This window comes from Schistosoma haematobium, chromosome ZW (assembly GCF_000699445.3).
Source record: "Schistosoma haematobium chromosome ZW, whole genome shotgun sequence".
Classification (NCBI taxonomy): domain Eukaryota; kingdom Metazoa; phylum Platyhelminthes; class Trematoda; order Strigeidida; family Schistosomatidae; genus Schistosoma; species Schistosoma haematobium.
In genome coordinates this window covers 35,742,786-35,852,238 of record NC_067195.1, presented here as the reverse complement: position 1 = coordinate 35,852,238, position 109,453 = coordinate 35,742,786, and the positions used below count along the sequence as shown (strand labels likewise).

At 36.6% G+C, this 109,453-nt stretch overlaps 2 protein-coding genes across 3 annotated transcripts; both read right to left on the bottom strand.

Moving 5' to 3' along the window:
* Positions 1-27,340: 27,340 nt before the first annotated feature.
* Positions 27,341-28,799, bottom strand: MS3_00003413 (uncharacterized protein; the record flags this gene model as incomplete). Its single annotated transcript, XM_012944700.2, has 1 exon — positions 27,341-28,799. One exon carries the CDS (start codon positions 28,797-28,799, stop codon positions 27,480-27,482), a length of 1,320 nt encoding a protein of 439 aa, XP_012800154.1. The 3' UTR covers positions 27,341-27,479.
* Positions 28,800-42,981: 14,182 nt separating this feature from the next.
* MS3_00003412 (uncharacterized protein) lies at positions 42,982-102,251 on the bottom strand. Of its 2 annotated transcripts, XM_051211206.1 has the most exons (30): positions 102,205-102,251; positions 101,951-102,103; positions 101,801-101,920; positions 101,645-101,763; positions 101,505-101,616; positions 101,364-101,468; positions 101,226-101,330; positions 101,125-101,194; positions 92,734-92,951; positions 91,638-91,826; positions 81,856-81,942; positions 79,869-80,247; positions 77,724-78,017; positions 77,336-77,558; positions 76,867-77,003; positions 74,023-74,338; positions 69,833-70,302; positions 66,711-67,016; positions 65,511-65,562; positions 63,428-63,481; positions 62,704-62,815; positions 62,110-62,181; positions 60,317-60,436; positions 58,600-58,939; positions 52,412-52,984; positions 50,492-50,663; positions 49,667-49,730; positions 47,857-48,404; positions 44,885-45,005; positions 42,982-44,137 (listed from the first exon to the last, which is right to left on the bottom strand). In XM_051211206.1, the coding sequence occupies exons 2-30, from the start codon at positions 101,999-102,001 to the stop codon at positions 43,733-43,735; spliced, it is 5,934 nt and encodes a 1,977-aa protein (XP_051071244.1). In that variant the 5' UTR covers positions 102,002-102,103; positions 102,205-102,251; the 3' UTR covers positions 42,982-43,732. The 2 variants fall into 2 exon arrangements, with proteins under 2 accessions (XP_051071244.1, XP_051071245.1); XM_051211207.1 differs by lacking the exon at positions 102,205-102,251 and having other exon boundaries at positions 101,125-101,468; positions 101,505-102,103.
* Positions 102,252-109,453: the final 7,202 nt, after the last annotated feature.

The following is a 109,453-nucleotide window of genomic DNA, read 5'->3' as shown; positions in this document are numbered from 1 at the left end:
GACTACGAGAAGGCGTTTGGCAGCATGGATAGGAGGACCTTATGGAACCTTCTTCGACACTATGGTGTACTTGACAAGATCGTTACTATATTACGGGATTCTTACGACAGACTACACTCTAAAGTCGTGAATGGAGAACGGCTGGTAGATGCATTCCAAGTGAAGACCGGTGTTAGACAAGGCTGTTTATTCTCCCCTTTCCTCTTTCTTCCAGTGGCAGGCTAGATTAGGAAGACCTCCACATCTCAGGAAAAGCACAGAATACAATGAACAGCTTGCATACAAATAGACGATTTAGACTTCACAGACAACCTAGCTCTTCGATAACATAAACGTCAACAAATGCAGGTCAAGACAAACAATGCAGCAGCAGCTTCTATATCAGTAGGCCTCAACATACACAAGGGAAAACGCAAGATCCTCAAATACAACACAGTGAACACCAACTCAATCACACTTGATCGAGAAGCTCTGGAAGATACGGAATCTTTCACGTACCTGGACCTGGACAGCATTATCTATGAACAAGGAGGATCTGATGCAGACGTAAAGGCAAGGATTGACAAAGCAAGGATAGCATTCCCACAACTGAAGAACATGTGCAACTCAAAACAACAGTAAGCCAGTATCAATGTCACAATCTTCAATACGAATGTCAAGACAGTTCAATTGTACAGAGCTGAAACTCGGAGAACTACTACAACCATCATCGAAACAAAGCACAGATATTTACAAACAATTAACTACACAAGATACCTAATGTCCGTTTGCCGGATACCATCAGCAACAGCCTACTGTGGGAGAGAATAAACCAGCTTCCAACTGAGGAGGAAACTAGGAAAAGACGTTGGAAGTGAATAGGACACACATTGAGGAAATCATCAAACTGCATCACGAGGCAAGCGCTAACTTGGGTTCCTAAAGGGAAACGCATAAGAGGAAGGTCAAAGAACATGCTGAGCCAAGAATCCGAAGCAGACATGAAAAGGATGAATAGCAGCTGGAAAGGATTGCTCAGGACAGAACTAGATGAAGAATGCTGGTGAGTGGTCTATGCTCCTCCGTAAGGGGTAACATGCGTAAATAAGTAATTGGGTTAAATAAGGGTTATATTAATGTGTGGAATTAGGTTTAGGATTTACATTTGAACGTTAGAGTTATGAATTAAATTTAATGTTTTCATCATGAATTGACATAAGCTTTAATGCCAAAATGGTATTTAATCGGATGAGTGAATGAACGTCGCGCCAAAATCCAAGATCTGGTACGTCAAATCTGATTGGTTCGTCCATAAATTATAGTCTCGCCATGATATCATGAGCCATTTATTTATATTAACAAATATCCAATGAATTATGCAAGATCTTTAACATTTTTTTAAAAACTGGTAGAATTTACATAATTTTCAAACATAACGATTTTTAGTAGTTATTCTTGATTACCTATAGATGATATTCTGCTTACTCACGTCCAGAAAGGTTTGAATATGAGTTTCATTCATGTACATGCATCAAGTCAATCGTCGAGGTCTTTTTGATTTTCAAAAACGAATCTCATCACATTAGTTTCTTGGTAATAAGTGAGCAAAGCATGCATGGTAAGTACTACAAATTCTCAGTGTGGAAGAGCAGAACTTTCACTTTTGATTCGAAAAAATGTACACGCTTTCTTTTAGCTTAATTCTTTTAAAATTTTAAGTAAAGGAAGAAAAATAAGATATGTAGAATAAAATAAATGCACAGTATAGGGTTGTGGAGATTGTTAAGTTTTCGTTAAGATCATGAACTGATCAATTTTAGACCACCATTGAAAACCTAGAATCATTGGACTGCCGTCTCGTCCTACTACGGGACTACCCACCAGTACATATCTACAATCCTGCGTGTGGGACTCGAACCTAGAACTTTCGGCCACGTGTGAACTCTTGGCCTTTCCATTTCTGATATGAGATCCAACCATGTTAATGTCTAACTTTAACCAATCCACGTTAATGTGCAACCACCTTCCGGTGCTTCCAGGTTTGCAGTGGTGGTCTAACATTGATTAGTTCATGATCTTAATAAAAAGTAATTCAGTCTACGTAGAGGTCTCTCGTCAGCTACAGATAGTCTACAACTTCATGGATAACATTGTAATAAATGAAGGTTTGAAGCCTTTAAGTTATTGAGAGTGAGGTGGATTATTGAATCGATAAACATATCAACTAAGCCTGACTTAAATTCAAACAACATTAAAAATATGATATCTTAAAAGTTTTTAGTATGTTGTTGTGTTAGCTGTAAAGTTTTTTCCACAATGTCGAGTGTGCGATAGTAATAATATTCTTCGAAAAGCTATTTAGTTGTCGTGGACAAATGTTTTGATAAAACTATAACTGTCTTCTCTAGTTTCTCAGTGGTTAACTACTCCTAATCCAAGAATCAGTGATATCTTCCATAGTTTCCGAGATCTCTTATTTTTATTTCATGAGAAAGGATGTCTAGATTAAAAACCAAAAATGCTCATGTAGTTTTAAATTTTTTGTTGTTTCTCTAGTGGATGACACTATGGACTGAGCACTGTAGTTACTGATTTATCCTCTCTTAACACATGAACAAAACCAATCACCTGCCTTTTGTTTCCCTACTCATAAAGTAGGTGATATCAACCGAACTCTCAAATGTAGGACTGTTTATTAATCTCTGTATGTATATTTATATAATCGCTTCCTATTACTTGAGAGTTGGAATGCATAATGCTTATCTTGTTAGCATCCTGTGCTCTCTATCTTTCTTGAACAATTGAACGCATATTTTGGGAAACTTCGATATAAATGATTTATTGTAATGAGTATATTTCTACACTGAATTGTTCAATGTATTATTATGTATTTATCATGTAAAAAACTGGTAGTGATCTACAATAAAAATTGAGTTCGACAGTTTTCATTGAAGCAAATTTTATTTTCCATATTCAACAAGCTGAAATGCGTTACATAATTTTTTTGGTTCTTAAGTTTCCTGTAAATTCTTCTAAGCATTCAACGTTTAGTAAAACAATACGATTAAAAATGTATTTTGTCAAAATGTCATATTTGAATAATATTAATACCAACTTCCTGAGATTTCTTCCTATTTTTTGTCAAGATCGTTTCCAAGTAAAATATTCAAAATCTAGATATTTCATATTATTTATCGCTCCTACCCCAGTTTTTCTACTTAGCTATGATTTTCCTCAAAAATAAATTGATTGCTTGCATGGGTAATATGTTGCCAAGACAACGTAATCATTAATCGTGTCTGGAAAAATAAACTGCTTGCGTAAAACGTTTACTGTATATTCCACACAATAGGGAAATTGAAACGATAAATAATTTTAGTGAAATTCGGTAAAAACTAAAATATTATAATAAAAATGAAATAAATGTTACTTTCTAATCAGAGAAATGATTTATCTTTCCATTCTCCTTCTATGGTTTAGGTAATGTTTTGAAGTTAAAAAAAGATATTCGAGTATTTAAAATTAGTTGACTTACTGTACATTTACAATATCTAATGAATGAACGTTCAATTTTGTGTGTTTTTCTCTAGTTATTGGATGATAATTTAATTTTCAGTGAGCTAGGGAATTAAGTCTAAACATTTGTGTAACCCTATTCCTTCAATCAGCTTAGAATATTTTAAAAAAAAGTTTTCAATTAAAATGAATATTCGCGATCAAGTAGTCTCCTAATAAACAATCTGATGCATCGTTAAATTAAACCTTTTCAAACTTAGTATATTTTCCTGATATAAGCTTCTCCAGTTTGTTTGCAAAGGCACCCACTATTTAAGACAATAATTTTCAACTCCAAACACATAAATTTTAAATATACAATATTACGATGTCGGTTTAAAACCCTTGAATGAAATAAATCACTAAACTGTATATCATACAGATAATTTAGTGGTCGATTTGACCAAACTGATAAGAGTGTAGTGATGAACTGTGTATCTTGGTAAATAATCAAAACGCGTTAATATAGACCGTCAGTTTTTAGTGTTTAATTATTTTTTATAAATGTTCAAGAACAAAGAGTAATAGGACATATGTTCGTCTTCGACAACTTCTTCACCTTCTCCAGTTCTAGATCCACAACTGTTGTACCGTCACGATTGGAAGAATGTTACAGTTGAATCAATTCATGTTTATAAATTGAAAATGTCAAATTTTAAGTAATTTGAGTTTTAAATACTACAAAATACTAACAAAGTAAGATGACGTCATTGATAATCTTAAGAAAAGATTTTAAATGAATGGAAAAAAATTATACTCCTCAAGGTGAGAATTTTCATGAATACGTTCAAAATGGTTTATAATGTAAAATATTTACTAAGACAGAAATTATTGTAACGTACTTACAATTGATTGATCACTGGGTGGTGATGAATGTCATGTGTGTCAAGTCCTTATTAGTGCAGATCGAATCCTATCGACCAAGTTGTAATGTGGACACCAGTCTAAGTGTCTCGATATTTTGTTCACTATATTCAGATACAATGGTGGTTGAAGGTAGTCAACAGGAAACCCTGGATCTAGGTTTCATGCTACTTGGCACTCGTCAGCAAGGTGTACCTGTAATCCTGAGGGAACTGGTGCTCCCTGACGGATTCGATCCCGTTTCACCCAGCTTCACAGTCAGAGACGTTACCACTGGGCTATCCGGACCGCGTCTGACTTCCTGTAGGACTGAGATTGCTGACGAGTGCCAAGTAGCATAAACCCAGGTCCAGGGTTTCCTGTTAACCACCCCCAACCACCATCTTGTTGCGTAATTGTTATGATAATAATCATACTGACAATGAAAACAATTATCAATAAGAATATTATGTAAAATAAGAAAGACGCATGTATAATTAAGGATAAGAAAAACATCTCCAAATTCAGCACGAATAATAATAAGGACGAAGAGGAATAATATATGTGTGCACTGACAAGTTAAAACTAAGAATAAAATGATCTTGTTGTGTGCCATCATTTTTGTATACATAAGTTTCTTCCGACTGATGCTTCGACCGCGTAGAATGAGCGCACTCTTGGCCCTTTTTCCATATTTCTAGGAACGATATATATCTAAGAAAGCATGTTTGATTTTAATATTATGTGTGTAATTAGTCAAATGTAATGAATAGCAAGAATAATAGATTACGTAACGGCTTTTTGTAAAAATATATTTCGGATTAAATAACTGAATTCAGTTCGTAAATAATTAAACTATGAACGACGCAAAAAACTAGCTCATTGATCAAACTTTTACAATTAAAAGAAGGATAAACATTGTTCGGACAAAATGTCATTGTTGACAAAAGTACAGTATTTTGTTTTCCATGGAATCGTTTCTCCATCAGTTCTTTTTTTAGCAGATACATGCATTTGTCCTCACATATTTTTTAATTCATCACAACTCATTTATGTAGATGAATGTAGATTGTAATAGTAAAGATAATTTACCACAAAACTATACTATACTATGCTATGAAAATAATTTAAACAGTTGTTTCACAATCTCTATTGATTCGTGCTATGATATAGTTTGAGTTGTAACCATGCATTGAAGTTAGATTACATATAATCTTCTTTTATATCAGAAATGAAACTATCCATGTGATATTGTTTTTGGATTTCATTCTTAAAGAATATAAACAAAGTTTTGAAGCTTATATGAGCTTAATAAACACAGTCTGATAAGAAGCAAACTGGAAAGGTAGAAAAGTTAAAAATGTCAAGAACTTGATTTATATTGAGATAAACAAATCATCTTATTACTCTTGGTAATTTAAGCCCTTTCAAAACTTTTATAACAGGGCAATAGCGTTTCTATCTCAAAAAACATTCAAATGTAACAGATAATGTTTGTTGAATAAGATACATATGTCGTAATCATTTTATTCTCAAAGTTTGCACTTTCAAATTCTAAGAAATTAGAGTGAACTGTTTTTTTCTCTCTCTTTAAGAATCAGGTTGTTTGTATGTCATAATTTAATATGTCCAATTGTGAGAACTTTAAGCTTATTCTTATCTTTGGAAAATGACTACATCCTTCAAACTATCATCAAGAAAAATTAATTGCAGTTCGATTATTTAACTATGATTTATAATCTTATGGTAAAAATGCTTCCAACCTTTTATAGAAAGGGATTACCGTTGAATTACGTTAAGACAGTTTATTACTTTACCTTTGATACAAATCCTTCTATAGAGGGTTGCCTATTTTGCAAACATTCAACTATGAAATGTATGTATATGTGGTGTATGCTATTTATGTCGACATAAGTGGTATATAACACCATTCAGAAGTGGAATGCCTGGTAGAGGAAGGTTGGGAAGATAAAATCTATGAGAACGGGAACGGAGAGTAATTTTTATGGCAATTGAGGAACTATGAAGCTTGAAACAAATGATGGGGGATTTGCAAATGAAGTATTGAACATATGGTTTTCACATTATATATAAATATGTACGACGTTCGACAACAGTCCAGGTTCCATAGATTCTGTAGAACAATATTGGATTGGTGAATATAGCCATATTCTTCATAAAAGCCTCATGAGAATATAAATATTCGTCAGAATTGTGTCCTGTCTACTTTCTGAATTAATTTTTTTCGTAAAACCACTACGGCAAAAAACATTCATGCTTGTTTTGTTATTTTCATTTTCACCATGGGAAAAAATGCACAAACAAATATTCTAAAACCCATAGAATCAGTAGCGTATGTATTGTAATCCTTTTCTTAATGAACGAATAAAATGTAATTGAAAGATGAGGTTTACAGTTTTAGTGTTTCTACTTTATGGTTACTGAATAATGCACCAAATGATTTACCAATGACATTCTCATCCAATCGGCGGTACAACTATACAGTGTTCTCCCAACCTAATCTAGATTGGTTTAACCCTATTGAAATCACATTATAAGTCAAGAGTAATTTTAACGTGGAGAAAAACGTTTACTAAACTAAAACTCCAGTAGATTGTTGGAAATGAAACTGCTATATACAAGTCGCTGCTGTTTTCCACAAACAGTAAAAAAACCATGGTAACCAAGTAAACCCATTTCAGTTATATAGTGAAACAGATAATATATCTAATGGACAGTATCTAAAGCTTCTTCAAAATATAGCCATATTTATGACTACTCAGTAATTTTTGGCATACATTAAGTTACGAAATTGGCTTTATGTGACTAAGAATCATAACCATTATTAGTTAGTAAGAAAACAGTAAGTCATCATATTTCATCCTTCATATATTGTGTTAAATCCGTGGTATTTGAATCATTTTTCGTGGAGTCATTCAGAGAAGTATATTCACCAAATGTATTTTCATTTATTCATTTACGTTTGGTTTACATTATAAAGATGTGGTAATTACAATACATTGGTGTTATGACTATAAAACAGGTAAAACTATTAGCTTCTGAATAAGAATTGATTCAAAGTTCAATAATAAATATTTATTAATGTTGCCTCATAAAATGCTTGAACATTTTGGATTTGAATATTTGTCCTTCAATACTTTAGACACCTTTGAGTAATATGAATGTAATCACTCGATTCTTGTTTTTTTTTCCTGTTCATCACCAATATGCTATTTCACTTTGGTAAAAAGACACTAAAGTATGGGGAATGTTATAGAGCCTATGTATTCAGATCATTCAGTGTAAAATTTACTATTAGACAATGAATTATTCAATGGATATGGTATAAATATCGCCTTATATACTATTTGGATTACATTACATTAGTGTACAAAAATAGAAATCAAAATATGTTTTCCTGAACTGTTACCAGAAAATTATATTAAAATGATCTGTAATCATTAAAATAACCTGCGTTACAATCAGCATGTCAATTGTTTAGACCACCAACGATGGCATCAATTTAACTTTAGTCAAAGACCATTTATTTCAAATTCACATGAAGTACATTATAATAGATAAAAGAGTTATCAGTATGCATAAATATCAGCACTTCATGCAGCAATAAGCTTTATATTTTTTTCCAAGCCCTAAATACGTTTATCGCGGCGGTTATGCTTGCAGCTGGTTGTATTCATATCTTTATTTGTCATTATATTCAAAACTTGATTTCTGTGATGAAAGTTTTTTTGATTAACCGACTCAACAACACAAAATCATCCTCGGAAACTAAGAAGCGGTTAGTTGTACCAGAAACCTCATAGACGAACTAAGTCACATTACAGACCAAAATGTACAACAGCATACAAAGACACATACAAAAAATAAATTGTACTGAGTGCTAGAGGCATTACATCAGACAAAGTGAACATCCTCTTCACTTTTTATACACGAACGCAAATTATTGGTAAAATGATAAGATGTGTTATCACTGATATGAAATATACAAACACGGGCATAAATTTGTCTGGATAATAGTCAAAAGTTTAGATCCTCGGGACTTCGAATCCCACAGAATTCCTGAAAGCATGGGGTAAAATCAGTCGGCAATCAACACATACTTTGAAATAAACCCGATCAGTTAATCTGACTGTGAAAAGTCAATCAGCAACATGGTCAGAGGTTGATGGGACAAGACAGGCAATTTCAAAACAAGGATAAAATAAGGCAACCAAACCTACGAAGTCAACTAACCTCAGACATGACTATCAGTACAAATTTGTTTGAAGATTTGGGAAAGACTTAAAACCTCACTTCTACATGAAGTGCTCATTATGCTGTCCATAAGAAAAATAAATACTACGTAAGTAAATCATTTTGTTCAAAAAGCTAAACAGCACGAAATATATAGATGTCAGATAGTTGGTGTCAGATATATAAACATCTTTTATACTTTGCTATCTTTCTAACACAACAGTTTATTCAAACAAAAATTAACTGTTAAAACAACTTATTGCAGGTGGAAGAAATCTTTAGAAATTCGATTATCACTCACATTTTGGTGTTGACCGTTTACAATAATGCGATTTCTATGCTGTGAGTTATTAAAAATGAAAATTGAAATATCTTGACCAACTTAAAACGAATAAGAGGTTGTTTTTTTCATTTTAAAGATCAAAATTTCATAGGTTTTTGTAATAAAAGGAAAAGAAACTTCAGTAATAGTAACAATTGTTTGTAACAACTCAGTATTACCACATGGTTTTTGTAACCCACATATGTTAATCGTTCCAGATATGATCATTATAAATTTGAAAAACGATACAAATACTGAGTTCCTATGTGATTTTATAGCATAAATTCTATCAGCTTCGTGCAATGAGAAGTAATTTCCTATCTGCAATACCTAATTTTTTAAATTTTGACCATAGAATTATTTGTTAGCTTGTTGCCTGAAAAATGTAGTTCATGTATACTTAACTAATCAACAGACATATCTTTGGATTTATTATTCCAATCCTTCTCAAATTTATCCGTCTTATATCATAAGGCAGTATATCGGCACACTACTGATTTTCATTTAATGACCAATATTCATAACTAGTTTACCCTGTAATAGAGAAATTTAAAAAAAAACTCAAAAGATAACATTCTTGATAAAGTATTCACACATTTGTAATCTCACGAGTTAAACATAACTGCTGAGATTAATCATAATTTAAATCTACCACCCCATGTTTTTACTTTTGATCAATTTTTGCAGTCAAGCAAAAAACGTTTTTACAGTTTATAAGTAAACCACACAAATCAATTAGAAAAATCGTGTAACTTTTTTCTCGTCGTTTATATAAAATGTCAGGTAGTATTTAAATTTAAAGGTTGTATACAGTAGGACATACTAAAGTTCTGGGGGTATGAGCCGGTTTATTTTAATGAAATACAAAAGTATTTCACAACTGCTCATTTTAGCATAGTAAAAGATGAAATTTATTTTTCCTTTGTTTTGGTTTTTATTTTAACGCATGATAATATAATTCCTGACATCCGATTTTTCATATTTCGTACTCAAAATGTTATATTTACCAAACAAATTTCTTATTTAATTTATAATTGTAGCGACGTAGAAAAAGAATAATTTTACTTGATAAAACACGCAAATACTTTCCAAAACTGCTTTTATTTCTTTTAAACAAAGTAGACAGTCAAATACATAGATTGGAATATTGAGAAAAATATGACGTTTCGTGGAGATAGTAATTTATAATCCATAGCCAAGTCTTCTACATAAATTGCTACAAAAGGTTAGAGTCATACTGGCCAAAATTTATGGATTTACTCAGTATTTACTACAAACTATTCAGAAAATTCAATTTGAAAATGTATAGTTGTTGCGTGTTGTTACGTAGATTTTAATAACAACTTCTAGAAAAGATCCTAGGCTTGTTAACGTATCATAAATACCAGTAAGTTGTCTTGATCTGTATTTTTCTTTAAAATGTCAACTAACACACACCAATATATATCTGTTAAGTAAATCTGGGTACACTTTTAGCGGGAAAGTTTCGCTTTTTGTCCATTTTGTACAGAATAGCTGGAACCGGAATCGAAATCACATATTGAAAAGAATGAATATGAGTCACTAGACGTTTATTTAGTGTGTGCACTAACGTCCCTTTAACATGAGTTGAATTAAAGTATGCATTAAACTAACAACTTAATAGTGGATAGAATGTTGTGTATCAGTATCAAATCTCGTAGACAGACCATCATAACACAACTCGACACCAGGTAAACACGTCATTAATGGGAGGAGTGTTTCAATTCTTTTCAGTAATTGGAATGCAATCAAAACAACAGTTTCATCAGTGTATTAAAATGCAAATGTTTCCTTTGTGTATACAAATACAAAGTGAGCAAAAGATATATATATACATATATAAATGGGTTAGAAATGAAGTTTTGCAATTTTATCAGTCAAATTCATCTAAGCTGATAGTGAACAACCCTTATGGTTACATGATCAATGATGAAATACTTTACATTCGAAAGATCGATTCCTTACTAGAGATTATAACATCATGTGAGAGGTATCCGTATCTATACTAACCCAAGGACGATTGAGGTTTTCGTCAAACAGTTTGGAGGTTTTCTAAACGTGTTACACAGATAAAATTTTAGAAATAAATTGGATAGTGGACTGAATGTACATCGAATAAAAATGTAGAAAAAATGAAAGACCTTACAAAAATTTTAAAATTAACACCATACCATTTTAGAGCCATTCACTTACCTTTCAACATCCTAATAGCTGTTACTCATTTTATTAAATGAATAAATATTAATTTTATCATAGTCAACTGAATAGTTCTTATTGTTGTCTATTATGATCAAGTGTTGGGTAACAAAATATTTTAGGTTGTCGCTTCTCGTGACTTATCTAGAATATATGCAGAACCAACTGAATTCCATCTATTTAGCTTTTCAACATGTGATCCTATGGCAAATATGTACGAATTTGCCGATAAATTTCGTCTGTCATTGTAGAAATTCATTTCCATAGAACTGAAATCGTTCCTGTTTACTTTTCAGGCCAGTATTTCATAACAATGACATCTGCTCAAGGTCGCAAATCATAAAATACAAAAACTCTCTTCAATATATCCCAGTTATTTAGTTTTATGAGATAAACATTACAGTAGGTGAACATCTTAGCAGCTTCCCATTTTAAAACAGTGTCTCAAATAAATTACAATTACTCACTAAAATTTTTCACAAAGATTATCTTTATGAAGCCTAATTTACAATACTATTGAAAACATAGTCACGAAAAGCTTCTTATAGATTTTGAAGACACTTTCTCATTGCTTTTCTTGAAAACTATTTACAAAATAAAACATTAAAGTTGTGTCACAAGTCTAGTATATTCACAGCTTTTCGGATTAAAAAGTCACTACAGTAGAAACCATCTCCATATGATTATGACCAATTCTCTATTAAACTGTGGTGACAGGAATTTTAGAAAAATAGTGGTAGTTTTTTTATTTTCGCAATTCGTATTGTATATGAATGACCAGATAGACAGTTTAACTTTGAAGCATCTTGGATACTTAAAAAGAGATGACGTAGAAAGCGTAAAAACCTCAGGTAATTTCCTTAAATACATCGTTACCTCTATTCTAGGATGTGGCTAGTGTAATCCACTAAGTACAGTAAACATTATACTTCATATATAATAAAGTATAAAATCATGAAGACGTGATTAGACAACAGAATCCAACTTATATAACTGAGTTTATAATAAGAACAGTTTAGTCCTAATTTTTCAGTCATAATTAAGCCGATAAATTGAGCAGATGTATATTAAAAATGTCCTAATATTCCTAGTAGAAATGAATCGAATCCACTAATCAAAGGGAGATTTGGAAATGTTTTATAAGTTAACCGCAAATTTACATTAATAATTCAAAACAGGTTTTCTTTTAGAATTTAGGTCTATCTATTAACTTTATAGTTCAAGTCACAACGTCATATATTATTTTGCTACTAAAAAATTTAGTTACACGAAATATACTACTACAAATAGCACAAGGGAATTTATGCATTGCAGAAGTATAATGTAGCAACTCATGGAAGCTTTATTTGTTACATCATCTAACATTTTTAGAAAATAACAATCCCTATGCAACATATGTATACCTTTCTAGATACCTGACAGGCAGCTGAACTATCCCCAGCATCTTTAAAGTATTACTTTCTCTATAAATAGGGACTTAGAACATAAATTCATGATAGTCAAGCTTTTTCATGTCATTTATCAAAGTTTCATGCAATTGGTTCCCTTTATGAATTTAAATAAAGCATCAATATTTGTTCTTGCTTTATTTAAATTTATCAAAGTATTAATCTTCGTCTTGGTGAATGTCCAAATCCTTTCAAGTGACCAATTACTGCCTACACATATACGTTGGATTTTATTAGAACATTTTGTGAAAACATCAAAAAAACACTGGGGAAGCTGTACAATTTAGCAGTTTGTCACATATTACTAAAAATGACTAGGTTTTTCGACACTCTTATGAGATCCACGAACAATTGAGAACATAATTCTGTTTTATTTGGTATTATTTTACCACTTCCGTATCACTAAGTTCAATACATATGTGTTCATTGTATTATTTCAAATAAAATGACCGAAGCTGTGACAGCGTCGTAGTATTTCAGTGAACAAGAGCACGAATGGGACAACCGAATGTATCTGAAATACAAAATTACAGAACATCTCACTAAAATCTGAGAACGATACAGTGAATACTTAATTTGTAACATAACACTTCATTGTCTCAAACTTGACTACTCCTTTTGCAAATATCAGTCCGTCGTCTCAGATTTCATTGTTCTTACATTTTCATACTTATTGCTCCCCGTTCCTGTTCTTTCCCTTTTGATCTTCTACTGGAATACATCCTATGTTTGACCATCGTTTTATACTACTTATATGGATATAAGTAGCTCACGCCACAGTATTATCAACCATGTTAATTTCTTTATGTTAGGCTAGATCTATGTAATTTTAACAATATTAACATTGAAATATTTGTATTGAAATTAAATGTAATGAATCCTAAGTGCATTGATCATGTTAATGAAGTAAATAATGCAGAAATGTTGTTAAACACGAAAAACTCAAACTTTGCCGATGCCGACTACTAATGAATAACTTTCTCTTTTCCAAATGAAAAAAATATATGAAAAAAGTCAAATATCAATGGAAGTAGACATCTAATGATAATATGCATCGCTTAACAACACATTTTTAGAAAAATCTAAGCTAATTTATTTCTTTGCATTGTCTGACAACAACACAATTGCGTCTGTATACCATGCTCATTACTAATTCTAAAGGCAACAGATTATACTTATTTATTACAGAGAAAGGATTTATTAATATTTTAAAATTTGTATTGCGTGCTTTAATACATGAAGAGGGAAGGGGGACGATTCACTGGTTAAGATTTCATAAACAGTTTCTATATATACTATGGTATTTCATCAGGAAACCCTTATGTATATAAGGAAATATCATTTATATAATTATGGGACAGTTGTACATTCAATAAAAAGTTCATAAGTTAAAAACAATTATATTCAATTTTGTCCCATTACAATGTAATAGAAACGTTTTTTCTATAATCTAATGAACATTGCTTAATATTTATATTACGCCACTTTTACAACTGAACACTTTTAGGGAATTCTCAGCATAAACAACTCGTAATATATATATATTTGTTATATCCTGATGAGTAGAAAAATTGTACTCAGTTTATTTGAAAATATCAAGTCCGACCTTGGAATAGATCCCTATGAACTAGATGAAATTCTCGGAAGTTAGATTTTGCTTGACTACTTTATTCGATTAAATTTTACTGAGAAAAATGTAAATGAGATGTAACATTTTTAATAGGGTCCCATAAATAATTTAGTCAAACTGTCTATCAGTGATAGACTTCCTTTTACAAATGAAGCAGATTCCTATCAGTATGACTGACTTCAAGGAAGCCATTTCATGGATTTAAATTCATAATTACGTTTCATGGCTAATATACACGTAGTGGTCATTTATACTAATAATATTACACTTTTATAAATCGTATTCTTAATCGGTAGTTTAAGATAGTTTGGTTTTAGTCCAATACAATAACGATTATAATATTTTACAGATATTATTTATTTCAGTTTAGTTGAAAATTCATCATATTTTAAAAACAAATGATCAGTTGAAGACTTTATGATGAAATCAATAGTAACGGACTATTTCACTGTGTTAGAGACGGCACATTTAATGATTTTACAATTCAGATAATATGCAGAACATGTTGAGTTAAAATAATGAGAACAATACCTATGAATAGACTGTTTTGAAAAGAAGAGATCACTTTTTATGAAACAATTATAATTTACCTCTATAGAAATTGAATATACTTTCTAACTGTTGACTATTCAGGTCAGTAAAACTTGGAACACAACTGTTTTCTGAAATACATCTTACCGATCTTCTCTGCTAGGCTATTTTGCTGTTCTTCTTTATATAGCGGAATCAATGATATCTAAGAAATGTACGAATGGATATATTATTTTAACTTCTATATTGTTCAGTAAAATTGAATTTCGAGTCTTTTTTTTACTTTATTATTGAAATGAGATACAAAACCTGTACTGCAGTCAGTTGAACGGAAGTCAGATATAAGAAGACCATTTACTACTTTCTGGAAAATATGAATTTATTTATTTTACCCTTTTGCCTTATAACAGATTTTCAAATAGATCATAATTAAATATAGAGCGCATAGAAAAAGTTATTTGCTTACATCAAGTAATTATATTTAAAAATAAACACTATTCATACATATTTTGGACATAATTAATGATACACTGAATGAAACTTAAAGGATAGTGACTGTTTATTATGCGAATGCAGATCACCGTTATCACAGATATTTTATATAAAAAACAAGTTACTGTTTATAGATGGTTAAATCCCAGGTGTACTTATTCTTTTATAATTCTTAAATATTAAAGCTCATCTACTTCATGTCCTCAGTTCAAACATATCTAAAATTTGAGTTTGTTATTTAGGAATTCAAACTAGAACTATTTGATCCACGAGTCATAACCAATGTCGTGTTTGTCTAGCACTTCACGTACCAATCGATTTAGATCAGTCAAGTGGCAATATGATAACTAGTCTAAGTGATTCAGCTCCTTGTGTACTGTGTAAAGACTTCAAATGGTTGGAAAGGAGAGACAGACAGTCCTGCTGAATACGTTCAACAACAATGAGAAATACACTGCGAAATAATATCTATGTATTTAAGAAGAGTTATGGATCAAACTGGATGTTACTCATATTTTTATAGCTTGTGTACTGTTTATCATAAATTTTAATCATTAATAGGACCTTTTGAAAATAGTCAACATTGAATTGAACAGTATCATGCAACACTAAATGTTGAACAAACGAACATTGTATATGGGCTCAGTAAATGTTAGTTTTCTATCTACAAAGGATTCTATTGACGTGAATATCAAAAATATTCTATAGAAACATTATTCTTCTATCTGATTGCACTAGTTTTTGGGTAACTATACAAAGAAGAGTATTGTCAAATACTCTATCACATTATAATACTGCTTTATTTTCGTTCGGATCACCTGATAAGTGTTTCCATCATGTGTTTTAATTTTCATTCATATGTGGACATACTTACACTAATAATTTTGATTACAGTTAGCTAGAAAGATTTTCAAAAGTGGAATATGTCCGTATAAATGTGCATATGTTCATTTACAAATATATATATATAAACATCTATTGTTGATACTAGTGCATTAAATTAGTGTGAAATAACCAAAAAATACACTTTATTGATCTTCGTTTTGTTAAAGGAAGTTTAATTGATTGGGGAAATTTCCTACAATGAACCTGAAAAGGTCAATTCAAACTAAGCTACACGAAAATATTTAGTTCACAAAGTAAACTACTTCATCTGGTTCGATAAAAATGTACCGACAAAAAACTTTTTTATAAAATTAAGAACTAAAATACTTTTTTGCTTTATTATTAGACATTTGCTGTAGCGTACATGTAAAAAGGGTTTTAATGTAGAATGTGGGACTATTTACATTGTACAATGATTCAATAGTTTTATTATAAGATGTTGTTTCTTATATGATAGTTTCCATGAACAACCAACAATTGAAAATTACTGTCTATTTTCCGCAAAACGTTTTCGTTAATTCATTTTTAATTATGTAAGGTTTTCAATCACAACCGTGTTATATAATGGCACTCTATCTGTCAATTTCAATGCATAAGAAGAATGAGAAATAATATGTAAGCGAAGTAACTTAAACAATGGAGCCGAAAGAATGAATATAATAATTAGAAACCGTATGTCTAGCCATTAATTTCTACTATTACAAAGAGTCCATCAGCAATCTTTATTTCTATGAATTCAAATAAAAGGCTCATTTATTGTAATCTTTTATGGATTTTACATCATAACTATGCACCTAAAATGACCTATTTAAGTGGAAACCTTTATCACAACTAACATGAATCTTTTCTTTTCTCCCAGTTTACTCATAAAATGTCATTCAATAATAAATTTAACCATTTATAAACCTGTTTATTTAGAAAAATAATACCTTTCCCCCCCATCTATTAATGGTAATTAAATGAGAAAATAATCATTTATCCTAATTTCATAGGGTATAACTAATAAACCCTACGGTATAGTTATCTTTATAAAGACAGAACAACGCCTCACTGAAACCAACAATAAGAAATTTCAGGATTTTTTTTTAAAAAAATTTGAAAATGACGATTACTAAATAAACTTTATAGTAGCTGATACTTGTAAAATAAGCGGATCTTCCTGTAATATTGAAAGAAGGATACAACCTTTGATCTACAGAATTTCGGAAGTCCAGTTTATATCTCAGCAGTGAGTTTTTCTAGTTCACAAATCAACATAATAGTAAATAGTGTTTAATTAATTCCGATACGTTTTACGTGTTGATATCAAACTTACAGATTATAACAGTCGATTGTGAAAAATAGCCATAAAAAGTAAGCAAGATTATTCATGTTTGACGGAAAACTATTATATATAAATCCATTATTTCTAAATCAGCAAGTATCCAAGTACAGCTAAGTTGGGCAGCTGGATTGAAACAACAACACTGTACAACAGAATTTCACATAAAGTAAAAAAAATTCTTTCAGATAAAGAAGAAGCTGTTCATTTACTCAAAATATGTGTCTAGAAACGTTTAGAGATAATGGGGGAAAATTACACAATTTTTGATGAAAATTATTGAGATGGTGGAGAAGATTTATAGCTCAGGTGGATGATTTTGATAGAGTTTTGTTCTCTGATCAAACCATTCAGCCCAGAGAAAAAAAGCTCCATCAATATTCAGCATATCAACCAGAAATTGGGATTAGCTTTTTCTCTTCCATTTTTCCGTGTCTATTCCACTAGGCTATTTTAGTTAAAAAGCAGTAAATTACTTAATAGACTATGTCTTTGACTTATTCATATAGTTTCAGAACACATGACGACTCTTCAATCATCTACCTCAAGGTAGCATATCGAAACGAATGTCGTCAAATACTTATTTATAGCATTCGTAAAAACGTTTGGAAGTTGCTCATAGTAATTTTGACTGCCAACAATATTGTTATAACCTGTGACCTGTGTGCCCTGTTTACTGTATAACGTAACGATACCGCCAATTAGAGAGCAGTGAATTTTCGACCGGACCGGTGACGCATAAAACACGTACGAGCAGTCTCGAGTCCTTATTGGTCCTGCTTTTCGCCTAGCACAGCCTGTTAAGTCCAGAACACCAATCTCAGCCTCTGTAATATGAATCACTTATTTCAAGCATACTGGGTATATATATCAACCAGACAGACCACATCGTACCATAAAATATGAAACAACATTTGTAGAAGAATTAGCCAAACGTGGCTGTGAATAAGGGAGATAGTAATTAATAGACAGGTCATAATTCAAGAATGGTAAATCGTATAATAATAGTTCATAGGTCAAAATAAAGCTTATAATAATAAGAGAGACATGAATATGTATAATTTAGTTATTTAACAATTATACGATAAAAATATACGTATAGTATTGGCCCATAAATGGATCCCAAAAATTACTATTAATTATTCTTATCGGGATATAACGAAGATATACTCCCTAATGTATCATCAATACAGACACTTCTACCGAAGCTGTATAATGTTTACGCTACACATACTGATTATATCATGTTTTTGTGCATTGAATATTGTGGTGAGAGTAAGCGGCCTAAATTTATAGGAAGTATGAATTATGATAATAGTACAACCACGTTTTATTTACAAGCTACAGAGTGAAAAACCTAATTTATTGATTCATCGTGGTTACCATGTTTTTTACTAATAATTGTTACAGCTCATTGATAGTTTCAGATTTTGATTGTTTTGCTGCAGAACTGATAGCTCCTTTGAACTTATTGATCTAACGGGAAACTAATTAATGGATGAAGGGTTGTGCAAGATCATGGGTTGATCAAAATTAAACATTAACACTCATTCAGTGGTCTAGATATTAAGCATTTGAGCGCAAGATAGAAGGTCTTGGGTTTGAGTCCTGCATGCAAAATCATGGATGTGCACCGTCATGAACGAAACGGCCGTCCAGTACCACCACTTTTTCAGTGATAGTCTAGCTAAAATCGACTTGTGATTTCAACTGTAAAAATACTACAATCTCCACAAATCCCCATACCGATAACTAAACAAGCTGTTAACTAAGTTGAATTGAAATGTCGCTGATTGGTAATTAGTCAAGAAACTTTTATTATCATATACTGGATAACCTTTATCTATATCTATACCAGTTTACCGATTAAAAATTATATTGCTTTTAACTCCGTTATGTTTATATTACTTGATATTTATTATGGTTTAAGTGACCTTAAAATAGTTTCAGAAGGTATGAATATTTAAATATCAATTTTGTACTTTTCAAATAACTTTTGATAATATTTCAACTGTTCAGAGAAACTCTGACGTCGATATGTAAATTTTGATTTTAACATTATCTAACAATCATGTAACATACTATTTAAAAACTATTTTCTGTTATTTAACTTGACTAATAAAAATACTAATTTGCCTTATAGTAACAAATATACACTTAAAAGTTTTGAAAGAATAATTTATTTGTGTGGTTTATGGAGCTCTTAATCAACACATGACAACTCAAACCCCATTGCATGTGTCGAATACTTCAATTATCCTTTAATATTTGGATATATATATATATTGATATATACTGAGTTGACAATAAGCGTGATTCTTCGCAGAGTAACTTACGTGGTAAGTCATTCATTAGGAATGTTTTTTCGTCATGTTGACAGTCGAGTAAGTGAGATTATAATAAAAAGTGTGCCAGAATAGTATTCCATATGATAAAGATTCATCAAACCTAGTATTAGCATCTAGACGTTTGGTGCGAGATGTTGACATATTCATCCAACAGTGCTCATCAACCCCGGGATCCAAATGTGACAAAAATAACGAGACAATATTTGTTTTTGTCATCCAATAGTGTGAGAAGTAAAGTTACATTTATCTTAAAACCGTTTTCTCAGGACATTTGTTGGGATGAGTGTTTTGTGGTAAAATACCTTGAATGAGATTTTCAACCCTATTCTTCATTAATTTTTTTGATCTAAATGATAATTAAGCCATTTAATGAAAATCGATCTGGCATAATCGGAATGTCACAACCTAAAACAAATACAATTTGTGGTCTATTATAAAAGTATACTGCGTGAAATTTGCAATAATCATAAACATTTCAATGCTTACCTTCTTTCTAAACATTTTGGAATGAAGAAATACATAGATACTGGATAACCTGAACTGAAAAGAATATACTTAAAAAAACATTGTTTAAATTAGTGACAAGCAATTGTTTCATATTCAATCTTATGAGACATTCTTCAGTGTTATCAGTTACTAATAAAGGACACAAAATATTTTGTACTTAACTGATCAGTGGCATTATTTGACTTCAGTAGTGTCCCAAACAATTCCAAGAGCCTCATCATTGCTATTTTGTAATTGCTTTTTTTCATTATCCTAATAAAAATTCATCTAACAAATCCGTAACCTTACAAGTCATTGTTATGAGTTACTTTTCCATCTTAATATGAATTACTTAGCGCTAAGATGAAATGTAAAAAGGTTGACACATTTTTTGATTTACATATAAAGAAAAACAAAGTTGAAGATTTTTATTTAATTGATTGAGTTGATTTCTCAAAATGTTCTTTGCAGGAAGTATTTACGTTGATTAGTCATTAAGCAGTCACTGATGTTACTTTTTTCTAGGCCTTAAAGTTAACTGGATCTCACAAACGGCATTAGTCTCTTCAAAATCCTCGGTACATCTTGGTGACTGTTGTCTGCTAGCACAAAATCTAGGTCTACCGTTTCCTATTGTTGGCAACAAACCAGAAAACAACGTGGCATTATTCAGACAGATATTATCATGCCTTTCTTTTTTCATCAGTGAATTAAAATATGGTATAGTGTAAGATATAAATAATAAAACTAAGATTCAGTGTTCAAACAATATAAAAGTCGGCTCGGTATAGATCCGTGAAACTTAATAGATATCACGTTTTGGGGTTTATTTATACGCAACACGTAACAGCCAGTTATCCAAGTCTCAAAAGTCTCCATAAACTGTTATCATTATCAGAAACCTAAGAAGTGACTTCGTAAACCTATAACTTCTTTTGAGCTGTGCAGCGTGCGTAAGATAAATTCTTTCCGGAAATAACCATTCTTTAACTAATTATTAGAATAATGATCAATATTTCAGTTGCTGCAAGCTCTCCTGTGTATACTAATTCCATGAATGTATATGAAAATGATTATATTTATCTAACGAATTTTTTGTTAACTGAATTACGAAAGAGAAAATAGAAATAACAATATTTTCATTATAATATCGTAGGCAAAGATGACTCTTGAACAAACTGCAAATAAATTTAAGCTTCCTTTTTTATCGATTGGTTTCTGCAGTTATAAGTATCATGGTCTAATTTAAATTCTGGAAGTACGGTACTTTCTATTTCGGAACTAGTCAACTGATTGTAATTAGACTTAAAATGTTCTAGTTCAGTAACAAGACAACAGGATTGATTTGGACATTTAATGATTTACTTGATCTGTTAAAATGACCGTGACGACCAGACTGATCGTTCTTACACTGGACAGATTGTCCAACTGCTTAAGAGAATATGTTTTAGAAAACAGAATCATTAGCAATTTGACGGACTATGTGAGTATATTAGCAAATTATAGCTGTTGCTTTAAAAAAAATATCCAATCCAAATGTTGTAAATGAGTTAATGACTGGATGACGACAAATTAATCAGAAATGAATAGAATGTTCATGAAGTAACCAATTATCTAACAGTTCACTCCGTCACAATAGCATCTTTTCTTTCAGAACAGCTATCATTGAATTTTGACTTATTGGAAAATGTTAAGACTTTTTATGGTGCCTTCGAATAGATTAAATTCTACAATTTACAGTGGTAAATCAAAACATCTGTTTGTGTTTTTATTGATTCGTTGAATAATGAAGTCAGTAATGATATTTTTTCCTCAATGTTGCTTATTACTACGCTTCAAAGTATATGCACAATTACTATAGTATTTATAAATCGACTATATTATATGGTGAAAAAGATGTTATTGGACCTAGACTGATTGTAAACATTTAAGGGAAATTAATAATGACAACTAATCACTTTTAAAACATTTTTACACATATTTGAATATTTACGAGCTCTGTGAGTAGAAGAAGAGCACTAGAGCTTATAAACGAGCATGTATGGCTGACTTGGAAACGATAGCAGAAAGATGATGTAAGAGAACCAAATATGAGACAACTGCATGATACAAGGATTAGGCTAGCATGAAAATATGATAAATTAGAGCGATTAGTCAAGAACAAATAAGGCAAGCCAATCACTGAGATTCAAGAACAGATGAACAGGCGTGTAAAACACTTTGAAGAACTCTTGAATAGATCAGCCCCATTGAACTCACCGGACATCAAAGCAGCAGCTACAGACCTTTCCATGGCTGTTACCTTACTAACATTAGAATAAATTGGCATAGCCGTCAAATAATTCAAAAGAGGGGAAGCAATAGGAAGAGAATATATACCAGCTGAGGCACTAAAGTCAGACGTAGAGGTAACCGAAAAAGTGCTCCATGCTTTGTTCGGAAAGGTTTCGAAGGAAGAAAAGTACCGGCAGAGTAGGAAGAAGGATATCGCATTAAGTTATCAGTGAAACATCTCAGTGAGTGCGAGAACTACATAGGCATCACACCGCAATTGGTACCAGGAAAGGTTTTCAACAAAGTGTTGCTGAATAGGATGAAAGATTCAGTAGACAACCAACGTCAAAATCAACAGGCTGAATTCAGTAACAATACGTCGTGCACAAACCAAGCTGTAATACTACGGTTCATCGTTGAACAATCGATTGAATGGAACTTGTCACTATATATCAACTACCTTGACTACGAGAAGGCGTTTGGCAGCATGGATAGGAGGACCTTATGGAACCTTCTTCGACACTATGGTGTACTTGACAAGATCGTTACTATATTACGGGATTCTTACGACAGACTACACTCTAAAGTCGTGAATGGAGAACGGCTGGTAGATGCATTCCAAGTGAAGACCGGTGTTAGACAAGGCTGTTTATTCTCCCCTCTTCTCTTTCTTCTCGTGGTAGACCAGAGTATGAAAGCCTATAAATCTGGGGAACAACAGGGAATACAATGGACAGATTAGATGTGACTGGAAGATTTGGATTTTACAGATGACCTAGTCTTTCTATCCTATTCACAGCAACAAATGCAGGTGAACATAGACAGTGCACAATTGGGCCTCAACATTGACTAAACTAAAATCAAGATCCTGAGATGAAACCGTGAGTAACGATAAAAACACACTTGATGGAGAAGCTCTGGAGAAGGTGGAAAATTTCATGTACCTAGTAAACAAACCACTTTTAAGCTGAAGAAGAAATTGTTCGCCTAGCCCGTCCAGTTTAGTCCAGAACGTCAATAACAGCTTCCAATATACGAATCATGTATTTCAAACATACTTGGTTTTTATACCAGCCAAATAGACCCCATCACACCATAAAATATGAAATAATATTTATACAAGATCAAGCCAAAAAGTGGCTGTGAACGTGTGAGACTGTAATCAATAAACTGAGCATAATCATAATCTATAGGTCAAAATGAAGCTTATTATAAGGGAAATATAGATATACATAATCTAGTTGCTGATTAGTTATACAATAGGAATATATATAATGTTAGTCCATCAATAGTCCTCAGAAGTTACCCGTAATTTAATCTTCACTAGGATATAACAGTTTCCCAACTCAGTTATGAAAACCATATAATATCTTAGTACATGTATAGCCCAGTACATTTCGTTAATTTTGCACTCAGGTACGCAATTAATCGTATTATCTTCAATAACTCTGTGGTATTTACTATAAAACGAAGTCACTCGAATTTAAACAACTTATTGTCGGTATTAACGATCGAACTAGTTCATTGATAGAGTTTAGTTTAAATATGATGAGAACTGACTTAAATTTCGGTTTACGAACACTTGCTTATTTGCTTTCTTAATGGTTAAAGGCAGTAAGGTTCAGGAATATATATAGACACGGTGGACTTTAAATCACAGATAAACTAATTCTGCGGAAAGTTAACAAGTAAAAAATCTAAATGAATTACCACTTTCATCCAATAGTTAGTCCTTTTATCATATGCAGTTTGTTTTATTTTAGGTAGAAAGAATTTCACCTGAAATAGTCGCGTACTGTTTTCAAAGTTAATCAAATATGATTATTTTTCAAAAGGATTCTCTGGCTTCATCAATGCAGATGCTACATTAATGAATTCACTAAGTCGAAATTTCCTCGGATTTTCTGGACACGTTCTACTGTTTTGTAAAATATGTGTTTAAACTTATAGAAGGTACAGATAATTAAAATATTCTTCAATTCTATTGCCGTTATCTATGCACCACTTCACATAATGTGTTCAGACAGCTGTTTTCAAATAGAAGAATGTCCTTTACACAGTAGATGATAACAACCGTTAACAGATCTGAAAGTATTACTCACCGTTTTAACATGGTTGTCTGACTAGCGTCTTATCTAAAACTGCGCAGTAAATATTGACTGATATGAAGATAAATCACACTTACCTAATAAATTTGAGACAGCAAGTGAATTTTAAAAGTTGAGTTCCACTGAAGTAGAAAAGATACTTGACCCATTGTCTATTCACGACACCTAGGTGAATCTATAGAAATGATACGATTAGCAACGAGCTTGATTAACTAAGGGAGATACTGATCATCAATTGATATCCATCTAACTAGAATCATTGAGAAATATCTCAACCTGAATAACAACGTGAAAGAGTGTTTATAGCAACAAAGAAAACTCTCTTTATGAACATCCAGTTTAAAGGAGATACTTATGCAGAAGTTCCAAAAAGTAGACTTTCGGAATCTGTGAGAAAAATATTCATTTTGGCTGAAATTTATAATGTCTTCTCTAGTCAGTCTTTGATTCGTAGTAGTGCGAAGGACAAGCTTCGCCTTGGATCAAATCAATGTGCATCTATCAGCTTACTAATTCATTTGGAACATCATATCGCTCGTTTAAAACAAGCTATTTCGAAACACATCTTCAGAAATTTCCCTCCCTAGCCATCTAAAGGATTACAAAATTCAGTCAAAAGTTCAAACTCGTAACATCTAGTTACTTTTCATCACTATGGTTCAACAGAAACCTCCATCCATATCATTCACATAGTGAGAAGAATCGGTTCAAAAAGAATGTAAAATAAACGATATGCACAGAAAAGTCTGTAGTTATCCACCAGTTCAAGACTAACGTTTGCGTACAAAAGCAGTATGTTCAATCCCTTATTCTTTCATGATCATATCTTTTCTTACTATCTTCCATAATCTATCGTTTTTATTCTCTTTTGGAATCATTTCCGCAACCATTAATTAGCCATTATCACAGCTTTTAATTATCCTGTTCTTAATATCTACCATGTGGACAGTTATATTCACCTCATTATTTCTCATTAGCAGTTGCATTTCCTTTCAATATCTGATTTCGATAAACAATTAGTGGAACGATCGTAAATACGATTGTGAATCTCAAATAGATGACATCACTGAAAGTAAAATTCTGTTAGCTTAATTGTTTGTATTCTTCTTCAAACATGAGATAGATTGTGGAAGTTTGTGAAGAGAGAAAAGGTTTAAAACAACAGAAGTTACACACCATGTTTTGTAGCCACCATTTGTGATATTTTTGTTCACTCAATGGATGCATGGCATATACTGGAAGATCACTCTTTGTTTCAAACCTTATTAATTCTTATATTACTGAATTTCTCATCAGATGCGTTCACATGTAGTACTGACTTAACTTTGGGTCTTTTTTTAATTTTCTTGTGTGGTACCAGTTACAAACAAGAATAAATACAGAAGCTTGTTTGTAAATTGCGTGGTAATGTCAACTTATGAAAATCTTATATTGTTTCTTTGTTTTACGCTTGAGAATATGCTGTTAAGCTATTCAGACACATCAAAATGAGAAAGTTCGGATTATAGTCCAAATAAATTCTAATTTTATTTCAATGGCTTGGCAACATTTTGGAAATCAAACTCCGCTAGTGTTCTGAATGAGCAGACAAATATTCAATAAGTCGCTCCTACCCCGTTGAAGTATAAAAAACATTGATAAATGTAGTTGTTCTGAGCTATTATTCCCGGTATTCAGTGAATATTCTTTAACATAACTAATTAAATGTAGGTGATATTTCAGTACACGTACGTGTTATATAAATATGATTTTGGGAGCATTAACGGTTTACAGTTATATATAACATGTTGGGAATAAGATTGTTATAGTATAATTGTTAATTCGGAAAATAAATAAACAGATTTCCCAACTCTTTCAAAAAGATCAGTACCATTGGTTAAGTGAACAGTGTTTTTACATACTAAGCAACTGATATTCATATTTTACAATGTTGATTTTACTGCTAAATAAATTTATATTTCGTTATAGTTTGATTTTAATGAGGTTATATTTCTATATTGTTTGCAACATAGACATTTTTGTAAACTCTAATGCACTCGAAACAAAAATTGCTGGACAAACTTAGGGTGGATCTTTCCGTACTTCTATAAGTTTATGTTGAGTATTTCAATTAGGTTATATGACCGTTTTAAACAGAAATCATCAGTGCCTAAAGCCACTACTTTTGAAATAAAATTAAAAATAATGTATAATAGTAAAATCTTGGTTGATAATAAAACGTAATATTTAGGTGGATTTCGTCATGAACTGACATTAATTAGGACACTATTGAAAACTATGGAGGACTAGACAGCTGTTTTATCCTGATATAGGCCTTCTCAGAGCTTTGAATCCATGGCAGGGTTCGAGCCTTGGAAATTAAAATCTCTTGGGGAGCTTATTAACTTTAGATTATTGTGTAAGAATTCATCCAGTTCTGTTACATGGACTGATTCCAAAGGGAATAATTACCTACCGAAGTAGGGTTAAGTTCATGAACAGCAAACATGTAATAAACCATAGTAAAATGAACGATGATGTTATAGTTCAAGGCTTAAATGACTTGGTGAGTATCCTAGTGTATATTTGTTTTTTTTTTGTATATCCTAGACGTAAACTAAAAAAATTCCGTCACAAATTATCTTACAGAAAAATGCCTGTAAGTCAATTTCCAAAGTAAATTGTGATACAATATTTTTTTAAACTGAATGACAATAAAAAAATTATTATTGCAAAAGTTTAAAGGTAATCTAAAGAAGTTCGACAGTTTTTATCAGAAATACTTAGACAATATATTCGTTGATTTATCAGTCATAACAATGTTCATAAAATCGAGTTGCACCAGACTCATTCCATGCTAAACTACGTCTTACACCATGTCGAACTCTAGATCCAGTTAACCATGACGAATGACCGTAGTAATCACGATCAGCACTGCCCAAAGCAATGGCTGAACTAGCCATTGTTAAACGTCTTGCCATATTTAGCATACTTGTTGTTTCGTGCTTATGTGAGGATAATGTTTGGGGTTGAAAGGAATTTCTTGACAAGTGCTGTAATGCCATACTTAAACGTCTTGCTTGGATGTGATCGATGCCTATGACAACGGGTGTATTTGGTGATGTAGTTAACTGTACAGCAGATGACTCTTCAGGAACTTTTAACAAATTACCGTCGTTATTAGTGCTACTAACAACTATTTCATTAACAACAGTGCTGGTGCTTGTAGTCTTCAACTGGTTCGATGTTGCTATTGTCAAAGATGGGATTAAGGTCTTATTTTCTGTATTCGGAAGATCTTCAGCAGCTAGTGCAAATGGTACGGATTGTGGATTAAATTTGTTTGAACTTGTACGTTTAGTGAAGCACAACTGAACTAGACAACCAACTGATGTCAAAGACAATATGCAACCAGTTATCAAAATATTCCTTATATGTAATAGGTATCCAACCAGAAGAAATAAAATACTCAAGATTAAAGTAAATAATAGAATAATTCTTACTGATAAAAAGCAAAATATTCCTTTAAGATATTTTAGTTTTTTACGCCTTGATGCTTTACGGTGTATTTTCTTCAATTTTGATAAGTGAGCTTCAGGAGATACAGAGTCTGTGTAATTTTGTGATGTAGAGCTTTCAGTCACGGAGGACATAGTCGATGACGAGCTGCTGTAATAATTTTTACTTCCAGCATTTGATGAATTGTCCACAGATCTAGTGTCAACATTTTCGTGATATGATACATTTCGCTTTGATTTTTGTTTTAGAATTTTGTTATTATCCATAACGTTTTCACAACTATTAACATCTTTCTCACTGTGTGGATTATTTTGCTGTCCCACATTACTGGGTAACTTCTGTTTCATAATGCCTTCATCAATTCTATTGGTCATTAATAGGTTTTTACTTTCATGTTTAAAACCTAATGATTTTGGCACGTTTTGCTGATGTTTACCTGAGGTAGTTTCAAAGTCGTTTTTAGATTTTTCCGTTAATGGATTACTATTTTCCCTTGATATTTTGGTTTCATAAATAACTCCACAAGTATGTAATTTTTCTGCGGACATCGGATTTTCTAAGTGACTACTACCAGTGTTTGTTTTAGTGAATTGAAAAGCAGATTTCATCTTCAATGAATGTGATACATAATTACAACAAATCTTGTAGTCATCTTTTGTTCATTATTTATAGACAAATAACCAAAGTCCCCTCTACACTCAAAATAAATAAAACAATTTGAAATTACTTACTTACAATTGTGGTCTAAAGATGCCAATCAGGTTCATTTATGTCCATCAAGGTTAAATTGTTATGATAACCAATCAGATTAACATGTTATATTATTTCGATTAATCAACCAAAAATAGAACTGATTAAGTGTTGTGTGCCTACATTTCTAAAAAAGAAACAAATTAATGTGGATACGAACATTGTAAACTATGTAGAAGTGTTATTTCTTAGTTTGCCAATAATCGTATTGCAATATTACAAGGTAGTTAGTTTTATGTTGTCATCACAGTTAAATATTTTAGAACCAGTTCGTTATTCCAAAACTAACCAAAAATCGGGATAATTAGAATGGCAATCACTGAACGATTTCTAAGTTCTCACGTGTGTCACATGTCTAAAAACCCTTATCTAACCACTTTTCCCGTTTTGCAAACATTGCTGGTGAATAATATTTTATTATTTTAGTAATGCCAAATATAACTAATCCATAAAACAAATAAAGTCCTGAAACTATGGATTTAGAGGAAAAACTTTTGCCAGATTTCCTGCTAGTATTCAATCTGAGTAAGGAAATCCAGTGTTATGCAATAATGTGTTTTACATGAAGTTACTAAACCTGCAAATATCACCCATTTCATTTGGGGTCGTGTATTCTGCACACAAAGTGAGGAACGTTAAAAGGGATCATTGTTATGTCCCGGTACTTCGTAACGTAAGATTTTTTATTTAGATCATGAACCGATTGATGCTAAACCACCATTAAAAACCTGGAAGCACTGGACGAATTTATTATCAAGCTGTACATTTGTTTATTTCGGCTGTTTATTCTTCCCCATAATATTTGGGATTGTTATTGATCAGTCTCTTTTTGGCATATGTGTATCCTAGATACTACCAGTAATTCACAAGCATTATAAAGAAACTGATCGATTGCAATCATGAACATCAATGAAGTGATTGAACACAACCAATAAAGACGAAATAAACTTCACCCCGTTACACTAGCTATTGGATATCTGGACACAGTGATTAAGTGGATAACACAATGGCGTTTGAAGCGAACGAGTGAACATGAACTCTGGGATGCAGGTACATCCAGCTGACAATTCTCAAATACATTAACACCGTTGGATGCCGGCTCAGTGGTCTAGTAGGTCAGGCTTTCGAGCGGGAGACTGAAGACCCTGGGTTCGAATCCCGCAAGCGCGATCGTGGATGCGCACTGCCGAGGAGTCCCACAATGGGACGAAATGGCCGTCCAGTGCTTCCAGGTTTTCAATGGTGGTCTAACATCAATCGGTTCATGATCTCAATCAACAACTGAATAATCTCCACAACCCTATACTGAAAATATCTAATCTTCCAAAGAACTATCATGAAAAGGTAAATCAAGTAATAATGAACTACTTTAACGTTGAAATATGGTGTCGAAATTATTGTTACTATTATACTCGGAAAATTCTGGTGAATGTTTAAAATAATCAAAACACTTTGATTTTTGATCGTATTCTTTGGAAATTTTCAAATGCTGTTGAATTGGAACTGGAATCATTTATCTAAATAAATATTACTTTTAACAGTCACTTATTTGAAAATAGACACAGTTTATGATGTGCTACGGACATAAATTCGAATTTAATTCGTACCACCGACACTGCTGATTTAAGCATGTACCAGGTATGAAATTTCGGAAACTATGTTGGTAAATAATTTAAAAAAACAATGATTTATACAAGTAAACTATAATCACATTGACACTGCATGAAGGAAAATTGTCAGCAATTTTGCTTGATAAATGTTTATTTCTAAAGTTTTTTTGTATTTTCAACTCCATTCAGAATATTGAGTCCTTAGAAGAATATGTTTAACGGTTTGGAATTTACAATTCAGAACACCACGTTTTAGCTATATATCAAACCTTTTAATACAGAGAAGTGTTTCCAGTTGCTAAACAGGCGTGTGCTATAAGCTGAAATTGAGTAAACACTCTCAATTAAGTACCTTCATAACTAACTCACTGAAATATATATTCGATGATATCCCAGTTAATGGAAGTGACACACTGATATTTAGAACCTAGATATAGAAAACGGATATCTGTTCAAGATAAATCTGGAGCGAGAACGTTCCAAGTATTATAACTGCATCCTAAATGTTACAAATGTAGTACAGGAGTAGTAGGTAAAACCAGAGTAATAAATTAAAACCTTTCAACTGTGGGGCTTCTTAGTAAAAACCCTTACCGAACCCAGAGGACCTAAAATGAATCAGATACTATATCAATAACTGAACAGCAGTCAAGGCAAATGAAACAAGACAAAGTAACTAACTAAAACAAAATAAAAGTTCAGTTCTAACACACAAAACCAAATGACCGTTACTAAATTCACTTCGTATTTTTGACTTGAATCTTCCGATTGATGTTTAGGACTGCAATTGATCAGTCTCTTATTGGCATATGTGTATACTGTACGTATTGTCTTAATTCGCAAGCATTCTAAGCAAAGATGGGTAGTGACTAGAAGTGGAATCCAGGACGCGTGTTTCGTCCGATTTGAGACTCGTCAGCTGGATGTACCTGCATCTCAGAGGGACTTCTTAAGAATATATTGTAAGTAATGACCTAAATGTCTCAGGTAACTTAGTGCTTCTGATTCCTAGTATTTATTGATGCGCAGCATAAATTAGGCTTTTACTCTAAAATAAAGAGAAAAGTATTTAAAATGATTCACTGACGTACAGATTCATTGAACAAACTATGTATAAATAAGTTTATCCTATTTTCGGGAAAGTTGTTAACGATAAAATCAAGAGTAAATGGGTGGTGAACACATTTTTACCGAAGACAGAACCTCAGTTTTCTAATTCTGTTTTCTAATCCTGTAGAAAAAGGTAATAAGCGAAGTGATGTTAATTGTTTAATTGACAGCTATGTCGGCACGGATACGTTATAACTAGAAAAAAAGAGTAAACAATGCACTACTGTGTTTTTTCCACTACACAAACAATACTGAGTCCGTTACTCTCGTACTGTGTTTGTCAAGACCTACATACCACACCAAATTCAATCGTTCTTATTCCCTCTAATCAAAGACACTGTCCCATGTACCTGAAGTATTTATTAATCATACAATTATACATTTAAAATGTTAGGTGGTTGGAGTTGATCCAGAGATCCTGGATTTAGGTTTCTTGCTAATCGACACTTGTTACCTTACATCTCAACATAGAGTATGAAATACTGAGTCACTTAGACTAGTGACCACATTGCAAATGAATCGGCAGAGCTCGATTAGTACTCAAAGTACATGGATTAATCAATGCTCAGTGATCAATCAATTGTAAATACATTTAAAATCCCGGGCTACGATGCGTCATAAATAATAAGTTCGTAAATACATAACTAAGACAGTGTTTAACATAACATTGAGCAATACATTTCATATATATTTGGTTGTACAGCATGATAATAAACTCGATGGAAAGATAGTCCTCTATTGAACTTCGTGTTTTAAACATCTAGAGCTAATTAACTGTAGTTTGTATTGTTAATACAGTTGGATAGTTTAGCAACATATAGTTTAACACTAAATAAAAGTTGGGTAAAATGAGTTTGTAAATAGTAATACATAAACTTTTTAGATGCAAACTGGCGCCCTAGTTTCATATTTTTTGGTTTAAAATCCATTTTTAATAGACTTAACAACAGTAATGTGTAGCAAGCTATTGAGATACGATGCAGGGTTAAAAACTTATGATTATTACTCTAAAATACCTTATTTTCATTAGCTATTACATTAGCTAATTACAAAAAATAAAATGATGGTTTGCTTAGTGATAAAGCTAAGATATGTTATTTACACAAATGTAAATTGTAATTTTTGAACGCAAAAATGAACTGACAGAATTTTTTTTATCTGAACAGTCTTCTACATACTCTAAAGTTATGCATATATAATGACTAGAAAAAGAAGGACTAAGTATTTATGACGCTTGATTGTAGATACATTTATTTCAGGTATAGATGGTTTCTTGTACACACATAGATGTACGCAAACACTGAAACGAAAATGGTCATACAGAATATTAGAAGTGTTATTTTCATTAATAATTTGTATAGTTTCTTTGAATGATAAAAATCCCAAAGGAATATTTTTTTTAGTAAATCTAGTTCATCTACCACCTCTTTTCAGAACTTTTACGTGAATGTCTGCAATTGGGAAACTACTTTAAAGTAATTAACATTTAGCAAAAATGTAATCAGAATAGAGTGAATTTGCATCAATTAAACTTGTGTACGACCTACAGATAACTCATAAATTGAATACCTTGAAGTTCATAAAATGGATAATGAATTCACAAGGATAGATGATGGATGGAAAAAAAGTGGAATTGACCTGTGGAAAGCTGACAAATGATAGCAGAAAACATGGACGTTCCTGACAGTTCATAAACAGATACCATATCTTAGTTGGATCACGCCTAACTTTCTTACGACTTACTTCTACACTAGAGATTGTAGAACGTTGAGGTAGTCAAAGTACAGGCATACGTAATACACTGGTAACATCTGGTGTCTGAAGTTGGTAGTATTAACTTGCTCTAAAGACACTGAAGGTTGAGTCCTGATGATCCACAAATATTCTATACTTTTAAAGGGTATGTTTGACACCCAGAAATAGAACAGACTGGAATGGTGCAAAGCAAAATAATCCTTTAATTGTCAAACGGATATCTTGCCTACGTCACAGCAATAGAAGTTGGCAAAACACAACCAAGCCTTCGTCGAACACCAGCATACCAGCGCTGATGAGACTTCTAAGATAAATGAAATGATCGATATTACTCAACTACATCTCTCTGTAACTGTAGTTCAGACACTGATGCAGACCAGTCCTAAAGAGAGTTCTAAAAAAGACATTCTCCAAAAAGTCAACTAAGTTATTTTCAAAGGATAAAGTAGAACAAGAATTTACTATGATTCTAAGTAATTTATCATAAAATATTTTAGAAACATATGAATCTGACAGTTGGAATAATACCTCATTTACTGTATTGTGGTGACTCACTTTTATCACGAGAACACGATTGGTTTAATGAAAGCAATTATTATTATAACCAATTGTACCAGTGCTTGATTTAATGTGCTCTATGTTTAACTGTGCTAATGACAGCTACATTGTGCTTCCATTATTATTCTTACACTTTGATTATGACCTCGCACGAATTCAGATATCCTGACACGCGTTCCTTTGTAGTGGTGTTCATAGTTCATGTCCCCAAATGCCCTGGTATGGCCGAGAATGGGGAGAGTCCGCTCTCCCACTCGAAATACTCCCACATGGCCACGCATATACAGCCTCTGCCAAGGAAGTCCTACTCACTGACTTCTCGTGGCGAGGGTGTTGTTTACGAAATTGAGAGGACGAAAAGCCAATGTCCGGCGCTTTAGCCGGATCCCAAACCAATGGTGCACATGGGCTCCAGTACCCTGCGGGAACAAATGACGTATGAACCAATCGTTGGTCACCGGCTTCCATGGGAATGCATCTCCTCATGTTGCTCCACTGCCTTGTGGGTTAGACCTTTAGATGAAAGGCTCGGGGAGTGGCCCCCTAAGAAAACCACCTGCTTCGGTCTGGGCACCCGGGCAGTATCACAGCCCACACACAAATGTGATGAAATGTCGATATTTATGGAAAATACTTGTCTTGCTTCGATCAGCAATCAAACGATTCACATTATTATTGTTATTGTTATTATTTACTACGTCATTTATTCACTCTCTTTTATTCCCACTTTATGTATCCTTATTTTTCGACTTATACAGCAGCTCGCCTACGGTGGGAACTCGGTTCTATCTAAACATTCTCGAGTCACTGCCTGGTTGAAAATTGTATGCTACCACCAAATACGAATACTGAAGCAGTTTTTCTGAAACCACGTGCACCATTCAAAGTGGCTGCCTTCAACGTTCGCACACTTATGCAGGTTGGACAACAGATAGGGCTGGCTATGTCTTTGCAAAGTCTTAATATCGATGTCTGCTGTCTATCTGAGACCCGTATTCAAGACTCTGGTGAAGTACTACAAATTCGCTCTTCATCTGTCGCTTCGAAAGGCTTGTTTTACGTGCGCTTATCCGGGGACCTTGTGGCATCTTCGTCTGGTCTTGCTGGCGTTGGTGTCGCACTAAGCACTAGAGCTGAGGCAGCACTAATCGATTGGGTCCCCATTACCAGTCGGTTATGTGCTGTTAGATTAGAAAGTTCCATCAAAGTGAGAAGAAATCGGCGTGAGAAACGATGTCTTTTCGTCATCTCCGCCTACGCCCCGACAGATTGCAACCCGGATGCAATCAAGGATGAATTTTATCACCAGTTAACTTTTCTTCTCCAGAAAGTGCGTTCGACAGATATTGTAGTACTAGCCGGAGACTTGAATGCTCAGGTCGGGCGTCTAGGCACAGAAGAGAGTCGTTTAGGTGGCCGATGGGGACTTGTTGGTCGCAGAACAGATAACGGGGACCGTCTACTGCAACTGTGCACAGACCACAACCTGTTTCTGGCTAGCACTAACTTTCGGCACAGTCATCGCCGATGTGCCACCTGGCGTCCTCCCTCTGCATCTCAAGCCTGGACTCAGATTGATCACATCGCGATCAGCTACCGCTGGCATGGTTGTGTAAAAGACTGCCGCTCCTTTTGGAGTACCTATCTGGACTCTGACCATGCCTTGGTCTGCGCCAATCTTGCCTTACTTTTCAGTGGACAACGAAGTGATCGCCAGCAAAGGATTGGTGTCAGCAAGTTGGTTGCAACTTCTGTTGCAAGTAAGTATCGAACCGAGCTAGCTCCTAGGCTAGATACCATTCCACCGAAAAGTATAGATGAGCATTGGTTGCAACTTCATGGCGCCATGAAAATGGCGAGTAAAGCCGCTTGCGGCTTCGCGAAACGTCCCGCTTATAAGCACTGGGTTTCTTCAGGCTCCTTTCAACTCATTGAAGCCCGTCGGTCTACTCCGGGTGACCGTGAGTTTGACCACAAACGAAGGATGTTACGTAAGGAAATTGGACCAAGCTTGTGTAAGGACCGAGAAGCCTGGTGGTCGGAGCGTGCTAATGAACTGGAAGTAGCAGCTGCATCTGGTAATTACCGGAAGCTCTTCCAACTCATCCGAGCCACTGGCAGCAAGAAGTCTGGTGTGAGCGAAACAATCTGCGAGGATGATGGGATGCCAATCACTAACATCCATCGACATCTTGGACGATAGGCAGAATTCTTCGAAGAGCAGTTCAACTGTCCTGCCCTCCATGGCCGGTGACGATTGATCTACCAAATGAGGCGGAAGTCCGCAAGGAACTCCAACTCAGAAACGCTGCAAATCACCTGGCCCAAATGACTTACCTCCGGCCCTTTTTAAATATTGTGGTGACTTTCGGACTAAGGAATTGACGACGTTGTTCACAAAGGTTTGGGAGCTAGAGAATGTCCCAACATCATGGAATGAGTCGGTAGTTGTCCCTATCTTTAAAAAGGTTTCACGTCGTTCCTGTAAGTCTACTTCCGATTGCGTCCAAGCTATTGGGGTTAGCGTCCCCATCCCGTAGAAAACTAACTCGCTAAAAAAACGCTTACCAGAAAAAATAATCCAAACCATTTTAACTCTGCCCTGGGAGTTAGAATGTCTTCATTTAGAAGAATTATGACGCTTCATGGTGAAAGCCGAGTTCCTTCGGAAGCCACGAGGCCGATGCCCCTTCTAACAACCAGAGCAACAATTTTTATAGGTACATGGAACGCCCGAACAATGTGGGAGACCGGGAAGACCAGTCAAATAGCAACGGAAATGAGGAGATACAACTTATCAGTACTGGGAATCAGCGAAACCCACTGGACCCAAGCTGGACAGAAAAGGCTAGCTACGGGAGAGATGCTGCTTTACTCCGGTCACGAAGAGGACAATGCTCCACACACTCAGGGAGTCGCTCTTATGCTGTCCAAAGTAGCACGAAATGCACTTGTAGGATGGGAATCTCACGGATCCAGAATCATCAAAGCATCATTCAAAACAAAGAAGGAGGGGATCTTAATGAATATTATCCAATGTTATGCACCCACCAATGATAGCAACGATGACATTAAAGATCAATTCTACGAGCGGATACAGTCAATCATTGAGAAATGCTCAAGAAAGGACCTCACCATTCTGATGGGAGATCTAAATGCCAAAGTCGGAATAGACAACATCGGATATGAAGATATTATGGGAGAGGTGCTGACGTAGCTTCAGATCGCCACCCAGTTGTAGCCAATTTAAAACTGAAGCTAAAAAAGAACTGGACAAGTGGACAAACAGCAATACAAGGGTTCAATACAGCCTTCCTTCGAGATACTGACAAACTCAATGAATTCAAGATAGCTCTCAACAACAGGTTCCAAGCCTTACATGATCTACTGAAAGAAGAAGAAACTACTATGGAGGACAACTGGAAAGGCATCAAGGAAGCATTAACTTCAACGTGTCAAGAGGTTCTCGGTCTAAAGAAATACCATCATAAGGAATGGATCTCTACAGAAACACTGGACAAGATCAAAGAAAGGAAGAACAAGAAGGCAGCAATAAACAACAGCCGAACACGAGCAGAGAAAGTCCAAGCACAAGCTGAATACATAGAAGCAAACAAACAAGTGAAGAGGAGCATTAGAGCCGACAAGAAGAAATACGTGGAAGAACTAGCAACGACGGCAGAAAAAGCTGCTAGAGAAGGAAATATGAAACAGCTTCACGATACAACGAAGAAACTAGCAGGGAAATACAGCAAACCAGAGAGGCCGGTCAAAGACAAAGAAGGCAAGCCAATCACTGGAATTCAACAACAGCGAAACAGATGGGTAGAATACTTCGAGGAACTCCTGAATAGGCCGGCTCCAATGAATCCACCGGACATCGAAGCAACACACACAGATCTTCCTATAGATGTCAATCCACCAACGACGGAAGAAATTAGAATGGCCGTCAGACAAATCAAGAACGGGAAAGCAGCAGGATCCGACAACATACCAGCTGAAGCACTGAAATCAGACATCGAAGCAACCACAAGCATGCTTTATCTTCTATTCAAAAAGATTTGGGAGGAGGAACAAGTGCCGATGGACTGGAAAGAAGGACACCTCGTCAAGATTCCAAAGAAAGGAGATCTGAGCAAATGTGAAAACTACAGAGGCATTACACTACTGTCAATACCAGGGAAAGTCTTCAACAGAGTGTTGCTGAACCGGATGAAGGATGCAGTAGACGCCCAACTTCGAGATCAACAAGCTGGATTCCGTAAGGATCGGTCGTGCACAGACCAAATTGCAACACTACGGATACCATCAGCAATAGCCTTCTGTGGGAGAGAACAAACCAACTTCCAGCTGAAGGAGAAATTAGGAAAAGACGATGGAAATGGATAGGACATACATTACGCAAATCATCAAACTGCATCATGAGGCAAGCTCTAACTTGGAATCCTGAAGGGAAGCGGAAAAGAGAAAGACCAAAAAACACATTACGTCGGATAATAGAAGCAGATATGAAAGCGATGAATTACAACTGGACGGAGCTAGAAAGGATTGCCCAGGACAGGGTTGGATGGAGAATGCTGGTGAGCGGCCTATGCTCCTTCACGAGGAGTAACAGGCGTAAGTAAGTAAGTAAGTGCGATAATGCCCAAGGTATGCAATCCTCACTTAACCAGTCGGTAATCAGTGTCCGTAAGTATGGTATGTGCTTTGCACCTTCGGAGTGCAAAGTAATTCTACAAGACTGGTAGGATTCTAATCCTGTACTCACCCTGAATGGTGAACAGATAAAAGTAGTCGAGAAGTTCGTGTATCTAGGTAGCTGCATAAGTGCTAGTGGTGGCGTGAGTGCTGAGATCAATTCACGTATAGTGAAAGCCAGAGCGGCTTATGCCAATCTGGGCCACCATTGGCGCCTTCGTGATGTCAGTCTGGCTGTAAAAGGTCGGATCTACAACGCGTCGGTGAGAGCAGTTCTGCTCTATGCTTGTGAAACCTGGGCTCTCCGAATTGAGGACGTTAGACGACTCTCTGTGTTCGATCATCGTTGTCTCCGAAGGATTGCTGACATCCAGTGGCAACACCATGTTAGTAATGCAGAGGTTCGGCATCGTGTGTTCGGGCACAGACGGGGGTTGGGGTCCGAGAGATGGTGCTACACATTGGCTAGAGACGTTATCAGATATGGCTCAGAATAGAAGCAAGTGGCAATCCTGCTGTAATCTTCTTTTACTTTCTTCATAAAAAGTGGTTGTCTCCCTTAACTGAAAGATTTCTTCTGATTGTGCCTTTCCGTTCCCTCATTATTACTATTATTATTACTAATACACTACGTTACACCAATCTCTTCGTCATTGTTCTCTTTTCTACGCTCCTTACCTTTTTTTCCTTTTTCTTCGAATTCTCATTGCTTTGTGAGGCGCATATATATTGGCGCTCTCTTGTACCATTATTTATGTGTTCAAATAAATAAATAATAATCATAGCCAATCTAGACTCGACGCCACGCTACAGTATCATGCGTTTATAGATGTTTTATCATAAAAATGGAAGTCAAGACACTAAAAGTGAAACAATTAAAAGCTTCACTGTAACTAAAAAAATTTATGTTTACGAAATGAAATGCTTTGAAAACATAATTTCTTTCTGGTAAAAATAATTAGCAGTTTATTCAGTAGTGAATGTTCAACAAAATTTGAAACTGTCCAGACGAATCAGTATATGATAGACATCTCTCCTGGTTATGTTGATTTCAAGTGTATTTACTGTTTCTAAACTCAGTTATGGAATCAGGCACAAAGCAATAGCTAAAAGCACAACTTGGTTTTTTTAGAAAACAAAATAAAGTGTAGATCACTGGAAACATTAGACAAAAGTACTAAAAAGATATTTTCAACATTTCATATATATCAAAAAGAACTTATCAATCCTTCTGTTTTCCTCTAGGTCACCCAATAAAATATGTGTTCTATGTAAGCAAAAAGATACGGTGATTATCCGGTTATTGCTCCAATAATTGGGCATAAGAATAACTGAACAATAACACCTACATAATTTAACTAGTCTATCTCAATAATAATACTATCGACAACTTAATAATAATGATAATATATTCTGAAAATAATAATAACAGAACTTATGCCAGTTTACAGGCATGATCAGCTCGATATGGACAATAATATTAAATATAAAGAACAGATCCATGATATAAGATTGTTTTAAGTTTACTAGTTCAAAAATTGTTTTGGTAGTACATTTTTCACATGCGTCCGCAGGATATTTTTAATTCTTTTTAAGTTGACATCCTGTTGATGCATGAACGGTGCATTTAAAGTCATTTACTGGTCCATAACGAATTGATTATAATCATCTACAACTATCGAAAATAAGACGAAAGAAGAGAGCACGTAACGAACCATCCAGCTCAGAGAACAAAACCACCAAAAGCACGAAACAAAAAAGGCAATAATTACTACAGTAAGTTAATCAGGTTTATAATAAAATATGTTAGGTTATTTTATGATACACTATTCGTATTAGATATTATTCAAATTAGTTAGGGCTGCCAGGGTCGTTTTAGAGGTAAAGTAACTGATGTGTGGGCAAGGATGATAGAAGTTTCGAATTATGTAACCCGTAAGATCTTGGGACTTGGAACCCTGTTTCGAGACCTGTTTTGTGGACAAATTGTAGAAATACCTAAGTTCACTACTGTACGTAACTTAAATAACACCTTATCATTTATGGTAATATCTAAGTTGAGTGATATATTACCGAAGCACATCCGTCCATATTTAGCCGTGTTCATCTCCTGCTGCCATTTTGAGCGCCATTGGGCTATATTGTTAAGCTCCTTACTGATGTTATTTTGTATATTGTTCAGCTCATAAGGAAAAAATTAATACAGTACTTTAAAATCATCTACATATAGAAGAGGCTTACTCACACAAAAACAATCGTAAATATCATTGATATGAACTAAAATAATAAAGTGCCTAAGACACTACCTTGTATTACACCAATCCTGATAGGGACAGCATCTGACAAGGAAGAGTTGATTTTGAATATTTGGTGTCAGTGACTGAAAGGATTAAATCAAGCAAACAGAGGGCTTTTGCCTATTAGAAGCGAGTGGTTATATACATCGAAAGCTTCAGAAATGTCAAAGCGTATCACTGAAACTAGACATCCTCAGTTATGTTGAGTAAAGACTAAATTAAAGAAGTCAAACTGAAAAGTCATGAAAGATCGACTTTTCAGAAATACATGTTTATCGTATGGGCTATGGCTTGAGCAAACTATCGTGCTAGAGTCATCAAGGATTTCTGAAGGTCAAAAATATTATTATTTTGATAAGGTGGACTTATTTGCTCAAACTGACCTGGCAAACAGTCACCTGTTCGTTAGGGTTAAGTTTATAATGAGTAACCTAGTAGTTTGTCTTGCTTATCGAGAAAGTGATAAGAAAGTGTATATCTTCAGATTCAGTATGTAAAACATGTGGAAGCAACTGTGAGACACTGTAGCTCCTTGGAGTCTGTATAATTCTAGGCCTGTTTGCACGAAGATTGTGGTGTTCGTTTTGTGCGTCATTTGCTCGGAGTATATTGCTTTAATTTAGAAATTGGGGCAGTGACATGTCGCCAATTTTTCGCAAGTTCACCTTATATGATGTAATGGTGAATCGACTACCTGTTGCCTGTGTGCCCATATAACTATCCCTACGATTGGTACGGTCGAACTTGGTATCAAAGATTATATTTCCCTTGTATGTAATAATTTTGGTACTAGTTTTGAAACCAAACAATTCTGTATATACTTTCTTTCATATGGTTTAGACATTTTAGTCCCAACAGAATTTTGAAGAACTTTCGCTTTAGAACTAGGCATTTGGGTATGAGCTTCTAATGTCAGATTGGGAGATAACAGATCTGTTTACATGAAGTATACATTGGTTGTCTGAGGTCACTACAGGCTTAAGTGACAAGTTAGCATCAGTGGGTCCTGCTACTGAGGTAACGGGATCTGTTGTATTTTCTACATCATTTTCATTATTGTACGCTTTTACGTAAGCCTTTGATTGGTGGTTGTATCCGAGCGTTCATAAAGTTAGTAAGCGTGCAGACTAACAGTTGGAATTTCTTCAGTTGTTCGGTTGATAAATGTGAATCGAACTTAAACAGGATAGATGTCTCTAGGCCCCACATCCTTCGACAATAATAGCTTAAGTGGTGATAATGCTTTTTAGTTCTTGCTTAATATTACCATGCGCTGATGAAAAGCTTGCAAGTGACTCCATTTTAGGACTTATATCACCCAATTGCTGATATATACAGCCTAATTCATCCCTAATATTATCGATGCTAATAGATCTTGACGTAGAACTCGTTAATTAAATTAGAAAATGAGTCATCCAGCATGACGTGTAGGCTGAGTCCGGCCTGAAAACTGTAGTCTTGATAAGGTTACTGAGCCTAGAGCATACGTAATAACAAAGTATTTATCATCGTAAGTACTAGGGCTTTCCGGGCTTGTTCTTTTGATAGGTGACTCACATTGATGTTATACATCATATAATAAGATTCAATAATAACTACATACTTGATATCAGACGTCGTATTGTTGTAACATGAAGGTCACTGTCATACATTTGAATTCCTTACGCAACATCTTGGTTAGTAAATAATTCCCTCCTCTCAAAATCCGTTTTCAAATTCCTATGATATGTAGTGCAGTATTTTTCCCACATGGACTAAGTTGACAATTTTATGAGTACAACTGTAATTTCGTCGTTTTAAATACATTTAATGAGTTTTAGTGCATTTATTATTTAAAAACTAGTCATTATTTTAGGCTGCTCCTAGTTGAAGAAAGACTGCAATGTAACAAGAATCTATTTTATATTCACTTTCGATTGCTTGGAAATTATTATGAAAACCAGGTTTGCAAAAATATCTTTATTTAAAATATATGGAAGAATTTTTTATTAGTAATAATAATAATAATAAAGGCCGGTAAACAAACTACTCCAATCACAACATGCCTACCACTTATGAAGTGCTATTTGATAATTTATATAAATAGATTTTGCTATATCCCGTAGGCAACATATACTCTACATGATGAAAAACGGTAACTAGGCAATAACATTTGTGTTTAAGAAAAACACTTGTTTGTTTTTATTGTAAAACAATCTGTTTCATATAAAGTTGTTGGTTATTCCTAAGAGGCTTTCGATCTTGGTGATCATAAACATACTTCGAGATTATTATTACCTATTTCAGGCTGGTTACATAAATCTTGTCAGTCAGAAGATTTATCGATCTCCAAACTGTTTTCAACTGATTATGACACTAAAATTGCATTAGATCCTACTTATTCTAATCTTCTATAGAACCCATGTTAAGTCATTTTTGAATTACATAGTATTTAACTAACGAAATGGAAACAGGCTAGACATGCTAAGTGAAGTTTACTTTTTATGTAAAGCTATATATTAGCTAGATCACTGGAACTACGATTTGGTAGTAAAATTTTATGTGATTGACAGTTTGTTCGGACCGTTCAAGCACTACTAGTTTACGCATGTGCACTGTTTAAGAGTGGAAACAACTGAAGGGATAGATATAAAAATAGTCTTTATTATACACAATAAATACAGCTGTGTCGGTGGTATACAAAGAAATTAAAGCATTGTCTTCATTGATCACACTAATTTGTTACATACATTTGCAAACAGTAAGAAATGAATATAAATGAATTTAAAAGTCTCCATTACACAATGGCGGTTTAATAGATGCACGATATACGCGACCTTCAAATATTGGATGTGAATCATTTTGATTTTGTTGCTGCTGTGATACCGATGAATCTTGAGGTAATATGAATTTGAGACGTTTACGCAAACTTGGTCGAAGTTGTGGCAGTAGTGGGCGAACTTGATCGAGCACGCCATTGCCTACGTACATATATTTAATATGATACAATAAATCAGCTATTGTATCAACATGTACTAATGGTATACCGGTTTCCGAAGGTAAATGTTCGCCTAGTTGTTTTGAATTACTTATATCCATTGAAATTTCCGAATCACTGGAGTTTTGATAGTTTGATTTAGCTAAAATAGTATCAACTTTCCAAACAGCTCTGTAAAGTTCAGCAGTTAACTAAAAATAGAAAAATTATGAAGCATATAGGATAAACTAGTTTTGATATAAGTTAGGTGAGCATGAGTGAAGTCACCGGAAATTACATGATGTCTGATAGTGAACTAATTTATTCAAGGGGTATTAAGTAGTCTACTGATACGTTGCAGAAAAAAATGACATACTATATCAAACTCAGTAATCGGCTACAGGTTCACCCAGTCCGTCTACGTCATACTTCGAGTGTGTGAGAGCTAGTGATAACTGCTGACTGCTCATATTAGAAGCAGGTCAGTATAGCTAGGTTATTTATATGTGCCTTAGTGGATAATAATTGAAAAACTCAATGAAACAACGTACAATGATCTTTTTATGATGTCATTTGGAAATATTCGTTATCAACCACAACTTTTTAGCAGTAGAGATTACAATTCTAGAAAGTCGAAAAATTCTATCGATCGGACGAGCGGGAAGAAGTAATGAGCAAATGGTTCCTCGTAGAAACAATAATTTTTTAAGTTGTTGCAGATCATCAATTCACTTATGATTTCAATACACAGGTAATCGAAAGTGAGAATTATTCATTATCTTTTCTATATTTTCTTTTTTAAAAAGGTATTGTATAAATGTGAGCTACAAAGAGATAACACCTCTACAACATATTTGATGCTATCCTTAATAAAAATAGATATAATTCATGCAAAAACATCTTTCTACTTAAACATGGTGTATTCCGTAAACAAATCACAATAAAAAACAAATACTTACATCGACTAATTTTGCTGGACGCTCTGAGTGCAAAGATCCCATTAATGGTGCAACCAGATAAAATGCCATCAGTAGTTGAGCTTCATTGTGCAATTCCGGTAAGATGAGATCTGAGAAAATGCTTTTAAAAATTGAATGAGAATTAGGATGCTGAAAATTATACACATATAATAAAAACTGTAAGTATGTTGGACAAATTTCACCTGTAACTCTTCTACGGTTACTGCCAGTCCCAAGCCCGGATAAAGGAGGAGGGTTGGGCATGGGGTCAGCAACCTCATCCCGTAGAAAACAGACTTTAAAAAAAAACACAAATTGTATTGGATAAGTTTACTTTAATGTTAGTAAAACTGGATGAAAAACAAGCAATCATAAAGTAAACTCCATTAAGTAAAAATGTCGCTAGGAAGACAAATTGAGAGCTAAAAGTACGATCTAAAAACATATAGCATAGCGTAAAAACATGAATTGAAAGGAATTAGTGTTCAGTACTAGTTTGAATGAAGTACACAAGTACCATATCAATTAAGTAGATGTAAAATAATCCACTGATAAATATTAAACGGATTGTTTTTATTTAAATATTTACTGGTTTACAAAATATTTCCAAAATAGCTGGAAAAATATACAACCAAAATGTTACTACGAAATGATGGTCAATTTTTACCTAACACACGTTAACACTTCTGATGAGTAAATTGGGAATGAAATCACCAGTCAGATTACAAAAATAAACATCAAATATTGTTTTTAGAGTAAATAGTTTCAACTCGCTTTTGCAAAAGACAAAAAATCAAAAGGTAGTTTGCAAATCAAAGCTATTCTAAACATGTAGTTTCGATAGCTTAGCTACGTTTAGGCTCATTAGCATATAATTTTATCAGCTGTCATTTGACTCGCGAAATCATGCAAAACACAGCAGAGAGAAGCACAGTTTTTATTTTCATCTAGAGCTCATAATCTCAAGGCATATAATCAACATATCTTGATCAAAATTTTGAAGTTTTGCCATTATACAATGATAACAGCTAGAAAGCAATTGAAGAATAACCTGGGATTTACAAGATTATATATTGAGAATACCCAATTTGTAGAGTTAGCCAGGTAGGAAGTGAGATGAATGACAGTTACGCCATGTCGCGAAGTTAGCAATGTCTAACCAATGGCATCTAAGTAGTGTATACTACTATATATAGTATCCTGATGACACCTATAAATCAATACTGTATACGGTCTAAGTGAAACTAATCGCATTTCTTTGATTCGGTTCACAATCTTTAAAAATTAGTGTACATACTAAGTAACAATTCACGTCCTTTGGTTTAGAAATATTTCCGAGATAACTACAACCAATTTTATTTTCCGGATACCATAGAACGAAATATCGTGTTGATATAATGAGCTAAGAGGTCTACATACCACTGCCTGAGAAAAAAAAACCGATTTACAGTGAAACATTAAAGAACCTTTAAACTGATTAGCTACCTTTACAACTGTAACTCATGAATGATACAATAAGAAATTCAGCCTTGTTTGACAGTTTTGTGAGCACAATCTTGCGCGTAAATGATAGTTTCGTTTTCTTATCATATGTGCTTGTTCAGTTGATCAGTGGTTGTCTTCTGATATGCACACCATTACAGCCATAGGTTCGGTTTCGAAAACAATCATTCATACAACCATGCCGGTCATCCTGTAGTGGCTTTGCTTCATTAATCAATCACCCTTGTGACCGTTATTATACAAGCCTCAACGATGTTTGAAATCGGAAGGCAATGAAAAGCGGCGACTACAAAATTGGTGAGCCTGTAGAGCAACGGTAGCGCGTCTGACTCCAGATCAGGAGGCTGTGTGTTTGAATCATATCGGACTCACCACTTTTTTGGCCCGGGATCTGGCTCCAAGAAGATCGTAACTTCTTTCGTGAGTCGGGTAACGGATAATCTCCGATGGCATCGACCTTTGCTGAGATCGATGTAATACTATGTGACCTAGGAACTGTAAGGATCCCTTTCCAAACTTAAGCTTCTCGGCGTTTATGGAGATGGCATGTCCTCGCAGTCGCATGAATAGTTGTCGTAGTTGCTCATCCGTAGAGGCGCTGACTACTAGTAAATCGTCGATGTACGCATACACTTCACGTAAACCTCTGATGACCTGGTCAATAAATCGTTGAAATGTTTGCGCTGCATTAGTCAATCCGAAAGGCATGCCCAGAAATTCATACAACACGAATGTGGTTGTTACTGTTGTTTTTGGTATGTCTTGCGCCGCTACAGGAATGCGATAATATCCTCTAACTAGGTCCATCTTCGAAAAAACAGTAGCGCCTTCCATATGGTTGGTAAAATCGTGAATGTGAGGTATAGGATATATGTCGCCTACTGTTTGTTTTTTATGTGCTCGATAGTCTCCGTACGGGCTAATTTCTTCATTCTTCTTCGGGGCCATGTGTAACGGGGATGCCCACGGGCTGCTCGAAGGCCTTACAATTCCTAGTCTCATCAGCTTTGTTTCGCAATTTTTAATATTCTCGGATCCAACCTTCTTGGCCCGTTTGCTATAATGTGGTGCTGAATGAAGCGTTTGAGATCCGCCTTACTGTACGTTACTTTCACGAGTTCGAGAAACTCTGTTAACAACAATTTACATGGATCACCGCGGCTTTTGTCTATCACTAGGTTCATGTAAATGGATTCCGTAAGTGTCCCTATTATCAAAGTGATGTGGTTACCGTTTATAAGTCTGTGACGCCGTGATTCTACCAGCAGATCGGAGTTACACAGCAAATCAAATGCGTGGAATTTTCGAAACTAGATTATATCGTCGAAAATTATTTCGTGTTCGTACGTCAAGGTTACCAATTATATATATATATATATATATATATATATATATATATATATATATATATATATATATATATATATATATATATATATATGAATACATTATGTGAAAGATAGGCTTACCCAGGTAACGATGCTAGATGTGATGTGTTAGCATGTGCCCAAATTGAATGCCATAAGTTAGCTTTAATCAGGTATTCCGTCACATCGGACGAAAAGTCCGAGTTATTGAAATTGTCCTTCAGAGTTTGGTTTGCTTCAGCACTTTGATGTGATATCTCAATAGCACTACAGCCCCCATTACTAAGTGTATCGACCAAATCAGAGTCTGTTTTCTGATCTAATGGAAGATATTTTTCGAAGAAATGTAAAGCTACTTTTGGTGGTTTTAGCAGTGAAGTATTTCCGTCTTTAAATGATGCACCTTCAGATGTTAAAGTGACGTTATCTACAGAGGTTAAATTAACATCTAGCAATTTTCTATGACGTAAAGCTCTTGATGAACGACGCCACTTAGTATTAGTATTATGATCATTAGTAAACTTTACATCAGAGATGCACGTGAACATATTTTCTGGATCTATTGGATTCGATTCAGGTGTGGTGTCACAAAGAATTGGGTCATTGAATAGGGTGACGCAAAATTTAAACAGAGGAAATCGGTAAACACTCTGAAAATAAAGGGCATTAATTACAAAGAAACGAACAGTAATATGATAATTTTCTGAATTTAATTCAATAATAACCAAATTATGTACGGGCTTAAAATTTTTCTCTGAATACACATAGTTTAGACGAAAACAAATTGTCAGATGGCCGTTATGTTCACTAAGTACAACCTCATAAATAATTGTGAACTGACATAAATTTCTTATTTGCGTGTCAAAATCTTGAAAATGACATTCGAATTTCCAACTTTAGTTGAGATATGATTTAAGTGACTTAATAACTATATAGATGGTATTTATTAGAGGCTGGTTTTAATTGGGGTATCACTAAAAACATGGAGAACTAGACGACTGTTGAATCATGAACGGTAAGATTGTGTAAAATTCACTGGTATGATTACAAAGCGGATATCTTGAGATCTGAAAGTATTCGGTTCAATCCTAGACGGGGTGCGTGGAGCGCAGTGCTGAGTCCAATATTAGAACGAATCAGATGACCAATGCCCCCTAGTTTATAACAGTACTACAACAGATATCGATGTATGACGAATATCGTCTATAGATTAAAATACTTTCCACAAAACCACTTCATCTAAACTTAATGGACAGCTGCTAATTTATGAGCGATGACGAAGAATAATGACATAATTTCACTACTATTTATTCAAATTCATAGAAACTGAACAGCACAGAGTATTTTCACCTGATAAAAATTAATCAGTCATCATTATGTTGCATAAAATAATACAACTAATACATTAACTTGGTAGGCTCAACACGATATTAGTTGATATAAGAGTGATAATGTGAGACAAGTTTTAAAATGTCTGAACTAAAAAGGACTAGAAATCGAATAAAGAAAAGTTTGGCTTTAATTTCCAAGCATGTATTACATGGTTCCTGTTCATGGAAAACAAAAGTGAAAACTTCGCGTACGGTTCCACTGAAATAGATATATCCAATTCAAGAAAAACTGTTTCCTGTCTTTTTACGATCAGTTTATCGCTCTTTTATATCGCTGTAATCATACTGGTTTATTCGAGCAATTTTATTTCAAAATAGGTCCTTCTGAATAAGAAGAATGTGTCGCTTGTGTACGTTATTCTAGGTAGTTAGTTAGTCAATTGATTTCCTGGAAAATACTTTTACAAAGTCGTCAAAAACCAAACAGATGTTCAATCCTGAATGTTGGTTTAATATAAAAACAAATTTTCACAACCAAGTTGAAATTCACCCAAATTTAAATTTGAAAATGATTAACTCACAGGTAAAATAACAACTAGGGCGCCAGTGATATTTTGTAGTTGATTGAAATTTATATGTTTCGCACTAATACAAGGAGAGTAAAATATTTTTTCACATCAATAAAATGAGAGGAAAATAACAAAAACCAGAAATCTCTGGGAAATTGAAAATGTAGTTTGACAAATTATATAAATGTATAGTTCACTACTGGCACTGCCAAGACATTCACACTTCTATTTAACGTGTGAAATTCGTATTTTCAATTATTTGAGTTTGCATGTTTATTGCTAGATGATTCTCGTTTTAACTCCATCAATATTTCAATGACAATATAATGAATTAGTTCATTTTTCTTTAAATTTATTGTTTATTTCCATATATATCAAGGTAAAATTGGTCTTAACTTGCTATCAAATGGTCTGTGGACAAAAATGGATTTTTTTTAACGTCTGTAGAGATGAAGGTATATATGTGAGTGTGTTTACTGTGCAAGTAGTAATGTCACGAGTCGATTCCAAGTCTTTCTTTTTATCAGTCTTTAAATATTTTCCTGTTAGAATAAGACAGAAAGTCAAGCAACAGAATTTAACATTCTTTTATTTCGAGCACACATCTTACCTAGCTAGCTTCAAAATAATCATAAATGACTAGGTTTCAAAGTACAACAAATATTTTATTGAAGTTTTAAGAATTTCGTACTGACATTACTACCATACACTATAAATTATTTCTTAATCGTTTAGATAAAATCAAATATGACAAATTTTTTATAAACAATCCACTTTCAATCGACATACATTAGTGTGAAATAAAAATAAACAGATTTTATGCCCAAAACAACTAACCAATTAGTTAGGAAATCAGACACAACTGATGTCAATTCATTAGGCAACATAAAATTGGACATTAGTTCAATTGAGGCAGCATATAATCCTGCAGTTTGAATGCATACGGACTCTTCATGATTCCAAATTCTCCATGCTGCTGAATGCCCATAAATTCCATGTCTTTGGTTGCCTACAATGGAGAAAAAAGTGGATAAATCCATTTTATTAAGTTATATTACATGATAAATTGGATACTTCATATACACATTAGTTTGTACTATGAAAGTAAGCACCTGTATTTATTTGTTAGCTATGATTAAAAAAATGTTTACATCAGTGTAGTTCTATGTTTTTATACAGTCAGCCTTCCTAAGACAATTAGACTGCATCTTCTTTGGATTGCCGAGGCAATAGCCATACATTTTGAAAAACCAGAATTATGTGTACAAAAGAGACTGGTACAACCTCTTCTTCTACTATGGTCTTAATGTATTAAAATTTTCTCTTTCTTCATACTCTTGTTCCCTTATAGCCGCCTCCTTCACCTTACATCTTCCCTTCAAATCTTCTACCCCCAACCGGTTTGTTTTTATTTCCACGATCATTCCGATTACATTTCATCTCTGTTTCAACATTTTATTTTATCATGCTGAGCCATCCTTACCCAATGAATACTTAGGCCATTAACTGTCAAACGATTATTAAACTTTCCTTGTTTTATAAAAAAAAATTTCTAATACCTTTGTTTATTTAACCTTACTGTCACCATGTATAACAAGTTTATTATCAGTATTATTATCACCCTGTAAAAGTATGTATATATATTTGCGATTGCACAGCTTTGAAAATGAATTCGCCGAAAAGAGAACTCTTCGCTGAACTAATCTTTCTTTCTTATTTAATTTTTCCTTGAAAGGTAAAACAAACGATCTCCCATATATCTTTTTTTTTAATTTAGGGACATAGACTCTGACAACTTTCATTTGCAAACGTTTGTATTAAGTAAACATCAATCCATAGCAGCAACGACGGTAAGACAAAAGCTTATCATCAATAATCTTTCATATACGAAGACAAGATTGATACCATCTATATTTTAATTCATACAATCTATTTGGAGCGATGACTCAGTGGTCATAGCATGTTCCTTCGAACTATTTAATTACTAGCTTAAATTACACTTCGTCTATTTTGAGTCGAACAGTTGAATAATATTACTGCTCGCCACATAAAAAGCTGTCCAAAGCAGAGTATATGATACTTCATTTAACTAGGGCTTATGAATATATCAACGGATACTTAGCCATTTACTGATTTTCTTTTGCTTGTACCATCAATCACCCATACATTTTAACTGCCAAGAAACAATGTACCTTATTTGTATTATTACTGATAATTATATTGATACACGGAACCAGTTTACAGAAAGGTCAAACTGAGGTATACAACAACAATTTTGAATTTGATCGAAAAGAATTGGACGTGTTTGAAATTCGAAGTCATGGAAACAAAAGTTTACCGTTAATTCCCCATCTATAATTACAGTTAATCAGAAACCTGACTAAATCTATTCCCAAGTGATACGAGCAGTCGAAAATTTTAAACGTAAGTACAAAAGGATCGATTTCCACAAAATCCTAAACCAGACGGGAAGATTACTTTCCTAACAAACAAAATTAACTGTATTTTTCAGTCAACAGGAATTCAAAATATGATTTAGTATTCCTTTAAACTCTTACATGAAACCTGTGCATATTGACTCAAATGCAATAAATTATCAGAATGCTAAATAAACAACAAGGGTAGTTATGTTAGTGTCGCTGACGCGATAGACTTATACATATTTGAGTAACAGTTTTTGAATTCAAGCATGATATGCCCATATTCTAAGTTGTCCGAGTAGAACATCATATTATGAACACGGAAATGTTTACTTACTTTTACATATTGGATCAATCAATCCAAATAAATATTCCCAATTGTATTTAAATATATTACAGGAATACCATGTCATAAACATTGACCTGAACTGTGTCTCAAATGATTCTGGATCAAGTAAAATATTCACAACAGACCGATCTGTGTTATCATGAACAACATTACAATCACTAGTAACATTACTGGGATTTCTACATATTACGTCGTAAAATACTTCTGACTGCTTTACACACAACTGAAGATTATTCCACCCTTGTTGTGTAAATATACCATTTACAGAACTAAATTGTTGGTCAAAACCTTTTGAAGAACGAGTTAACGCTGCTTTCATAGCTAGCTGCTGGTGTTTACTAATTATGCAGTGAACGAATAACTGACACAATAAACGATCAACAATCCATGGAATTTTGTCCATATCTGATTCAGATGAAGGTGAAGTATCCAGATATTTAGTGGCTGGCAACTGTGAATGATATGCTGGATAGCCTAGATATGATAATTTATACAGTAAACCTTTCATAGTGAATTCGGCATGATCACGTAATAATGTATAGCAGATATTAACTGGACGCCCTAAAAAGTAAATTTTGGAAACGTATATTTTTATTAAGTGACAAACACTGATTTAAAGTCGAATGTATCTTTACAAATATGTTTAACTCAACAAAACAGTCAATAACCTAACTGATTTGACAAGCGGATCACTAACGGCAATGAATAATCAAAGTTGATGGATTATCAGAAATAAAATTATGGAGATTCCATCAAAGTGAAGTAAGCCCTTTATGTGATTAGTCCGTGAAGAAGTTTTAGACAACATTAATTGTTTGAAGAGTTTTCAGATAACCTGATGTTATACATACACCGGACACCTAAACATTTCAGGTTGGAGAGTAGGGAGTTATGAAAAACAAAATAGCTATTCAGTGCTCTTTGATTTCTTGTTTCTCTAAATTAAATCAATCACTACTCACAAAACACTAAGTGAACATAACGAAGTAATGTGTGATTTCAGTATATATTCCATAACAAGACAATTCTGGGATCGATTTGTATGATTGATGAAAGTTAAAAAATATTAGGAAAACCGTTGATTTTTTTTACCTTTTCGGACAATCTAAACGAATGACCAGTTGTTTCAAGTTCTATATTGATCATTAGGTAAAAATATGAACAGCTTAGATTCTAACTAAACATAACAATTATAGACAAACGGGCAAATGTTTACAACGAACCTCAGCTGTATTTAAAAAAAAAAGACTCTATGCTTCAGTTAAGAAAACAATACCGTATACTACAGTGAAAACCTACTTTTTTTGAAAATACTTCACACATTTTCAGTTAGTTTCAAAAATAGATCAGTCAGTCAGTCAGCAACAACATAGAACTTCGTACGTACGTACATCAGTTCAAGTTGCCACATCACATTAGCACAGAAATGCACTTGTCGATTCGAATCCCGTAGTGATAGAGGTAGTAAAAGTATAAGCAGTATTCGGAAACATTAGGATTTGAAGATGTTATTCAAGGAGTATAATTCAGTGAAATAAATATGTAAAGAGAAAAAAGGGACATGAAGAATTCAGAAGATTAGAATTTGGGAGAACACAGTGGATGCACCTGCGCCATTGCAAACGATTTTGAGCCATGTCATTCAGGGTAACTAACCATCGGTTTCTATCATCTCGCAGTCCCAAACCAGGTAATCTGTACCTGCCAGCATGGCTCAGTCCACTTGTCAGTGTCAAAAAGTGAATCACCCTGCAGAAGTTCAACCCCTGGAAATCTAGACGAGGAAAGTGTTATCTCTAAAAGTACATCGACGACAAAGTTGAACAAGAATGGAGAGAGTGGACAGCCCTGACGAACACCACTTGAGGTAATCAATTCTGATGACAGTTCGCCATAAGCTCTCACTCTACCAGTTGTGTTCGAGTAGAGAGCCTACACAAGGTTAATGTACTTCTTTGGTACTCCTTTCAGTGACAAACACTGCCATAGAACCTCACGATCAACAGAGTCGAATGCCGCCTTAAGGTCGAGAAATACTATTATTGTGGAGCGTCTGAATGTGTGTCTGTGTTCTAGAACCTGGAGTAGTGTGAATACCTGATCTATACAACCACGTCCAGGTCGAAAACCGGCTTGGTTTTCTCTATTCTGCTCTTCACGAGCTTTGATTAGGCGTCGAAGTATTATTGAAGCTAATATTTTAGACACTATATTTGTCAAACTGATTCCTCTGTGATTGTCACAAGAGGACTTTTGTCCTTTCTTATAGACTGGCACAATCAGTGATTGAGACCAGTCAGATGGGATTACGTCCAGTTCCCAAATTCTACCTAAGACCTCGGTTAATCTCATTGCTAATACTGGACCACCATCCTTAAAAATCTCAGGAGTAAACCTGTCAGGGCCTGCTGCTCTCCCTCGTTTCAGATTTCCTATGGCTTTTTCAACTTCGTAAAGGGACGGAGGACCTACATTAACTTGCCATTCAAGTTGACTGGAGATCGTGGGAAACCGAAGTGTGGCTGAAGGCCAGTTCATCCGATCCCTAAAGTGTTCTGTCCATCGATCCAATCTCCTAAAGTGAGAATGAGTATTACGTCCAACTTTTTCTGAGATAGATTCGCTAACAGTTGGGTTCCTAATACCGGTTTCCATAACAAGTCTGAACAGTTGTCTGTTGTTACCTATTGCCGCTGACTTTTCCATCTCTCTTGCTTTCGCTACTCACCACTGTTCGTGATCATTGCGTATGCTTCTTGTCAGCTTGCGCTTAAGCTAACTCCGCACTATGTAATGTTCAGAGCCAGACGGAATGAGTTTTCGAGCATCTATCAGTGAGTTAGAAGTTGCTGAGATCCAGTGTTTCTCATTGGTCTACCGTACTAGCAGATATCACTGCTGTTTCCACAGCTTTTCGGATGTCATTCCATGCTGCCTCGAGGTGGGCATCACATGGCTGCCTAACTGTTTTCCTAGTTGTTCCTGAAATATATTCTTAGCTTGACTATCATTAAGTAGGGCCCTAAGAGGTTTCCTTACAGCGTCTTTCCTACGTCCAGTAAGACGAAGACAAATACGCGCTCGCACTAGAGCATGATCTGAATCTAAGTATATTCTTCAGAATGAGCGACAGTCTTCTACCGAGCACCTCGACCGGTGGCTGATAGCGATGCGATCTATTTGGGCCCAATGATGGAACGAATTCGGGAGTCACCATGACAAAAGATGTTTTTCCTTATGCTTAAAGTTAGTATTTTCAGGGTTAGTCGTGGATGCTGTCATCAAGCAGAGAATTTGTCCCTGTTTATTTCATGTGTTGTTGTTTAGCTATCTATTTTTGAATGCATAGTTACAGATATGAAATTTCCAAGATATGCAAAAGCATGTACAAAATAAGTCTGTCCTCCACAATTAGATGAAATTTATACAAGGTGTTAAGAAAAATATGCTTCAGTTGTCACCCGATTTCCCTTTTAAAAAGAGAGTTGAATCACATGATACAGAATTTCTTGTTTAACAAGCTGTCTTTCTTGATATAATTAACGTTAAAAAGCAAATCTGAAGCTACAATAAGTAGACTTATCTCAATGGCCTTCAGAAACAAAAAAAATTCATTGTGTTTAACAAGCTGATTGATTCATTAAAAAGACAACCCCCTCTGGGGCCACTGTCGGTTTCAAGCCCGGATAAAGGAGGAGGGTTGGGCATGGAGTTAGCGACCCCATACCGTAGAAAACTAACTCGCTAAAAACATGATAACCAGAAATAATAATTCAAAACATTTAAACTCCGAGCTGGGAGTTGGAAGGTCTTAATTTAGAAGAGCTATGACGCCTCGTGGTGAAAGCCCAGTTCCTACGGAGGTCACGACGCTGATATCCAATCTGACAACCAGAGCAAACATTAATGATCATGTAATGTGGGAGACAGAAAGAAAATGCCCCACATACACAAGGAGTTGCACTGATGCTATCCAAACAAGCCCAAAATGCACTTATAGAATGGGAATCTCATGGACCAAGGATCATCAAAGCCTCCTTCAAAACAAAGAAAGAGGGCATTACAATGAATGTCATCCAATGCTATGCGCCTACCAACGACTACAATGAAGACGTTACAGATCAATTCTACGATAGACCAGTCAATCGTCGAAGAGTGTGCAACAAAGGACCTAACCATTCTGATAAAAGACCTAAATGTCAAGGTTAGAATGGACAACACCGGATACAAAGACATGGGACGACATGGACTAGGAGAACGAAACGAAAATCTTGAGAGATTTGCAAACCTATGTGCCTTCAATAAATTGGTCATAGGCGGCACTATATTCCCACATAAACGCATACACAAAGCCACATGGACTGCAACGGGTCACACTACACAGAACAAAATCGACCATATCTGCATCAACAAAAAGTTCAGAAGGACGATGGAGGATATGAGAACCAAGAGGTAAGCTGATATAGCATCAGATCATCAATTGCTGGTCGCCAAGATGAAATTGAAACTCAAGAAGCACTGGAAAACAGGGTGGACAACATCACAAAAGTTTAATACGGACTTTCTTCGGAATAGTAACAAACTCAACGAATTCAAGATAGCCCTCAGTAATAGGTTCCAGGCCTTTCACGATCTACTCAATGGAGAGGGAACTACTATGGAGAGCAACTGGAAAGGGATAAAGGAGGCAATCACTTCAACATGTCATGAGGTTCTGGGCCACAATAAGCACCATCACAAGGAATGGATCACTGTTGATACACTGGATATGATTCAAGAAAGGAGGAACAAGAAGGCAGCAATCAATACCGGCCGAACAGGAACAGAGAAAGCCAACGCACAAGTTGAACACACAGAAGTAAACAAGCAAGTGAAGAGGAGCATTAGAACTGACAAACGTAAATATGTGGAAGATCTAGCAACGACGGCGGAAAAGCCTGCAAGAGAAGGAAACATGAGAGAACTGTATGACATAACAAAGAAACTCTATGGAAATCACCGTAAACCGGAGCAAACAGTGAAAAGCAAGGAAGGCAAGGTAATCACCAACATTGAAGAACAACGAAACAGGTGGGTAGAACACTTCAAAGAACTTTTGAATCGACCAGCCCCACTGAACCCACCCAACATCGAAGCAGCACACACGGACCTCCCAATCACTGTTGGTCCACCAGCAATCGAAGAAATCAGCATGGCCATCAGACAAATCAAGAATGGCAAAGCAGCAGGACCAGACAACATTCCAGCAGAGGCACTAAAAACATACGTAGCGGTAATTGCAAGGATACTCCACATTCTCTTCAATAAGATTTGGGATGAGGAACAAGTACCAACAGACTGGAAAGAAGGACTTCTGGTCAAAATACCAAAGAAAGGCGATCTCAGTAACTGCGATAACTACAGCGGCATCACTCTTCTCTCAATGCCGGGAAAAGTCTTCAACAGGGTATTGTTAAGCAGGATGAAGGACTGCGCAGACGCCCATCTTCGAGACCAACAGGCTGGATTCCGTAAGGATCGATCATGTACAGACTAAATCGCAACTCTACGGATCATTGTGGAACAATCAAGTGGATGGAATTCATCACTCTACATCAACTTCATTGACTCCAAGAAAGCATTTGATGGCGTGGAGAGGACAAAACTATGGAGGATTATTTGACACTAAGGAGTGCCTGAGAAGATAGTCAATATCATACGGAATTCCAATAATGGATAAGCTGCTAAATCCTGCATGGATGACAGTTGACAAACTCGTTCGAAGTAAAGACCGGTGTCAGGCAAGGTTAATTACTCTCACACTTCCTCTTTCTTCTGGTGATCGACTGGATCATAAAGACGTCAACATCTGTGGGGAAGCATGGGTTACAGTCGACATTTAGGATGCAGCTGGACGATCTAGAATTCGCAGATGATCTGGCTCTCCTATCGCACACGCAACAACAAATGCGGAAGACGACCAGTGTAGCAGCAGAGGTCTTAACGTACACAAAGGGAAAATGAAGATTCTCTGATACAATACAGCATGCACCAATCCAATCACAATTGAAGGAGAAGCTTTGGAGGATGTAGAAACCTTTATGTATCTGGGTAGTATGGGAAAAATTAGTGAAACATAATTGGTTATTAAGTCGAAAAGTATAGATTTAGTTTTTCTCTAAAAAATGTTAACTTACTGTGATAACGAAACAAAGGAGCAATAGCTCGGCAAAATGGTATCAATAGAACAAATGGAACTTCACACATTAAGAACTGCATTATTACAACTTCTAACAATGGTAGCAAACGTAATAACAAGTGACCATAGAATACAGGTAAATAAGGAGGTTTGTCGGTTTCATCTGATGGATCGTTACTAGTATTAGAAGATATTGTACAAGTTTTTGGATACGTAATCCATTGATCAGGAATAATTTCATGCAAAGCACGAATACACGAAAACCAATCCCGACTAGACAATGGGTCAGAATGAGGTGATTTTCTCAGTGTACTTGAATCGCTATTAATGGAATTAGCCTACATTAAAAATCAAAGAAATGTTGAAAATAGTTTAAACAATTTAAAATATGTACATACAAGCGAGACTTCATTTTTAACATCCACTAATACAAATGTAAATAGTATAAATAAAGTCGGACAAAATTTCGCTTGTAAATATAGAACTTTAGTAAGTACGATTAACCGTCTAAAATTGTTTAATGCACACTTAACATTTGTTTATATTATTTTACACGTATCTCACATAGTGTATGATGTAAAGACCATGTAATAATAACGGTAGATTTAGGAAAAAACCAAGTACTTATAGGAACAATAAACAACAGCCCCAAATGCCCTGGTACAATCGAGGATGAGGAGAGTTAGCTCTCCCTCTCGAAATGCTCTCACATGGCCACGTATATACAGCCACTGCCAGGGAAGTCCTACTCACTGACTTCTCGTGGCGGGGCTGTTGTTTACGAAATTGAGAGGACGAAAAACGAATGTCCGGCGCTTTAACGGGTTTGATGGATGTGGAGGATCCACCTAGGAAGTTGGAAAACCCTCATTCAAAACCAATGGTGCACATGGGCTCCAGTACCCTCAGGGAACAAATGGCGTATGAACCAACTATTGGTCACCGGCTACCATGGGACTGCATCTCCTCACGATGCTCCACTGCCTTGTGGATTAGATCATTAGGTCAAAGGCTCAGTATGTGGCCCCCTAAGAAGACCACCTGCTTCGGTTTGAGCACCCAGACAGCATCATAGTCCACACACAAATCAAGTGACTCGTGTGGCGCATATGTATTCGGTACCCCTTTGTACCAATATTTATGTGTTCAAATAAATAAATAAATAATTATACAATGACATTATAATTCAGAACATAATAAAAGTAGAGCAAATTTTTCTCAAAATCATGTATAATTTGACATCATTACATACACACCCTTCCATATGTGCTCCAACAGATACACTACCTGAAATCCCTAGCTTCTTTTTCTGCCCTGAATAACAATAACATTTCATTTAATTCGTGATAAACAAAACTGATCTCTATCAGATCACATATGGATGTAAATAAGTAGATTGTTAGCGGAGTGATCATAACAGCAACAAAGTATTGAGCGAAAAATATAAATGAATCTATTCGTTTATGAACTCGTATCGAACAAATTAATGGAACTAAATAATTGTTTCTACTAATCAGCTTCCATACTAGGCACAGTTAAAGTAGCGCGGATGAGGTTTAAGCATAATAATTCAGTAATAAGGTATAAATCGTTATGAAATGATTAAGCGACTAATCATTAGTCTGATCTGTTCTTTCGATTGGCAGTGAGAAACACTGATACGGAAACAACATACATCAAAACAAATAAAAACTTTTCATAGAAAAAAGAATGACCTCATATTTTTTATCCAAATAGTTTATCCCATTAGTGATTTGCTCCGATTGTGTAAACAAATAAACAATGATTCGATTTACATTAAAGAGTTGTGAGTGTTGGTATCTTGTATGCATGAGCTATTGGAAATTGAAAGAAAGAAAGAAAGAAATGTTATGACTATATTTCTATCACAGAAATTATACATTTTCAGCATAAATCTCCATAGAAAAACTATTTACTTATAATCTAGTTATAATGGCGGTTATCAGATTATGCTTTTTAGGCGATAATGATGATTCAGTCATTGAAAAAACCGTCTTTTCCAGATTGGCCATAAATCAATCAGCTAAGAGAGGGTCCAGTGGAAACTCCATCAGTTTGTCTATAGAGATCATTGTTACACTTGAATTGCACATTTAGATCTCAAGTAAGACGAACGATGAGTTCATTACCAATTGTGACCTCTACAAACATCTCAGACCATCTGGTTCTGCTATACCAAGACTATACGGACTATCAAAAGTTTATAAAAATGATGTTTCCCTACGTCCCATACTTGATACGAATAACTCTCCATATCATTTGATTGGTAAATGATTAGATGGAATTTTACAAGCTGCCAGAAATCACATTAAATATATACAACTCTCTTGATTCATTTTGTTAATTCAATTAGAAATATCAATATAAATGGTAGCAAAAATGATCTCATTGCATGTCACTCCTCCCTTTACAAATGTTCCACTAATAGAAACTATATGCTCTTTTATGTGACTATATTGAAAATAACAACTTTGATATTTGTATCCCAAAACTTCATCTAAAAAAGCTACTTCTAACTTGTACTGTCAATGTATAATTCAGATTTAGTGATTTCCATTTGAAAAAAACTGATGAAGTTTACTCACAAGTCAGTCATTAAAATATCAGAATGCCATTTCACTTTCATTACCAAGTATTTCTCATTACTTTCATGGAAAACAAATGACTTCTGACTTCTAACATAATATGTATCCAGTAACGAGTCTTCAGACCCTACCTCACTTACTAATAAAAACACCATCAGTAGAAGTGGATCGAAATCCTGGTCTAGAGTAAGGTACAAACAATGCTAACACTCTTCCAATACAAAAAACACTAATAAACTAGAAATATAGAATAAGTTGAATATTTGATTCAACAACAGTACAATGTCGGATGTGCTTTACAACCGAATATAGTAATCCTAAACGCCAATCAATGGGTAGAATAATATTAATAGGAGTAGTAAACTTTGGATTTAATTGAAAACGAAAAATATTTTAAGTAATTATAGGTCGATTAGTGAAATGAATAAATTTGGCTCCAACCAAATGCAATTTCGAATTCAATTATCACATATCATTTATACAAAATAAGAAGATATATATAAATTGTTTCATAAACAGCAAACGGTGACAGATTTGCAACGTATCAATTGTTCTTTGAAATGAGCAACGAAAACTGGTCAAACTGTCGCACCCGACTAAGTAATCTGCACAGTTTAGCTTGTTTCACTCACTAACAATAGATTAAATACCTGAGTCCAATTTTATTTACTAATTATATAAAGACTATGAGTAAAATTCACACATGGTCAATTTTCTATGACAAATTTCTCAAAAACCTAAAGTTAATGAGTGAATTATCTCGTATTTTTCATACAACCAAAACACTGATTAATAAAGGAACACCAACACTTTCATTTAGTAGTATTGAAAAAAGCAATCCTAATAATTCCTTCTGCCACAAGAGCTTAAATATAATGGATCACAATAACAAAAAAGCTTACCAAGAACAATAGAAATCGATCTAACGAAACAACACGCCAACGTACACAGAAATCTGACAATGTAGAAAGACACTATAACAGAGAAACAAACATGAACGTTTAACTTCTAAAGTGGAAAATCAGCAAACAAAATAGTAAACGGAGTTAAATACATAGGGGCATCAGAACATCATGAACAAAGCTTCATTTAGTTTATTTGGAACTGGTAAGTAGTGTCTTTAGTCCACAGACAAACAAATCAGTAGCTTTTTATCAAATGTATTCTTAAAATAAAAAGATAGCTTTCTAGTGAACACATGCAAAACAGATGAAACGATAAGTAAACATCTGTAAAAGTTATTTCAGCATTTGGTTTATCCTCGATTGATTGTAATACGTGAAAGAAACGACTGATTATGTTGGAGAAAACGTCGTTCAAATGAGAATTATTCCAAATATCTAGTTGAATTGAACTTGATCAACGAAAAGGCAACAGATAGAATATATGTAAGAACAAAGAAAACATGATGGAATATACAAAAAATAGAAATTTCGTTTTAAATAAGCAAGAACAATTATTTCACAAACTATGAAACTCCGATTGATTTAACTAACCTTTTCAGTTGTAAAATTCACTTGTGCAGTGAATGTCAAAGAAGACACTATGTAGTCACAAAGCATACGAAGTTGTCTATTGAGAAATTTGGCAGACATATGGTGTAAAAGACTAATTAAAATAAACAGAAACAGAGTTTAAAATAGCTAATTAGCTTGTAAGCATTCAATAATATATATATATATATATATATCAGTTTTCATAACATAATAGTTGAATAGCACGCAGATATTATCCAAGTTGATACGCGGATTTTGCGAACCATATCAAAACATCTTGAATACTATAAGAGAATCTGGTTAACTTTTGGTCGAATTCACCAACTGCATAGTATATTTTGATGCCTTGTGGAACAGTCAATATCATGGACCACAACTGGTGTGCTTAGCTATTGAATTAAAGTTATTTGCGTGGGTGACTTATTAATTACCTACGAAAAAATTCAACCTAATCGACTCAGTAAATTTATAGTGTGAAATGCAATAAACCGGTTGAGAGTAGCAAGCTATCATAGGTGTAGTTACCATTTCTAATGTATATAGAAAATACAGCATAGAATATAAAACGTCTACATGCCTGTCATAAACTCGTCAAAACCATTTACAACTCTATAAACACCTTCATTGAACCAAATAATTGAAATAAAGTGATTGAAACAGATATTTTATAGGAAATCAACAAGGTAACTTAACATTCAAAATCTACTATAAATAACCAACTAACCTGATTGGTTTGTTCGGTATATTTTGATATTCCATAAAATACCGAAACAATAAACTACATATCAATAGAAAAAGAAAAACAACAAAGTTTTAAATCGCGAAGAGGAAAGAAACAAAGAAATTCATGTGATATAATGTTAGTAGAAAGATATACATAAAAAATGTATGACGAGCAACTTGGACAATAATAATCATACTTCAAAAGAGAGTGGTTCCAGTAAACAACTGCTGAGTCGTATGATTTATCTCCGCTTTATGCGGGTAGCCAGACAGACCTCATGAGAAAAAACATAAATGAAAGCCATAAAAATGAATCTGTATTTGATTATTGAGTAACATTAAACGAGCCAATAAAACTACAACAGACTAGAAAGAAGGATATATCAACAAGATTCCAGCATGCTCACTCCAAAGAACGGCGATCTGAACAAATGTGAAGATTAAAAAGCATCACACTACTGTCAGTACCAGGAAAGGTTTTCAACAAAGTGTTGCTGAATAGGATGAAAGATTCAGTAGACAACCAATGTTAAAATCAACAGGCTGAATTCAGTAACAATACGTCGTGCACAAACCAAGCTGTAACACTACGGTTCATCGTTGAACAATCGATTGAATGGAACTTGTCACTATATATCAACTACCTTGACTACGAGAAGGCGTTTGGCAGCATGGATAGGAGGACCTTATGGAACCTTCTTCGACACTATGGTGTACTTGACAAGATCGTTACTATATTACGGGATTCTTACGACAGACTACACTCTAAAGTCGTGAATGGAGAACGGCTGGTAGATGCATTCCAAGTGAAGACCGGTGTTAGACAAGGCTGTTTATTCTCCCCTTTCCTCTTTCTTCCAGTGGCAGGCTAGATTAGGAAGACCTCCACATCTCAGGAAAAGCACAGAATACAATGAACAGCTTGCATACAAATAGACGATTTAGACTTCACAGACAACCTAGCTCTTCGATAACATAAACGTCAACAAATGCAGGTCAAGACAAACAATGCAGCAGCAGCTTCTATATCAGTAGGCCTCAACATACACAAGGGAAAACGCAAGATCCTCAAATACAACACAGTGAACACCAACTCAATCACACTTGATCGAGAAGCTCTGGAAGATACGGAATCTTTCACGTACCTGGACCTGGACAGCATTATCTATGAACAAGGAGGATCTGATGCAGACGTAAAGGCAAGGATTGACAAAGCAAGGATAGCATTCCCACAACTGAAGAACATGTGCAACTCAAAACAACAGTAAGCCAGTATCAATGTCACAATCTTCAATACGAATGTCAAGACAGTTCAATTGTACAGAGCTGAAACTCGGAGAACTACTACAACCATCATCGAAACAAAGCACAGATATTTACAAACAATTAACTACACAAGATACCTAATGTCCGTTTGCCGGATACCATCAGCAACAGCCTACTGTGGGAGAGAATAAACCAGCTTCCAACTGAGGAGGAAACTAGGAAAAGACGTTGGAAGTGAATAGGACACACATTGAGGAAATCATCAAACTGCATCACGAGGCAAGCGCTAACTTGGGTTCCTAAAGGGAAACGCATAAGAGGAAGGTCAAAGAACATGCTGAGCCAAGAATCCGAAGCAGACATGAAAAGGATGAATAGCAGCTGGAAAGGATTGCTCAGGACAGAGTTGGATGAAGAATTATATTTCAGTAGTCTACACACAAACATTGAAGAAACAATTTTACAATCCGAGTTGTGTTTTACATCTATTATGTGCAGACAAATACCAACAATGACTAATCAAATGATTAAATAAAAAAGTCCGAATGAACGATAGAGCAAACACCTAAAAAGCCACGTTACATATAGAACAGTTAGGATGAAGCAAGAATAATGAAGGTCACAGAGTAGTATGAATCTATTTATTTATACTGTTACTAGTGTTTTTAGGTTGTAAGTATTCGGTAATAATCCATTAAATAAATGAATTCCTATTATTCTGCCATGTTCGTTGTTCTTGTCTTATTCAAATTTTAAAGTAAGAAAGGTTGCAGGATATCACATTTAGTTCAACAGTTAAAAAAGTCAACGAAACTCACCATAAGAACACATTACTCCGACTAACTGCATTGCTCCATTCAAAATTCCCATCTAAAATAAAAATGAAACGAGAACATGAAAGGACATGGAGATTGTAGATGTGTACTTTCTGCACATCTTCTGGTGCCAAAACAATAAGAAATATGATTATCAAAATCATGAAAACAATAGTAGCTATAATCGCTTGATAACCATAAGCAAAGAATAAAGATCTTTCTGTACAAATTTAAGCCCACAGAAATACCAACACTGTATGCTAAAAGTAACCATATAAATTTAATTCGTACTTTGTTAATTTTTCCAAAAATGAATAAGAGTACCGAACTGAAGAAAAATAATAAAATTTATTTAACCAGAGTCAAAGCAACCATCACTTTACGTTCTGAAGAAAAATGGGAGAACAAGTCGAGACATTTGAAATAGATAACTAGAGACTTCTAAAAGTAAAATCGAATGCTGAAGGTCTCATGACTCCAAGCGTATTGTAAACCATGATAACATATACTATTCAGGATGGAGGGTTTGTGAGGATTGGAGATTTATTAATTTATTAAACTGACTAACAGTATCTAGACAACTACTGAAAACCAAGAAGCACTGGAAATCCGTTCCTACTAGTATTAAACACCTCACTAGTATGGACACATGACCCCACCTATGATCGACCTAGAACTTTCAGACCTCGTTGTGAGAGCACACTGTTTGAACTGGTGAGTTAGCATCTAGCAGTTTATATTCCAAACTCCAATCAATTTGTGATACTGTCCAGCCATCTTCCAAAGCCAAGGTAAATGTCTCATTACGGACGTAGTTGAACTCGATTAATAACGATTACTCATAACAACTCCTGAAATTACCTCTCTCGAGATTAGTGAGCATGATTATTATCGGTAAACAGGATTCTCAGAGATTGTTGAGTTTCCTAGTTCATATCAAGGACTGATCTTAGATAACCAAAACCCACCATACTAATGATAATCATGTATTCAGTAGTGATTAATTTCAAGAAGTATTTCCAGATGTTATAGTAAGAAATCGTGACTAGTGTAGTCTAACTTTGTTGGGAGTAATGATATTGGAAGATAGTTGAGCAATATCGTGAAATATTATTAAATGTTTGGGAAATCTTCATAATAAACCAACATAAATGTTACACATATATTTTGTCTTTTATTGTATTAAATAAAGTAAGAACTTACTAGAAAAACAAGTGTACTCCTCTTGTACCATTGAACAAAGTTTAGATAAACTAGTAGATTTATCTGTATACGGTAAAGTTGATTCGATTGACTCTACATTCATGGGATCCGATGATGGGAGACTACCAATGTTAAATTCACCTGTGTTTGGATTAGTTAACTGACGTATAACAAGAATTAGAAAATCAGGCAAACGTTTTGTGATTAGCTGAGGTAAATCTATCAGACTATTTGGACCACACTGTTCACACATGGAGCGAATTTGCTCAACTAGATTCGGCCGAATTCCACTTGCTTCTTCCAAATCTAGATTAAAGAAGGGAAATATGGAGGATTGGTAAATTGAAGAGGAAACATTCGAAAGCTTTGAATATTAAAATATAATGAAAGAAATCCAAAGCATAGTATTTTTACGGTTAGAATTGATAGGACAGCTGGTTCAAAAACAAAATTGGATAAAAACCAAGCAGAGGAGCAAGGGACTACCACTTAATTCAACTTCCAGTACGCGCACGATAAAATATTATTTGGACCTCACACGGCAAGTGGTTAACGGACAGTTTAAGGCCAACAAAGAGTAGGTGAAACCAATGATGATACGTGAAACATTCTCCATCAAACGACTTCAATTGTTTGAATGGTTCTAAGACTAATAAGTCAAGTGTGAGATTATTTCGTAAAAAGACGATACTCTCATCTGCTCCCAGTCCAGACGTTTAGAACGATGGGCGGAACATTTCAGAGAACAGTTCAGCTGGCCTTCAGCTACTCTACAACTACCCACCATTCCCAGACAGTGTGAATGGAACATTAAAGTAGGTCTCCCAACTCTTGCTGAAGTTCAAAAGGCTATAGTTAATCTGAAACGAGGAAGGGCAGCTGGTCCAGATGGATTGGCTCCAGAAGTCTTTAAGGATGGTGGTCCAATTTTAGCGATTAGGTTGACTAATATTTTAGCTAAGATCTGGGAGTTAGACATTATTCCATCTAACTGGTCACAATCACTTATCGTCCCAATATATAAGAAAGGGTCAAAATCATCCTGTGACAACCACAGAGGTATAAGTTTGACTAATATAATATCTAAAATACTAGCCTCGATAATTATCAGACGCCTAACTAAGACTCGTGAACTGCAAACACGAGAGAATCAAGCTGGCTTCAGACCTGGTCGTGGCTGCATCGATCACATATTCACTATTCGTCAGGTTCTAGAACACAGGCATACTTATCGACGTCCGACAATGGTGGTCTTTCTTGACTTGAAAGCAGCATTTGACTCGGTAGACCGCGAAATTCCGTGGCAGTGTCTGTCATTGAAAGGCGTACCCCAGAAGTACATAAACCTTGTGAAGGCTCCTTACTCGAACACTACTAGTCGAGTCAGAGCTTATGGCGAACTGTCATCTACTTTTGCAACTTCAAGTGGTGTCCGTCAAGGCTGTCCACTTTCTCCATTTCTGTTTAACTTCATCATAGACCTACTGATGGAAATAACATTCTCATCGACTGAATTCTCGGGTATTGATCTCCTACCAGGAGGTCCACTTATCGACATAGAATACGCAGATGACATAGTCCTGTTTGGTGAAGACGCTGACAAAATGCAGAGTCTTTTGGTAGCACTAAGCAACAATGCCAGAATGTTTGGAATGCGCTTCTCTCCCTATAAATGCAAGTTGTTGCTTCAGGACTGGCCTGCGTCAACACCTGGACTAAAGATAGGGAGTGAAGTAGTCGAACGCGTTGGCAACTTCACTTATCTTGGAAGTCTGATCAGCCCTAATGGGTTGGTATCGGACGAAATCTCAGCACGGATTCGAAAAGCTCTATTGGCTTTTGCCAACTTACGTCACCTATGGCGAAGGCGAGATATCCGTCTATCAATTGAGGGACGAGTATACTGCGCGGCAGTCCGTTCTGTTCTACTTTACGGCAGCGAAACATGGCCATTAAGAGTAGAAGACACTCGTAAGCTATTAGTATTTGACCACAGATGCCTCAGAAATATTGCTGGCGTCTGCTGGGATCACCGGGTAAGTAATAGTGAGGTTAGACGCAGGGTATTAGGTAATGATGGTAAATCAGTTGATGAGGTTGTTAATCTTCATCGACTGAGATGGTTGGGTCACGTGTTACGTATGCCTGAATACCGATTACCACGTCGTGCAATGCTAACGGGTGTTAGAGATGGTTGGAAGAGAATTAGGGGCGGCCAAACCAAAACGTGGCATCAGTGCTTGAAGACACTAACCTCTAGTCTGAGCCATGTTGGTAGATGCAGACTACTTGGTTGGGGTCCGCGTGACTATCGTAACCAATGGTTGGAGACCCTTCGTGACATGGCTCAGAATCGATCACAATGGCGTAGGTGTATACACTCCCTGTCTTCCCTTAAACTAAGAGATTAAAATCACTTCATATCTTTCTTTCTACTAACTGATTCTTTCTTCCTGTACTGTATCCTTATATGCAATCTTTCTCCTATATATTACCACCCTTGACCTAACCACTCCTATGAATCCGGTGTTCATCTTGCTGTGCTAATGCGGTATGGCAACCTGGACCGATGCATATATGTGCCTGGTCCTACGTTGTAGCTGACTGACTGACTCTAAGACAACGAATGTACATGTTTTTGCATGGTTTAAAATAGAAATCGAAGGCTTCAATGTTTGTTGTCTGGGTCTAACTAAAAGAATGGATCAATCTATCCATGCTTACTTTAGGTAACATGGAAATGGGGGGCGGATGTTGATTCAATATAAGAAACACATAAACCTAAGAAATTAATCAATGTAAGTCACGCAGCTGTTGAGAGACTTATCCCCACCATCGAAAACATTTGCTTTAAGTTAGCCTTGGTATATCTTGAGCAGAACTAGTGTACTCGACCATCATCAAGCTTGGACGTTACAATCAATTTTAATCAATATAAAGAAGACAATCTGTGGTGTATTATGTGGTAAGCTAAAATTAAATGATATTCAATTACTTAACAAGATTTGAAACAGCTTAGTACAACAAATAATCCCATTTGAAATATACATAAATATGGTCTTTACGAGTGGTCCAAATAATGGCACCACAATAAAAATAAAACTTTATGTTGATTTACTCACCAAACGTATGATACATTTGTAATAAGGAGTATAGTACAAAACGATTAACTTCAACATTATCACACATTAAGAATGGGTAACCAGGTATTGAATTCGGAAAACCCACACTTCCTGATCCACTTGTAAGTGAATTCACACCCATATTCGAGGATAATATAGGATCAATCGGTGGTTGTATAATACTAGAAGATGGAATCGAAGTCGGTACGCCTGTATTTACAGGTACAAATGGTCGATTAATTGGAACAGAGCCACCAGTTGTGTTATTCATCAAACCACTGCCCTGTTGTGATATTATGTTCGAATTTTGTGGTTGCGATACACACGCAGAATTATTAACAGAGTGTAAACTGTTAGTTCCCGGCTGTGTTTGAGTAAGAGTAGAAGAGGTAAGAGCTGAACAAAACCCATAAATTACACAATCTGGTGCCTGTATGCTACGCACAAATTTTATGATGTTCCAATCCAATCTAAATAAAACAAAGTGTTTCGACTCAAATATTATTCGAAATAGATTAATGTTAATAGCGTGCGCTAATAAAACATCAATTACTTTACACTGTTAGATGTAAAGGTATGGGAAGAGTATATTAAAAAACAGATTAGTCATAAAAGTGAGATGTTTAACGAGAATTCAAAAGAGGGGACTAATTTATTCTATTTTCCACGGGGAATATTACCAACACAGGTATCAATGGGCCAATACTATAATGACGCCCAAATGCACCGTCTTTTCATGAAATGAATATGAGCAATAAATCGTTTGTTTCTTCCCATTTCAATTAACTATTAGGATCCATAAATTTGATTTATCTTTAAAAATGTTTATTTCTGTATCTAAATGCAATATTAGGCGCGAGGCTGTTATATTTCTCACAGAAAAATAATCTGCCCATAACTGAAATATATAAAAACGTAGTCATTATTGTTGAAGTTCACGAGTTTCTTGTACCTTTTCCCACCAAAATTGTTACACAGAATAGGACTAATAAACAAATTTCAACAAGGTGAAAATTGACGATCTACATCTAAAAAGTATTAGCAAAGTGAGCTACATTTATGTAGGATGACACTACTTCTTTCTAGACAACCAAGAGATGACGTAGAGAACAGCACAAATCAATATATTCAATCATCGTAGATTTAAAAACGTCTTTTTAACTGATATGACGAAGCTGAAATCAAGGTCGATAATTACTTTTTGATTTCATTTGTGTGAGTGACTAAGGAAACTTATATCTTTCAATCATTTATTTGTTAACTGACATGTGATTATGATTACTTTTGTTTCTAATATTTGCATGCACACCCGTTATGTTGCTATGATAATAAGTCAACCAAATGGTCAGTAGTTTTATCTTTTAAGAACAGTTCCTCAGGAGCTTGCATCAACAATTTAATCTCGCGAGCAATTATTAGCCGGTTACGTACTATTGCATCTATTTAAAACAATTCGGATCCCGTTCATTATCACAAATCATAATAACCAAATCCATAACATAAGTACACTAGAAACACTTGTAGCACAGCTTTTCGTTGTAAAAGATGCACATAGGAAATAAAAGTATAACTTCATGGGATTACATCATTTATTCTATTACGGATTTTTCCCTTTTACCAATAGTCTTCAATCTAAGATTATAATGAGATTTAAGTCTAGGAAACATTATACAATCTTAGTCATCTAGTCTATGAGTTGTGAAGCAAGCTAAAGTAGGTACATAAACCTCTTCGTCCCGTTAAAGGTTTATCAAAAGTTGAGTTGAACAAGATATACAGCGTTAAGTCAGTTATGTACGAAAATAAACAAATTAATTAAGGAAAATAAATATCCTTACTCTGAATGCGAAATATTCCAACCACTTAATGCCTATGTTATTCCATTGAAGAACAGAACAACGGAACATCTGCTTTGGTTTAGAAGAGTGGCTAGTATTACTACTAGTCGTTAATCAAAAAGGTGTGGCTCAAAATAGACCAAATAAACCAAATATTTTTGAGTTATTATAAAAGCTAAATAACACAGCGTCGATTATGGAGTAAAATAAAAAAACTACTGTGGTGTGTGCTACTTATATTGACATAAGTAGTATACGATGTTAGTCGTGAACAGAAGGTCTGGCAGCAGAGGGACAGGAGGATCGAATAGTAAAGAATGGAAACAGAATGCAATTTGTACGAAAATGCAAGAACAATGAAGTCTGAGTCATTTTGAGACAATCGATGGACATTTTGCAAATTACGTATTTACTATTTGATTGTTAGATTTTATTAACAAGTGTAATTTTGTCAGATACGTCCGATTGTCCCTACTGGTGTTCGTGTTCTCTACACTACTATCAAACTATGGATATAAAGGAGGAAACATGAGAAATGATAAACAAAACAGAGCATCTGACGACGATTGACAAAATAAGTTATGTGTATAGTATTATTTTCTTAAAAACTCTAATATGAACAGATGGTTTACCTGCTTGATAATAACTCGTTTGTACATCTAGATAATGTGTGGAGCTATTGTAGATGATGAAACCAACTTGTTAATGTAGTTTTATCAAAGATTTATTGATGTGAACAGAGAAATAAAGAAGCCATGACAAACAACGGAAGCCATTTTATAGGATGTTATTTCACTTAATTCAAAGTTTGTAAAATACTAATATTTAGTTTTGTTCCTAGTTTATTCTACAAACCATAAGCTTTCGTTTGATATATGATTCACTGCTATATCATTTTCTGTTCCAAAGCTATTATAATTTAAACGTAACCTTTTCTACCCCAATGCCCAGTTTGGATACTGTATTTTTCTAGTTGTCTGTGCATTGTCGTGTTAGTCATCCGTTTATTCATGTGTCTTTTTACACTAATCTGAATTAGGAATAAGGAATAAATCTAGTAGTGTTCTAGCTGACTAGTCTTCGCTCCCGCTTTTCAATGAGTCAGATGATAGAATAGTTTTCGTCCCTCTGCCCATAGCCGTTAGTTTTAGTACTGAATCACGCATTTCTAGCCTCAAGGTTAAACCAGTTAGTTTGTCATATCAAGGCTTTAACGTAGATCGAAACAAGTTCTCTGCTGTATATTACTAGGTGGAGAGATCAAGGAAGTAAAACTTATCTTCGGGAAACTGTTTTGTCGGAAAAGTAGCTAATATCCATCAGTAATTCTTACCGGAAATATTGATGACTTTGAAATAAAGAAATATCGTTAACTTCATAAGAATAACTGATGTGACAACCCCTAGACTAGGTGTTACACGGGTAGATGCATTAGTTACCCGGTTCTAATTGTCACTCAAATTATAACTAATCCATCAGATTAGAAAAGGGGTTAAGCCCCTGACTTGTAAATAAAGAGCTTCGGTTTTTCGAATTTATGTAATTATAGCTTTTACCATTTGAAGAATTTAGGCCTAACATATTTGCAACGTTAAATTACGGAAAAAGAATGATAAATGTTTGTATTATGGTCTATTCAAATTAAGTAAGGTAAGACCGAACTGATTATGATATGAACAACACCACTGATCGGTCACAGATGAAAAAGTAAATTCCTAGAATATCAGTCAAACGAACGTTCTTCACATTAGCTGCTGAATAGATAAACACTAAAAGAAAATTCCAGTGTAAGTGAATCGCCTTTCAGGTTCAGTATCTTAACTGATAGTGTAGAAAACATAACTCGTGGTTTTCTTGAACTAAGCAATTTTTTACTTATGTGTACAATCTGTAAGTAAAAATCTTGCACCCGGCGGCGCACATTACGCTCCAATTATAGACTCATGACGACTTTTTACCTATGCCTTGAAAATCTTTTATTTTTGTGTCGATAAGTTGGCTAATGAACAAGTCCGAGTATCTATCTTCCCTGAGATTAATGCGCAAGACACTAGGTTTTTTTAATCATTTATGCAGAGTTCATAATTAGTAATCTACGACTGTGTCTTTGTCCTGTGCTTTGTCTCAGATAGGTATGAAAATTTAACAGGAATTTTCAAATAAGTATGAAATGAAAAAGAGTGAGTTGGTTTATTAGGTGTAATAACAATGCCACGATCACAGAATATGTAACTCATAGAAAAGTTGAGATTCAGAGGTCGAAAAAGTAAAAACAGCTATGAAGCGAACCAGAAACCAGTTCAAGTTAAAAATGCAAGGGAAACAAAATTCAAAAAAAGATGTATGACTTACAAATATTGCAGTTCAATAGGAATTTCGTTAGTCCCTCCATCACAAAGATTTTTAGGTTCTTTATTATCGAGAACAGAAGTACTCCAATTAGACCACAATTTCATTAAACCTATTAACGAAGTAAGAGTATGGATTCGAACCTCCGGTGTAAGTATATCTGCAAGACGGAACCCTAATGTATCGAGCAATGTGTAAACAAGTGAGCATGTAAAGTAATTAGAGACTTTTGGATCAGTGGTACTACATAAAACGGTATATTTGGGTTCCATATTCGAGGTATTGTAAGACCATAATGGTTGGAGTTTAGTTAATAAGCCTACAAAAAAATGTTGCGAAATCTACTGTTAGAAAAACATTTTTAAATGAAGAATTTTTGGGAAAATTGGCGTTAAAAAAATAGAAAGTTATTATTTATCTAAGCATTTGGAAAAGAGACACTCAAGATTAAAAGCATATGCAGCATCAAGGTAAAACACGATAATACTGAGAATTCTGAAAATATTTTCAAAGTACTAATGTATGACTCGGTAATATAACTCTTGAAAGTGAAGATTTTTTTGGAATCACAAATTAATTCATTTGACATGACAACAAAAATTGTCCAGAAATCCCTATTTAATTGAATTGTAGATGTGACCGGAAATTTATCGGGTTGTTATTGGGAACAACCTGCTGGAGCACTTTAATAACTGCTACAAAATGTTCAATGACCAGAATGAATTACGATTGTGGTACTATGTCACAAGGACATAATTTATCAGATTTTGAGAAACTAGCCTGAAAAGGAAACCAAATTACTTGATTTTCGGATACAAAAATAAAAGTAGGTAGGGTGTGAACCACTTATAAAAAAACATAGTTACTCAGGCTACAAATTCTACACGACACAACAATTATGATGAGTCGATTTTTAACACACCCCTTTACGATATTATTGAGAATATTTTCGATCAGGACTATCTGCATCCACCTATAACAGTTGATTTTAGCTGATAAAGCTAACACGATATAAACGACTCTTTTCAACACCAGTCAAAACAACGATGATTCAAATCATCTCGTCCCACCCATAACTATCAAGGTACAATGGGGGGTTAGAATCACTTCCAATGTGTGAAAGAAAAAATTTATGTCAGGAAGTCCGATCCAATTCAAATGATAGCAGTTCCCCAAAAACGAGAAAAAATTGTGTACTAATGTACCCAAGTTAGTGAAGATACACATATGAAAAACCAAACGACAAACAGTCCTCAAAGATCTTACGAGAACGAACCTTATGTAAGCCAGGACTGTCGCCCGGTAATTGATGGAATTATAATCCGGCTATAGGTCTCATTGAATAAAACTCGAGACAACAGCTTGGAGTGATCATTTAGCAAAACAGCATGTTCTAATTTAATAACAGTATTATTATTTTGTACAGTTCAAGAACTCAAGAATGAAAACACTGAATTTGTGACGTATATAAGTACTATAACTCATTTGCCAAGTAGTTTGTTTATGCGCTCAGTTTTGAGTGTTATTATTTATGTGAGGGCCAGCGATACTAGGTGCCTGCCCAAACCGAAGTAGATGAAATGGTGCTGGAACCAGAGGCCTCGTTAACCATTAATCCGAAAAACCTTTAAATATAGTGACGTAAATAACCGACAATATGTACAAGATTTGAAAAAATGGATCTAATTTTACGTTATTAAATTCTAGACAAAAAATAGTAGAAATTAAGTATGGAACAACTGTTTTGTTCAGCTCTGGAACTTTCTCGAGTCACAATTTACCAGAACCTGGCGAGATCGGTCCTGAAACAATCTAAATCCACAGTAAGAAATTATTTAATCAATCGGTGACATTCCCATCTTACAGTAGGGACGGATTTCAGATTCTAACAAAATACTTGTACATCATACCAACATCATGATATCAATAATGACCAATAGAGAGGTTGGATTTTAGCATTGAAACTAAAATTAGAGTTGAGTTGATAACCGAAAAATACCCTCAATTAAATTTACACTGCTATTTTTGGCAAAGAACCAATTCCTTTAAACAAACACATTTTTGTAGTGGCTGCTAGTAAATTACTTAAGACCCCCACTTGTCAATCAAACGGTCAATTAAGTTAGTCACCAGTACTTTTAAAGTTTCAAGGTGTCTTACGTACTGACCTCATCTGCTTTACTGTTATTGCTGGATAGTAGTCAACCTAGATATGTCGACAAATGCCGGTCTATTGAGAATTCCACGACCAGCTACCAGCATTAATCAGGTTTTTTATTGTTTATTTATTTGAACACATAAATATTGGTACAAGAGGACGCCAAATATATATGCGCCACACAATCGGGTTATTCACATGACATTCTAACATACTTTGAAACAAACCATCACTTTCACTTAGAGGACGTTTTTTGTGATGAATCAATCAGTTAGTAAGGTTGAAGTAATACGATGGCTTATTTAAATCCTTTCGGAATGTTCTGGTGTCCGGTTAATGAATTTCATAAAGTGAATGGGACCGAATATATAATTGAAATTATATGTAATGTGGTCTGATAAGCGTAGAACTTGATTACAAGATACCAATATCAATCTAAAAGCAAAACAATACAGGGTGAATTGAAATATCCTCTGGGTTGATTAAAAGCTATGGAACAACTGCGTGAATACTCAGTACTGGGAATTAAGTGAAGCAAATCAAAACCATCTTTAAATCTATAAAACCTCCCAGTTTTAGCAGTTTTTGTGTACTCCAGTGTTTTGGTACGCCAAAAAATTGATTATATATGATAAAAGAATAAAAATAAACAATACTTTACAGTATAGATAGAAACAAACAACACTCACACAAAATCCTATTCACGCTATTTGATTCCACTTCGCGACAAGCTAGAATACGGCAAAAAGTTTCTATAACAGCTGGTGTAGACAGCATATTGGAATTTGGAAGGACTGAGAATTTTTGTAGGAAGAAGTGTAAGACTCTGAAAACAGAATGGGAAAGAAAAAGCAAATACTTATTGATTACAATCATGGTTCATGAAACTTGTTTAAAAAGGCGTAGCTGAAACAGAAATTTAAACAACGAGAAATTTTAGGTGAAAAGGAATCGATTTAATTTACATTTTATTCAATTTCCAAGAAAAAAAGCAAAAATAATTTTTAATAGTGCTTTCCTTGATGAATGTCGGTTTTACTGGCTGAAGTAAATATGGTCAAATTCGAAACAACTGAAAAATGTGTCCATACATTAAAGCTAATGCGAATAGTGCTGGACTGGATCAACATCAAGAACAAGAATTACCGTTGTACTTACAGCATTCTTACATGAACAGACATTGTGCGCATAAGATGGTGAGACAAAGGTTGCAGGCGACCATAGGCAGATAGGTCGTATGGAAAATCAATTTTTCCATTTTTTATTAATCGTGACCATAAAACTCCATGTTCCAGTTTCTGATTATCCTTTGCAGTTTCATTTGTCCAGAATGTGTCTATCAACCTTTGTATTAATTGACTAACTTCATTGTCTGTACTAACTAGAAACAAGAAATAGGTGTCAATTAGTAAATTACCATATATATCAAATTTAATAACTCATTAGCGACAAATGATTCTTCACTTACTAGTCACAACTTAAGAGATAAGGAAACATTATGCACAGATATAGTTACAAAAGAATTTAAATTGATGAATTCACTTACAAGCATTTAGCACAACGAAAAGTTGGTTCCATGTCAACTTTGAAATTAGATGAACAGAACTATTAGATATTTGAGTAGAACTGACAGATTGTACTAGTGCTTGCATACGACGTGATATACGGGATTCTATCGGTCTAAGTGCTGGTGGCATAACACGTGGCAGATGATCTTGACCAAGTCGACTTTTACGTAAAACATGTTGCCAAAGGCAAACAGGTGCTGTAGCCAAATGCAAAAGTCGACCCTGGCGTTTCCAGCAAGCTGTAGAGGAGCGGAAGTGAGGAGGAAGTAAACCTGATACAAAATAAATAAAAATACATGGTGATGTGACAAGTAAACCACAATTAGTATTATCTTTTTAAATATGTGAAGTATGTATTAAGACTTTATTGTAACATAGATAATAAGTGTATACGGTGTCTACAGAACAGTCTAGTATGAAATTAGTCTAATACTAATTATTTGTAGTGGTGTTTTCAAAATGATCAGTTATTCTAGCTTATTTTTATTCAATACAGACTTTCTGGTAAAAATCTTACAACAAAAAATAAACCACGTTAAACTACATGAGAACTTGAGTCTTATATTTCCACAATATGGATTAAATGATTTCACTTGGAGGTAAACACTTGGACCACCGCTACATATTAACTCAAGAAGGGATTTCCTGATGTGCACTTAGCATTGCCATTCAGGTAGGACAATGTGCATGAGGGCAATAATAGGGGGACTTTCCCACTGAATACTTCCGAATGGATAGCAAATGATATATTAACAAGTCATTCTCACGATCTTCCAGTTTTTATATTTTGACAAAGTGGCTTGACATGGTCAGATAGCACCATAGATAATAGACAAACCAAGATATGGTTTACGACAACAAAAGACTCAATCCCTCATGAATCTGTATGAGAAATAACACATCCAGCTATTATTTTGTTACTATATTTAAACAAAAGTGCAAGGAACGACCTTGAGCAGTGGTGAACAACGAAAGCAAAAGAGACGGGAAAAGGCAGTGGCTGTAGATAACACCTGACAGCTCTTCACACTAATAAAAGACAGAAAAGTCAAGTGTGAGACGATCTCGGAAAAAGACGACACTCTTACATGATCTCAGTCCAGACGTTTCGAATGGTGAGCCGAACATTTTAAGGAGCAGTTCAACTGGTCTTCAGCTACTCTACAACTACCCACCATTCCCAAACAGCCTGAAGAAAATATTAAAATTAGGCCCCGCGACTCTAATTGCAGTTCAGAAAGCTATAGCTAATCTAAAACGAGGAAGGGCAGCTGGTCCAGATGGATTGGCTCCAGAGGTTTTTAAGTATAGTGGTTCAATTTTAGCGATTAGGTTGACTAATATTTTAGCTAAGATCTGGGAGTTAGACATTATTCCATCTAACTGGTCACAATCACTAATCGTCCCAATATATAAGAAAGGGTCAAAATCATGCTGTGATAACCATAGAGGTATAAGTTTGACTAATATAGCATCCAAAAGACTAGCCTCAATAACTATCGGACGCCTAAGACTCGTGAAGTGCAAACACGAGAAAATCAGGCTGGCTTCAGACCTGGTCGTGGCTGCATCGACCACATATTCACCATTCGTCAGGTTCTAGAACACAGGTGCATTTACTCTCTGTCCTCTCTTAGAACCTGAGTCCTGAAATCCCCTTGTGTCCTTTTTCATACATATTCTTTCCTAATATCACTGATCCTGTCACTAGTTCTACTCTGATATTTATCTTGGTTATTTTACCTCGCTGTGGTAATGAGGTAAAACGACTTGAACCAACAGACATATTGTCAGGTTTTACGTTGCACACGACTAAGTGACTAGGGTCAGCTACACAATTTCTTTTCAAATCATACCTTCTGAATCCCAATAAGCAGGAAACCTAGGTTTATAACTTTTTGTTGGCTATCTCCAACCAATTAATATTACCATATGGTGCACGCAAGATCGATTCATTTAAACTAGTGACATCTAAACCTGGTCGCAGTACCAGAAAATAAATCACTTATTTTTTCGAAAAAATCGTCAAAATGAGTTTAGATTAGCTGTGGATTATCGTAAGATCTCTCAGGCTAAAAAACTTATCAGGAAAGGTATATAGCTATTCACTAAAAACAGCTTACTCTCGGTTTCATTCTGAATACATTCGTTGTCCGAATCCTCAGCAGAAGTGGAGCTTTGTTCCTGTACTTCATTTTCATTATCTTTATGGGTAACAAGTTCACGATTGAGATCAGATCTATCGATATCCATCTTTTTGGAGATATAAAATTGAGAAACACTAAACTTAGTATTTTCTGTTGTACTGCTTAGTTCTTTGCCTAAGATGTTTTTGGGCAGAACTCCATCTTTTTGTGTTAAACTAATCTCATTATCATTTGACTGACCAGTGGAATCCTTCCTACCACAACATGGTATAGGGAGATCGATAGCTCGGTCAGGATCTTCAGCTTCAGGGAACAAAATATCGAAAAGCCGGAGGCAAGGGACAAAATCTGTTAACTAAAATACAAAAATTGCAGGTTTATAATCATAATACATAAACCATGTGTATAAATTAGATTTGAACACGGAATAATCATCTAAACCTTAATTTATATACGTTAACCAAACATTGGGTTTTATTCTTCAAAATTCCATGAAATCTCCGGTCAATGTGTAAACTCTACTACGAATAATATACAGGTAAACAATAGTAAATAAACAAGGTGAAGTCTCATCTATCAAACTAGGGAGGAATAGTGAGCTTGATTAACTATTAATTATTAGACCGTCGTTTAGACAAAAAACACTAGGTAGCAACTTAGAAAAGGATTCAAGGTGTCGAAGGTTTAACGAACCCCAAACTGATTAAATTAATTTCTAGACAAACTTCAAAACTTTTATATCATACACGCAGGGTAAACTGGAGTTGTTTTCATTTGAAAACTAAACCATAAAACACGAAATTCTTGTTAGAGTTGACTATTATTTTATTTTTATTTTTATTTTAACACAAATATTGGTACAAGGAGGCACCAAACACATATGCGCCACACAAATCTCATTCGATATGTATGAGGGCTGTAATACTGCCCGGGTGCCCAGACCGAAGCAGGTGGTTTTCTTAGGGGGCCACTCCCCGAGCCTTTCATCTAAAGGTCTAACCCACAAGGCAGTGGAGCAACGTAAGGAGATACAGTCCCATGGAAGCCGGTGACCAACGATTGGTTCATACGTCATTTGTTCCCGCAGGATACTGGAGCCCATGTGCACCACTGGTTTGGGATCCGGTTAAAGCGCCGGACATTCGCTTTTCGTCCTCTCATTTTCGTAAACAACAGCCCCGCCACGAGAAGTCAGTGATTAGGACTTCCCTGGCAGAGGCTATATACGTGTGGCCATGTGAGAGTATTTCGAGAGGGAGAGCGGACTCTCCCCACTCTCGGCCGTACCAGAGCATTTGGGGGTGAGTTGACCATATGCTGTCACCTTTGATTTGTCTATGAACTAGTACCAGTATTTTAAAAAACCTCAGTCAGTCATAGTAAGCAGGGAAGGTATAAATAATATCTAAATCCAGCTTGAACTTTAACGACTTTAAATAGCTGAAAGTAGGCATCGGTATATCTCTGTATAAAAATTCCTTACTTGTGAAGAAAGTACTAAATATATATTACAGCAAGATTGAGACTCTGGATGCAACAGCAACTGCTTCTAGTTTTAGTACTGATAACTTGGTATTTTTAGTATAACTGAACACAAATAATCTCTGTCTCTCCAAGTGAAATTTACCCAGGTCCTGGTACTAATTTGAATAATACAGTATTGATTAGTATACTAAAAGGAACTGGAGTAGAGTGCTGTACGTAATACACTTTTAACGTGTGATTCTGTAAATGAGAATTCATTAGTTTATGTAGTAGATCAAGGTATTTGAGTGTTTCCGTGAACCATGGAACCCACTAACTACACACATTGATGACCTACACATTTTACTCATGTGAAACTATGTAAGGTTTGAAAATCACAATCTAAGCCAAATTATTTCTTAAGCTTAGTTAAATGAAATACAGTAAGCAAACGGTTTCCTGCTAATTAACCAAACCGGAAAAAATGAAATCTACCAACCATATTTTTTCCAATGAATCCTGAAGTAGCATTTAGCACGAACCACATTACATAATGACTTGATTTAGTCCACGTACGACCTTCCAGCTGTGAAACGGAAGAGAAAATATGCACGAAGACAACTTCAAATATTGTTAAAACAATAAGATATTTGAATATATTAACAAGACATATAGCATTCTGTGCATTAATAATTGTGCCAAACTTTTATGTTAACGTCAACTAATCATACTCAGCAGAGAAATACGTTTACAAAAAGGACAAAAACTAAAACTCGTGAATTGATGTCCATACCATTCACTATATGTAGGATAATAATAATAATAATGCGCGACTCGTCAGGATCTTTGTAGCACAAGAGGAATCAAAACCCGGAAATTAATAACGAACAGATGCCTAACTCATCAATCCTTCAATGTCATCTACATTTATAAATGACATAAGAGGCTTGTTAGCTCCTCCTGATTCATTTCCCTGGATATAAACAGTGAAACTTTTGGTTTACTGGAAATAACCTCCTAATAACTATGGATATGGTATATTCAGACGTTCAAGGGGTTAAATGTGACCCAGAACCATAGAAACAACGGTCTTGTTGAAGATTCTTTTGTTTTCAGTATAAAAAGAAAGGTCAATTAAGATCTAACCATAAGCATTGTGAACTTACCTTTATGTAAGCTTATCTCTCATTGATAGTGATTTTTGAGTCTGTGTCACTTAAGTAATGTCTGATAATATCTCAAGATACTGAGTTGCATCATCTGTAGGACCCCAACTAGCGCGTCTTGAACGACCAACAGAACACAGTCCTGTTCAGCTTTCTTTCATACCACAACACCATGTCATGAGCTTACCACCTCTCCACCTTTTACAACCAAAACCAGCGTCGGCAAATAATGCCCGACGTGGAATTCTCTGGGTCAGTCAGTCAGTCAGTAACAACGTAGAACTTCGTACGTACGTACATCAGTTCGAGTTGCCACACCATATTAGCACAGAGATGCAGTTGTCGATTCAAATCCCGTAGTGGTAGAGGTAATAAGAGTATAAGCAGTAATCGGGAAGATTAGGGTTTGGAGATGCTATTCAAGGACTATAATCCAGTGAAATAAATTTGGAAAGAGAAAAAAGAAAGGGACATGAAGAATTCAGAAGATTAGAATTTGGGAGAACACAGTGGATGCACCTGCGCCATTGCAAACGATTTTGAGCCATGTCATTCAGGGTAACTAACCATCGGTTGCTATCATCTCGCGGTCACCAACCAGGTAGTCTACACCTACCAACATGACTCAGTTCACTTGTCAGTGACTTCATGGACTTGTGCCATGTTTTGGTCTGGCCGCCTCTAGCTTTCTTCCAACCTACTCCTATACCACTGAACATAGCACGTCGAGGCAGTCGGTCGTTGGACATACGTAACACGTGTCCCAGCCATCTCAACTGATGAAGTTTCACTACTTCATCAATTGATTTGCCATCCTTACCTAGTACCCTCTCACCAGACCACACTACAGAGAACCAAATAGATCATATTTGCATCAACAAAAAATTCCGAAGGACAATGGAAGATGTGAGAACCAGGAGAGGTGCTGACGTAGCTTCAGATCACCACCCAGTTGTAGCCAATTTAAAACTGAAGCTAAAAAAGAACTGGACAAGTGGACAAACAGCAATACAAGGGTTCAATACAGCCTTCCTTCGAGATACTGACAAACTCAATGAATTCAAGATAGCTCTCAACAACAGGTTCCAAGCCTTACATGATCTACTGAAAGAAGAAGAAACTACTATGGAGGACAACTGGAAAGGCATCAAGGAAGCATTAACTTCAACGTGTCAAGAGGTTCCGGGTCTAAAGAAATACCATCATAAGGAACGGATCTCTACAGAAACACTGGACAAGATCAAAGAAAGGAAGAACAAGAAGGCAGCAATAAACAACAGCCGAACACGAGCAGAGAAAGTCCAAGCACAAGCTGAATACATAGAAGCAAACAAACAAGTGAAGAGGAGCATTAGAGCCGACAAGAAGAAATACGTGGAAGAACTAGCAACGACGGCAGAAAAAGCTGCTAGAGAAGGAAATATGAAACAGCTTCACGATACAACGAAGAAACTAGCAGGGAAATACAGCAAACCAGAGAGGCCGGTCAAAGACAAAGAAGGCAAGCCAATCACTGGAATTCAACAACAGCGAAACAGATGGGTAGAATACTTCGAGGAACTCCTGAATAGGCCGGCTCCAATGAATCCACCGGACATCGAAGCAGCACACACAGATCTCCCTATAGATGTCAATCCACCAACGACGGAAGAAATTAGAATGGCCGTCAGACAAATCAAGAACGGGAAAGCAGCAGGATCCGACAACATACCAGCTGAAGCACTGAAATCAGACATCGAAGCAACCACAAGCATGCTTTATCTTCTATTCAAAAAGATTTGGGAGGAGGAACAAGTGCCGATGGACTGGAAAGAAGGACACCTCGTCAAGATTCCAAAGAAAGGAGATCTGAGCAAATGTGAAAACTACAGAGGCATTACACTACTGTCAATACCAGGGAAAGTCTTCAACAGATTGTTGCTGAACCGGATGAAGGATGCAGTAGACGCCCAACTTCGAGATCAACAAGCTGGATTCCGTAAGGATCGGTCGTGCACAGACCAAATTGCAACACTACGGATCATCGTCGAACAATCAGTTGAGTGGAACTCATCACTATACATCAACTTCATTGATTATGAAAAGGCACTCGACAGTGTAGATAGGAGGACATTATGGAAACTTCTTCGACACTACGGAGTTCCTGAGAAGATTGTCAATATTATCCGGAACTCATACGACGGACTACAGTGCAAAGTAGTGCATGGAGGGCAGCTGACAGATGCATTCCAAGTAAGGACCGGAGTCAGACAAGGCTGTTTACTCTCTCCCTTCCTCTTTCTTCTGGTGGTCGACTGGATTATGAAGACCTCAACATCTGAAGGAAAACACGGAATACAATGGACAGCTCAGAACCAATTAGACGATTTGGACTTCGCAGATGACCTAGCCCTCCTATCACGTACACACGAACAGATGCAGATAAAGACAGCCAGTGTAGCAGCAGTCTCTGCATCAGTAGGCCTCAGTATACACAAAGGGAAAACTAAGGTCCTCAAATTCAAAGCGGAGAACAGCAATCCAATCACACTTGATGGCGAAACTCTGGAAGATGTAGAGTCCTTCACATACCTGGGAAGCATCATCGATGAACAAGGAGGACCCGATGCAGACGTAAAGGCGAGGATCGGCAAAGCAAGGGTCGCATTCCTACAATTGAAGAACATATGGAACTCAAAACAACTTTCAACCAATATCAAAGTGAGAATCTTCAATACGAACGTCAAGGCAGTTCTACTGTATGGAGCTGAAACTTGGAGAACAACAACCACAATCAAGAAAGTACAAGTATTTATAAATAGCTGTCTACGCAAGATACTCAACATCCATTGGCCGGATACCATCAGCAATAGCCTTCTGTGGGAGAGAACAAACCAACTTCCAGCTGAAGAAGAAATTAGGAAAAGACGATGGAAATGGATAGGACATACATTACGCAAATCGTCGAACTGCATCACGAGGCAAGCCCTAACTTGGAATCCTGAAGGGAAGCGAAAAAGAGGAAGGCCAAAGAAGACATTGCGTCGGATAATAGAAGCAGATATGAAAACGATGAATTACAACTGGACGGAGCTAGAAAGGATTGCCCAGGACAGGGTTGGATGGAGAATGCTGGTGAGCGGCCTATGCTCCTTCACGAGGAGTAACAGGCGTAAGTAAGTAAGTAAGTAAGTAAGTAAGTAAGTAACCTAGTACCCGTTTCCTAACAACTGTGTTACTTACTCGATGGTCCCAGGATATACGAGCAATGTTTCGAAGACACCTATGATCAAATACCAGTAACCTACGGATATCCTCTACTCTTACCGGCCATGTTTCACTGCCATAAAGTAGGATGGAACGAACTACTGCGCAGTAAACACGTCCTTTGGTTGATAGACGGATATCTCGCCTACGCCATAAATAACGCAAGTTGGCAAAAGCTAGTCGACCCTTCTGTATCCGTGCTGAGATTTCGTCACACACCAGACCACAAGGGCTGATGAGACTTCCAAGATAAGTGAAGAGGTCGACACGCTCAACTACTTCACTCCCTATCATTAGTTCGGGTGTCAATGCAACCCAATCCTGAAGCAACATTTTGCATTTCGAGGGGGAGAATCGCATCCCGAACATGCTTGCATTGTTGCTCAGAGTGGTCAGAAGACTCGGCATTTTGTCAGCGTCTTAACCAAATAAAACTATGTCATCAGCATATTCTAAGTCAACAAGTGAACCTCCCGATAGGAGTTCAACCCCTGGAAATCTAGACGAGAAAAGTGTTATCTCTAAAAGTACATCGACGACAAAGTTGAACAAGAATGGAGAGAGTGGACAGCCCTGACGAACACCACTTGAGGTAATCAATTCTGATGACAGTTCGCCATAAGCTCTCACTCTACCAGTTGTGTTCGAGTAGAGAGCCTGCACAAGGTTAATGTACTTCTTTGGTATGCCTTTCAATGACAAACACTGCCATAGAACCTCACGATCAACAGAGTCGAATGCCGCCTTAAGGTCGAGAAATACTATTATTGTGGAGCGTCTGAATGTGTGTCTGTGTTCTAGAACCTGGCGTAGTGTGAATACCTGATCTATACAACCACGTCCAGGTCGAAAACCGGCTTGGTTTTCTCTAATCTGCTCTTCACGAGCTTTAGTTGGGCGTCGAAGTATTATTGAAGCTAATATTTTAGACGCTATATTTGTCAAACTGATTCCTCTGTGATTGTCACAAGAGGACTTTTGTCCTTTCTTATAGACTGGCACAATCAGTGATTGAGACCAGTCAGATGGGATTACGTCCAGTTCCCAAATTCTACCTAAGACCTCGGTTAATCTCATTGCTAATACTGGACCACCATCCTTAAAAATCTCAGGAGTAAACCTGTCAGGGCCTGCTGCTCTCCCTCGTTTCAGATTTCCTATGGCTTTTTCAACTTCGTAAAGGGACGGAGGACCTACATTAACTTGCCATTCAAGTTGACTGGAGATCGTGGGAAACCGAAGTGTGGCTGAAGGCCAGTTCATCCGATCCCTAAAGTGTTCTGTCCATCGATCCAATCTCCTAAAGTGAGAATGAGTATTACGTCCAACTTTTTCTGAGATAGATTCGCTAACAGTTGGGTTCCTAATACCGGTTTCCATAACAAGTCTGAACAGTTGTCTGTTGTTACCTATTGCCGCTGACTTTTCCATCTCTCTTGCTTTCGCTACTCACCACTGTTCGTGATCATTGCGTATGCTTCTTGTCAGCTTGCGCTTAAGCTAACTCCGCACTATGTAATGTTCAGAGCCAGACGGAATGAGTTTTCGAGCACCTATCAGTGAGTTAGAAGTTGCTGAGATCCAGTGTTTCTCATTGGTCTACCGTACTAGCAGATATCACTGCTGTTTCCACAGCTTTTCGAATATCATTCCATGCTGCATCGGGGTGGGCATCACATGCATGGCTGCCTAACTGTTTTCCTAGTTGTTCCTGATACATACTCTTAGCTTGAATATCACTAAGTAGGCCCCTAAGAGGTTTCCTTGCAGCGTCTTTCCTACGTCCAGTAAGGCGAATTCTCTGGGACGACACTCGTAGAACATGTTCAAGCCACCGAAGTCGGTGTTTCAAGATGGTGACATCGATTGCATTATCATCTCTGTGCCCGAACACACGATGCCGAACCTCTGCATTACTAACATGGTGTTGCCACTGGATGTCAGCAATCCTTCGGAGACAACGATGATCGAACACAGAGAGTCGTCTAACGTCCTCAATTCGGAGAGCCCAGGTTTCACAAGCATAGAGCAGAACTGCTCTCACCGACGCGTTGTAGATCCGACCTTTTACAGCCAGACTGACATCACGAAGGCGCCAATGGTGGCCCAGATTGGCATAAGCCGCTCTGGCTTTCACTATACGTGAATTGATCTCAGCACTCACGCTACCACTAGCACTTATGCAGCTACCTAGATACACGAACTTCTCGACTACTTCTATCTGTTCACCATTCAGGGTGAGTACAGGATTAGAATCCTACCAGTCTTGTAGAATTACTTTGCACTCCGAAGGTGCAAAGCACATACCATACTTACGGACACTGATTGCCAACTGATTAAGTGAGGATTGCATGCCTTGGGCATTGTCGCACAATAAGACAATATCATCCGCATACTCAAGGTCAAGAAGTCTTTCTCCAGGCAACAGATCCACACCACCATTACTTACATCCATCAGAGCTGTTTCCAGAACGTCGTCGATGGCAAAGTTGGTGAGGGATGGTGAGATTGGGCAACCCTGTCTAACCCCACTGCTCGAATAGAACAATGGAGAGATGTGGTTGTATGCCCTCACTCTGCCTGAGGTGTTTGTATATAGGGCTTTTAGGATGTTAATAAACTTCTCAGGCACACCCTTCTTCAATAGACAATCCTAGAGGACAATCCTGTCCAACGAATCAAAGGCAGCCCTGATGTCAAGAAACACTACGATTGTTGGCCTTTTATAAGCATGACGGTGTTCTAACATTTGGCGGAGGGTGAAGATATGATCATTACATCCTCGACCAGAACGAAACCCGGCCTGCTCCTCGCGAGTCAATCATTCTCGGGTTTTGAGCAACCTACGAAGTATGACGGAAGCCAATAGCTTGGACGCAATCGGAAGTAGACTTATTCCCCGATAGTTGTTACAGGAACGACGTGAACCCCTTTTAAAAATAGGGACAACTACCGACTCATTCCATGATGTTGGTACACTCTCTAGCTCCCAGACATTTGTAAACAACATATTCAGTTCCTTAGTCCGAAAGTTACCACCATATTTAAAAAGGGCCGGAGGTAAGTCATCTGGGCCAGGTGATTTGCAGCGTTTCTGAGTTGGAGTTCCTTGCGGACTTCCGCCTCATTTGGTAGATCAGTCGTCACCGGCCATGGAGGGCAGGACAGTCTGACCGATGTCGCCGGAGCAGCAGACCAGTTGAACTGCCCTTCGAAGAATTCTGCCTATCGTCCAAGATGTCGATGGATGTTAGTAATTGGCATCCCATCATCCTCGCAGATTGTTTCGCTCACACCAGACTTCTTGCTGCCAGTGGCTCGGATGAGTTGGAAGAGCTTCCGGTAATTACCAGATGCAGCTGCTACTTCCAGTTCATTAGCACGCTCCGACCACCAGGCTTCTCGGTCCTTACACAAGCTTGGTCCAATTTCCTTACGTAACATCCTTCGTTTGTGGTCAAACTCACGGTCACCCGGAGTAGACCGACGGGCTTCAATGAGTTGAAAGGAGCCTGAAGAAACCCAGTGCTTATAAGCGGGACGTTTCGCGAAGCCGCAAGCGGCTTTACTCGCCATTTTCATGGCGCCATGAAGTTGCAACCAATGCTCATCTATACTTTTCAGTGGAATGGTATCTAGCCTAGGAGCTAGCTCGGTTCGATACTTACTTGCAACAGAAGTTGCAACCAACTTGCTGACACCAATCCTTTGCTGGCGATCACTTCGTTGTCCACTGAAAAGTAAGGCAAGATTGGCGCAGACCAAGGCATGGTCAGAGTCCAGATAGGTACTCCAAAAGGAGCGGCAGTCTTTTACACAACCATGCCAGCGGTAGCTGATCGCGATGTGATCAATCTGAGTCCAGGCTTGAGATGCAGAGGGAGGACGCCAGGTGGCACATCGGCGATGACTGTGCCGAAAGTTAGTGCTAGCCAGAAACAGGTTGTGGTCTGTGCACAGTTGCAGTAGACGGTCCCCGTTATCTGTTCTGCGACCAACAAGTCCCCATCGGCCACCTAAACGACTCTCTTCTGTGCCTAGACGCCCGACCTGAGCATTCAAGTCTCCGGCTAGTACTACAATATCTGTCGAACGCACTTTCTGGAGAAGAAAAGTTAACTGGTGATAAAATTCATCCTTGATTGCATCCGGGTTGCAATCTGTCGGGGCGTAGGCGGAGATGACGAAAAGACATCGTTTCTCACGCCGATTTCTTCTCACTTTGATGGAACTTTCTAATCTAACAGCACATAACCGACTGGTAATGGGGACCCAATCGATTAGTGCTGCCTCAGCTCTAGTGCTTAGTGCGACACCAACGCCAGCAAGACCAGACGAAGATGCCACAAGGTCCCCGGATAAGCGCACGTAAAACAAGCCTTTCGAAGCGACAGATGAAGAGCGAATTTGTAGTACTTCACCAGAGTCTTGTATACGGGTCTCAGATAGACAGCAGACATCGATATTAAGACTTTGCAAAGACATAGCCAGCCCTATCTGTTGTCCAACCTGCATAAGTGTGCGAACGTTGAAGGCAGCCACTTTGAATGGTGCACGTGGTTTCAGAAAAACTGCTTCAGTATTCGTATTTGGTGGTAGCATACAATTTTCAACCAGGCAGTGACTCGAGAATGTTTAGATAGAACCGAGTTCCCACCGTAGGCGAGCTGCTGTATAAGTCGAAAAATAAGGATACATAAAGTGGGAATAAAAGAGAGTGAATAAATGACGTAGTAAATAATAACAATAACAATAATAATGTGAATCGTTTGATTGCTGATCGAAGCAAGACAAGTATTTTCCATAAATATCGACATTTCATCACATTTGTGTGTGGGCTGTGATACTGCCCGGGTGCCCAGACCGAAGCAGGTGGTTTTCTTAGGGGGCCACTCCCCGAGCCTTTCATCTAAAGGTCTAACCCACAAGGCAGTGGAGCAACATTAGGAGATGCATTCCCATGGAAGCCGGTGACCAACGATTGGTTCATACGTCATTTGTTCCCGCAGGGTACTGCAGCCCATGTGCACCATTGGTTTGGGATCCGGTTAAAGCGCTGGACATTCGCTTTTCGTCCTCTCATTTTTGTAAACAACACCCCCACCACGAGAACGCAGTGAGTAGGACTTCCCTGGCAGAGGCTGTATACGCGTGGCCGTGTGAGAGCATTTCGAGAGGGAGGGCGGGCCCACCCCACTATCGGCCATACCAGGGCATTTGGAGGTTCATATATTGATGTTCCAGATGTGTGGAATTCATCTTAAATAAAAGTGACGTTTCTTGAAGCTGACAAAGCAGATAGCTTTAAGTAAAACATTAAATACAATAAATTCATTTGATGATATTGTTTACTTGAATCTTTTCATTGATGTTTGGGACTGCAATTGATCAGTCTCTTATTGGTATATGTGCACAATAATTCCTTTCTTTTCCAAGATTTTTGAAGCTGTTTTCGAATACCAACAAAAATCCGAACTAATGAGAGAATTGGTCAGATAGATGTACCTACACCCTAGTGTTTATGTTCATACCGGAATATGCCCAGACGCGTATCCCGAGTTGTACTGTTAACTGAAATCGAAGTTTGCTAAAACTTAGGACCAAATAGAAATATTGGAGAAATCTGCTCAACATACCCATATGCCAAAAATGAATCGTCAATTACAGCCCTCACTGTCAACAACGAGAATATACAAACGCTTATAAATAATGGTGGAAGTAATATTAAGAATACTAATTTTCATTTTATTGGTGTTTAGTCTTAAAAAGCCAAGTTAATAACAGCCTAAGCGCAAAATAAAATACATATGTTTTTCACAAAAATTGCTTGGCCAAGTCGAGATGCAAAGTTTTACAAAATTGTGCTTACTTTTGAATTAAGTTTGACAACGATTTCATTAAATCTAACCGTGCTGTTCAGCATGAAGGTAATCATAACACTTATTAAATGTTCGAATATTGTACGGTTCCACGTTTCGTCGTTTGTACATTCCAACAGTTCCATAACCTGAACAATTAATTCGACCAACGCAAGTTCCAGGCCCACAGATCGAGTTTTCTTCCGTGGTATTTAGTTAGTGAGTAGCGTTAAACGAAACAACACCAAAATCAAGGGGTTATAAATTTTGAACCTAACTGTATCAGTATGTAATAATCCAAAATGCAATAGTAATACTGTGCAACATACAATGGTAGTGTACTAGCAACATACAACATACTTGTAAGTACAAGTCAGGTGAGTCATTGAAGTTAAAGAGGGATGAAGAAAACTACATACACATTTTGGTTAGGATTATAGGTTAAATTAGCGGTTAGTATAGTGAGATCGATTTCTCTCTAAGATCTGTACGAATACAGTAATTAAGTCCCCAACCACCTTTATTTTGATTGACGGAAATACTTTCAAGAGTTATTGTACTAGTTCAAGGTTATGTAGGTTTTTACTTTTAGAACCATAGTCAAACAATTGTATTGCTGTTTAGGTCTCACAGATCATTTCAACGCGATCGCGTAACTAGTATAGTATCTTTAAGACAAACAGTTATGTCAGTAGTCTAGAAACTCAAATTAACCGTTAAGCTATCAATCCGAAAATATCCTATTTCAGTTCAGACAGTTAGATAGTATTGTTAGACATCATACACTATGTATAGCTTAAAGCCCAGTATGTACGATAGTAACTGACTGCTGAACAACATTTGTTTCCATAATTTTAGTTTGGAATGCATAAAACTCCAAGTCACTCTATGTAAGAAGTAGGTGACGTATATCAGATTCTAAGATGAACATTTGAGAGTATTCTTATTTCTGTTGTCAAATTGTCGGTCACCTAAAACAATAACACCACAAAATAGTTGTCAGCATAATATTAATCCCGTAACGATTTAATTTAAATTTGTTCATATTTTTATCTCTACATTTTTAAAACTAAAAATATACGAATTTCAAAAACACAGAAAACGTACAACTTTTCCACTCGCAGGATCAAGCATTCCGGTTGTAAGTTCAAAACTTCGCAGCTGACCCAAAACCGTACACAAAAGAGGCAGCTGTGAGCTTGTAAGAAATTCAGGATATCGCATAGCACCTTTAATAGAAGTCAAGACGAGATTAGAAGAATCCAGTCTATAGTTTGGAGCACTCAATGAGGTTATTCCGCAGAAAGGAGTCATGGCATGGTAAACTAGAAAGATATAAAATTCTGTATTAAAACTGATTCTTTGAATTTAAAAACATATGAATATACTCGACAAAGCATTTTCCAATCAGTTAAAACTACAACCCATTGTAACGGTCTTCGGCTTGAAACAACTTTGTTAGCAAACTTTACATTCCCAATGACAGGCTGAGAAGAAAGATATATCACCAAGATTACAAAAAAAAGAGATCTGAACAAATGTGAAGATTAAAAAGCATCACACTACTGTCAGTACCAGGAAAGGTTTTCAACAAAGTGTTGCTGAATAGGATGAAAGATTCAGTAGACAACCAATGTTAAAATCAACAGGCTGAATTCAGTAACAATACGTCGTGCACAAACCAAGCTGTAACACTACGGTTCATCGTTGAACAATCGATTGAATGGAACTTGTCACTATATATCAACTACCTTGACTACGAGAAGGCGTTTGGCAGCATGGATAGGAGGACCTTATGGAACCTTCTTCGACACTATGGTGTACTTGACAAGATCGTTACTATATTACGGGATTCTTACGACAGACTACACTCTAAAGTCGTGAATGGAGAACGGCTGGTAGATGCATTCCAAGTGAAGACCGGTGTTAGACAAGGCTGTTTATTCTCCCCTTTCCTCTTTCTTCCAGTGGCAGGCTAGATTAGGAAGACCTCCACATCTCAGGAAAAGCACAGAATACAATGAACAGCTTGCATACAAATAGACGATTTAGACTTCACAGACAACCTAGCTCTTCGATAACATAAACGTCAACAAATGCAGGTCAAGACAAACAGTGCAGCAGCAGCTTCTATATCAGTAGGCCTCAACATACACAAGGGAAAACGCAAGATCCTCAAATACAACACAGTGAACACCAACTCAATCACACTTGATCGAGAAGCTCTGGAAGATACGGAATCTTTCACGTACCTGGACCTGGACAGCATTATCTATGAACAAGGAGGATCTGATGCAGACGTAAAGGCAAGGATTGACAAAGCAAGGATAGCATTCCCACAACTGAAGAACATGTGCAACTCAAAACAACAGTAAGCCAGTATCAATGTCACAATCTTCAATACGAATGTCAAGACAGTTCAATTGTACAGAGCTGAAACTCGGAGAACTACTACAACCATCATCGAAACAAAGCACAGATATTTACAAACAATTAACTACACAAGATACCTAATGTCCGTTTGCCGGATACCATCAGCAACAGCCTACTGTGGGAGAGAATAAACCAGCTTCCAACTGAGGAGGAAACTAGGAAAAGACGTTGGAAGTGAATAGGACACACATTGAGGAAATCATCAAACTGCATCACGAGGCAAGCGCTAACTTGGGTTCCTAAAGGGAAACGCATAAGAGGAAGGTCAAAGAACATGCTGAGCCAAGAATCCGAAGCAGATATGAAAAGGATGAATAGCAGCTGGAAAGGAGTGCCCAGGACAGAGTTGGATGGAGTGCTACTGAGTGGCCTTTGCAACAACATAGAACAATATAGAACTTCGTACGTACGTACATCAGTTCGAGTTGCCACACCACATTAGCACAGAGATGCAGTGGTCGATTCAAATCCCGTAATGCTAGGTGTAGTAAATTATAAGCTGTAATCAAAAAAATTAGGGTTTGAAGATGCTATTCAAGGACTATAATCCAGTGAAATAAATTTGGAAAGAGAAAAAAGAAATGGACATGAAGAATTCAGAAGATTAGAATTTGGGAGAACACAAACAGTGGATGCACCCGCGCCATTGCAAACGATTTTGAGCAATGTCATTCAGGGTCTCTAATCATCGGTTTCAATCATCTCGCGGTCACCAACCAGGTAGTCTACACCTACCAATATAACTCAGTCTACTTATCAGTGACTTCATGGACCAGTGCCATGTTTTGGTCTGGCCTCCCCTAGCTTTCTTCCAATCTCCCTGCCTAACCCCACTGCTCGAATGGAACAATGGAGAGATGTGGTTGTATGCCCTCACTCTGCCTGAGGTGTTTGTATATAGGGCTTTTAGGATGTTAATAAACTTCTCAGGCACACCCTTCTTCAATAGACAATCCCAGAGAACAGTCCTGTCCAACGAAACAAAGGCAGCCCTGATGTCAAGAAACACTACGATTGGTGGCCTTTTATAAGCATGATGGTGTTCTAACATTTGGCGGAGGGTGACGATATGACCAATACATCCTCCCCCAAATGCCCTGGTATGGCCGAGAGTGGGGTAGGCCCGCCCTCCCTCTCGAAATGCTCTCACACGGCCACGCGTATACAGCCTCTGCCAGGGAAGTCCTACTCACTGCGTTCTCGTGGTGGGGGTGTTGTTTACAAAAATGAGAGGACGAAAAGCGAATGTCCGGCGCTTTAACCGGATCCCAAACCAATGGTGCACATGGGCTCCAGTACCCTGCGGGAACAAATGACGTATGAACCAATCGTTGGTCACCGGCTTCCATGGGAATGCATCTCCTCATGTTGCTCCACTGCCTTGTGGGTTAGACCTTTAGATGAAAGGCTCGGGGAGTGGCCCCCTAAGAAAACCACCTGCTTCGGTCTGGGCACCCGGGCAGTATCACAGCCCACACACAAATGTGATGAAATGTCGATATTTATGGAAAATACTTGTCTTGCTTCGATCAGCAATCAAACGATTCACATTATTATTGTTATTGTTATTATTTACTACGTCATTTATTCACTCTCTTTTATTCCCACTTTATGTATCCTTATTTTTCGACTTATACAGCAGCTCGCCTACGGTGGGAACTCGGTTCTATCTAAACGTTCTCGAGTTACTGCCTGGTTGAAAATTGTATGCTACCACCAAATACGAATACTGAAGCAGTTTTTCTGAAACCACGTGCACCATTCAAACTGGCTGGTCGGAGCGTGCTAATGAACTGGAAGTAGCAGCTGCATCTGGTAATTACCGGAAGCTCTTCCAACTCATCCGAGCCACTGGCAGCAAGACGTCTGGGAGGATGACGGGATGTCAATTACTAACATCCATCGACATCTTGGACGATAGGCAGAATTCTTCGAAGGGCAGTTCAACTGGTCTGCTGCTCCGGCGACATCGGTCAGACTGTCCTGCCCTCCATGGCCGGTGACGACTGATCTACCAAATGAGGCGGAAGTCCGCAAGGAACTCCAACTCAGAAACGCTGCAAATCACCTGGCCCAGATGACTTACCTCCGGCCCTTTTTAAATATGGTGGTAACTTTCGGACTAAGGAACTGAATATGTTGTTTACAAATGTCTGGGAGCTAGAGAGTGTACCAACATCATGGAATGAGTCGGTAGTTGTCCCTATTTTTAAAAGGGGTTCACGTCGTTCCTGTAACAACTATCGGGGAATAAGTCTACTTCCGATTGCGTCCAAGCTATTGGCTTCCGTCATACTTCGTAGGTTGCTCAAAACCCGAGAATGATTGACTCGCGAGGAACGGTATTTTTTATTTTATTTCAACAAATAAATATTGGTACAAGAGGGCACCAAATATATATGCGCCACCACAAATCTCATTCGATATGTATGAGGGCTGTAATACTGCCCGGGTGCCCAGACCGAAGCAGGTGGTTTTCTTAGGGGGCCACTCCCCGAGCCTTTCATCTAAAGGTCTAACCCACAAGGCAGTGGAGCAACGTGAGGAGATGCATTCCCATGGAAGCCGGTGACCAACGATTGGTTCATACGTCATTTGTTCCCGCAGGGTACTGCAGCCCATGTGCACCATTGGTTTGGGATCCGGTTAAAGCGCTGGACATTCGCTTTTCGTCCTCTCATTTTTGTAAACAACACCCCCACCACGAGAACGCAGTGAGTAGGACTTCCCTGGCAGAGGCTGTATACGCGTGGCCGTGTGAGAGCAATTCGAGAGGGAGGGCGGGCCTACCCCACTCTCGGCCATACCAGGGCATTTGGGGGAGGATGTATTGATCATATCGTCACCCTCCGCCAAATGTTAGAACACCATCATGCTTATAAAAGGCCACCAATCGTAGTGTTTCTTGACATCAGGGCTGCCTTTGATTCGTTGGACAGGACTGTTCTCTGGGATTGTCTATTGAAGAAGGGTGTGCCTGAGAAGTTTATTAACATCCTAAAAGCCCTATATACAAACACCTCAGGCAGAGTGAGGGCATACAACCACATCTCTCCATTGTTCCATTCGAGCAGTGGGGTTAGGCAGGGTTGCCTAATCTCACCATCCCTCACCAACTTTGCCATCGACGACGTTCTGGAAACAGCTCTGATGGATGTAAGTAATGGTGGTGTGGATCTGTTGCCTGGAGAAAGACTTCTTGACCTTGAGTATGCGGATGATATTGTCTTACTGTGCGACAATGCCCAAGGTATGCAATCCTCACTTAACCAGTCGGTAATCAGTGTCCGTAAGTATGGTATGTGCTTTGCACCTTCGGAGTGCAAAGTAATTCTACAAGACTGGTAGGATTCTAATCCTGTACTCACCCTGAATGGTGAACAGATAAAAGTAGTCGAGAAGTTCGTGTATCTAGGTAGCTGCATAAGTGCTAGTGGTAGCGTGAGTGCTGAGATCAATTCACGTATAGTGAAAGCCAGAGCGGCTTATGCCAATCTGGGCCACCATTGGCGCCTTCGTGATGTCAGTCTGGCTGTAAAAGGTCGGATCTACAACGCGTCGGTGAGAGCAGTTCTGCTCTATGCTTGTGAAACCTGGGCTCTCCGAATTGAGGACGTTAGACGACTCTCTGTGTTCGATCATCGTTGTCTCCGAAGGATTGCTGACATCCAGTGGCAACACCATGTTAGTAATGCAGAGGTTCGGCATCGTGTGTTCGGGCACAGAGATGATAATGCAATCGATGTCACCATCTTGAAACACCGACTTCGGTGGCTTGAACATGTTCTACGAGTGTCGTCCCAGAGAATTCCACGTCGGGCATTATTTGCCGACGCTGGTTTTGGTTGTAAAAAGTGGAGAGGTGGTAAGCTCATGACATGGTGTTGTGGTATGAAAGAAAGCTGAACAGGACTGTGTTCTGTTGGTCGTTCAAGACGCGCTAGTTGGGGTCCTACAGATGATGCAACACAGTGGCTAGAGACGTTATCAGATATGGCTCAGAATAGAAGCCAGTGGCAATCCTGCTGTAATCTTCTTTTACTTTCTTCATAAAAAGTGGTTGTCTCCCTTAACTGAAAGATTTCTTCTGACTGTGCCTTCCCGTTCCCTCATTATTACTATTACTATTACTTCACTACCTTACACCAATCTCTTCGTTATTGTTCTCTTTTTTTTACGCTCCTTACCTTTTTTTCTTTCTCTTCGAACTCTCATTGTTTTGTGTGGCGCATATATATTTGACGCTCTCTTGTACCAATATTTATGTGTTCAAATAAATAAATAAATAAATAAATCCTCTACTCTAACCGGCCATGTTTCACTGCCATAAAGTAGGATGGAACGAACTACTGCGCAGTAAACACGTCCTTTGGTTGATAGACGGATATCTCGCCTACGCCATAAATAACGCAAGTTGGCAAAAGCTAGTCGACCCTTCTGTATCCGTGCTGAGATTTCGTCACACATCAGACCACAAGGGCTGATGAGACTTCCAAGATAAGTGAAGAGGTCGACACGCTCAACTACTTCACTCCCTATCATTAGTTCGGGTGTCAATGCAACCCAATCCTGAAGCAACATTTTGCATTTCGAGGGAGAGAATCGCATCCCGAACATGCTTGCATTGTTGCTCAGAGTGGTCAGAAGACTCGGCATTTTGTCAGCGTCTTAACCAAATAAAACTATGTCATCAGCATATTCTAAGTCAACAAGTGAACCTCCCGATAGGAGTTCAACCCCTGGAAATCTAGACGAGAAAAGTGTTATCTCTAAAAGTACATCGACGACAAAGTTGAACAAGAATGGAGAGAGTGGACAGCCCTGACGAACACCACTTGAGGTAATCAATTCTGATGACAGTTCGCCATAAGCTCTCACTCTACCAGTTGTGTTCGAGTAGAGAGCCTGCACAAGGTTAATGTACTTCTTTGGTATGCCTTTCAATGACAGACACTGTCATAGAACCTCACGATCAACAAAGTCAATCACCGCCTTAAGGTCAAGGAATACAACTGTAGTCGTACGTCGAAAAGTATGCCTATGTCTCAGGACCTGCCTAAGGATGAATATTTGGTCTATACATCCACGTCCAGATCTGAAACCAGCTTGGTTTTTTTCAGGTTTGCTCTTCCTGAGCTCTAGTTGGACGTCGATTTATTCTAGAGGCTAATATTTTAGACATTATGTTAGTCGAATTGATTCCTCTGTGATTATTGCAAGAGGATTTTTGTCGTTTCTTAAAGACTGGGAAGATCAGCGGTTGAGACTAGTCAGATGGGATTACGTCCACTTCCCAGATTCTAGCTAAGATTTCAGTTAATCTAATTGATAAAATCGGACCACCATCCTTAAAATTCACAGAGGTTAGTCCATAAGGCCCTGCTGCTCTTCGCTTTAGATTACTTATAGCCTTTCCAACCTCACTAAGTCAGAGAAATTATATCAGTCTACCATCCGGGTCGTTTGGATATAGTGGGTAGCTGAAGTGTGAAGGCCAGTTGAACTCTTCTGTAAAGTATTTTGCCCATCGGTCTAATCTCTTGGAGAGTAAATAATAGTCCTATCTTTTTCCGAGACACTTTCACTGACAACCGTATTTTCAATATCCATTTCCTTGATAAGTCTGAACGGTTGTCTACTGTTACCATATCGCCTCTAGCCTCCTCCAATGGTTACTGAACTATATATATTTAACCTTTTCGTTACTAATTTGAGCTAGATAAGTGGGTAGATGCAATGCACATCCAAAAAGTATGAACTGGTATACCCAAAAATAAATCAAAAGGACTGACAATATAGTAATCAAAAGATTAAATAAATACAGATCACTGTATTACGCTGATGAAATGATCGATAACGACACTATATAGTTTAAATAACAAAAGCCCTTAAGTCTATGGCATAGTTAAATAGCTTTTTTAACATTGGAACCGTTTTATTTCCAACAATAAATAGCCAAACATCATTGAAAATTGGACAGTTTTAGTTGATTATACGCAGCTAATGAACATACCCTACTAATTGCTTAGATAGCTATGTCTCAGTAACCCATTCAAATTACGTAATACCGTCTGTCTTGAGGCTAGATATAAATGACTCAGAATCACTATCTATTTAAGAAATGAGTTCATTCGCATGACGGAGTAGGGAATTTCAAACTTATAATCAGCGCTCTATCTGCATGACCGTAGAGAATAAACTACAACTATTAATCAGAAAGTTCGAAAAACAGTATTCTGGCTTAGGGGTTATCTAAGACTGATTCCAGATGAACCAACACAATTACGAAAAAGGGTCACGAAGACAAGATCATGGAACGCTTGAAACGATAACTTGAGAAAGCTTCATCACAAACAGGTGTATGAGGAGTTTCCTTCTCGGCTTACGGAATAACCAAACTTGAACATTGATACAAAAAGCTCTAAAAGTCACATCCCAACAGTAAATCTTGCGGAACGACTCAAAAAGGTGAACACATTGTATATCAATGACTGCGAAGACCAGCTGGGTCCTAGAGAACTATTGTACTCATTCGCACTAGATTCCAACTTACTCTGAAATGAAACAGTATATGATTTCTGACAATAAACTGTCGTGTCAGACATGCAAGTACAATTTTTTTCTAAAAAAAAAACTTTTTATAGGCGAAAAACAGCACAGATTCAGTTTCTTACGGAGCAAGTCAGTGGCGTAAAGGAATTGAATTCTAACGGACATATCTCGAATACCTACGAAGCAATTTTAAAGCATCCACACAAACAGGCGACTAGTTGAGAGAAACTACTAGCATTCCTCCTCCCTTATAAGTTAAAAAATCATTACTTTGGATCACGGATCCGTAAAATGTATTTAGCTTTTACAATCAATGTGGATTATAACAGAATATAAGGACGTGTAGTTAGTTTTCGAGTTAAGTTAGCAAAGTATAATCTGTAGATCTCAATTTAGAATTTCTAAGAGTCAGAGAATATTGTGAGAATATTGAGATTATGCAAAGTAGTTTGCTAAGATATGCTGGACTTAGTATAACACAATACACTAAAAATCCTGAAAACGATTACTAACCTCTCGAATACAGCAAGCGCGCAGGCCTTTTGAAACTGTCCATAAAGTTGTTGAATTCTGTTTGAATAAACTACGAACGTCATTAAAATTAACCGGATTACCTGAGGAGCGTCGCCAAATTCGCTAGAAAAATTTCGAATTAGCTCATGCATAGCGAAGTAGGCAGGCATCAGGCATATCTCACGACATAATAGTAGCTGTATTAACTAAAAAGACATAAAGGATGCGGCAAACTAAACCTCTAATGAAGGGTCAATAGTATAAAACAAGGTGCGGTCGCAGAACATTTTCTCTGTAAACTGTGATGACTTTTCAATGCTTTTATTAAAAACCTCACGGTTGCTCTTTATCAAACAATTAAACAAGATTTGACGATTTACCTTATAATCCAGAAAGAAAATAAGCTTTAGAAGAAGCTTAAATATACACCGAAACAAGATGGGAGACTCCACACGCAGATGCTCTGAGCATACCAGTGAATGAGCGATTTCTCTGAAGAGTGATATATAGTTAAATATACCTTGGTGAGAACATTGTTTTTTCAATAGCAAAATCTATGCTCCACAGAATTCGCATCACAATACGTTCATGTTTTATATTGGCTAGCCTTGACACTAAACAATCCAGTGCCCTGAACCTCTTGATTATGTCAATTATTAGCAGTCATGTGTCTTACTGCTTTTTGATGCAAAACCTCGCTCCACAGCCTTTGTGACCTGATAACATCCATATCTATTAAACTCATTCCTTCATCTAATATCATACCACCAAGTGACTCTTCTAACATGACAGAAACCTAAAGATAAAGCATATATCACGAACTTACTGTCAACTCATTTATGAACCTATCTATCGCAATCACCGGATCATGTATCATCCCCAGTACAAAAGTTTATTCAATTCTTTAAAGTCTTCAGAATCTGAGAGTTATCAAATTAATAAGTTGACTTTCTAGTTATTTACTGAACAAATCGAAGGTCTGAAGAATAAAAGAATCAACAAAACAGTGATAGAACGAATGAACATGTAAATATAATCCCGGTGATAAAAATAAGGCGGAAGAAAAAACAGTGAACTAACGGAGGTAAGACAAGACAATGTAAAGCCACACTTGTATAGCCGCGTTTACTATTCGATCCCAGATATGTAAACACATGAATATATATCTGGAAACTCTGTGAAGAAAAGCGACTATTACTAAATTTTATCACTGGGATGGAACGATTTCATTGAATTACTTAGATGGCTGAATCTCCAAATACTATGAAAACAAATAAAGCTATTCCAACACGACATGTGTACAGCGGTAAATAAATCTCCAAGATAAAGTTTTATATGTCTTTGACATTGATGCTGACCTCATTGGTTTTTCTGGACACAATCCAGTTGAAGGTGCTCCACCAGGCATATTCATCAGATCACGAGTGTGTATTACGGTGCTTGTCATCAATTTCAACTGTCTGCCAACTCAGACCAAACGCTCATCGATAAATCGATAGTCCTCTTATGATAGACCTTTTGCGAGGGCCTATCTGGATAGAACGTCTTGTATAAGCCGTCTTTTGTACGTCACTGATTTGATGACAAAAGTTTGCTATCTCGTCGACACTAGAACGAAAGCCAGAGTTCTTAAGAATTCTGACGACTGACTGTGTAAACCTGTTTTCAACCTACAGACGACAAGTCAGAAACCGATTGCCGCTTATGGCAAGTGATATGTTTATCTCAACGTAGGTTTATACAAACCCAATCATTGGATTTTCGTTGTTGCAGTTGTTTCTATGTCAGCCATAGAAAGTGACCTGACACACCATAATCTACTCACCGACACACGCAAATGGAGGAAAGCAGATGGGCATTTTAATTCATCTGTTTGTGTAACTGCCTTTCTTAGTTGTAGATTATCTGAACTTTGGATTTGCCCTACTACACTACTAGGAATCACAGGACTTCGAACGACTGCCTACCACCCACAAGCTAGCTGGTTAGTAGAACGCTTTCACCGACAGATCAGGGCCTCACTTCCAGCGGCAAAAGTTTCACAATGGATTGACGCTCTTCCACTCGTTCTTCTGAGTGTTTTCAGTCCAGAGAAAGCTGACGTTGAATGCACTGCAACACAGCTCGTTTGCCGAACTGAAATCCGACCCCCGGGAGGATTTGTGGATCCTCCATATTCATCGATGAATATGGGTCTAAACTCTTGCACGGGCAGGCTTATAAACGCCATGCACTCAGTTATACCTGTTTTCACTCGACATTATCCAACTGATGTTTTCGCCTTTTGACGTAGTACACATGTCTTCATACTCCAGGACTCCGTACTTTAACCTCTCGAAGTGGAATACGAAAGACCCTTCAAAATCCTTCGTCGCAAACCCGAAAACTATATCATCGATAAGAACGAAACCAACTATAACGTCAGCAATGACCGTTTTAAAGCCGCATATTTACAAGGTGACCCTACTAATATTTATTTTCCTCCAATACAATCGAACGACAAGAGCCTGAGAATTACGATACCCTATCCGATAATCAGCAGTCACGTGGCTGGTGTCTAGCGACCAGCCCGAAACAATACACTCTAGAAGTAGGGTAAGGCTTCCAGAACACTCAAACGACTAATGTACATAAGAAGAAAAGTAACATTTTCATTTATCTCACCTGTTTGTCTTCTTGTGTCAAAAAACAAATACTTTTTTAATATGCTCATATATGTGTAGTGTTTTGTTTTCTTAAAACATCCAGAAAACATTCATTGTGCAAAATTTATTTCACGCCATCGCGTGTTATCAACATACATGTGTGACAGTATATTTCCTTTCTATCGTGCATTTTGGTTCTTTACACATGTATAGTTGTATTTCTGTGCGTACTTACACTTAGTTTTCTTTGTTTTTCAGGAGGACTGTAAAACATGCAAAAGCCAACCGAGAATACGATGAATAGAAACTTTCATTGTACATTCTTTTCTTCACTGCTATGTTGTAACATGTGGCCCTTTGTATTAGGAAAAGGCGATCAGGTGCTGCCGAACGTAGAAAGCCATCTGAAGAGTGTTCACTAACGACAAGCTCCCCGGGTTTAAACTTCTAACTGGCCATATCTTAGAGTCATCACCACCCAACTGAGAGGAGTGAGTTGTGAAACTAAAGAAATCCACAGGATAAATAGTTCTGTATGTCTTCGACACTGATGCCGACCTCATCAGTTTTACTGGATACACATAGATGAAGGCGCTCTGTCTTCATTGATTCCACAGCTGTGTAAATATAAGTGATAAACAAATGAAAGCGTGAGAATAACTGGGTTACCGCACTCTGAGGTGTACGTATTCGGAGGTCGCCTCGAGGAGCATGATTGTGGTTTTTTCTGGAAGAATCCCGTGTTAAAGTGACTTGGCGTACTCATCGTGTTGTATTCAATTATCAGGTCACCTCTCACTCTCCTGTAGCCCAAAGAGAACAATCTTAAGTTCGAAAGTCTGTTTTCGTAAGAATAATGCTTTGGATCTATCAATCGTTTAGTTGCCCGTCTCTGTATTTGGTCCTAGAGTTTAATGTCTAATTTGAAGCGAGAAGCCTCAACAACACTCAGGACTTGAAGGTGGTTCCATGAGTAAGTGTTGATGAGAGTTTGGATCAACTCTGGAGTGATTGCGATAAAGTGTTTTTATATAAAGTGAAAAATTGCGTTTGTCTTGGATGTATCACAAATGTAATTTGAACCGTAGTCATCAATCTGAAGTAAGTAAGTAAGCAGTCATGAGGCGATTTCATTGCTGGGTTTAAGGTTTACGTGTCAAGTAGGGCAAAATGTTCATGGTATAGCATTTTCATAGGTCGGTTTTTTATCTCACTGTCTACTTCCTATATCCCAATTGTTAGAAGGTCCCTTTGAAGCTCATGTGAATCCTTTTTCATCTTTCATAAATATCAAGTTTTTTGCGTCATTTTCATGGATTAGTTCCATGGACCTAGTTTCATTTAGAAAGTCATCAATAATGATCAGGAATAAGAATGGACCCATGATTGTCCGCTGTGGAACTCTTGATATCGGGACCCATCAGAATGCATGGCTTGATATGATACATCCTGCTCGCTAGGTAGTTTAGAAGTCTAAATAAAAGGTCAGAGGAGCCTATTTCTGCAATCTTCCCTATCGAAAGTTTGTGAACTACTGAGTCAAAGCCTCTTATGCAGTTAAGGAATATTACATAGGCCGTTGTCTTTTGATCTCAATAGGTTATTTAGTTGTCCCATGCCATGAGGTTGGGTGCACATGACCTGCCTTTACGAAATTCGTTTTGGGTTCCACGGATGTTTTCATCCATTTGTTCCCTTAACTGTTCATCAACCAGTACTTTCATTACTTTACGACAAGTTAACCATCTGTTTTTAATTGTACAGTAAGTCTAATACCTAGCGGCTTTGACACCTAATTTTGCCTATTTAGCGGGTGAGTTGTGCATATATGAGCATAATTTTCAATCGCCTAACTTTAATGGTTTGAAACTATCTACATGTGTCTTTCATGAACTTAACATTATAGCACACTGGCTGCTGCAAAATCAAACAAAATGAAATGGGTAGAGCTCAAAACAAAATTCTCAGTGAAAAGTCTCTTATAGCCGGCACTCACTCATTAAGTATACGGAATATTTCCCAAAGTCGCTTGATACGGTACCCATATTTGGGACTAAAAACTTATGCGATACAAATTTATTGTTACGTATCCTATCTTAGTAAACGCAACAGTGGCCTACGCAAGCAGTAACCCTATTTAAATAATATCGTGAATTTATATCAAGAGTAAGCAACCTTGTCTAACACCGGTCTGCTATTGGAACGCATGTCAGATGTCTTTAATGCACGTCTCTGTGTTGCAGTCCGTCGTATGAACTCCAAATCATGTTTATGGTCTTGCCAATTATACCATAGTGCCGAAGAAGGTTTCATGAAGTTATCCTGTCCACGCTATCAAATGCCTTCTCATAGTCATCTTAGGTTATGTAAAGTGGTGTGTTTCATTGGATTGGCCGTTAAACAACGGTCTGTATTGATGTACTTTGGTTTGTGCGCGACCGATCCTCACTGAATTCAGCCTGTTGGTTTCAAGGTTTGGCGTCTACGGTTTTGTACAGATTGAAGTACTTGTCGAGTATCCGTTGATTGTATGGATCGATTATGTGCTTGGCAGTAACAGAGGACAATCTGTAATTAAAAAATGAAGTTACATGAACACATAAATTAGTGTTTCCATCTACTAATCTATGTTTGGGCATGTCAATAGATAGAGTATGGTGTTGTACCAGGCCCATACCAGTGATTAGCATAGAAACACATGCAATAACGAAGATCAAGTGGATGGATTTTTGTAAACTCACATTAAGATGATTATATAGCTTATCACATGAAGTAGTCGGTTTTCCATTAGGTGACAGTTGGTTGAAAACCGGCCCATTCAGTCGGTAGTTAGGATTTTCAGGGCCCGTTGATCAATGACCTCTCGCATACGTAGCAACATATATGTTGCTGAGTTATGTTGCAGCTCGATATTGTGGAAAGTTTGATCTAACATTTGTCTCTCGGTTACGTTTCCACGTTTAAGAATAGCACTCTTCAAAGTTTCGTAAAATTCCGAAACACCACTAGTAAGCTTATTAGGTGTGACGCATCTGTTAAAATCACGCAGTAGTGCCTTCGTCACTGGGAGGAATTGTGCACGTGGGTCTGTCACACCATGCTCGCCGAAATCAGCTTCTGCATCGAAGAATCGGGCTTCCATATTGTCGGACCACAATGGTATGAATTAAGACTGCTTGTACACAGTACTCGAGTTCAGGACGTCAAATACTATGTGCAAAGTTTAAATGTCTTAACATTTGATTCAGTAATGGCTCTACGTATTAACCAGAGGGTTATAAAATCTCTGGCAGCTATTACACGGCAGTTTGCAGTTGCTTTTAAGTCTTCACTGATCACTCCAAGGTCGGTGTGATTCTGAACAACCGTTAGCTCAACGGTGTTCATGGTGCAGGCAACAGTTCCTTGAACCATGATGCACTCTCAAGTGCATATCTGCATCTACTCTATTCCAGGAAATTCATGTAAATTTTGAAAATCATTTCAAGGCTCTAAATTTTTACGTTCATTTGTAATCTCTCCTCATATTTTGATATCTTCAGCATGCATCAAAATGGACGATTTCAGGAGACTAAAAATTTTGGTGGTTTACTCAAATGGTTCAATTGGTTGTTGATGGAATAGAAGGAGATTTCGCCTAACGGGCTTCCGAGTCTAGTATCAGTGGATCACCAATACCTCAAGGCAGGAACCTAGGCATACTAACTAAAAAATAGGAAAAAGAAATTGGTATATCATAGTAATATACTACCCTTAGTCTTTAAGAATAGATCAATTTCTCATTTTAAAGGACTCCTGGGAACTCGCTTGGACTAGCTCAGCCGGCGGCGAATTCCAGCTTTTGGCTACTCTTAGGGAGTAGATGTTGTGTCTCCAGTTTCTGGGTGTTCCCTTCAGATTTGTGTTGCAGCTAAACTTAAGTAGGTGTTCAAGGGGATGTCCAGAAGTGTTAAGGACGCCGTAAGCCATAAGAAGGTCACCTCAAAGACACCTATACTCTAATGAGTATGGGTTTAGTAATTGGAGGCGCTCTCCATAAGGCTTGAGTTTGAGTCCCCGAACTGATCTCATAGCTCTCCGTTGGATACGCTCCAGGGTGTCCTTGTCCTTTTGGAGTGAGGGGGGTATACTATGTTTCCGTACTCTAAATAGGGACGAATGAGACTGTTGAAGATTATGCGGAAATCTATTCCGTCAAACTGGCCAAAACGCGCTTCAATGTCAACAGCGCAAGGCTTGCTCAAAAGGCATTTTTGTCACAGTTGGCGTAAGACTTCAAATCGTAGGGCACCAGCACTTCAAAAACTTTTCAAACTCGGGATACTTCTAAAGGGGAGTCGCCTAAGTTGTAGTTGTGGTATGCAACATGTCTCAGATAAAGTAATTGACACGTTGTAGTGTTAAAGTTAGGTCCGATGTCATCGGCCCACCTTTGAAGTCCAGTCAGATCTTTCTGAATCGCCATATATCCTCTTGGTTGGGTATCACTCTCAAGGGTTTAACATCATCAACAATACCTAACAAGTCAGACGATACCAGTTGTGGAAGGTCGTTTATATAGATGAAGAGAAGGAGAGGTCATAGTACTGAACAGTGGGAGACCCCACTAAGAAATCCCATAGCCTGAGAGAAAGTGAAGTTAACCCTGACTTTAAAATGTCGATTTCTTAGATTTCAAATGAGCCAGTAAACTAAAGGTGATTTGATACCTAATCGTTTGAGCTTATTGATAAGATATATATGGTTGACCCTATCGAAATATTTTGAGAAGTCAAGGTAAACGACCTCAACCTTCTCTTTGTGATCAAGAATGGTTGTCCATCCGTCCACTGCAGTCAGCAACTTGACTATACAAGAATGACCCTTTCTGAAACCGTGCTGTTGAGGTGAAAAAAGTTTGAGGATAATAAATAGTCGCGTATACCGTCTCATGACGGGGTCTCCATAATTTGTGAGGGTGTAAAGAGAAGTGCCACAGGTTGGTAGCTTGAAGGTTCACTGCATCGATCTCCTCTGAAACGTGGTGTGGTGTGTGCCTGCTTCAAAATTTCTCATAGTGTACCTTGGCTTAGAGATTGTAAGAACACCATGCTAAGCGGCGTTGTCAGAATTGAAGCTTCTTCCCTCGGTATAGCAGAATGAACCATATCTGAACCAGGATAAATGTCTTTTCTCGGAAGCCGCTGTTTCCGGTACACCAAGTCAGCGCTCAGGTTCACTTCGGAGACTCCAGTGCAGTTGCAGATGGAGCTTTCATCAACTTAGTTAATGTGAGCCGGTTGAACTGTCCGAGAGTATTGTTCAGCCAGAAGGTTAGCGGCGTTACCGTCGTTGTTGGTCGGACCATTAGGACTTAGTAGTTGGGGAACTCCAGTTTTGGCTTGTAGAAAAGAAGCTGCGTAACGGAATAAGCTTTTCGGATTGGAGACAAATTTATCGATGAGCTTTATCTGGTACTGAAGCCTGTTTTCTCTCATTGCATTTGTGCATATGTTTCTTATATGTTTGCGTTGCATGTATGCGCTGTTGTTACCAGTTCGTTTGTATTTCACCCAGCAGTGCCTTTATCGGCCTAGCAAACGGACAGTGCGGTTCTTGATAACTGTAGGTTGCTTGTAGAATTTTGGGACCATTTGAGGAACATACAGTATTATAGCACATGAGATCGTGTGCAGTAAGAAATC

What these genes read in the sequence shown, in the direction of transcription:
- MS3_00003412 (XM_051211206.1), bottom strand. Translation starts at nt 102,001, where the DNA reads ATGATACATGATCCGGTGATTGCGATAGATAGGTTCATAAATGAGTTG. An exon ending in TTTTCTTTCTGGATTATAAG is followed by an intron (nt 101,469 to 101,504) that starts GTAAATCGTCAA and finishes TGTTTGATAAAG; the next exon opens with AGCAACCGTGAGGTTTTTAA. An exon ending in GATTCATTGGAAAAAATATG is followed by an intron (nt 80,248 to 81,855) that starts GTTGGTAGATTT and finishes TTTGTATTTTAG; the next exon opens with TTAACAGATTTTGTCCCTTG.